Source organism: Balaenoptera ricei, chromosome 3 (assembly GCF_028023285.1).
Source record: "Balaenoptera ricei isolate mBalRic1 chromosome 3, mBalRic1.hap2, whole genome shotgun sequence".
Lineage (NCBI taxonomy): Eukaryota > Metazoa > Chordata > Mammalia > Artiodactyla > Balaenopteridae > Balaenoptera > Balaenoptera ricei.
Genome location: NC_082641.1, coordinates 152,634,854 through 152,779,032, shown reverse-complemented (window position 1 = coordinate 152,779,032; position 144,179 = coordinate 152,634,854). Strand labels below are relative to the sequence as shown.

General features: G+C 45.3%; 1 protein-coding gene across 1 annotated transcript; it reads right to left on the bottom strand.

Moving 5' to 3' along the window:
* Positions 1 to 77,680: 77,680 nt before the first annotated feature.
* NSG2 (neuronal vesicle trafficking associated 2) lies at positions 77,681 to 134,786 on the bottom strand. Its single transcript, XM_059919649.1, has 4 exons — positions 134,658 to 134,786; positions 119,020 to 119,103; positions 81,866 to 81,976; positions 77,681 to 77,872 (listed from the first exon to the last, which is right to left on the bottom strand). The coding sequence occupies exons 1-4, from the start codon at positions 134,784 to 134,786 to the stop codon at positions 77,681 to 77,683; spliced, it is 516 nt and encodes a 171-aa protein (XP_059775632.1).
* Between the last annotated feature and the right edge of the window lie 9,393 nt (positions 134,787 to 144,179).

Genomic DNA, 144,179 nt, shown 5'->3' with positions numbered 1-144,179 from the left:
TCTGATACTTACAACTGAAAGATTCCCAGTGAATACAAGATGTGTGAGTTATTACTATCTCGTGCAATAGGAACACACAGCATGGGACCTCACCATTTGGAGGCCAGGAAAGCCTCATAGAAGAAAGGAAATTTAAGGTTGAACTTAAAGGATGAGTGGGGATTTTTGGGCAGATCTCTCGGTGATGGGAGTAACATAGATAACAACATTGCCATGGGATTAGGTAGGCCCAGTGTTGCTTGACCACAAAAGTCTTCAAAATGGTCATGCCAAAGAGTTTGAGCTTTATTCTTCAGGCGGTAAATTCTCATTCAGGAACTTTCAATAGGGCGGGGGGAGGGGAGCAGCGGGGAGGGGCTGGATTTATGAATTAACACACTGCTCTTTAGAAACCACCCTAGAACCGGTGATCCCGGCCTCCTCCCTCCTGGAATCCTGTCATCTCCTCTGTGGGCGGATTGGCCGCCCCCAGCCCCACCTCAGGTTACAAATGAATGGCATTGGCATAATTAAGCCATGCTGGGCAAAATTCCAGATGAGACCCAGCCAAGGCCCAGGAAAACTGTGATTCTATGAGAGTCTCTTCATTTCTTTCAGTCTCAGGAATTCTCCTTTTGCTCATTTCCACCGCAGAAACAAAGCACGACCCGCCTGTAGTAACAGGTTCTTTGTGCTGTGGGGCGCTGGGTTTTGCAGGACTACATGGTCCCTCCAGCAGCATCCATGGGCCTTCCCTGCTGCATGTGACCCAAAGACTCAGAAGATGCGGTACCCACCCCAGCTGCCTTCCTCTTGACAAAGGAAAACCTAGGACAGAGGAAGAAGCAGAGAGTGAGACTGAGCCAGGAGGAGGGAGGTAAATTGCGTCTTCATGAACATCTTAATTGTGCAAAAAGGCCTGGTCTCACCCTGGCTTGGAGAGGGAGGATACTGGCTGTGAGAGTCACCTGGGAACCTGCCATGGGTGTCAGGATAGCCCCACACCCTCTGAGCTTAATGTCCACAAGCAGATGCCGGTGTACCGCCTGGGAGTGGGGTGATGGCAAAGACCGAAGCAGGGGAATAATATGTGACCCTCACCCCGCCTCCCTGCGCTTGTTCATCCTGCTCCCTCCAGCCCACGCCCGCCAGCTCACAGCATTGCTGCCCGGCTGGCTCCGAACCTTCCTGCAGCCCACACGCCAGCTGGATCTGGGGGCAGGTGGCCACTGAGCCTGAGAAGGAAATTACCCACAGTAGCTGGGGCCTGACACAGCAGCAAGGGCCAGTGGCTGAGAGGGAAGATTCCAACTGTACCTGACCAACCTGGTTACCCCTACTTTTTCTTAGTTTGCTGCTCCCTTTACTCAAAACAACTCTTCTCCCAGAAATCCATATGCTCCCTACCCTTCTCCTGCTCCTCCATCTCCATCTCCATCTCCTCTTCCAACTCCCGCTCCTCCATCTCCTCCCCCTCCTCCCCTCCCCCTCCCCTCCCCCTCCCCCTCCTCCTCCTCCATCTCCTCCCCATCTCCTCCTCCCCTCCTCCCCCTCCCCTCCTCTTCTCCCTCCCCTCCTCCTTCTCCTCCCCCTCCTCCTCCTCCTCCATCTCCTCCCCATCTCCTCCTCCCCCTCCCCTCCTCTTCCCCCTCCCCTCCTCCTCCTTCCCTTCCTCCCCCTCCTCCTCCTCCCCCTCCCCTCCTCTTCCCCCTCCCCTCCTCCTCCTTCCCTTCCTCCCCCTTCCTCCTCCACCCCCTCCCCTCCTCCTCCCCCTCCCCTCCTCTTCTCCCTCCCCTCCTCCTTCTCCCTCCCCTCCTCTTCTCCCTCCCCTCCTCCTTCTCCCTCCCCTCCTCCTCCCCCCTCCCCTCCTCCTCCCCCCTCCCCTCCTCCTCCCCCTCCCCTCCTCTTCCCCTTCCCCTCCTCCTCCTCCTCCCCTTCCTCCCCCTCCTCCTCCTCCTCCCCTTCCTCCCCCTCCTCCTCCTCCTCCTCCATCTCCTTCTTGCTGGCTGCTGCCTGGGGGTTGCTCTCAGCTCCTAGAGGCCATTCTCAGATTCTTGCCACATGACCCTTCCATTGACACTCTCACAACATACACATATATATTTTAAAACTCACTTATTAACGCTATAGAATTTATCTAGAACATAAATTCTATGAGGGCATGGATTTGTGTGGGTTTTCCCTAGCATCTAAAACAGTACCTGATACACAGTAGTAGCTTAATAAATGTTTATTGAACAAATGGCTATAGGGATTAAGAATGTACTCTAGAGACACAGGTGGGGTTCGAATTCTAGCCTTAGCATCGACTAGGTGTATGGCCTGGATCCAGGTGCCTGACCTCTTTGGGCTCAGATTTCTCATCTACAGAGGGGAGGTGGTTATCATAGGATTGTGGAAAGGCTTCAGTGAGATCGTGCATGGAAAGCACATTACAGGTGCCTGGCCTTGAGTGAGCACTTAGTAAATGTGAACCACTCTGGTTATTATTTCCTTCCATAGTGCCAGATAACTGGCCATTTTCTTATTGGGGCTCTCAACATGTGAACAGAGAAAGGAGTATTTCAATCTAGTAATTTGCTCAAATTGGCACCACGAATGAGTGACCAACAGGATTAGAACCCAGGACTGAGTTACTCAGGAACAGGCCCCACTAGGTAGGGATGATGGGGAGAGAGGGGAGTGAGGGGAGGGAGGGGCAATGGGGCAGCTGTGAGGCTGTCACGACCGACTGGGAGAAGACATGGTCCAGGGGACCTTGTGGGACATGAGAATGGAATATGGCCTTTCCCCTCACAGAGTCAAAGGGAAAAAAACACCCCAGGACATTTTTGTACAATTGTCTATGCGCATAACTAACTGCACATTGATGCTGCTTCCATCTGTTGTGTGGGCATCTGTCTTTGCCTGCCCAGCGTCTATACCCCGTCCTTCCATCCAGTCCCAGTGCCCTGATGTTGTTTTGGCAACCAGTCCTTCCCCAACCTCAATCCATGTGGTTCTAGTGGGACTGACCACAACTCTCTGCTTCAAGAGTGGACCTTGGGGGCTTCCCTGGTGGCGCAGTGGTTGAGAATCTGCCTGCTAATGCAGGGGACACGGGTTCGAGCCCTGGTCTGGGAAGATCCCACATGCCACGGAGCACCTAGGCCCGTGAGCCACAACTACTGAGCCTGTGCGTCTGGAGCCTGTGCTCCGCAACAAGAGAGTCCGCAATAGTGAGAGGCCCACGCACCGCGATGAAGAGTGGTCCCCACTTACCACAACTAGAGAAAGCCCTCGCACAGGAACGGAGACCCAACGCAGCCAAAAATAAATTAATTAATTAATTTAAAAAAAGGAAAAAAAAAAAAAGGAACAATTACTAAAACTTTAAAAAAAAAAAAAAAAAAGAGTGGACCTTGACAGTGATTGGATCAGGATATGTGACCCAGCCTGTGCAATGAAATCAGTCCTGGGACTGTTGCCGGAACTTCTGAAAAACAGGCTCTCTTTTCTATTAAGGTTGCTAAGCTAGTAGGATGTGAGCGGGGGCCATATGGGATCCCCTTAATAGGAAAAGTCTAAATAGGAAACCAAAAAGCCAAAACAGAAGAAAAGCAATGGAAAGAGATAAAGAGAAAGGACAAGTAGGAGAAAGAAAACAACTTGGTGACATCATTTAATGCCCTGGATCCAGCCATGCCTGAAGCTACCCCTGGACTTCTCATTTGCATGAATCAATACATTTCTTTCCTGCTATAAGTCAGTTTGTGTTGAGTTGCTATCACTTACCACCAAGAAATTTCTAATTAATGCACCTATTCCCCACCCTGACTAAGCTATTGAGCAGCTTGTAGTGTGTTCAGAAGTTTAAGAACACTAGGGAGAAGGAAACTACCATCTACAGAAGACCTATCATATCCTAAACCTTTACCAGAACCATCTTATCCTTCCCCAAACCCTAGGAGCTAGAAATTATTATACCAACATCACCAATGGAAGAACAACTGCCCAGGAAAATGATTTCCAGAGCCAGGTTGCAAAGCGGAAGCTCAAATCCTACACCTTTACCCCTAACAGTGCAGCCTTCCACAGATGAGGGAGGAAGATCTTTTAAAAGAAAGGATTTTGAGACTGACCATGAAGAATGAAAGTGGTTCTATTAGGCCAAGATGGGCTGGGAAAGGAGATCCAAGAAGAAGGAACAATGCAAAAGCCAAGTTCAGAAGCAGGACCATTCAGAACTAGTTTAGAAAACAGCACCAAGTCCAAACTGGCTTGAGGCTAGAGCTCACGTAGGGATGAGGTGAGAGAGACCAGGAGGCGGGGAGCCACCAGATAACCAAGGCCTTGAATGTCACCCAAAAGCGTTTGACTGTAACCTCTGACTTCAGGGAGCTTTGAAAGGTTTTGTGATTTGGGATGATATGCGGGGTGGAGGATGGGCTGGGTGAAGTGAGGCCAGATGTGGATGCTTGTAAATGGTCCCAAGTGAGAGAAATCATGAGGCCCCAACTGGGCAGGTCACCGAGGATGCAGGAGAGGAGGCAAATAGGAAGAAAATTGTAAAGGAAAATATGTCCACATAACCTGACAAGTGATGGATTGAAAAAGGAGTCAGGGAGACCTCCAAGTTTAGAATTATTTACAGGAAACAGTGAATTCAACTTTTCGACACCAGAAAGTGGAGGCACAAGCAGGCAGCAAAGATGGTGATGTCCCCTGGCAGTGCTGTGAATCTGGAGGGTAGACTATCCGGCTAGCCATGGATGGGCAGGTGCTGAGCAATTGACCTCAGGAAAGAAAGTCAGGGATGTGGAATGAATTCCGGGAGACTAACGGCATGAATGGGGTCTCATGACCGCTGCCCCATCTCCTATCACTGCCAGACTGAAGCACGGAAGAGGGAACCTGGGGGGACCCTGATCTTAGGGTCAGGTAGCAGGGCAAAGGCTCCCACCCTCCCACTAACGAGTATGTTTCCATCCCCGTACTGCTACGTGGCCTCCCTGCTGTGTGATCTTGGGCAAGTAACATCCTCTCTCTGAGCCTCAGTTTCCTCATCTGTAAAATGGGGTTCAGGGCTCCTACCTCAAAGGGCTGTTGTAAGAAGAGATGAGCATACAGTACGTTCACAGCTCTTTGAAGCTGTGAGGGTTCCTTTTTTCTAACCATCGCCTCTGATGAAAGAAGGAATGTTTATTCAGGGACCAAAATTTACCTACAGACCTGGTAAGCACAGCATTTTTATGGCCTCGTTCCTCTTGCCGCAGGGACAAAAAAGGCATTTTATGGTGCAAGAACATTTTCACTCAATTCTTTTAAATCTTCCTTGCAAGGCTCTGCACAAAATCACTCAGACCGTAAACAGAATTGAAAAAATGACCGAGGCGATTTCCCCTGGCACCCCGGGCCTCCTGCTCACCTTTGCACGGTGTTCACGTTTCTCTGACAGCTGTTCCTCGGAACCTAAGGTCAAGGATGGTCCAGCGCATGGGGGTTGATGCACAGCTGGTTGAAGAAAGTCACTGATTATTTCCACTAGTGTTTGTTCCTGATCAAACAGTTGTCAGTCGATGTGGATTTGACCTCCCGAGATGCTGCTATGTTTTGCCAGCTCTGCGCATTTAATATGCCAACTTCAAAATGCATTCATTTTTGTTGCCGCAATTTCAGCCCTAAAGCAGGGGTCACAAATTCCAGTTCCCTCAGGGACCAAACTGAAAAGTGAAGAGTGACGTTTGCTGGGTGTGAGGCAATAGGACTTGATGGGACCTCTGGCTAAACTGCTGAGCCAGGCCTCCCCCAAAGAAGGCAGCTTCCCCTGGGCTCCACCTGATCGCTGCTGTGTACAAAAGTGATTCTAGTGTTGCTGGGGCTTTCCAGTTTTCTAAAGAAACTGGTATTATTACATGAAATTTTCTGTTTCAGGCAAGGCAGCAAAATCCTCAGGCCACCCATCTTCAAATTTGCCCCAAACAACTGTATGGTTGTTTAAGTTAAAAAAACAACAGGTAGGGCTTCCCTGGTGGCGCAGTGGTTGAGAATCTTCCTGCCAATGCAGGGGACACGAGTTCGAGCCCTGGTCTGGGAAGATCCCACATGCCGCGGAGCAACTAGGCCCGTGAGCCACAATTACTGAGCCTGCGCGTCTTGAGCCTGTGCTCCGCAACAAGAGAGGCCGCGACAGTGAGAGGCCCGCGCACCGCGATGAAGAGTGGCCCCCGCTTGCCGCAACTAGAGAAAGCCCTCGCACAGAAACAAAGATCCAACACAGCCATAAATTAATTAATTAATTAATTAATTAATTAATTAAAAAAAAAAACATGTAGCACTTGTCTGGTACTCTTCAGATTACAGAATACTTTCCCAAGCTGACAGTGTGATTTCTAATTTTTCTGAGCCTCTGCTCTGGGATAAGCCCCATCCTGGGGTCTAAGGGTGCAGAGACAGACCAGACTCATTCTTGCTCTTGGGGAGGCCGTGGTCCTGCCAAAACACTCCCTGCAATGGTATCATCGGGATCTTCATTCCTCCCAGCTGGGGCCCCAGGTGTGAAAGGGAACCACCGCCTTGGTTTCTAAGTCCCCAGTTTCCTCATCTGTACAATGGGGCTAACACCATCTAATTGGCAGGATTGTGGCGAGGACTAAATGAGATGGCAGATGTAAAATACCAGCCCAAAGTAGCACATAAATATGAGCCTCTATTTCTTTTTTACCTAAAACTGCATGGGAAATTCAGAAGCCCTGCATTTAGCTCTCAGGTTCTGAAACCTAAGGCTCATGACCCAAGGAAGAAGGAAGCATCCATGTAAAGAAGAGTCAGATAATCTTGGATCCAAATCCTGGCTCCACTACTCGCTGTGACCTTGGACAGTTCCTATCACCTCTCTGACCCTCAGTTTCTTCTTCTATAAAAAGGGGAATAGGGCTTCCCTGGTGGCGCAGTGGTTGAGAATCTGCCTGCCAATGCAGGGGACATGGGTTCGAGCCCTGGTCTGGGAGGATCCCACATGCCGCGGAGCAACTGGGCCCGTGCGCCACAACTACTGAGCCTGTGAGTCTGCAGCCTGTGCTCCGCAACAGGAGAGGCCGCGATAGTGAGAGGCCCGCGCACCGTGATGAAGAGTGGCCCCCGCTTGCCACAACTTGAGAAAGCCCTCGCACAGAAACGAAGACCCAACACAGCCAAAAATAAATAAATAAATAAATTTAAAAAAAAAAGAGGGAATAAAACCTACCTCATAGAACGAGCATGAAATGAAGTCACATATAGATAGCAGAGCCTCTGGCGCTTAGTAAATACACAGAAAACACTCCCCTCTTATTCCCTGTGTCCCAGGGGAGAGTACCTTAAGTCCCCAGGTTTCACTGATTGTGTACCACACCCGCCCCTTCTCAGTTCTCAGTCCTGGCTCTTGGACTCTTGCTGGGGCTTAGCCTTCCCTACCAGCTCTTCAAGGAGGAGGGTCTATACCCCTCAGCCACAAAGACTCCACATGTCAGGATCTAGAAGAGTACAAAGGAAACTTATGACCTCTAAGCCACTGGAGAGGGAGGAGGTTTGGGGGAAACCTTCAGATTCTGGCAGAAAGTCCAGAAATGGAAACCAACCTCCTCCATGCCCTTGTGAATTTGATGTAAAACTCAAGTGAGGAACACTGATGGGGCTTGTGGGGGCAGGGTTTCATTTGCTTAGAAATCAGGAAACTTGGTTGCATCTCTGCATTCAGTGTGCGAGGGTAGACATTTGACTTAAAGCACTGGATCTCAGCCCTAGCTGCACAATGCAGTCAACCGGGGAGCTTTCAGCTCTGCTGACGCCTGGGTCCCAGCCCCAGAGATTCGGGTGAGATTGGCCTGGGTGCCATCCTGACATCAGGTATTTAAATTCTAAGGTCAGCCAGGTGAGTGTAATATGCAGTCAGGCCTTGGAACCACTGGAGAGGAGAGGTGAGGACGACATAGTTTCTCACCTTCTGATATTCCTAATGCTAAATTCCATTGATGCCGAGATGCAATTTTCTTTTCACATGTTAATATCTCTGAAATAATCATGCCTTATAATCACTGTGATAAGAAAAGGGCTGCGTTATAATTTAGTTGACAATGTTCTTTGTGTCTTAGTGGTATCTGGAATAATGGTGTGTCTTATAATCAACAGTGAAATATGACCTTAAATCTTAATTCTTCTTCTCAGGGAGACAGAGAGGAAGAGCAAGTTGCCACACTTGAACCTGCATCAGATTTGCCTGAAGGGCTGTTCACACAGTCGCTAGGCCTCACCTTTCAGCAATTTCAGGGTGGGGCCCAAGAATCTGCATTTCTAACAATTTCCTGGGTGGTGATGCGGCTGCTACTGTTCCTGGCCCTCACTTTGAGAATCACCGGTTAAGTGAGCAGTCCTGGTGCTGAATATTTGTGTCCTCCCAAAATTCTTGTTAAATCCTAAAGCCCAATGTGATGGCATTAGGAGGTGGGGCCTTTGGGATGTACTTAGGTCATGAGGGTGGAGCCATCATGAATAAAATTAGTGCCCTTATAAAAGGGACCCCAGGGAGCTCCCTGGCCCCTTACGCCACATGAGGTTGGCCATCTATGAACCAGGAAGCAGGCTCTCACCAAACACCAAATCTACTAGCATCTTGGTCTTGGACTTACCAGCCTCCAGAACAGTGAGAAATGAATGTTTGTTGTTTAAGCCACCCAGTCTATGGTCTTTTTGCTATAGCCACTTGAGGACTATGATATCTGGGTAAAGAGATAATGATGGCGACTGACACAACTTTTGATGGCCTGGGGCTGGGCTAAGTCCTTTCCATGGCTGAATACATTTAGTCCTGACAGCAATCCCATAAAATTGGTGTTATAATTCCCCCATTTTGCAGAGAAGAAAACTGAGTCAGTGAGCGGCTAGTACAGCCAGCAAACCTAGAGCCGGGATTTGAACCTAGGCAGTTAGACCCGCTACACACTTCCACAGAGCTGCCCTTGTAAGTGGCATCAACTTGGAAAGTCGTCTCCTTTTCCTCATTTGTAAAATGTGGCTACTGGGCTTTCTTTCTCTCAAGAGGTTGTCATAAATAAGCTAATCTTTCAGCCTGGAGCATCCTGTAAGTGCTCACTGCATGGCAAGCTGCTATTTCTACCTATTTTTTTCCACTTCTGCTCAACCACAGGGAGGCAGTGTGGTGTGGTGACCAGACCTGCCCTTGAGAGTCGAAGACTAGAGTTGACAATAATTTTTGCCACTGACATTGGCCAGTGGGAAGTCACACTGGTTGAGCATGTGTTACACGTGGGGACCTACATGGCCCCCAAAGAGGGGATGGCTGAGATTCAAGGCCATCAGACCTGGAAGGCATTTCCCTTGAGTGATACCAACTCTTTGTTTTACAAGTGACAAGACTCAGGGTGGGAGGAGAACAATGACATTAGCAGGGCCACAGAGCTTAACAGTCATTCAATATTCAACACAAATTTATTGGGTACCTGCCATGTGCCAACCACTGTGCTGGGCGTGGGGAGAGAGGGTTGAAGCAGGAAGATGCACCCCAGAACCTTGCATCCTAGTGTGTGGGTGGAGGGTTGGGAGAGGGAGAGGCATAAAGGAGATTAATAAACCACGCATGAGTGAGATATGTGATAAATGCTATCAGGACTATAGTCTGACTTGCCAGAAGGACTGGCAAGGTCATCACAGATAAGGATGGTCAGGCTTCTCTGAGGAGGTGGCATCTGAGTTGGAAATTGGAAGACAGTGTGTGCATGAGCTAGCAATAATAACCAGTTATTCCTTAGCACTGGCTATGTGCTGGATACTGTGCTAAGTTAAATGAATGTTTATCACAGCCCTTTGAAGTAATTACTATTATGATGCCCATTTGATAGAGGAAATTGAGGTTTAAAGGGGTGAAGTAGCTGGTCCACCAGAAGCAGAGGGACCAGGATTCAAACCCAGGAGATCTGATGAAATGGGGTGCCCCCAGCCACCGCATTTGACAGACTCCTGGGACCAAAGCCCAAGGCAGAGGGAATTGGGGTGATCACGGGACGCGCTACAGTACAGAGGCAGCCAGAGCTGGATGTGAATCCCTGGTACGTGACCTTGAGCAAGTCACGGTAACTCTCTGATGTTCAGGTTCCTCCCCTGTGAAATGGAGAAGATAACAGCAATGCTGTTTTCAAGATTCAGCCGGTCAGTGTGTACTCAGTCCAGTTTCCGGCATATGTGAGGCCCTCAGAAAATGGCACTGTTGTTCTACATTGTGAAGAATACAGCCTTTCAGCTGGATATTGGAGGGTCCTCAAGGTCATCAGAGTTGCCTGTCTGACTTAAATAAAGGCTTCCCGGGTAGGAAGTCAGCCCCAGATCTTTCACTGATACCCATCCTGATCTTTCATTGTCTTGGAAGAGTATGAAACAAATCCATCCTCCACCAGTGGGTTCTTGTTCCCCATCCGTGAAAAATCTTTCTTTCCTCCTGACTTTGTGCTTGCAGGATCGGGCTGGTGAGAAGCTGTGTCTGTAAGATGTTGCAAATTGAAATGATCATCTGCCCTAATCCTAAATCCCCTTGTCCTCATCTGGGGACGCCTTAGCAAGGGAGATACCAAAAGTAAATTTGAAGAGCGAGTTTTCTTTTCATCCTGTAGCTGTTTCCTTTTGGCTTCAGTCAGAGTTGGCAGAATTGGCTTGGGTTTCCAGCCAGAATCATAAAGCAGTTATCACATATGAGCTTACACACATACGGCTTTAGTTTCTGAATCATTTTAACCACTCAGCTTATAAATCCCCAGCCTCTCACTTTGTACCACCTGCTCCCTCCCTACCCATAAGTAAACTCTGAATCCAGTTCAGTTCAACGCTCACGGAGCACCTATCCAAACCCAGACATCTGGATGGTGCAGGGAGATTCTGGGACAGTTCTGCACAAACTCCTGTCCTTGAGGAGTGCGTGGTATCCTGAAGGTCAGATCTGGTCACTCCTCTGCTTCAAACTTTCCATGGTGTCATGGAGACAGCCTTTTCTTCTTGGGCACACAGCTGAACCACATTTCCCAGCCTCCTTTGCAATTAGGTGTTGCCATGCTTTCTGGGTTGAATTGTGTCCCATAAAAATGTATATGTTGAAGTCTTAACCCCAGTACCTGAGAGTGTGACCTTATTTGGAAATAGGGTTGTCACAGATGTAATTAGTTAAGATGAGGCTGAACTAGAGTAGGGTGGGCCCCTAACCCATTATGACTGGTGTCCTTATTAAAAGGGGAAATTTGGACACACACACACACACACACACACACACAGGGAGATCGCCACATGGAAGATGAAGGCAGAGACTGGGTGACTCTTCTACAAGTCAAAGGCACACCAAAGATTGCCAGCAAACCGCAAGAAGCTAGGAGACGGGAACGCGGAACACAGAACACGGGCAGGAGCGTGGAACAGATTCTCCATCACAGCCTTGAGCTGGAACAAACCCTGCCAACACCTTGATCTTGGACTTCTAGGCTCCAGAACTGATAGATGGTAAATTTCTGTGTTTAAGCTGCCGAGCCTGTGGTACTTTGTTCTAGCCGCCCTAGCGGACTAACCATGTGACTGCAGAGTAATAGACAAAATGTGATGGAAAGTTATGTGTGCCGTAGACAGCCCTTGTCCCTAGAAACCTCCCACGCATCCCCTTCCACCCTCCATCCTCCCTCCTGCACGTGGACACACGGACAACTTGGAAGCACCATCCTGAAGGTGCCATGGCTCCATCAGCCTGGGTCTCTGCATGACCGCGTGGAGCAGAGCCACCACCTCCAACAGTGACTGGATCTGATGTGGTAGAGAAACGGACTTCAATTTCTTAAGCCTCTGAGATTTGGGGGTTTGTCTGACAACCCTGTTTAAAGTAGCCACCCCTCAAAAAAGGAACCCTCCTACACTGTTGGTGGGAATGTAAATTGGTGCGGCCAATATGGAGAACAGTATGGAGGTTCCTTAAAAAACTAAAAATAGAGTTATCATATGATCCAGCAGTCCCACTCCTGGGCATATACCCAGAGAAAACACTGATTTGAAAAGATACATGCACCCCAATGTTCATAGCAGCACTATTTACAATAGCCAAGACATGGAAGCAACCTAAGTGTCCATCAACAGATGAATGGATAAAGAAGATGTGGTACATATATACAATGGAATGTTACTCAGCCATAAAGAGACTGAAATAATGCCACTTGCAGCAACATGGATGGACCTAGAGATTATCATACTAAGTGAAGTAAGTCAGACAGAGAAAGCAAATATTATATGATATCGCTTATATGTGGAATCTCAAAAAATAATACAAATGAACTTATTTACAAAACAGAAATAGACTCATAGACATAGAAAACAAACTTATGGTTACCAAAAGGGAAAGGGGGGTAGGGATAAATTAGGAGTTTGGGATTAACATATACATACTACTATATATAAAATTGATAACCAACCAGGACCTAGTGTACAGCACAGGGAACTATATTCAATATCTTGTAATAACCTATAATGGAAAAGAATCTGAAAATGAATATACATATATATATGTATAACTGAATCACTTTGCTGTACACCTGAAACTAACACAACATTGTAAATCAACTATCGTTCAATGAAAAAATAAAATAAAGTAGCCACCCCTCCTTTTCCTTCAAAGCATTCAGCGAGATGTCTAGCCATATTTTTGGTTTGCTTCCTTGCTTATTTTCTGCCTCAGCCACTTGATCCTAAATTTCACAGAGACAGAGGGTCTGTTCACAGGGCATTGTTAAATGCTGTTAGTTCAGTGCACTGCAAAGTGCCTGGTGCCTAGCAGTTCTCTACTATGTTTCTGGATGGAATATTCTGTCTGGTGGGAGGAAAGGATGGGGAGCAGACAACCACTACTCACTGTGACATAAAATGACCAGGGTGTGAACAGGTCCGGGGGAACGATGCCTTTGGGGAAAAGAAGAGAAGGGCAGAACAACCTCAGAGAGGGGATGATCCCTGAGTGGGTGTTATGGGAGAAACAGGGGTGACTGTGGGAGCTGGAGAAGCCTTCTGGGCAGAGGTACAGCTCAGGTGATGGTGAGGAGGAGCAGAGAGCCCGTATGTCCCGCAGCTGAAAACTGGAGTGCCGGCCACGCGTGGGCAGAGGAAACTCCAGGGGGTGCAGGTGCACAGGGTTGCAGGAGCTGGACCATGAGAGCCTGGAAAGCTCAGATGAATTTTCACTTAACTCCACCCACTTTCACACTTCTCAGACCACACCCCATAGAAAGAAAACACATTCTACACCTCAATCCAGGACACACGCATCCAAGTCTGAATATAACAGAAATAAGTCTCAGCACATAAGACTGCCTTTTATAACTGTAAAAAATCTTGTATTTTCTATTCTATTCCAAACTATTCTAAAATGCTGATCTCTTATGCTAAATGGATTTCACAGTACTACTGGGTTGTGACCCAGAATTTGTACCCCTCTGCTTCCGGCCACAGAACTCCTTTAGGTGGGCTCTGAGCCAGCGTGGGGAGGGGGTGAGAGGATAGATGAGGGGAGAGTAGGGCAGCCAGCCCAGCAGGAGATGGGGGGCAGCCCAGGCGAGGGGCGTCTGCACAGGGCAGTGGATATAGAGGTTGGGTTGGTGGGTGAGATCCTGAGAGCAGTGGGTGCCTGGGATTTGCAGGACCTCGAGTGTAGGACTTGGCCCTGGTTGTTTCTAAAGGCTTGGCTGAGCACTATGGAGAGAGTCCCAGGCCGTGTGGCCCCCTGGAGAGGCCTTGCTGACTGATGCTTGGACTGCTTCTTTGGAGGGGAGGGTTTGCTGAGGGGCTGAGAGTTGAGGCCAGAGGTGTAGGGAGAAGGAGGTGTCCAGGAAGGGTGTGTGCACACATCAGCCTCGGGAGTGACTGGGATGGCTCAGTGCCCACCATCAGGGTGACTGGCAAACCCTTAACACAAAGCAGGGCTGGGCTGTGTGTGTGTGTGTATCTGCGTGTGCGTACTGTGTGAGGACATGTGTGAGAGAGTTGTGTGTGTGTAAACATATGAGTGTGTGAGGGATTCTGAGTGTCTGTGTTCCCACCCCAGTGACTTGGGGGTAGCAGTCCCTTCCCTGCGGGTGGCTTTGTGAGGCTCTTCTAGGAAAAGTGTGGAGACTTCCTGGCACATGGCCGGTGTGCTAGAAGCAAGTCATAGCTGCCCATTTCAGGTAGAGGAACGTTCTGGGCTTTACTTCGTTCTCACTGGCACCCCTTGGGCTGATACCTGAAACGATTTACCTCCTTCTAAACCTCTCCCACTGTGGAGGCTGCGGCAGTAATCATTTATCACCCTACACGCCTTTCCCCACCCTCCCCTGTAGGCCCTCTCTCCACTCTGGAGACTGATGGATCCTGGGTGACAAATCTCGGGACTAAGAGTTCCCCGCTGCTTTCCCAGGCGTGACCCCTCTGAGCCCCCATGTCTGCATCTGTGCAATGGGCACATGACCCATGCCTCCCTTTGCAGGATGAATTTGTGAAGAACTAGTGAATGACACACCTGGAAGGGCTTTGTCATCTGTGAAGAGGCTCAGGTGGTGACAGGATAACTGGAGATGGCGGGGATGATGGCATCTCAGGAGAGCCCCTGACAAAGTCCTTGCAGAGAGCTGGGAACCCAGAACAGCCCAGCCTGCTCAGGACGCTGGGGGTGGGTGCAGGGGCCACAGGCTACGGAGAGAATCCCTCCTTCCCTCACGCCTCCCTGCGTCCCCCCCACCTCCTGCTTATATTTGGGTTTGGATGTGATCAGAGGAAAGGGGGCAGATATTGCCCCAGAGAGGGCCCTGGGTCCTGCCAGACAACAGCTCTGGCCCCCTAAGTACCACCTTTGCCTCCAACAGAGCCCGAGGCAGGACCTGAAGCATCATCTTCACCGCCCCAGCCCCAGTCTCTGCAGCCAGCCCTGCTCCCTGAGCCACGGGGAATAACTCCGCAGCCTCCAAGAGCTAGAATTCTCCAATTCTGGCTGGCACCCGGTTCCCATGGCAACCCGAAGCTCTCCTTTGCCACCTTCGGGAATGTCATTAGGCTGTGAGGGGGAGATGGCAAACAAAGGGAGAATGTCAGGCTGCGGCAGCGTTTAGGAGGATGGCTCTGCGGGGCAGAAGCTCTTTTTGTAGCAGTTTTTTTTGCTTTCCTCTTAAATAAAATATACAAACCATTTCATTATATCAAACCAACTAAGTCCTTTCTTTTCTAAGGGAAAAAGCAAAACTAATAAAGTGTACTTCTGTGCCTCGCCGAGGAACCGGAAAATAGATGCTCATGTCTCTAGAACAACAGTATAACGACAACAGGGACTTCACACGCGCCGTCACCTTAAACACTCCCAACCACCCCTTTTCCTGGTGAAGAAACTGAGTTTGAGAAAGACAAACAGCCCTCTCAGGTCACAGACCAATAAGGGGAGGGCAGGGATGTGAGCCCATCTCAGAGCCCTGGTCAGCATGGGACGTACCTGACAACGTGCTGTCCTGGAAAACAGCGATCCCGTCATCAGCGCTGGATTTAAGAGCCAGGTGCCTGTGGGAGAAAGGAAGGGCTGCTGAAGGTTTTCTTTGCTCTCTACCCACCAGGTCTGCTGAATCAAACCTGAAAGCAGCCAGAGCCCCAGGTGTCTCTGGAATTCACGCCCATGCCATCTTCCAGCTGGATGACTTGAGCCTCCTCTGTCTTTGTCTCCTTAACTTCCATCTCTCCACCCCAATGCCCACTTCACTGAGGCCACAGAGTCTATGCAAGCATGGTGTGGCCACGTCATCTCACATCTACTTAGCACAGGACAAAGTCCAAGCTCTTCAGCATCAGCCTCGGGGTCCCCCGTGGTGGGTCTACCATCGATCCTCCAGCATCATCCCCCAGAAATGAACCCTTCAGACTGAGCCCTGCGTTGTTAACCAAACACTCCCTGTTCCATCTTACCTCTTTTTCTTTACTTTAGTTGATTCCTCTGCCTGGAACATTTCCCTTCCCCATGAGCCACATGAAGTCTGATTGAACATCCAACTTCAGCCTGTGTCATCTCCCTGTGAGATTTTCCCTGATTTCTGGTCCCATCCACCTCCACGCAGACTTAAATCCATCCCTCTTCTCAGTCCTTAAAATATTTAGACTTGTAGCACTTACTTCCTTGACTGAAATTACATACTTACATATCTGTCTCTGCTGCTAGACTGTGAACACTTTGAAGACAGACTACATCTGGTTCATTACAGTAATCTGAGCACATAGTAGATGCTCAGGAACTTTTAAATGATTGACTGGTACATACACACACAGAGAGATGGACAGTGGAAAGAAGAGAGCAGGCAAATGTGATTAGAAGTCGTTTTAAGCTCAGCCAACAAGAGATGGTGCCAGGATGAGCTACTTTTCAATTTGAAAATCTCTTCAGAGTTGTTGGAACATGATTTACGTGATATAAACGAGTCCAATCTGATGTTGGACCGATGACCGGGCTCACAGCATGGTTATCCAGGCGTGCTGGAGGGCTAGCAGCGTCTTGTCTTATCTACTATGGCATCATTAACATCTCCGGCTAGTCCACCCACTTAGAGAAAAATCTATGGCCTTAAATGCATTTATTAGAAAACCACTAAGATTGACAAGAAAAGGACTTAGCATGCATCTATAAAAAAGGCAGAAAAGAACAAAATAACTCACTCTCTGAACTAAAAGAAGCAATTAAGAAAGATAACAGCAGAAATTAATAAAATAGAATACAAACAAAACAAAATCAGCCAAAGATTGTCCTTTGAAAAGACCAATATAATAGACAGATTTCTGGGAAACTTTATCAGGAAAATCAGAGGGAAGATATTAAAAAACAATTTTGGAAATGAGAGAAGACAGGAGCTATAGATAAGAGTGATATTAAAAATGTATTTAGGGCTTCCCTGGTGGCACTGTGGTTGAGAATCTGCCTGCCAATGCAGGGGACACGGGTTCGAGCCCTGGTCTGGGAAGATCCCACATGCCGTGGAGCAGCTGGGCCCGTGAGCCACAACTACTGAGCCTGCGCGTCTGGAGCCTGTGCTCCGCAACAAGAGAGGCCGCAATAGTGAAGAGGCCCACGCACCACGATGAAGAGTGGCCCCCGCTTGCCGCAACTAGAGAAAGCCCTCGCACAGAAACGAAGACCCAACACAGCCAAAAATAAATATAAAAATAAATAAATAAATAAAAGATTACTATTAATTAAAAAGAAATGTACTTAGGAATGCTAGGTGCAACTTAATGTCAATGAATATAAGCTTCTAAAGGAAATGAATAACTTCTTAGGAAAATATAAATTATTAAAATTCATTCAAGAAGAGGTAGAAAACATGAATAGATCAGTAAACATAGAAGAAATTGAAAAGGTAACCAAAGAACTACTTCTTAAAAAGGGAATAAACTCAAGTGATTTATGGTGAGTTTCACCAAATTTTCAAAAGTAGATGTTTTCTATGCTATATAAACTGTTCTAGAACATAGAATAATGTGGAAATCATTTTTCCTTAAGCTCTGAGCAAAATCCTGACATCAAAACTAAAATAGGAAATAGTAGGCCATATTCACTCAGAAACATAAACATGCTAAAAAATATATTAGCAAAACAAATATACTGCCATATTAAAATCATAATCCAAAGATATTTTACTATTGAATATCAGAAAAATTAATATATTCACCAACCTAACAGATAAGAGAATAAAATAATATATGATTTTTTCAGTAGATGTTTCAAAAGCACATGGTAAAATTAAAAACCTGTTTCTGCTGAAAGAAAGTCATAACCTACTAGGTGATGTTTAACAAACATCAGACAGGCTGGTGAAATATAGAAGCATTCCCTCTTAGGACGTGAACAAGGTAAGGATACTATCTGTATCATCCTGCTACATAACATTTTACTCAATGTCCTGCCAAAGCAATAAGGCAAGAAAAAAATAAAGGAATAATATTTCAAACAAAGACAATTGTCATTACTTGTAAGCAATATTATTATCTCCCTAGAAAATTAGCTAAGAAAATAACAGAACTAATAAGAGACATCAGTAAAGGAGGAATAGGTAGATATCTACAAAACATTAAAAAATTAATAATTTCCTTGACTACATAATAATCAATTATAGAATAGAAATAACATTTTCATTCATAAGGAAAAACAAACATACACACAAAAGCTAAGAATAAACCTAAGAAGAACTGTATAAGACCTAAATGAAGAAAATTATTAAACTTTATGAAATGAAGGTTAACAACAATAAAAAAAATCCTGAATAATGGAGATTCATGCCCTAATCCTGAATGGGAAGATAGATTATAAAGATGTCAATTCTCTCCACATAATCCTCATATTCAGTGTAATCCCAATCATAATTTGAGCACGATTTTAATGAAATTTAATAAGTGGACTTGACATTAAAAATGCATTAAAATTACTAGGAAAATTTCAAAATGAACAATAATACAAAACTTGCTATACCACATTAAAAAAACACTATAAAACTATAGTATATATAAAACAGTGTGTTTAGTGGCTTAGAAATAGATAATCAATTAATAGAACAAAGTAGAAAATATGTAAATGAACCTATATACATTTAAGGACTTATTTTATAATAACGTGGCCAACTCATTAAACAATATTTTATTCTCAGTTGGAAAAAATGAGTATGAAAGTAAAAAATTTATGGAATATCATCATTAAAAAATAATGAAAAGATTACTTACTGACATAGAAAGTTTTCCAATATATCAATATATTATAAAGTGAAAAATGGTAAGTCATGGAACAATATGCATACTATAATTCCATTTCTGATGTAAGATGCAGGTACATTTGTACATGTTTGAATGTAAATGCATAGAAAAGAGTCTTTAAGACAGATGTGAAGCTATTTACAGTGGATACTTTTAGAGAGGAAACTGGAATGTGGAGGGGATATGGAGAAAGTTCTCATTTTGATCTGTTTTGTTCTAGATTATTTTAATCTTTCAAACTGAAAATGTATTCATGCATTTTTAAAAATTTTATGCATTCAGTAATAATTGTCCAGGAGGAAAAACAACAAAAAACAAAGAGCAAATCCATAATACACCATGGGAAAGACCCTGGGTGCCTACAAAATAGACCTGGAGCTTCGGGAAGCTCAGGAAACTCTCTGGACTCATCCTCTGCATGCCCCAGGCCTGCCCACTGTCTTCAGACACAGTCCATTATATCTAGAACCAGTTCCACCTCTCTGTCTGGGCCAAGTTCAAGAGCTGTCCCCTTGAATTGGGCCCTCACTCAGATGACCATCTGGTTCCTGGGACTGCCTTCACCCATGGACTTCATTCTTCTTACATTCCCTAGCTTTAGCTCCTCACCCCCAGGCCAGTCCTGGCTCATCCAGCCCAATGGGGGAATCCAGACCTTCCCATCTGATGTGTGAAGAAAGTGAATGCCAGAGTCACGGCTCCAAAGCACCTGAGCCACATGCACCACCCCGCAAGGAGAAGCAAGAAACCACATGGCAACCTCTGAGCATCCATCTTTTGTCATCACCCCCAGCCTTTTACATCATTATTATTTTCACACAGCAAACTATTTCCCACTAGAATGAGGGACAACAGGGACTTGATCCTGTCCCCTGTTTATCCCATTCCCAGCCCCTGAAAGCATACCTGGTGGGCACTCAAAGAACTCATTAGGTAAGCTCAGGAAGTCACATGTCCTGTCTTTAAATCCACCAAGTGTGGTCAATTTCAAATTCTGGAGACATGTACTCTCAGCAAACATAAAAGAAATAGCTTCCTCTGCCTTGCCCAGCCCTGAGCAGCTGAGCACCCAGAAGACCTGGACCTCTCCTGATAAGATCCACCCTTCTGATTTCTGGCCTCTCAGGGTCGGGTGCAGGATGCCCTTCTCCTTCCTGGTGGGCAAGTCCCATTTCCTCTCCCCAGAATTTTTCAACAAATCGTGAACCACCTTAACTTGTAGGCCTCGGGCCATTTTCCTCCTCTGAGCCTGAGTTTTCATTCGCTGAATAATATAATCCCCAAATCCCCATGTCAAGGACAAGTCAGGACTCTGCAGCCAGCACCATCCCTGGCTTCTGGGACAGCAGTCACGGAATTTGCATTTTTCTGCGAGCTTGGTCTCATAAATTCCAACACACCCTGGCTGAGGATTTATCAGACTAAAGATTTTCTATATCTCCTTTCCACAACCAAACTCAAGGAGAATTTCTAATTTTCTGCCAAGACCCAGTGCTCTGCAGGCTTCTTTCCCAGGGTTTTGCTTCACCAAAAATATTGATTGCTTGAGGAAAAAGCCACAATCGATCGAGCTTTCCCAAAAGCCTTAATGAGCAGGGTTTCTGCCAGGCTGAGCCGTGATCGTTGATGTTCCAGCAGGAGTTGAGGAGGACTTTGTCACAAGACACAGCCATACGCAGCCCCCCAGGAGGGAGATAAATGTCACAGGACACAGCCGTATGCAGCCCCCCAGGAGGGAGACTAACAGGTACCTCATTAACTGGCTCACTCTGCACGGAGGTGAGAGCTCTGGGCGAGGAGGCTTTGCAGCTGGAGAGTTCTTGACTAATTGTCAGACACAACTATTTTAAAAAGTCACGGCTCCAATGCACCTGAGCCACATGCACCACATGCACCAAAATGGCTTCGCTTATGTCAAGAAAGCCATGCTTGGTTCTCTTTCTCCAGGGGGAAGAGAAGCAGTCCCTTTGCACCCTGTGAGACTGTGGGAATGAGGGCTAACTTCCCTGGGCCTCAGTCTCCTCATCTGCGAAATGGCTATAATCACGCTCCCCTCCTGCAGTTCCAGCACTGTTACCAGACAGAGTGATCAAATGTGCCCAGCACAGACCCAGGTGCCCAACAACTGCTTCCTTTCCTTTCCTTTCCTTCCGTACTTTTATAAACCTGGAACTAATTCCCCCACTAAGAAAATGAGCCTCTCACACAGTTTTTTTGTTTTTGTTTTTCTTGTAATCATGTGAAAGTATCAAACCAAAGTTTCATTTTGAGCATGGACTTTGCACTTAGCACTGGACCACAGCAGCCCGGGAGATGGTAAAGAAACCTAAGTGGCTTCTGCCGCCTGGGGAGAATTTATAACTTGCTTGAAAACTTAAAAGGGAATATTTGCCAGCAATGGATGCCTGATCAAGGCAGCTTTTACTCCAAAGCCCTGGGGACAGAGTCTGGCGCTGGCTGATGCCAGCCGTGCCATGTAGACCATTACTTAGTGTCGTGGAGCCCGCTTCTGTATCTGTGGAACTGACTTTTTAACATCCACCCTCTGGGGTTGTAGTGGAGATTTTTAAAAACATAAATAAAATGGTGTAGGTGAAACATTCAGTACTGTGCCAGGAGTGTAGCAGACACGCCATCGATTCTTTTTGAATTTTATGACCCACCAATCGGGGAAAAATTAAGTGCAATGCATCCAATGTACGATGGAGCCACACTAGATGGAAACGAACAGAAAATGCTGAGAAACCGCAGCCATGGTCCTTGCATCTTGATTCACAGCAGCTTTTGCTGTTGCCCTGAGATTCCTTCCCAGCAGGAGGCAGCATGCACAGGTAAGCAGATAGACATGTACTGCAATGCAGGATATACTTGGGTTCCAAATCCAGTTTCACAAGTCACCTGTTGGGTGACCTTGGCTGGATAGTGGACCTCCTAGACCTCTGTATCTTCTCATGTCTATAGGATGGCCACAATGACAGTCGCCTTCTCACAGGCTGGGTGAGGATGAAATGGTGTAGGATGCATGGGACTGGGCCACGGTGAGGCTCAGATGTGAGTTAATATCAGGAGAGTTTCCGATCCTGTCCCTCTTTAGGAACGGGGCTTCCCAAGGCCTCAGTGAGGAGCAAGGAAGAGAGTTGAGGAGGAGAGGAAGCGAGAGGGATGGAGGCCCCTCACACATGCAGCATGAAGGGGCCGGGAAGGGTGTCAGCATCACACCAGGAAGAGGGAGAAGAGAAATGGGGTCCCTCAAGCCCCGGAAACTCCTCAGTCCCAGGTAAGCAGGGACAGTTGGTCACCATAAGGGTGATTGAAGCAGCAGCAGCACAGGGCAGGGCTGGGCCCAGGCAAGAGGACAGTGCAGGAGAAGCAAGGGGAGCACTGGAGGGGTCCGGGCAAGGTGAGCTAAGCCCCAAGGAGAGTGTTTCCCAGCCCTGGGGCTATTGCTCAGAGCAGAAGCTCAACACAGGGCCTTTGCTTGTAAGGACATCTTGTCAACCACCTCGCTTGCCCTACACACCCACTAGCACCCTGCCTGGGTTGCACCAATATTGTTTCCCAAGCTGGTGAGTTTCCTGCCATGGGACTGCCACCAAGAGGGGGGATGCTGGAAGAGCCACTGGCCCTTCCTTCCAACTCGTGAGAGCCCAGGAATAAATAGAGTTGCTAGGAGGAAAATGAGGCATCAAGACTAGAGGACAGAACAAGGAAATGGGTGTGTGCCCCGCCCCCAAGCAAGGAAGCACTGACAGCTGAAATCCTCAAAGGGATTTGTAATAAACGTGCATGTGTTTAACTTCATAGTTTAACGAATGTGACTATAATTGCATAAACCATGACAGGCAGTAATAATCATGAGGACAGCTAACATTTCTGAGCATTTACTGTGTGCCAGGCACTGACGGGTTGTATCCTCTTTAAACCCTCAGAGCAATCCCATCACAAAGGTACAATCTCTGTGCCCATTGTATAGATTAGGAACCTGAGACTTCCTAAGGGCCGCTCACTTGCCAGGATCACCCAGAGCAACCAAAGAGCTCAAAGGGCTGTTTGGCCAAGTCTGAGCTTCAACCATTTACACCTAAGAACTGCAAGTGGGGGAAGCAGCTAGGGTAGGGGGTCCCTGGAGAAAGAGAACCAAGCATGGCTTTCTTGACATAAGAGAAGCCATTTTTCACCTAAGCCATTTTGTGATCTAAGCCTGGCCACAATGCTTGCCTTTGAACAGGTCTCAGTAATTAATCATCTTAAGGGAACAAAGAATGCAGATCAAGTGCAACTTAAGAGATGATGATGTTGACTTTTTCTGACCCTCATGACTTCAATCAACTAAAGCTTGGACTCTGTCAACCGCCCAAGCCCCTTCATAAATATGCATGTACCCTTAGCTTAAAATTTTGCCCAGTTTGGCAGTTTGCAGAGACACTGCTTTGGGAAAGATTCCCAGTGTTCTCCTTACTTGCTGCAAGTAATACATCCTTCCTTCCCCTGATCTTTGGTTTGGCTGTGTCTTTTGGCTCAACGCCCAGCAAGAGGTGAACCCTCAAAACGAAGATCTGTTACTCAAATAAGGGGGAGCACAGCTGGGCAGGCAGCACCCAAGCCCACAGCCCACTGTACCTCAAGACACACTATCATCCAATGCTTGCCTTTAGCACCAGCTGTATGCAGTAAAATCTAATCTAAAATTAAAGCCTTGCCTCAGCCTTTTTGTGTTTCAGTTGTAGAGTCATTGAAAGTAAAGAAACTTCTAGAGGCACAGTCATTGGCCATACGCTCCACATCCTCCCACCCCCAAGGGCATGCTTTCACATTTCGAATTTTCCCCGGTTCAGTTAAAATAGTTGTGTCTGACAATTAGTCAAGAACTCTCCCTCAACCTAATAAACGTATTATTTTTTTTTTTCTTTCTATCTCCAGGAGAACAGGGTGTGTAATTATAAGAACCTAATTATCAACTCCTTCAAAAGAATCGGGCTGCTTGGGCTGCGTTTGTGGCGTTGGACTCAACAGCACTGAAAACCCTACTTGCACCATATTATAATTATCGTCATCAATCACGCTCCCTTCGAAGCACCAAGTGGGGACATTTTCTCTGGAAGGGAAACAAAGCAAACCCTTTCTCAACGACAAGTAAGTAGCAGCATGAGAGGCAGGTGGCTTAGTGGTCTGAGTCATCCAGATGAGAGTTCTGAACCCAGTCCTGCCCTCAGCCTTGACCTTGGATGAGTCACAACATTTCAGCATCTCGGTTTCCTCATCTGCAGAGTGGGGATGAAATGGTTTCCCTCACATCATCGTGTGAGGTTAGCAAAATCATGCATGTCACAGCAAGTCCCAGAGTGCCTGACCCAAAAGAAACACTTGCTAAATGGTAGTGGCATTTCAGTTTGATATCTTTGTATCAATATTATTTCATCCAATGAAGGTGATGGGCTGGCATGCTCTCGGTAAACTGCCGAGTCCTCTTATAAGCTATTGTTCCTTGTCCAGGTAAGAAGCTCACGTCTTAGACCTGAGGAAGTTACCCTCCCCCCACCTCTTCCTTGGGAGAAGCCCAGATCATAAAGCTCCAAGACACATGAGAAGACCAGCAGCTTATGTTCCCTGGCCTCAGTTTCCCCATCTGTAAGGTTGGCTGGTCATCTCTACTCCCTGGTTCGTTGTGAATATTAATAAAACTATATGAAGTGTCCTCCTCAGCACCCAGTATCTAGTTGCTGCCCCATCAGGGAGTTTTCTTCCTTCTGGTGCCCACTAAGCCAGCTGGTGCTCCCTGCACTCCTACAAGGGAGGCAACACAAGGATCTGTGTTCCCACTGGATCAGAGAGGTCAATGGACCTCTTTGATGACTCTCAGTTGGCTAAAGCTGGAATGTAAACTCAGTCTCTGGGTTCCTATGCTCTTTTCAGTGCTCCACAGCCACCTCATTCATTCATTCACTCAACAAAGATCTCCCGAGTGCTTCCCACGGGCCAGGCTGTGGGCTGGGCTTCTGCACCAGTCCAAGCTTGGTTTAACCAGGGTCTGAGCCAGGGCAGTGGCCACACAGAAGGGTAAGGGGGCAGCTTCTGTGTCTCTCCTTTCCATGTCTCCTCCTCTCTCTTCCCTGCTTATTCTTCCTCTTATTTTCTTCTCTCTGGGGCTTCACTACCCACACAGCCACATTCTGATGAAGTTAATAATCAGGGTGTCAGCTTTAAATACCAGTTAGCTCAAAGGAAGAGAAACTACTTGCCAAAAAAAAAAAAACCCACCTAACAAAAGGAAAATTCCAGTTGAGCTAACCCATTACCATGGTGCCCAGACTGTACGACATGGTTATATTTCATTGATTCATTCATTTTCATTCATTTATTCTTGCAACAAGTATTTATGCGCATCTCTCTATTAGGTGTTAGACATGGTTCTAGGCCAGAGGTCAGCAAGCTTTTTCTGTAAATGGCAAGATCTGTGAATATTTAAATATAATGTGAATATTTAAGGCTTGTGGGCCGTGTGGTTTCCGTCACAACTACACATTCAGTGCTGTTATTGTAGCAGAGACAATACACAAGGAAACAGAAGTGGCTATATTCCAGTAAAATTTTATTTACAGAGAGAGGAGGTGGGCTGGAGTTTGCCCACCCCTGCTCTGGGCCCTGGGACCCAGAGGAGAAGGAAACCCAGGCACCCCCTTGTTGAGGTTAGAGTCTGAATGTGAACGTATTTCCGGATGGAGCACTGTGGTAAGAGCAAGGTTAAAGGGGGCAATGATGATGACAGACAGCAGTTAATTATATGGAGCACCTACTACATGCCGGAAGCTTCACCTGAGTTATTTATTTTTCCAACAACCCTGAGAAGGAGGTATTATGTATCATCATTTATAGATGAGAAAAATGAGGCTCAGATGGGGAAATGACTTGCCTGGACCACATGGCAGTGATGGGTGGAGACTTTGAAGGGGAGAGGGTTGGTGTGCAGACAGGGCTTCCAATGGTGACCCATTGCCGAGCTTGGTGGAAATACCAGTTGGGGAAGCCCCTCTCCTCCTGCCGCAGAAGACAAACCCTTCTCTCACTGGACAAAGCGAGCATGGATCGCAAGAATGTCCACTGTCCTGGAAGCAGCCCCAGGGCAGGAACTGAGTTTTGTCCACTCTATCTCCCCAGGGCCCTGAAGGAGGTCCTGGAAAGCTTGCTGAGTCGTGGGCTAGTTGCCTCCCCCAAGGAAATACAGCACATGTGACTAGATCAGGCAGAACTCCCTCCAATTTTGGGCTCCACCCTCCTAAGAGCTCATCAGCTTGACCTAAGGGCAGGTGTGTGTGTGCCCCACTCTCAGGACTGAAGGCTGCACCCCACACTCTCGCTGAAAGAGAGGGGATGGGGCTTCTAACCTGCTCAGGTCACTTCAGCCTTAGCAGCAGCTGTCACAGGAAGAGGTTAAAGAGGGAAAAGAACTTTCTTTAACACACACACAGAGGAACATTCATTTCCTAGTAAATCCTAACTGGTAAAAGCAAAATCAGCCAACACTTCCATAAATGAAACATCATATTCATCTTTTGTGAATCCATTCTGATCTCTCACTTTCCCAATACAGCAGGCAGATGTGTGTTGAGTAGAAACGACTGTCCAGGGTTACTTATTCCTTTATTTTAAAAAACTGAACAGAAAAGGTAATCAAATTTTTTTTGCCCATTAAAAATTTAATTTTCCATACCTATTATAACTAAGGTCAGAAATGCAGGAGTCGGATGAAATTAATTGTTTTTTACTTCTGCTTTTCACTCTGCAATGGCACATTTGTGAGCTTCCTAGGAATGAAATGTAGTAGCCTTTCATCACATCTCAAAGAGTTCCAGCCCACAGGATTGATTATTGTGACGATTGCTTTTCTGAAGCATGTGCCCTCTTGGGGTGGGTAAGAGTGGTTCAAAGAGGTCCAAAGAGGGACACATTTTAAATCATTGACATTGAGCTGACTGCCAGTCTGTTTCTGGGTAAATTCACGTCATAGAAATCTGCAAGGAATTTTTTTAAGAGATAGGAAACAATATATTCCTTTTGACACTATCTGGATGCCAGGAGGATGTTTCCAAACTTCATCTCAAGCACTGGGCCCAAAATGTGTCATTACCCTTCAGGCTGCTAGTTGAAGGACCGTGTACAAGAGAATGTGTGCGGTAGGATTCGGTCTATATTCAGAAAGAAGAATTTAAAACACTCATTAACTCAATTCCTCTCTCTAGGGGAAAAAGCAGTCTGTAAGGATGCCAAAAACTGTAGCTATTTCTGTTTGCAAGCCTTTTCTCTTTTACATTCATTTAAAGGAAAGCTATCATAGGGAGACCTGAGCTTATCACATTGTTTTCCATCTTCCTTCTTTTGTACCCGCTGATCTTCTTGCCTTAGATGCCCTTTCTCACTATTTCTACATAAAGGACGTCTACTTTTCCTTTAAAAATGCAGCGCAGAATTCTGCTTTGAATGTGGTGAGTTAACTCCTAGCAGACACCAGTCCTCCCAGAAATTACCACGATGAACTATGCACAGTATACAGAAAGCAACTACATTGAAGGCTCTGCAGACTGATATAAAGCAGGCACATTTTGGAAGGGAGTCAAAACATAGAAAGGACTGGCACAGGGTGAGTTCCCCACTCTTTCAGCTTTGGTCTGGGGGTGGGCTGTGATCTTGGAGTGGTGATAGAAAACCCACCATCTTTCTGAGCTGAGGAACAAGCAGATAGAGCCCATCAGAAAGTGAGGGGAGGAATCTATGAGAGGAGAGAACTAGAGAAGGGGATCCCCAGGTTCTGAGTGTAAACTTCGTCCATGTGTCTGGCCAACCCCATGGACCATGCATGCCTGGGGAAGACTTGAAAGAGCCCAATAAGGATGAAATACTGCCCTGAGAATTGGCTGACCACACCCACAGGCAAGCCAGAGATGACAGTCTGAATCTAACTGTCTGCTAAAAAAAAACCCATCAACATTCTTGGGAGGGATATACCAGCAATTAGGAGTTTCCACAGCATGAAAACCAAAGTGTTCAGGATAAAATCCAAAATTACTCAATATATGAAGAACTAGGAAAATACAACCCATTTGCAAGGGAAAAGAAAGCCGAAAGTGGTAAAACACATGATGATTCTGATGTTAGAATCATTAGAAGAAAACTATAATTGTGTTCAATGAGGGAAGAGAAAATATGCTAAAGGTGAAAAGGAAATATTAACAGAGAAATAGAATGTGTGTGTGTGTGTGTGTGTGTGTGTTTATACCAAAAGGGAAATCCAGACCTGAAATGCATAATATTTGAAATTTAAAATACACTAGGTGGATAATATTGGACTTCCAGCTTTAGCTTATGATATAGAAAGCTGGAAAGAACACTGTTCTTACCTTTACAAAAATCACAACAAAATCCAGACAATCAGAAAAATTAAAAACACTTCTTGAATTCATTGCATACAGACACTGGGCCTATTATATTCAAATTGTTGAAAACTTAAAACAGTATCTTGGAGGTAGCCAGAGGAGAGAAAGATACGTTGCATTCAAAGGAACAAAGATAAGAAGTCCTACAGGTATGATTAGAAACTATGCGATCCAGAAGACAACAGAGCGACACCTTTAAAGTGATGAAAGAAAAATGCTGCCAACGTGGCACTTTATACTCAGCAAAGACACCTGTTAAAAAGGAGAGAAATGAAGAATTTCTCAGACAAACAAAAACAGAGAATTCATTGCCAGCAGACCTACACTATAAGAAATGTTAGATGTTCATCAGACAGAAGGAATATAATCCCAGGAAGAAACTTGGAACTACAAAAAAAAAAAAAGAAAAAAAATGGGGGTTGGGGGGAGGAAGCACTAAAAGTAGAAAAAAATGAAGTTACATATCAAGATCATTTTTTCTTATTTTTAGCTGCATCAAATCATAACTGACTATCTAGACCAATAAGAGTAGAAATGTGTTGTGTGTTTATAGCATATAAAAAAAGTAAAATGGCTGTTAACAGTAGCACAAAATACTGGCGGGAAGAATTGGCTGTGTACTATTGTAAGGTCCTTACACTACAAGCGATATAATATTGAACAATATCATACTTGAAGATAGATACTTCTGCTCTTCAAGATACTGTTTAAAAAATGAAAAGACAAAAACTAAATTAAAATAACAAAAAATAAAAAAAACATAAAAAAGACAATCACAGCCTGGGTGAAAACATTTACAGATCATATCTCTGATAGAGGACTTGGATCCAGAATATATAAAGAACTCTCAAAACACAATAATAAGAAAACAATGCAAGAAAAAATGAGGGAACTATTTGAACAGACACTTTATCAAAGAATATGTACAACTGGCAAATAAGCACATGAGGATATGCTTAATGTTGTTAGTTATTAAGAAAATGCAAATTAAAGCCACAGTGAGGTACCACTTTGCACGTATTAGAATGGATACATAAAAAATTCTTTTGACTTTCAACATCAAATGCTGATGAGGATGAGGAGCAACTGGAACTTTCATACATTGCTGGTAGGAGTGTGAAATGATACTGTCACTGTAGAAAACAGTTTGGCAGATTCTTGTAAAGTTAAATAGACACACATCACAGGACCCAACAAATCCATTCTTAGGTATTCACCCAAATGAAATGAAATGTGTATGCAAATGTTTATAGTGGCTTTATTTTCAACCAACAAAATCCAAATACAAGCCTAAATATTCTTTAACTGGTAAATGTAAGAATAAACTATGGTACATCCTTACAATGGAATAGCACTCGGCTACAAAAAGAAACTAACCCTTGGTACATGATCGAGATTCAATGGCATGGAAAAATCTCAAATTCATCATGATAAGTGAATGGAACCAGCTTCAAAAGGCTATATACTGCATAATTCCATTTATATGATATTCTGGAAATATAAACTATAGGGACAGGAAAGAGATCTGTAGCTGCCAGGGGCTGAGAGTGGGAGAAGAGTTGACTACAAGGGACCTGGGGGAATTTGAGGGATGATTAATGGAACTGATTGTTCTATATCCTGATTGTGGTGATGGTTACACAACTCGATACATATGTCAAAACTTGCAGAGCCATATACTAAAAAGGGTGAATTTTACTGAAGGTAAATCACACCTTATTTTTTTTAAAAAAAGAAAAAATCACTATAATGACTGAAAGTAGCCATACACATTCTGCATGGGTCCATTTATATGGAATCCTAGGAAAGGCAAATTAATGTATATTAATGAAATTCAGATCAACAGTTGCCTGAGACTGTTGGCTGGGTGAAGGGGGCATGGACTGGAAAGGAATATTTTGGGGATGATAGAAATAATTCTGTATCTTGATTGTGACACTTTTTCATGGATGCATACATCTGTCAGAAGTCTCTGAATTTTATCTTTTAAATGGATGCAGTTTATTGTATATAAATCATACCTCAAGGAAGTTGATTTTTAAAAATCCAGCTCAAATTTTGTGTTGTCTGTGAAGCCCTCTAAGACCTTCCCAGGTATCATGGATTCTCCCTTCCTCTGGACTCCACGGATAAATTCTATACATGGGTACCTTTCACAGAACTGGCTTTTCATGTCTCGTTCTTCTCCAACACCCAGCACAGAGCCTAGAATTCATTCTTTCAAAATAATTATTTCATTACAAATATGTAATGCGCACCTATTGAGAGCTAGGCAATGACTGTGCCTTCATGAAGATTACAGTACAGCTGGAGAGAAAGATAATAATCTCGTAGATAAGTAAACATAACTTCTCTGAGCCTCAGTTTCCTCATCTGTAAAATAGAGGTAATAATAACCATCGGGTTGTTGTGAAGATTATAACAACCTTATAACATTATATGATGTTATACTAATGTCAGTGCCTGACACATAGTGAGCACTCAGTAAGTGGTGGCTATTATTGTCATTATTAAATTTAATTACTACTGTGACAATGGGTAGGAAGGAAATTAACTTCACTCAGTGATAGAAAAAATGAGAAAGTACCTACTTTAGAAAGGGTCATGGGGTACCTTTCTTCGAGGGGACATTTAAGCTGGAACTTGAAATCTGAGAAGGCACTAGCTGGGCAAAGTATGTTCCTGGCAGATGGAAGAGCCTATGTGATGCCCTTGAGACAGGGAGTTGGTGGGCCTCTTGGAGAAGCTGTAAAGAAATCAGGTGGCTTCAGCCCAAGCAGGGAAAGGGAGAGAGTAGAGGAGATGAGAAAGAGGTAGGGGCCCCTGCACCAGGGCCTCATAGGCACTGACATGGTTTTGGCAAATCTTGGTAAATGTTGATTGGATATATGCCTGTGTTGATGGATGGACAGATAGAAGGATGGATGATTGGATAGTTGGATGGATGGATGGTTGGATGGTTGGATGGATGGATGTATACATGGTCAGATGGATGGCCACTCAACTCAGAAGCCACACAGATCTGAGTGAGCCATCTTTGCCTCTTAGCAGCTATGCAGACTCAGGCAAGTACCTTTCCCTATCCCAGCCCCTGCTTCCACATCTGCAAAAATAGTGTTTATAATAGTAGTGATGCCACAGGATTATTGAAAGAATCAAGTAAGATCATGCACAGAGGCTGCCATTTAGTAAATTTCTCTCACTGTCTCCCCTCCCCCCACCACGTGCGTGCGTGCACGTGTGTGTGTGTGTGTGTGTGTGTGTGTGTGTTTCATACACCCATCATGGTCAGGAACCTTGCCTCAGCTTGGCAAAACCAGAAACAGGACTTGGTGAAGCACCTGGAGCCGACTGGGCTCAGAATCCATCAGACTCACCAGGGTTGGATGCATAAACCGGAAGTCATGTTCTGTCATGCCCTGAGAAAGAGGAACTGGGCCATTGAATGAGGACATTCTTGGAGGTCATCAGAAGCTGGCTAAGGCAGGCCAGGGTCAGGGAATGGATGGATCTCAGCAGCAGAGCAAAGCGAGGGAAAGGACAAGGAAAATGGTGAACGTGTACGCAAGTCTTCTTAGGATGGGAAGCACACAGATTTTCTCATTTGATCCTCTCTACAACGCTAGGAGGAGAGTACTATTTTTATCAACATCCCCATTTCACAGATGAGGAGCCAGAGGCTCGGAGAGGTATGTCAGGCTTCCCACCAAGGCACCCGGTTCAGTTAAGGGTGTGCTGAGAAAGTATGGATGGCCTTGGCATTGAATTTCTGACTGTGAGCAAACTCATCTGCCTTCTCCCTGGCAACAAACAAACGTGTACATTTTCTGTGTGTTCTTTGATTTGGGAAATGATAAGAAGCACCAGGGCGGTTAATTTACTCAAGGTCACCCACTGGTGAGTGGTGGAGGGGAGATTCAGACCCTGGCTCCCAAGCCCACCCTCCACGTCAGGGAAAGCCCTGCTCTGCACACACCCCAGCCCCAAGGTCTCACTCCATGGCCACCCTGCTCTCCTCACCTCCGGCAGGATAAGGTCAGTCATGAGCCTCTTTAACCCTCCCACAGACCTGGCGGGGCAAATACAACTCCATGCACTCTATAGATGAGGAAATTGGAGCGCCCTTCATGCCCTCTTCCCACTTGTAGAACTTTGTCCAGGCTGTGCCTTCTCTGCCTACCCAGAACAGGGGCAGTGGGGTCGGGATAGACGATGCTTGGTTCTAGAACTTCCTGAGGCCCTCGGTCAGCAGCTCCTTTGTAAGCCTGGTGACCACTTCCTCACCCAGCCTTCCAGGCTCAGCTCAAATCCCACCCCTTTTGTGCCACGTCCAGAAAAACCTAGAAATTCCTCCTCACGCCCAGGCTTCCTTACAGCAGCTCCTCTTGGGATTATAACTGGCTCTGGCTCTGCATCTTTCCATTCTGGAAAGAACTTTGGAGGGAAATGTCTGCAGGGTGGAGGGCCATGCACAGGGCTGGGATTTATTGGGAGACAGAATTAACGGAACTTGGAGATGAAGTGGATGTGGGAAGGATGCTAGACAAAGGAGGCATAACTACTCCCAGCTCTCTGTATAAGCAAAGGTGGAAGACGATGCCATTTGCTGAGAGGGGATGGAGGAAGCCAGCTGGGGTATCCGTGGAGGGGCAATTGGAAGTCCCATGAAAGCGGGAGTCCCAGCACCAACGACAACAATCTCACAGCAAAGAAATCTTGACAAGGAGTTGAAACCTTTGGAGGCAGAGTCACCAAAAGCCTCCCTTTCCCTCAAGTCACAACCATTACATTTCTAGACCTTTATTTAGATGATGGAAGCACCTAGAAAGAAATGGAACCAGGAATTTTCAGTGTGGATGAGCTCAGTCGAGCTCAGATGGCTGGGAAATCACCTATCTTTTTGATTCCAGCTGCTGTCTAATGAACTTCCTGTTTGTGGGGAGGAAGTAGAGAAGGGAAGGGGGAGGGGAGATGAATGTCAACAGCATCTGGGGTCCTGGGCTAAGCAAAGGGTTGGCCTTGGAGTCAGGAGGTCTGTGTTGTGACCCCAGTGCCGCCTCTAATGATGGCTGTAAGTCTGGCCCTTTCTCTGGAATGCCTGGAAACTTTCTCCTTGTTTCAAGGCCACTTTCTGTGACTCTTGTCTCACTCTCAGCAGAGTTAGACATTTTCCTCTCTGCTCCTCAGCACCTTGTTCATCCCTCAATTACAGCAGCTGCCATATTTAATTATGATCATTCCTGGTCAGTGGCACAAGTAGAAAGAACCAGAAAATCAGACAGTCTGGGGTTCCTGTTCCAAGCTCTTTCTCTCACTATGCGTGACCCTGGGGAAGTCCCTTTTCCTCTCTGGGTCTCTAGCCCTCACTGTTGTAAGGTTTCAAACATAGGAAGAAAAATGCACATAAACTGCTTGTTATCATTATGGGCACACGTTAACTGCACAGTAAAGATTAGGTCCTTGCCCCAAGAAGATGGCAAGCTCTATTAGGATTGGGACCCTCTATCTTCTGCATCTCCAAGGATCTGGACTTTGCCACCAGCTTGAAGTGTGTTCATGTCCTGGCTCTGCCCCTTACCAGGTAAGTGACCTTAAGGCAGGTCATTTTATTTCTCTGAGCCTCAATTTCCTAATCTGTAAAATGGTGGCTTTTGTTAGGAAAAATCATAAATGTGAAGTGTCTGGTAATGTCTGGCACTCATTACTACAAAAGCCTCAAATTGTTGAATTAAGTCTTTCGAACTGAAGAGTCTGAGATCAGGAACTGTTTCTATCTTCACTAACTAGTGTAGCCCCAGGGATGCCATGTACAGTTGCACAAATTGTGCACTGCACTATTCCAGAGCACCCTTCATACAGATTTGATGTGAATTGTGCCATCTAGAGTTGTGCCCTGCAAGTGCCATGCCTGGCATTGTTCTAGGTGCTGTAAACAGGATCAATTCCTGCTCTCATAGAGCTTATATCATAGTAAGGAGGGGGGAAAATAAACAAGCCAATAAATTAAGTGTTACCAATAAATACAAGAGGAAAGAGGGTGATGTGACAGACAGCGACTAGGCTAGGGAAGCCTTTAAGGTGACAGTGACATGAGCTGTGTCATGAATGTCAGCTGTGCAAATATGGAGTGAGGTGTTACAGGGAAATCACAAAGACAAAGCATGAGTGTGCAGAGAAGTGGTCAGAGGGCCAGCCATCGTGGGCACACAGTCCCAGGTAAGGACGGCATCCCCTTCTAAGGGCTCCAGGCAGCCTCAGGAGATTTCCGTCAGGGGCAGGACATGATAGAGTTTGTGATCTACAAAAGGGAGGGCTGGAAGCAGGGACCAATCAGGAGGCTGATGCAGTCATCCTGGTGGGAGATAAGGGCCGCTAGGACCAGAAGGTGAGTATTAGAATCAGAGAATCCAGTTAGTATATGTCAGAAGTAGAGAAGTAGTAGACACAAACGAATGGGCTATGGAAGAGAAGGACTGAGAACTGTTCTCGTCTCGGGTGGATGGAGAGCTACTTATGGAGATGGGAAGCCTGGAAGAGGAATGGGTTTGGGGAGAGTTTGCAGTGCTATGAGGCAGCCTCATGAAGCTGATAAAGCTCAACTGGTGCTCAATAAAACCCACTGGATGAATGAATGAATGAATGAATGAACAAACGAAGGAACGAGGCTCCATGTCCTCTCTAACCTGGGGATAATAATTCCTCCCTGGGCTTCGCCGGTGGCGCAGTGGTTGAGAATCTACCTGCTAATGCAGGGGACACGGGTTCGAGCCCTGGTCTGGGAAGATTCCACATGCCGCGGAGCAACTAAGCCCGTGAACCACAATTGCTGAGCTTGCGCGTCTGGAGCCTGTGCTCCGCAACAAGAGAGGCCGCGATAGTGAGAGGCCCACGCACCGCGATGAAGAGTGGCCCCCGCTCGGCGCAACTAGAGAAAGCCCTCGCACAGAAACGAAGACCCAACACAGCCAAAAATAAATAAATAAGTTAATTAATTAAAAAATAATAATTCCTCCCTTTGTGAAGATCAAATGAGCTCGTGGGGGTCATGGAGAGAGAACATTGCCTCTGATGCTGTCCTGAAGAGGGATAAATGGTCCCAGTGGTCTGACCCTGAGCTGCCCTCCATCCTCCCATCCACCCGCTCCGTGGTGGATGTGAGGTGGCATTCCTGGTGTCCTGGGGAGGGGCCGGGCCTCTGCAGGACAGAGCTGCTGCTCATTCCCTGTGCTTTCCTGTAACTCCCTAACCCCGCTGTTCTCCACACTCCTCCGCTCCCTCCCCCCACTTGGTCTTTTCATTTTCTGGCAGGTGTCGTCTAACACTGTGGATTTGTGAAAATGTCAGTGCTCTTCTTTCTGCCCCGCTTCACTTTAAATGCTCTTCAGAGAGACCTGCAACTTCACAGCAGAGCTCTGGGACCAGAGAGAATTGGGCTTAGATCCTGTTAGTTACAAGCTGTGCTGCCTTGAGCAAGTCGCTTCCTGTCTCTGAGCCTCAGTTCCTCACCTGCAAAATGGGCTACTTGTTCAGCCTGAGAGCTTACCCTCGGACGGACCCCAGACCTCCGCAGAAAGTCTGGCCCAGAAGAGCAGCAGATTGAATGCTAATGCTCAGCTTTCTCCCAAATGAATGTAAGACCCCAGGAAGCTCGCTTCACAGATTCAAACATCTACTCTTCCGCTGTTAATTCATTCAGGAAGTATTTCTTGGGCCTGTCCTGTGTGCCAGGGCCTGGACCAGATATTGGAGCAGATGAAGTGTAAGTGAGATGTGGAATCCCTGGCAATTCTTGGTAAAGGAGAGTCATGTGAATGGGCAGAGAGGGGGCTGCACGATGACCTGGCAGTCAAAAGTCACCCCCAGTCAGCTTCCAGGAAGGCTGCTGAGAGGAGGGGTGTCTGAGCTGAAACCTGGAAGAGAAGGAGGAGCTCCCAAGGTGAAGGTGGGGGATGTCATGCGCTCTGAGGTGACCAAAAGCATGAAGCTTAGAGAAAGGGAAGCACAAACAAAAAAGAGGGAGGAGCAAGCATGAACAAGGGAAGCAACGCCATCCCATCAAAGAGCGCCCGGCAGCTTCTGGCCACAGGCAGCAGTGCTATTCAATTTAAGGAGTATCCTGAGGGCACTGGCAGTGTGCGTGGGCTGTGGCAGGAGCGCACGATCTGATTTCTGGTTGCTTTGCAGAGAATGAATTGTGGATGGTAGATGAAGCAGGGAGTGCTGAAATCAGGCAAGAAATCAAAGCCGAATTCCCCTTCCGCTCATGAGCCCTGGAATCAGGAGGCCCTCAGTTTAAATCTCAGTTCCACCACTTCATATTTAGGTGGAATTGGATAAGCCACTTTTCCTCTCTAAATCATGGGTTTCTCGTCTATAAAATGGGAGTAGTTATAACATGCATCTTGGAGCTGCTATAAAAAATTAAATGAGTTGATCCATGGACAGTGGTTGGCACAGAACAAGTGCCCGGTAAACGGAAGCTATTACAATTGCTCCTTTTCCTCCCTGTTGTGTGTGTAATCACCCACCGCCCTAACATACCTTTGGACTTCAGGGTATGTGAAGTCCAAAGTCCCTCCCCATTTTCGCAGCCAATTCCAAGGCAACCGCTGTGAGCAGGTCTGGGTTGAGGGGTGAGTGGCAGAGAGGCCTCAGAGGATTTGTGCTGTAGCTCCGTTGCCTAGCAACAGCATCAGCCTCTGCATCATTGCAGAGCCAGGCCGCATCAGGCACCCTCAAAACAAAGGCAGCAGCAGAGATGACTCACAGCCAGTCTTTGGAAACTGGTGGGAGCAGGGCCTTTTTGGGGGGTGAGGGGGATCATGTATACCCAAATTCTAGCTCTAGGGAGGGACCAGCCTCAATTCTAGCTCCTGCTTTCCCCCCAGGGGACCACCCCTCTCACCATCCCCTGGGCCTTCTGGTACAAGGTGGAGATAAAGAGTTGATCATGTGCCCACTGTATGCCAGAGCACTCTGTGTGCATTATGTGTGCCATCTTCAGAACGGTTCTTCTTCAATTTACCATGGAGGACTCCAAGGCCCAGAGAGGATAACATTCACAGTTGGAGTCTAGCTAGCCTCAGAGCCCATGCTCTTGTCATTATGCGGCAGGGTGTCTCCCAGATCCTGCTCCCCGGCCGTCACCTCTCTGCAGAGCTCTAGACCCAAATAGCCAAGCACTCCTGGCACCCGTGGAGGAACCACAAGCACCACACTCAAGAAGATCAAAGCTGGGCTCCTCTTCCTCCCTCACCCAGCTCCTCCCCCTCCTGAGTCCTCTCCTCTCTGATGGCACCAGTACCTACCGGGCAGACACATCGAATAAAGTAGGTGTCATCGTGGGCCTTTCCCTCCCTTCTCAACCTCAACGCCAGTCACCAAGTCAGCAACTGTCCCTTTCTCCCCCCACCCTTTCTTCTCAGTTCATCTGTCCAATGCTCATCTAGCCATGGTCTCCTGAGCGGTATGTGCTCACCCCAGGCCAGCCTCGGCCTCCCGCCCCATGCTCCACCCCGCAGCTCCTTCCAAAGGCCAAATCTGACCATGGCACTTCTTGCTTCAACACTATATGGCTCTACCAACCACAATTTGAAGCCCAAACTTCTTACCAGGGCCTGCAAGATCCCTCACAATCCGGTCCCCATGCCGGCTGCCCACAGTACGTGCACAGACATACATGCACACACATGCTTACAGACATGCACTCACACACACACACACACACACACACACACACACACACACAGCCTGGAAGGAAGCGGCTGCAGGAAGCGGGTCCTGCTCTCCATCAAGCCTTCAGATGACCACAGCATCGGCCAGCACCTGGATGGACAGCTTCACGAGAGACCCCGACCCAGAACCACCCAGCTAATTCACTCCGGGATTCCTGACCTACCGAAACTGTGAGATAATAAATATTGGTTGTAAGCTGCTGAACTGTGGGGTAATTTGCTCCACAGCCATAGATAACTAATACCGTTTCCTAGAGTAGATCACCTAACCTCGCTGTGCCTCCATTTCCTCATCTGTAAAATGAGGTTAATAAGAACACTTGGACAGGACTTCCCTGGTGGCACAGTGGTTAAGAATCCACCTGCCAATGCAGGGGACACGGGTTCGAGCCCTGGTCCGGGAAGATCCCACATGCCGCGGAGCAACTATGCCCGTGCGCCACAACTACTGAGCCTACGTTCTAGAGCCCACGTGTCACAACTACTGAAGCCCGCGCGCCTGGAGCCCATGCTCTGCATGCAACAAGAGAAGCCACCGCAATGAGAAGCCCGCGCACCGCAACAAAGAGTAGCCCCGCTCGCCATGACTAGAGAAAACCCACGTGCAGCAACCAAGACCCAACGCAGCCAAAAATAAATTAATTAATTAATTAATTATTTTTTTAAAAAAAAGAGTTACTGACTAGGAACTGCTTATCACAGCGCCCAGCGTGTATGAAACATTCAATAATTAACAGGTATTACTATGATTTCTATTATTATGTATTATAAAAGGTTTCTTTTTCGTTTCCAAAGACTCTTTCAGTTCCCAAGTGTGACTTTCCTGAGTAACACTGAACAGCATTTTTAAAATTTTTGGTATTTTATTTTTAAATATAACTTGTTATGTTTGATAGTTTGTGGAATAACATCCTCCAATATTCTCTATATTAAATGCTAAATATCAAAAAAAGAACAAATTTAAGGGCTTGCCCAATATCCGAACAGGTGTTCTCAGCTTATTATGTCTTCCATAAGAAACCTATGTACTGTGATCGCTGGAAGTCAATGCCATTACTCTGCTGAGAAAAAATTTCAGCCCGATGATTCACAGCCTTTTCCTGCAAAGTGACGCTTCCCCTAAAAAACAATAACAATAACAATAACAATCATAATAGGTAACCACTATCTTCCACCTAGTTCTCACTCTGCCAAGCGCCTTACGTGCATAAACCCTCACATTCAGGAGCATCTAGTCAGGGACAGATGGGGAACTTGAAGCTCAGAGAGCAAAGCACCGCGGCTGAGGTCCCCCAGGGAACAAGCGGCAGATCCAGGACACAAAGCTGCTCCACGTGACATAAAAGCTGCTGCTCGGGGGCGTTTCGAGACCGGACCCCTCCTCTCACCTCCCCAGGCACTTCCAGAAAGGCTGTCATTGGCTGCGGCCAGAGCTGTACGCCTGCTCTGAAGTCAGAGGCACTTCTCTTCTGAGGCTACGTCTTTAGAACACGCTCCCACCTGCACTGCAGGGGCACGGGGACACAGGGGGTGTCCGAAGTTGGGGGCCGCCTTTTGCTTCAGGGTGTGGCACATGTCCCTAAGCCCCATGCCATCCGTTTGCTGCCCCACAGCCTTCTGAGGCCTCCAGATCCAAGGAAGGCCAAAGGCCTGGAGTGAATGTAAGTGCCAGCCAGTCACAGCTGGGTGATTCCAGCACCCCCTTACTGAGACGTCACAGAGGCCAAGGCACCGGAAAGCAGGAGGGGCCTGGCTCTGTGGCTCAGGACTTGCAGTCAGAGCTCTGCCATCAACACCCTCCTTGAACTTGTCTGTTTGGCAAGTCCTGCTCCACCCCCCTCTCTTACCCAACAGACACCCCAGCAGGTGGCTGGTTGTGGCTGGAAGCCAAACAGTGACCTCGCCAATGGTCACCAAGAAAGCCGTCTCTTCTGGCCCTTTGTCCTGGGCTCGAGAACAGGAGAATGTGCAGGACTGAGACTCTGGCATCTGTGTGAGGCTCATCAGACGTTAAAGTTCAAATGCTTTGGGTCCATCTGCCAAAACGTGGACTGGTTTTCAGACCTTCTTTCTCACCCAGCAGGAAGAACCGCACGCCTCTCAATTAGAGCCTGAAAGAGGGCAGGATCTCCTTCTGGTCACCTCCCAGAGGCAGGGGGACAGAGAGCCTTTATGCACCTGGAGATGTGCTGTTTGCACAATCTTACAATGAGAAAGCCAGACCCTGAGAGTGGGCAGAAGAGGCCACATAGCTTAACTCTCACCCCGTTGCCTCCTCTGTCTCCTTGTTTAGGGGATACTCAGCTTCTCCTTGCATACCTCAACTGACGGAGAGCTTACCACCTCCCAAGATGGCCCTCTCTGGAACCCAGATTTTGGAATCAGAGCCCTGGATTGGATATTCAGTTCAGCACATGACCCTGGGGAAGCCTCTTCACTCCTGTGGGTTCCAGTGTCTCCCTTTCCATAAATAGGGCTTGTGGTCTCACAGGTCTGCAGGGAGATTCAAATACAGTATTGGCTATGGATGCACTTTTGAAATGGAAAGCCACGTGCAGCAGTGTGGGTTATTTTTGTAGTAATTGCTGTCATTATGAATCTGTCATACAGCACAAATTGTTCCGGAGCTTCTCTGATGTAGAACCCACACTCACTCCCCATCAGCTCCTACGCCCTGGATCTTCCCACTGTGGGTTAATCACAGCGGTTGTGGTGAGAGAGAGAATATTTGTCAGCTTTATGAAGACGCCAATCCAATCCGAGAATTGTCATTCTGGAAAAATATAGACCAAGGGTGCGCTCACTTACACTCCTCACTAATGAGCTAGTCACAAGGCCACGTGCACCCAAGAGAGGTACATGCTCTCACCGCCCCCCCGCTCCTCCTTTCTGTCAGCAAGCATTCTAGTGCCTTCTACGGGAGAAACAGAGAGACCTCCCAGATCACCCAACATAGTCCCAACACACAGCACCCCTCTACTCTGTCTCCTGCTGATATATTTCCTTCTCTCCTGCTTATCACTATCAGACGTTTTTTATTCATCCATTTGTTCCCCATCTGTACTCTCCTGCTAGAACAGAGCCTTCTCTGTCATGTTCTCCACTAGGTTCCCAGTGCCAGCCCAAGACCTGGCAGATGAGATATTGAATCTGTGTTTGTTGGATGAATTTATAAATAAATAGTGAGCAAAGTGCAGCCTCTGAACCCAAAGAACTCTGTCTGTCTGCTGGGGAACAACAAACAAGCGTTCAGGTAGTATTGATTCAATGTGATCATGATAACAGATGAACAAGGAATAGTAGGGACAAAACAAGAAGAGGCAGGAACTCTGCTTCCACGGAGTCCAGGAAGGCTTCCCTGGGCAGAGACTTGAGTTGGATCTTGAAGGATGAGTAAGAGTTAGCCAGGTGGATGAAGAAACTGTGGTGCAAAGAACCAGGGTGTCGAACAACGAGATGCATTGGTGGTAGGACACACTGTTCCTTACGGCTGCAGCATAGGGAGAGAGCTCTGGAGCACTGAGAGAAGTGAGGCTGGGGGTCTGTTCCTAAAATGCAAGGTCAGGACTTTTCATGCTTCATCAAAGAGCAACGTGGTGTTCTGAGAGCCCTGGGCAGGAGTGTGGTGGGATCAGAATCACAGCTGGGGAGATCACTTCGGTGCAGTGGGTTAGAGTGGGGGTGACTGGAGACAGGGAGGTCCGGGAGGAGATGGGTCCAGGAGAGGGGCAGGTCCAGGAGGGGGCGGGGCCAGGAGAGGGGCAGAGCCTCCTGAACGGGTCAAGGGCAGGGAGTTAAGGAGATGGGAATGAGAATGTCTAGAGTCAAGATGAGAACAAAATTAGGAACAAAGAAGAACTGAGAGATTTTTACATGAAAAACTCATCTGCTTTATGATGTTAGCACTAGTCTAGATTTCCCAGGTAGAAAGGGAGGAGATGAGGCCACATGCTGATATTTACTATGTGCCAGATACTTTTCGTTCATTGCTTCGCTCAGTCCACGAGGTGGGCATTATTCTCTCCATTTAACAGACAAAGAAACTGAGGCTCAGATAGGTTGAAGAATCTGCCCAAGTTTTCACATGGAGGGCAGAGCCAGGAATCAAACACAGTTGCTTCTGACATTAAAATCCAAGTTCCTCACCTTATATCACCTGCCTCCCAGAAGACTCAGGGGGGACAGGTTTTGGAAAGAGGGGAAGAAAAGAAAGTAGCAAGGGACAAAACTGTGCTGCCTGCTATGGTCTGAATGTGTCCCCCCAAAATTCATAAGTTGAAATCCTAACCCCTAAAGATGATATTAGGAGGTGGGGCCTTTTGAAGGTGCTTAAGTCATGAGGGTGGAGCCCTCATAAGTGGGATTAGTGCCTTTCTAAAAGAGGCTCCAGGGAACTCCCTTGCCCCTTTCACCATGGGAGGACACAGAGCAAAGGTGCCAGCTTGAACAAGGAAGAGGACATTCCCTGGAAGGTGGCAACCATGGTGACACCTTGATCTTGGGCTTCCCACTTTTGGAATCATGAGCAACACATTTCTGTCATTTGTAAGGTAGCCAGTTGGTGGCATGGTGTTATAGCAGCCCAAACCTACCAAGACACTGCTCTTGGAGCTAACCTTCAAGGGGATCTTTCTTTCTCATTGCCAAATTCTGTCTTGTCTAAATGTCAGTAGTAAAGAGAACAAATTATCTTTTTTCTTCCGTGCTAATTATGCTAACATCAAAAATTTTTAAAGATCCTTCCTCATTCCTGATTCAGGCACTAATTTCCTTTTCATACTTTAAACTGAGACTGTGGAGACATAAACTGTGACCTGCTTTTCTCCCTCTCTTCTGGTGCCAATTGTTGGAAAAACCTTTGGCTTTAAAATAAGAATTTCAAAGCAGACGGTCCAAGCTCTTAAAGAGAAGGAAAATCCCAGCTATTGAATAGCCAAGAGAGTGCTATTACTGTAGGTGCCTTCTATGCAAGATTGTTGAATCGTGACATGTAATCATCTTCATTTTACAGGTGAGAAAACTGTGAGTCAGAGGTGGACTTTTTCACGCAGGGTCACACTGGTAAGTGAAGACCGAGCATGTCAGGTCCATCATGTGGATCCATGCCGGCATGTGGCAGAGCCTATGGCCATTTCCTCATCACTGGGCACAGCTCGGGCACTGAACAAATGTTTGCAAAATGCACGTGTGGGTAGACAGATGAGTGTCATCTTGCTCACTGTGACATCAACTTCTATACCTGCATTTTCATTTCCAAGTATAGGCCTGATACCTAGTGTTTACTCCATCCAGGTTTGTTGAGAAGGCAGACAAATCATGTCCTCATCGGTGCAGAGTGGTAGAAGGGTCTCCTGCTGGGGTCCTAACAATATACCCATAATAAAGAGCTGTCCCTGCCCAGCTGACCACGACTGACAGCGGGCTGAGCCATGAAGGTGGGCTGGAGTAGAGCCACCGCAGAGAAGACAGGCTTGGAACTCACCAAACCCATTTGTCTGGTTTCCGAGGCACAGAGGGACATCCCATTTGTACGCAGGTGGAGCCGTGTGACTGGAAGAGAGGGTATGACAAGAACAAAGGTCTTGAGTCAGAAGCTAGCAGTATTCATGCTTGAGGTACAATAAGAAGGAAAGTGTAGCTGCAGTCTGCCATGGTCACTTTTACCTGACATGGCTTTTTTGAGGCTCATACAAAGTTAGATAAGGGAAAAACCTCAGGCAGCAGATTCCTCTTTTCCTCCTTCTTGGACGTGTGGCAGAGAGATGGACCAGCTGAAAAGATGGGCAAGAACTTGAGCTTAATGGGAAGTCGAAGATGATGGGATTGAAGCTGATGATGGTCCAGGAGTGTACCACTGGGTGGCTTTCAGTTGAAGTGACAAAAAAAACACCCTGACTCTGGTTCCTATACTAAGAACATTTATTTATCTCTCATAGAAAATGTCAGAAAGTAAGTGACCCAGGGTTGGTGTATCAGCTCAACAATGTTAGTGAGCTGGATCAATACCCCTTGAGTTCTCTTGTCCTTCTTCTCATGGTTGCAAGATGGCTGTCATGGCACCAGGCATCACAGCCTCACTTGACCGTCTTCAAAGACAGAAGGCAGAGAATAGTAGTGGCATGGTGGAGCAGAGTTTATCCTCACATGCCTCCTTTTTATTATGGAAAATACATTTTCCAGAATCTTGTCAGCAAATTGACTGGATCACTGGTCATACACTGGGAAGGGATTAGTATTTTAGATTGCTGTGGTCACCATGCCCACAAAGTCACTGCTCAGTCTCTAAAGTAATTGGTCAGTTCAGGACAAGTAGACAAATAAATACATTGAACTAATCAATCAGCCATCAGGAGTAACAACTCATCGTTGAACAGTACCTTATAATTATAAAGTGATTTCACATATGTTGGCTCCTTACATCCTCATAGCCAACTTTTCAAGGAGGGGATATCATCCCCATTTTACAGATGAGAATACTGAGGCTCAGAGAGAGAGTGACTAGCATATGGCAGAGCTAGATTCGTCTGACTCAAAATTTCCCCTGCTGCATCTACTTCCTCTTCTTCCATCCAAACCATCTGCCTGGTTGGCTAAGGGGACTGCTTGGTTCCCATTGCCCAGAAGTCTCCTTCAGAAGGAAGGGGAGGGGAATCCTGGGCTGTTGATCTCCTACTGTGTGCAGAGAACAGATACACAAAGAGCAGAATGATGTCTCTAGATGGTCATTTGGGGCTGGTTCACATTCTGGGTTCTACTGACCTTTCTTTAGACAGTTGGAGCCCTTGGCATGGCCTTGAGGGGAATCTGGGTTGTTTAAGCAGGAAGACCAAGAGACAGACATGGTGGATGTGTACTGATTCCCAAAATCATCTCTGGAGAATCAACAGGGGAGGTTGTGCAAGAAGCTTGGTGCAGAGTTTATGGACCTAGATTTGGAAAAGAGAAGAGGGAGACAGTTAAGCCTCTTCTGCCCCTGCTTGTGCCCCAGGCATGGAAGGAGGAAAGCCAGGGTGTGGAGGATAAGTTGGAATGTGACACCACATTGAGAAGCACAGACCAGCATCGGGAAAACAGGAGGGTACCTGCCGTTCTCAAGCCAGGGACTCCCAGAGGCAGTGACACCCACCCCACCTGTGGATGGTCCAGCGGAGACTTAGAGAAGCTGAGCCACATCCAGAACACCCCAGGAGGACACCTCCTTCCAGCAGCCAAGGTCACATATAAGCTCTCCCACCATATTCCTAGACTGAAAGCTAGGGCCTGTGACACCCACAGGGGAGGCTTTGGTGCTGAAGGGTGGCCCCAGCAGCTAGGACTCAGGTGGACAGGTCAGAGTCAAAGGTCCCACCCCGGGTGACATATGCACAGTCTCCTTGAATCTCAACAATGAGTCTAGAAAAACATATATTGGCATTTTACCATGATACAGAGCTGGAAACAGACTCAATGAAGTTCCATATCAATTACCAAAAGAAGGAGGAGGTAGGATTTGAACCCAGGACTGTCTGTTCTTTTTCTGCCCTTGAAAAGATTGTTCTGAAATCACAACGTGTCTTTTTCATATCATGCATGTTGCTTATTCATCATTATTTTCATCTATTATATATTATCACTACTATATCTTTTTCATTGTAGAGTATCGTTCTGTCTTCAAGAATTAGGAGTCTCCTGAAAGCAAAGATGCAAAGATCTGGAGGAGAAATAAACTAGCCTCACCTGTATTTTAATAGGCTCTCAATCCTCAAACTTGTCCAGAAAGACCTAGAGGCCTGGGGACAGTGATTTCCTGCATCTGCAGATGCCTCCTCACTCGCTTCCTGGCCTTCGCAGTTTCCTCCCCTGGGGAATAGCATTAACTGTTTACTTTCTTTCAAAAAAGAAAGACACAACAGTCTCGTGGCAACACTTTTTTTAAGTATATCTGGTCTGATAACCAAGTGGACAAGCACAGCCGCTTTAGGAGGCGTGTTCAGATCCCAGGTAAACTTCTCTTGCTCTTGGGAGGGGGATAATCTTTGAACCTGGTGACTAGTATCCTCTCTCCTCCCTCCCCATCTTCACATTACTTTCTCTGCTCCTTGCCACCCCCTCCCCTGACCTTGGGCCCATCCTGCTGGCAGCCTCAGGGGCTAAACGTGGGCAACTAAAGCAGAGAAAAGGGGGACTTCCTCCTGGCTTTTAAAAACCTAAACCCTCAGGGTAAGGAAATCTCCTCACAGAGCAGACAAAATATTTAGGAGAAAACATGAGGCTGTATGAACCAGGTCTTCCCTTCCTTTGTAGCTCACCACCCTTCAGATCAGAACCGATTTTTCCAGACTGGGGATAGCTCTCCTCTGAAGGGAGCGGTCTTAGAGGAGAATCAAGATACTCTGGGTGGGTCCTAAAGAAAGAGCCCCGATCTCTCTCCAGGCTAAGCCCCAGGAAGGGAGCCAAATCCCCAAGATGTCTGTGGGATTCCAGAGGAGAGAGGGCCTGCCCCCTTGCAGCCCACAGGAGCCCAAGAGAGGGGAAAGAGACCACAGAAAGTGATACATGGTGTATCTTGGAAACAAGTCTATGACCAGCCTCACACAGATGTGTTGGAGGCCGGGAGCTGGGGAAGCAATGAAATAACCTCTGAGCATCCAAAGAGCCAGAGACTCAGTCAGGGGCCAGCAGAGTCAGCACTGCTGAAGAAAAGCAGCCCTTCATTCTCTCTCTCTTCTGTCTCTGTCTCTGTCTGTCACTCTCCTTCCCTTCCTCTGTCTCTCACTCCCTCTGTTTCTCTGTCTCCCTCCCTCTAATCTCTCTCTCTGTCTCTTTACGCTCACACACACACACACACACACACACACACACACACACAAACACCATCAGAAAATCTCAGACTGATCCTTCAAAACATATCTACGTAAGAGATTGTCCCGCTAGTATTATTATTTTCACTTCAACTTTCTCACCATCCTCACACCCTGGACCCAGCCATCACCGTCTCTCACCTGAATTGCTGCATGAGCCTCCTAACGTATTTCCACACTTATTCCACTACAGTTTTTCTGGCCACAGCAGTCAGCGTGATCCTTTAAAAACACAGGTTAGATCATGACATTCTTCATCTGCTCGGAATCCTACAACAGCTTCTCATCTCAAGCAGCACAAAATGCAAATTCTCTCCGTGACCTACAAGGTCGTACCTGCCCGCCCCTCAGAACTCATCTCCCAGTTACATCCTCCGTGCTCACTCAGCACCAGCCACTTTAGTTCTCCTCAGACACACTGAGCTCACACCCCACCTCAGGGCCTTTGCACAGCATCTGGAATTCTCCTGGGCTGGCATGGACCTTACTCCTTTAATTCATTCAGGTGTTGGCTCAAACACTACCTGAGAACCCAATCTCTATAAGCTCTGAAAGCATGGTTTTGTCTAGTTCTTTCATGTCTGTATCCCCAGCACTTAGGAGAATGCCTGACATTTCCTTTGTGATCAATGACTATTTATTGGATAAACAAATGTCCCATGTTGGCAACTAACCAAGGGCCAGTCAAGTAGAATCCTGAGGTTTTTTTTTTTTTTTTGGCTGCATTGGGTCTTCGTTGCTGCGCATGGGCTTTCTCTAGTTGCGGCAAGCGGGGGCTACTCTTTGTTGCGGTGCGCGGGCTTCTCACTGCAGTGGCTTCTCTTGTTGTGGAGCACGGGCTCTAGGCGCGCAGGCCTCAGTCATTGTGGCTCTCGGGCTTAGCTGCTCTGTGGCATGTGGAATCTTCCTGGACCCGGGACTGAACCCGTGTCCCCTGCATTGGCAGGCGGATTCTTAACCACTGCACCACCAGGGAAGCCCCCCTGAGTTTGAATGGATGTAGTCAAAGACCAGAGTAACAAACCCCTTCTCCAGATCGTAGGCTCCACCCTAGGAAAAAGCGGGGGAATATTTGATCCTGTCCACCACCCTAGAATGGGGACTAAAAATAGAATTAATGTAAATGATAGAAAATGAAGTTATGTTTCTTGCCCTAAGCTTGTGGTCTGAGATTCTCAGTAGACACACTTTCCTCGAAGCAGAAATCCTCAGCCAGTCGGTGGCAACCTCTCAACAGCCTCAATGATTTTCTGTTGGACCAGCTCACCTGCTTCCCTCATTTCCAGGCATCCTTAAACAGCACTGAATCCCTTCGATGTGCCACACCTGGGCTGGTGGGCACTAGGCTACTATCAATAATAACGATTAACATTTATTGGACTTTTACAGTTCCAGAAACTGTGCTAAAGGCTTCCTATGGGTGATGTCCTTTCATCTCCCCAACGGCCCTGTGAGGTTTGTAAGGCTTGCACTATTATTAATCACCTGTTACAGATGGTCCCTGACCTAGAAGCACTCCGAGTTCCATCAGGAAGACACAAAGACATGAATCAATTACCATATGGCACGAGCTTGAACAGAAGGAAGCACGATGCTGCAGGAACACAGACGGAAAGCTGATTAATTCTCTTTAGGATGGGGGGGTCAGCGAATTCTGCCTTCTGCAGCTACCAGAACCCTTCCAGCCTCTTCCTTTCTAAGGCTTTCAAATCGATTGTGCCCTCTCAGACACCCCATCCTTGGCTCTTCCCGTGGTTCCTCCTCTTTCAGCTCCAGCCTCCTTCCAAATGTCCCTCCAAAGTAGAGTCCCATCTCCCCCACTGGAATGTAAGCTCCCTGAGGGCAGGGCTCCTTCCTGTCTGGTTCATTACCGTATTCCCCAAACCTGGGCAAGTGATTGACACAGCAGAGGTGCCCAGTATTTACTGAACAAATGTCTGTATGAGTGTGTGAGTGAGTTAACTAATTGAAATTACAAGAGGCTCAGTAGGCGGGGAGGAGGGAAGAGAGGAGCAGAGAATTCTCCTTTTTGAATGGGTAAAGCTGGAGGGAGGTTGCCAGAACATATGGCAGGGAGGAGCAAAGACCCATCAGAGATGTCCTCTGCCTCACTCTGCTTCGGCAACCTCACGGTCAGTTCTCCTAGGCCCTCTCCCCCAAGCAGAGTTCTTAGAACATACTAGTCTCCTGATATTTGATGAATGAGGGAATGACTAGGAATCACCCCAGCTGAGCAAATGCATAGCCAAATGGGGCGGTGCTGCTTCTCCCTAGCATTCCTTCCTCAACGAGTAAATGGTCCGTTCACTGTTTTTCTCACTAGCCCATTCGTTGGAAGTTTTGATGTCGGGCAGATCTGAGTTGGTACCCCAACTCAACCACCTTGGACAAGCTGCTAAGCCCCTGGGCCCCAGTTTCTGCACCTGCAAATAGAGGTAACAATACCTGCATGATAGCTGTGAGGATTGAAAGAGATGAGACCTGCAAAGCCCTCTGCATAGTGACTGGTACGTAGTAAGTGCTCAATAAATCACTGGATCAATGAAGGAATGGGTGAATGAATGAATGAATGAATGAAAAAGGGAATACGTATTTTTGGCGAGACCTTAGATTTTGTAAATTTGAGAAAACTTGATGCAAGAGAGGCTGCAAATCCTCCTTTCTAAACATCTTGAGAGATAGTGCTTATTGAAAAGCATACTGAAGCCTCTTGACAGACTCGAGTGGTGGCTTTAAGGGCATGGGCCAGAGATGCTGATGTGATGATTGGCATCATCCTGTCCTGTGTCCTGGCCAACACAGGCAGAGGGCTGCCCCAGCACACGGAAAAGGGACCCCACAGAGGGGCTGGGGGCTTGAGGCAGCACCCCCAGCGAGCTTGTTGGTCCTTTGCAGACTTAGTTTAGTAAGTCTGAGAGTGTGGACCCTGGAACTGTCTGGATTCGAAAGTCAACCCTGCTTCCTATTAATTGAGCAGGTTTATGCAAGTCACATGACCTCTCTAGGCCTTGGTTTCCAAATCTGTAAACTGAGAATAAAACAGCATCTGCCTCATTGGGTGGTGGTGGGGATAAGTGGGTTCCCACAGGGAAAGCATGAGAACAATGTCTGGCACACTGTAAGTACCCAAGAGACAGATATTGGCTGAAAGCATAAATAAATATATTCTGGCATTATATAACTACCCTTCACTCAGTGTCTCCTCTGTTCTGGGTTCTGGACATGGAAGATGCAGAGATAAATAAGCTATGACCTCATTGCTCCCAGGCTGGTGAGGAAGGCAGCTGCGTAAACAGACAGTGGCCCCCGATGACACTGGGGCTGTGGTGGAAGAATAATTAACAGACCGGGAGACCCTCAGCAAGGGCACCCAAGCCAAGCCTGGGAAACCAGAGAGTCCTTCCTGGAGGAGGTGATGAACTTCAAGTGGGAAGGGGCACTGAGCCGGGAAGAGGGGAGGGAAAAAGCATTCTAGGCCAAAGATTGTGTGAGCCGTGGCCCAGAGGCGAGCATGGTTGGCACAGCCAGGGGATAGGAGGATGAGAACATGAGGGCAGGGTGGGAGATGAGAGCTGTAGGAATCTGCAGAGCACACTCTGTGTGCCAGACCCTGTGCTCAGCATGGGGTACGGGGAGAGCGCACAGTAGCAGCTCTCAAGGGGCATACAGTCTAGTTAGAGAGATGGAGACCTAGATTATTATATTATAGTCATAATAATAATAACGCAGTACGGCAGGTGCTATGGCTGAGCTTTGCCCAGGGGCTGTGGGGATCCCTAGGTAAGCAGAGGAGAAGAGTTTTGGAAGACTTCTCAGAGGACAAAATGACTGCAACAATGTTTCTTCTTTCCTTCCTTCTCCCAAGAGGTGGTATAGGATGGGGTTGAGAGTGCCAACTCTCTGTTCATATCTCCGTTCTGCCCACTTAGCAGCTGTGTGACCTTGGCCAAGTCTCTTAAGCCCTGTTTCCTCATGGGATTGTTATAGAATTAAACAAGTTAATATGGTTAAAGTACTTAAAACCATACCTACCGCAAAAGTAAGTGCTCTCTGTGTTGGATGTGGTAGACTCACTTATTCAGTATCTGTGTATTAAGGTGCACTGCGTGCCAGACGTTGTTCTAATCACAGGAGACATGATAGGGGACCAAATAAACAAGGTCCTTGCCTTCATGCAGTTAAGAGTCTAGGGAGGGAAGATAAGTAATAAGGATGCAAACGATAGATGAACAAGATAAGGTGTGCTAGTGGTAAGTGCTGTGATGGAACTACATCAGAGGAGCGGGTGACTTAGATAGTCTGCTCAGAAAAGGCCTTTTAGATGAGCTAATTCTCTGAGGATGAGGAGAAGCCAGCTGGGGGAGAGCTGGAGACAGAGAGAGCCAGACATTGGCACGGCAGGCCCGATGACCCTGGATGAATGCATGAAAAATCAGCTCAAGACTTCCCACCAGGATGTCTCCCAAGATGTCAGGAACCAGCGTGGCATGTTCAAAGAGGGGAAAGAAAATGAGTGTGGCCAGGGCAAAATTCAGAAGAGGAAAAATGGGAGGAGATCAGATGAATAAAATATGGCCCAGAAAGATGGGATTTGATGGAGTTGGGGCAAGAAGACCCTTTACGTGGGAGAGTCCTTATGGGCAAAGGCTCAAATGTGTGGGTCTGGCTTGCTCATGGCTGCAGCTGGAATTTAGGGTGGACAGTGAGGGTAATGGCTGGAGAGGACCTTGCGCGGATAAGAGGGTATTTGATCTCTAGCTTCTATGCAACGAGAGCCACCACAGACCAAACTTGGTGTTTTAGAAAGATCGCTGTACCATGTGAGTTTCCTCGGGCTGCTGTAACGAAGTGCCACAAACTGGGTGGCTTAAAACAGAAATTGTCTCACAGTGCTAGAGGCTAAAAGTCTGAAGTCAAGGTGTCAGCAGGGCCGTGCTCTCTCTGAAAGCTGGAGTGGAAAACCTGCCTTTCCTCTTCCGAGCTTCTGGTTATTTGACGGCAATCTTCGGCATTCCTTGGTTTGTCCAAGCTTCCTACAGAGCTTCAATCTTTACCTCTATTGTCACATGGCTTTCTCCCTCATATGTTTGTGTCTTCCGTCTTTTTTTTCTCTTCTAATAAGGATACCAGTCAAATTGGATTAGGACCCACCCTAATGGCCTCCACTTGATTACTTATTTCCAAGTAAAGTCATATTCACAAGTACCAGGAATTAGGATTTCAACATATCTTTAGAGGATGCAATTAAACCTATAATAAGTATGGATAATATCAGAGTTGTCTCTGGCCTAAATTAGCAGGTATCTGTATGCTGGAAAACACAAGAGGCTGGCCTGGGAGAAAAGGTGAAGACCCATGAGAGCGTTTTTTTGCAGATTCCAACCATAAGCATTTGCCTTTAAGACCTTCTCAGACTTCCCTAGTGGCACAGTGGTTAAGAATCCGCCTGCCAATGCAGGGGACACGGGTTCGAGCCCTGGTCTGGGAAGATCCCACATGCCGCGGAGCAACTAAGCCCGTGCACCACAACTACTGAGCCCGTGTGCCACAACTACTGAGCCCGTGTGCCACAACTACTGAGCCTGCGGGCCTAGAGCCCGTGCTCTGAAACAAGAGAAGCCACCGCAATGAGAAGCCCGTGCACCACAACGAAGAGTAGCCCCCGCTCACCGCAACTAGAGAAAGCCCTCGCACAGCAACGAAGACCCAACGCAGCAAAAAATAAAATTAATTAGTTAATTAAAAAAATAAAATAAATAGAGTCCATAAAAACAAAAAAGACCTTCTCAAAACAGCGTCTGGTGGGATTTGTTGCCTGGATGCACACAGCTGCCACCTTCCCGCTGATGATATGAATCAATAATCTTTTCTCAAAGGCTGTGAAAGTCAGGACCTTATCTCCTGACTGGAGATGGCTTTGCCTTCCCTGACTTCAAATGCACTTCAGAGGCACACACTGTTTTCCTGCTACCTCTGCCTGAACAGCAGCGGGCTCCAGGGCCTGTATGCCGGCCACCCCCAAGAGGGGCATCTCTCTGCCTCTCTGGTGTCGGTGGTGGGAGGTAAGAGGAGGTGGTGGGGTGGAAGACCTGAGACTTACCACGCTCTGCCATGTGCCCGCACGGGTGCTGGGCTCAGGAAGGAACCAGAATTTGAACCCAAAGGCACTAAACTTCTCAGCCTTTGACACTGTCACGTCTCACCCATCCCACTCCCCCCGCCCGCAGCCTGGAAGCGCTAAATAGGCTGCAGGCTTGCAGAGTCCTTCTAGATCCTTTGTGTGTATCAGGATAGACTAGTTGCTGTAACAAACACATTTCAGTGGATCATCATGAGAAAGGCTCTGGCTCATTCACCCAGAAGTTCAAAGTGAGTGTTCCTGGGTGGTAGATTCCCTGGGTAATGAGGAAGAATCGTGCGGGTCTAAGATTTTACCCTGCTTGGAAGCTGGCAAGTTGGCTCGCCACCATTCCGCGGATGCTGGAAGAAGGCACAGGACTCTGAGTCAGAGGCAAAGGACGTGAGTGTCAAGTTCACATTGGTTCTCCTTGTTCCCAAGCTCCACAGCAGCGATGCAGAGGAGCCCAGGTGGGAGCTGCACAGCGGGCTTACGTCACAGACGAGGAGCCCCATGCTTCCGGAACCCAAATCTTTTGGCCTGAGTGGTAAGTCGATCTGATCTTTGCCCCGAAAGGAAGTATTATCTTTATTCTACTAGGCAGCGAGCAAATCTTCCCTCTGCTCCAGAAGCAGACACCATCTTTATCTCCCAAAGCTGTTCACTGTACAAACATCCTTGAAAGAATAGTCTGGAACAAAAGCTGTCAGTGCCTCTGCTCACAAGACATACGGAAAGGAGAAAGCCCCATGAACAATAATCTCCCAAGAGTAGCTCCCCAGTAAGCAAGGACTCAAGGGCCCAGGTTCCTTCCAAACCCTCCTGCATATCCTTAGAGCTTTCTCTATACAGATGGAAAATGGGGGAAGAGGATGAAGGATCAAGAGGGAGAGAGGATTTAACAGTGTGGGCTTGAAGTAGTGTGCTGGTATTTCACTTGCCAGAACTCGGTCACTGAGCCATGCTTTCCAAAGGAGATTGAGAAGTGTAGTGTAGCTTGTGCCCAGAAGGAAGAGAAAAAAGGAATGCTTTGGTGAACCACTAGCCAGGCTCTGCTGTTCTGCTTTTTTATGTTGTTTTTTTAATTGAAGTATAGTTGATTTACAATGTTGTGTTAGTTTCAGGTGTACAGCAAAGTGATTCAGATTCTTTTCAGATTATTTTCCCTTATAAGTTATTACAAAATATTGAGTATAGTTCCCTGTGCTATACAGTAGGACCTTGTTGTTTATCTATTTTATATCTAGTAGTGTGTATATGTTAATCCCAAACTCCTAATTTATCAGTCTCCCACCCCCTTCCCTCTTTGGTAACCATGAGTTTGTTTTCTGTGTCTGTGGGTCTATTTCTGTTTTGTAAATAAGTTCATTTGTATCATTTTTTTAGATTCCACATATAAGTGATATCATGATATTTGTCTTTCTCTGTCTGACTTACTTCATTTAGTATGATAATCTCTAGGTCCATCCATGTTGCTCCAAATGGCATTATTTTATTCTTTTTTAATGGCTGAGTAATATTCCATTGTATATACCACATCTTCTTTATCCATTCATCTGTCAGTGGACATTTAGGTTGCTTCCATATCTTGTCTGCCATTCTGCTTTAATTCTAAGCTAAACTTTACAAAGATGGTCCAAGGATTTCCAGGAATCTCCTGGGAAATAGAGGTAAGGATAATGGGGAGTGGGACTGAGAAACAGAAAGAAAGAAGGGAGGACCACTCCTCTGAGTATATAGTAAAATATCTATTTAACAAGAGTACTAGATTTGAAAAATGAGAAGCACAATTTTAAATCCTTGAGACTATACTTCCCTAGGATGACAACCATCCCAGACTGAGTGTTTCTCGAGACGTGGGACTTTGGGTATTAAAACCGGGAGAGTCCTCGGTCAACTGAGGCAGCTGGTCACCCAATGTCTGGGCTGCGTAGTCTCGGAAATGATTTCCTCTTTCCGAGCCTCACTTTCTTCACTTAGGAAGTGAGACATACCCTTGTAGGCTACCTTACAGATATGTGATGAGCGACCCAGGGAGATGGTGGGTGGAAAAATCTTTTATAAAGGATCACATGCATGTGAGTGTATTTTGGAATATGTTTTTAGAACCCAGAAGGTTGAAGTGGGGCAGAGGGAATTGGATCCAAGTAGGGGGAAAGCTCAGAGACGTCATCATTGAACAGCTTAACCTATAAAATGAGGAAACATGAGATTCAGGACAATAAGCCAGAGGAAACTCACCCAAGCCCCACCCCAGAGAGTCTGTGGCAGAACTAGGCCTCTTAGCAGTGAGTTCAGTACCTTTCCTCTGCCTCTCATGGAATTTCTTGCCTTCTACTCCCTGTATCTAGCAGGACCCTTGTGGAGTCCACGACACCCCCCCAAAGATGAGTATTCAAAGCCATTCCTGTTGTAGATGGGAAGACTCCTTGTAAATGTTCAAACCCACATTCACCCAGTCCTCTGTCTTTGTGGCGGCCAACTGGTTGGGAAAGGAAATTTTTGTCACCATCATGAGTGTTTATTTCCTTCAGTAAACTCTGGCATCGTATCATGAGAGCCCTAAAATATTGATATTCCCCATGATTTGGAGTCAATAGGGAATAAAGTACTTTGCACAAATCCTGGTTTATAACTCAGATATTTAAAAATGAACTCCAGCATTTCTGTTCAAATTTCAAATAAAAACCTCATATTCAGTCTGGGTCTGCTCAATTTTCTAACCTTCACTGGAGTATAAATATGATTTGCTCTCTTCTTGAGTCCAGAAATTTGCTTTACTAAGTCTCCTAACCATTTTTGTTTAAAAAGGCTAATTTATCATGGCAGCATGTGTAGGATTGAGCAGAGAATCTGCTCAAATGGACTGCCCCAATCTTTATCTGTGATGAAACATTTACATGCTTCATCATGAACACACCATCATGTATTGACAACCAAAATGGAATTCATTTTTTATTTCTCTCCAAACCTGGTTCTCTTCCCAGGTTCCCCGTCCTAGTAATGCCAGCACAGTCACTTAGATGCCCAGAAACACAAGAATATTCTAGACTCTTCCCTCTCCCTCACCCCCCCAACACTCAATCTGGCACGTGCCTCATCATTTCCGTCTCCTCAAGTATTATCTTCTAAATCAGTTGACATTGCTGCAGCCCTACTACTTACTTAGTTCAAGTCTTATCTTCTTTCCCCTGGACTATTACAATAGCCCCCCGACCGGGTCCTCTGTCCTCCGTTCTCCCACCTCTGATTTCTACACCACCTAGGCTAGCGGTCTCACATCCTTCTGATTGTCTGCATTTTTCTTTATTTTACATTTCTCTCCTTCCTCCCTGATTCTTTATGAGCATCACCCACCTGGGCACTCAGCCTAATGTGTCTCATCTGTGGCCTTAAATGTGCGCTGATTCTTATCAGCTAAGTAAGGTTGCTTGGTATAAAATGAGTTTTAATTTAAATAAATTGTATCATGCTATTAAGTTCATTTGGTTTCCCTTCTGTCTCTCAGTTTTGTTGCATGGAGACCTTTTCATGTAGCTGTAAATACACCGAGTTTGTGGTTTCTGGCTTCTGCAGAGTATTCCACAGTGTGCATCCACCAGATTTTACTTGTTCTTGCCCCAGTGGTGGCCACTCAGGTTGCCTTCCATCTTCTCTTCCCCTTCCATTCAGAGCCTAGCAATGACCATCCTAGGACATGCTCCTTTGCAGACCTTGGAAGCGATTTATCTGAGCTGTATACCTAGGAATGTGTTAACGGGAACATATGGCATATGGACATAGGCATGCTTCATTTTGCTCAGTGATGCAGAGCACTTTCCAGAAGGACTCTGCCAGTTTATGGTCCTGCTTCTGAGCAGGGAAGTTCTGGTCTCCCCACATCCCCATCGGCATGTGGAATTATTCACTTACAAATGTTTGCCAAATTAATACATGTAAATCCATTATCACAGTATTGTTCTCACTTCCATTTCCCTCATTACTAGTGACTTTGAGCCCTTCTTCATACAGCGCTTAGCCATATGAATTTCCTCTTCTGTTCCACTCCTTTGCCCAATGTCCTATTGAATTCTGTCTTTTTTTTTAAAAAAGTGATTTGTAAGAGTTCTTTACATATTACAGGTATCAGCAATTTGTTGATATGACATACTGCAAAAATCGTTATTCAGCCTGTCATTTATTTGTCTATTAACTTTTCTGGTGGACGGCCTGGGCTCTGATCCAGGCTTACATTGAACCAACTATATGAATTTATACATGAGCCTCTGTTTTCTCATCTGTAACCTAGGCTGATGCAGACCTCATAAGATTGTCCTGATGATTCAGTGAGTAAAATGCCTGGTAAGTAGTTCCCAGCAGGCATTGTGCTAAGCGCTGGGTACAGAGTGGTGCTTAGGACAAGCTTACCTTAAAAGAGTTGTATGGTGACCCGCCACACGCCCATCGCCTAGATGTGATCAGTGCTTTGCTGCATCTCCTCCATCACATACCTCTCCATCTCTCCACCCCCTCTAGCCTTCTGTTACTCCATCTCATTTTTAATGCATTTCAAAGTAAGTTGCCAACATCAGTACTCTACCTCCTCAACATTTCAGCATGCATATCATTAACCAGCGTTCAATATATTTTTTATTTTGAGATAAAATTTAGTACAGTGAAATGCACAAATCTTAAAAGCACCCATTGCTGGGTTTTGACAAGTGATACCACTGAAACTCAAGCATTTATCAAGACACAGAACATTTCCATCACTCCAGAACCTTCCCTCATGCCCCTTCTGAGTCAAGCTCCACATCCGCCTACTCCCCAGAGGTAGCCATTGTCCTGATTTCTATCATTAGAGACAAGTTTTGATTGTTGCAAAACTTTATATATAGAATCAGACAGTAGGTAGTCTTTGAGGCAAGCTTCTTTCACTCATATAATGTTCTTCAGATGCATCCATGTTATTGCATGTCTCAGTGGGACGTTCCTTTTGTTTCTCAGTCACCTTTCATTATATGGATAGATCACAGCTTGTTTACCCATCCTCTTACTTATGGACACCTGTGCTGTTTCCTGCGTTTTGGCTGTTCTGAAAAACTCTGCTACGGATATTCTTACACAAGTCTTTGTGGGCACATGTGCTTTCATATTTCTTGGGAATGCAATTGTGGGTCATAAGGTAGGGATATGTTTAGTTTTATTTTTTAAAAACTCCAGAATGTTCTACAAAGTAGCTAAATCATTCTACACTCCCTTCAATTTCCTAAGATTTTGAAAAAGGAAGATCACCCTGGTGGCCTCTGAGGAAGGTAAACTGGAGGAGGAAGGGCCCAGACCAGGCAGGTGATGGACTGAGAGACCTTTGCAACATTCTGGAGTAGGTGACAGGAGCTGCACGAGTGCCTCCTAAATCACCAAGACCTCGCTCTTCTTTTTAAAAGGTTTACAATGTAGCAGGATTTTGATCCTGTGTGTGTGCTCAGAATAATCCCAAACTACTACCAGGACACAAGACAGAGAGAGAGAGAGAGAAGGCTTCATTCTGAATTTAGACAGTAATTTCTTGGGAGAAAAGAGACTTATAAATGTGGACTATTTTAACATTTGTGCCAGTGTATTCTCTTATTAACTCTAACCAGGTTTCACCTATTTAATATGGGAGGGGGGCCAGTCTGGGCTGAGAAATGAGGATATTTCCGTGCTGTTTCTCCATTCCTTCACCGCCCTGCAGCTGGTGCAGTGAATGGCCCCCCAGCAGCTCCCAGCAGCAGGGTGTGGGTGGTTCCCAGAGAGCTAAGCCTGTGTTGGGGTCTCCAGCCCTCTCAATGAAGCTAGGAACCCCTTAGCAAATTTTAATCAATCCCTTTTTCTCCTATACTAGCTGGCAATCTACAAACTGGGATGGGGTGCAGATCCCTGAGAGGATGCAAAGTCTCGGGTTTTAGGGAATCAATTTCCAAATCTTCAGCTTCCAAAAGCCCTTGTTTCTAAAATGGGCCCTCTGGTAACTTGCAGGGTCTGCCTGTTCTTTCCCACCTTCTCTTTCACAATCACACCTCTCGCACTGAACAAAAGAAAGGCTTACTTCTCCTCCAGCTTATTATTGCTATAAAGGGCAAAGGTCTCCAGGACCAAACAAAGGGGAAAAATTTCAGAAGGACAGCTCCGGAGTGGGGGAACCCCTTAGCAAAGACCTACAGTGAGGAACACTGGAACAAACTCTTTGCAGGATCCCTCTAACTTTATTCAACCATCTATTTATCTGTCTTTCCATCTATCCGTCTGTCTATCTAACTTAGAATTGTTTGTTTAATTTTTATCGAAATACAGTTGATTTACAACATTGTGTTAGTTGCAGGTGTACAGCAAAGTGATTCAGTTATACATATATATATATTCTTTTTTAGATTCTTTTCCATTATAGTTTATTGTAAGATATTGAGTATAGTTCCCTGTGCTATACAGTAGGTCCTTGTTGGTTACCTATTTTATATACTAACCTAGAATTAGAATTCAGAAGTGCAATAGTTGTCTCATGGTCAAGTTTATTTGAACTAAGTGATGAAGTCAGATGTTTTCTTTCAAACACTTTGATTTGGCTGATAGTTTCAGTAAGTGGCCTTGCCATTTAGGCATGGGGGCTGACATTTTTCAAAATTGAAAGCACTAAATGTGCAGCTTCAAGATTTCGAAGAAAATATATCTAAATCAAATACTTATACAATGAATAATAAGGTACATCTTTTACAAGCGTCTAAACTCGTGACTTAAAAGAATTTATGTTATTAACCTGAAAAAATGTGCAAGAGAAAACAAAGCTTTTAAAATTATTATTGTTTCAGGGGGATTTGGAGTAAAATTTTCCAAGACATTCTGCCTTGGGATATGACCTTTCATCCAAACTGGCTTCTCAAGGTGTTTCTTCCAAATAAATACTATTGTGCTCTTTTCAGGAGGAAGTCTGGAGAATTGAATTCTCCCCAGCTCATAACTTAAGGGGGAAGAAATGATAAAGCTGTCCCTTTGCTTTTGGGAAAGGAAATGCATTTGCAAAGGATTTGATCAGCCACAATAAAGCTGCCTGATGGGCCTTGATGGAAGACTGGACATATCAGAGACCAACAGAATCACACGGTACTCTTTTTGACCAATCCACATCCCGAAGGCCTCCACTGAAAGAGGCTTTCTTCCCAGAATTGCAGGAAGGGGCTGCAGGCCGAAGCCCAGCCAAAAAGTACCGCTTGCTGCTTTTCAGCCGACAAGCCTTTGCCACCTTCCCTTGGAGGACAGCTCTCCTCCGACAAGGAGGCGTCCGTATCAGCAGCGGCCCCTCTGCTTGCTTAGGAAGCGTGGAGAGAGGATGCACCTGGCTGCAGGACTGGCTCGAGCCCAGCTCCACCGTTCATGCGTGTTGCTGAGAAAAAGATCAAAGAACAAGTAATTAAAAGCACCACTTCTCACGCTGGCGAAAATACAATAATGACTTTAAGAGATTTTCCTGTTTTCTTTCCAAACGCAATTAGATGCCAACCACCTTGACTGATCTCAAGTCCAAATAGCTGATGCTATTTTATCTAACTCATGATTACAAAAGTGTTGGAGAGCCAACAGCAAATATGCTGGGGAGGAAGTTTGTTTTCCAGCTCATCTAGTCTACATGAAGTTTTTCTCCTATTTTTTTTCCTCCTGGCCAGCTCATGGTTGGGCTGTGGTAGTAGGTGTGGCAGTTGTTATTGTCTGGAGTGTGCGCCCCTCACCACACTGTGAAACTCCCAGCACCAGAGTTCATGGCGGACTCCCTTCCCATGGCCCCCTCTAAGCTGTTTGTAACGCTGCATCCTGCCTTGCAAGGGTCAGTCTGGGAGCTCTGTAAGGGTGGGCACTGCCTGAATGATTGCGGGACATTTAAAAGGATGAGAGAGCATCCCTTTGGAGCTGTACGTGTTTGGCATCTGTCACTATCTCCTTGAAGGTGGGGTCTGCATTTTAGACGTCACTGGCTCCCCAGTTTCTAGCGGAGACTCTACATGTGGGAGGTGATCAGTGAACACTGAACTGGATCGATCACTCAACTTTGTATTCATTTATTGTAACAGCTACACAGTGACTAGTTGCTACATACAGCACAGAGAAAGAGCACAGCCTCTGGGGTCTGCATTCGTTTGCTAGGGCTGCCAGGACAAGGACAACAGACTGAGTGGCTTAAAATAACAGAAACGTACTGTCCTCATCGCTCTGGAGGATAAGTCCAAGATCAAAGTCTTGGTGGGTTGATTGGGTCTGGGCTGTGAGGGAGAGTCTGCCCCGCCCCTGTCTAGCCTCTGGTGCTTTGCAGGCAGTCTTTGCGTGTCTCGGTTTGTAGAGGACTCGTTCCAATCCTCTGCCTTCACAAGGTGCTCACCTCGTGTCTCTGGTTCTGTGCCCCAAACTCACCCTTTTTAGAAGGACACCAGTCACATTGGATTAGGGGCAACCAATGACCTTACTTTAACTTGGCTACCTCCCTAAAGACCCTATTCCCAAGTAAGGTCACAATTTGAGACACTAGGGGTTAGGTCTTCAACGAATCTTTTGGGGGGACACATTTTTTAAATTTTTTTTTAAATACAGCTGGTTCTTATTAGTTATCTATTTTATACATATTAGTGTATATATGTCAGTCCCAATCTCCCAATTCATCCCACCACCCTCACCCCGCTTTCCCCCCTTGGTGTCCATACGTCTGTTCTCTACAACTGCCTCTATTTCTGCCCTGCAAACAGGTTCATCTGTACCATTTTTCTAGATTCCACATATATGCGTTTATATACGATATTTGTTTTTCTCTTTCTGACTTACTTCACTCTTTATGACAGTCTCTAGGTCCATCCACGTCTCTACAAATTACCCAATTTCGTACCTTTTTATGGCTGAGTAATATTGCATTGTATATATGTACCACATATTCTTTATCTATTCCTCTGCTCATGGACATTTAGGTTGTTTCCATGTCCTGGCTATTGTAAATAGTGTTGCAGTGAACATTGGGGTGCATGCATCTTTTTGAATTATGGTTTTCTCTGGGTATATGCTGAGTAGTGAGATTGCTAGGTCATATGGTAATTCTATTTTTAGTTTTTTAAGGAACCTCCATACTGTTCTCCATAGCGGCTGTATCAATTTACATTCCCACCAACAGTGCAAGAAGGTTCCCTTTTCTCCACACCCTCTCCAGCATTTGTTGTTTGTAGATTTTCTGATGATGGCCATTCTGACAAGTGTGAGGTGATACCTCATTGTAGTTTGGATTTGCATTTCTCTAATAATTAGTGATGTTGAGCATCTTTTCATGTGTTTGTTGGCCATCTGTATGTCTTTTCTGGAGAAATGTCTCTTTAGATCTTCTGCCCACTTTTTGACTGGGTTGTTTGTTTATTTAATATTGAGCTGCATGAGTTTATATATTTTGGAGATTAATCCTTTGTCCACTGATTTGTTTGTAAATATTTTCTCCCATTCTGAGGGTTGTCTTTTCGTTTTGTTTATAGTTTCCTTTGCTGTGCAAAAGTTTTTAAGTTTCATTAGGTCCCATTTGTTTATTTTTGTTTTCATTTCCATTACTCTAGGAGGTGGGTCAAAAAAGATCTTGCTGTGATTTATGTCGAAGAGTGTTCTTCCTGTGTTTTCCTCTAAAAGTTTTATAGTGTCTAATCTTACATTTAGGTCTTTAACCCATTTTGAGGGTTTTTTTGTGTATGGTGTTAGGGAGTGTTCTTTTTTTTTTTTTTTTTTTTTAAATTTATTTATTATTTATTTCTGGCTGTGTTGGGTCTTCGTTTCTGTGCGAGGGCTTTCTCCAGTTGCGGCAAGCGGGGGCCACTCTTCATCGCGGTGCGCGGGCCTCTCACTATCGCGGCCTCTCTTGTTGCGGAGCACAGGCTCCAGACGCGCAGGCTCAGTAGTTGTGGCTCACGGGCCCAGTTGCTCCGCGGCATGTGGGATCTTCCCGGACCAGGGCACGAACCCGTGTCCCCTGCATTGGCAGGCAGATTCTCAACTACTGCGCCACCAGGGAAGCCCAGGGAGTGTTCTAATTTCATTCTTTTACATGTAGCTGTCCAGTTTTCCCAGCACCACTTATTGAAGACACTGTCTTTTCTCCATTGCATATCCTTACGTCCTTTGTCATAGATTAGTTGACCATAGGTGCATAGCTTTATCTCTGGGCTTTCTAACCTGCTCCATTGATCTATATGTCTGTTTTTGTGCCAATACCATATTGTCTTGATTACTGTAGCTTTGTAGTATAGTCTGAAGTTAGGGAGTCATTTCTCCAGCTCTGTTTTTTTCCCCTCAAGATTGCTTTGGTTATTCAGGGTCTTTTGCATCTCCATACAAATTTTAAGATTTTTTTGTTCTAGTTTTGTAAAAAATGCCATTGGTAATTTGATAGGGATTGCATTGAATCTGTAGATTGCTTTGGGTAGTATAGTCATTTTCACAATATTGATTCTTCCAATGCTTCCATGGTATATCTCTCCATCTGTTTGTGTCATCTTTGATTTCTTTCATCAGTGTCTTAGAGTTTTCTGAGTACAGGTCTTTTACCTCCTTAGGTAGGTTTATTCCTAGGCATTTTATTCTTTTTGTTGCAATGGTGAAAAGGATTGTTTCCTTAATTTCTCTTTCTGATCTTTCATTGTTAGTGTATAGGAATGCAAGAGATTTCTGTGCATTAATTTTGTATCTTGCAACTTTACCAAATTCATTGCTTAGCTCTAGTAGTTTTCTGGTGGCATCTTTAGGATTCTCTATGTATAGTATCATGTCATCTGCAAACAGTGACAGTTTTACTTCTTCTTTTCCAGTTTATATTCCTTTTATTTCATTTTCTTCTCTGATTGCCGTGGCTGGGACCTCCAAAATTATGTTGAATAATAGTGGCAAGAGTGGACATCCTTCTCTTGTCCTGGTCTTAGAAAAAATGCTTTCAGTTTTTCACCATTGAGGATGATGCTTGCTGTGGGTCTGTCATATATGGCCTTTATTATGTTGAGGTAGTTTCCCTCTCTGCCCACTTTCTGGAGAGTTTTTATCATAAATCGGTGTTGAATTATGTCAAAAGCTTTCTCTGCATCTATTGAGATGATCATATGGTTTTTATTCTTCAGTTTGTTAATATGGTGTATCACATTGATTGATTTGCATATACTGAAGAATCTTTGCATCCCTGGGATAAATCCCACTTGATCATGGTGTATGATCTTTTTAATGTGTTGTTGGATTCTGTTTGCTAATATTTTGTTGAGGGTTTTTGCATTTATATTCATCAGTGATATTGGTCTGTAATTTTCTTTTTTTGTAGTATTGTTGTCTGGTTTTGCTATCAGGGTGATGGAGGCCTTGTAGATTGAGTTTGGGAGTGCTCCTTCCTCTGCAATTTTTTTGGTGTAGTTTGAGAAGGATAGGTGTTAGCTCTTCTCTAAATGTTTGATAGAATTCACCCGTGAAGCCATCTGGTCCTGGACTTTCGTTTGTTGGGAGATTTTTAATCACAGTTTCAATTTCATTACTTATGATTGGTCTGTTTGTATTTTCTATTTCTCTCTGGTTCAGTTTTGGAAGGTTATAGCTTTCTAAGAATTTGTGCATTTCTTCCAGGTTGTCCATTTCATAGGCATAGTGTTGATTGTAGTACTCTCTTATGATGCTTTGTATTTCTGCAGTGTCCATTGTAACTTCTCTTTTTTCATTTCTAATTTTATTGATTTGAGTCCTCTCCCTCTTTTTCTTGATGGGTCTGGTTAAAGGTTTATCAATTTTGTTTATCTTCTCAAAGAACCATCTTTTAGTTTTATTGATCTTTGCTATTGTTTTCTTTGTTTCTATTTCATTTATTTCTGCTCTGATCTTTATGATTTCTTTCTTTCTACTAACTTTGGGTTCTGTTTGTTCTTCTTTCTCTAATTTCTTTAGGTTTAAGGTTAGATTGCTTATTTGAGATTCTTCTTGTTTTTGATGTAGGATTGTATTGCTCTAAACTTCCCTCTTAGAACTGCTTTTGCTGCACCCCATAGGTTTTGGATCATCGTGTTTTCGTTGTCATTTGTCTCTAGGTATTTTTTGATTTCCTCTTTGATTTCTTCAGTGATCTCTTGGTTATTTAGTAATGTATTGTTTAGCTTCCATGTGTTTGTGTTTTTTTACAGTTTTTCTCTGTAATTTATTTCTAATCTCATAGTGTTGTAGTCAGAAAAGATGCTTGATATGATTTCAATCTTCTTAAATTTACTGAGGCTTGACTTGTGACACAAGATATGATCTATCCTGGAGAATGTTCCATGTGCACTTGAGAAGAAAGTGTAATCTGCTGTTTTCAGATGGAATGTCCTATAAATATCAATTAAATCTATCTGGTCTATTTTGTCATTTAAAACTTGTGTTTCCTTATTAATTTTCTGTCAGGATGATCTGTCCATTGGTGTAAGTGAAGTGTTAAAGTCCCCTACTATTATTGTGTTACTGTCGATTTCGTCTTTCATAGCTGTTAGTATTTGCCTTATGTATTGAGGTGCTCCTATGTTGGGTACATATATATTTATAATTGTTATGTCTTCTTGTTGGATTGATCCCTTGATCATTAGGTAGTGTCCTTCCTTGTCTCTTGTAACATTCTTTATTTTAAAGTCTACTTTATCTGATATGAGTATTGCTACTCCAGCTTTCTTTTGACTTCTATTTGCATGGAATACCTTTTTCCATCCCCTCACTTTCAATCTGCATGTGTCCCTAGGTCTGAAGTGGGTCTCTTGTAGACCGCAAATATATGGGTCTTGTTTTTGTATCCATTCAGTGAGCCTGTGTCTTTTGGTTGGAGCATTTAATCCATTCACATTTAAGGTAATTATCAATATATATGTTCTTTTACCATTTTCTTAATTGTTTTGGGTTTGTTTTTGTAGGTCCTTTTCTTCTCTGTGTTTCCCACTTTGAGAAGTACCTTTAACATTTGTTGTAGAGCTGGTTTGGTGGTGCTGAATTTTCTTAGCTTTTGCTTGTCTGTAAAGCTTTTGATTTCTCCATCAAATCGGAATGAGATCATTGACAGGTAGAGTAATCTTGGTTGTAGGTTCTTCCCTTTCATCACTTTAAATATATTGTGCCACTCCCTTCTGGCTTGTAGAGTTTCTGCTGAGAAATCAACTGTTAACCTTATGGGAGTTCTCTTGTATGTTATTTGTCGTTTTTCCCTTGTTGCTTTTAATAATTTTTCTTTGTCTTTAATTTTTGTCAATTTGATTACTATGTGTCTCGGCGTGTTTCTCCTTGGGTTTATCCTGCCTGGGACTCTTTGTACTTCCTGGACTTGGGTGGCTATTTCCTTTCCCATGTTAGTGAAGTTTTCAACTATAATCTCTTCAAGTATTTTCTTGGGTCTTTCTTTCTCTCTCTCTTCTTCTGGGACTCCTATAATGCAAATGTTAGTGCATTTAATGTTGTCCCAGAGGTCTCTTAGGCTGTCTTCATTTCTTTTCATTCTTTTTTCTTTATTCTGTTCCACAGCAGTGAATTCCACCATTCTGTCTTCCAGGTCACTTATCCGTTCTTCTGCCTCAGTTATTCTGCTATTGATTCCTTCTAGTGTATTTTTCACTTCAGCTATTGTATTGTTCATCTCTGTTTGTTTGTTCTTTAATTCTTCTAGGTATTTGTTCTTTAATTCTTCTAGGTCTTTGTTAAACATTTTCTTGCATCTTCTCGATCTTTGCCGCCATTCTTTTTCCGAGGTCCTGTATCATCTTCACTATCATTATTCTGAATTCTTTTTCTGGAAGGTTGACTATCTCCACTTGTTTTTATTGTTTTTCTGGGGTTTTATCTTGTTCCTTCATCTGGTACATAGTCCTCTGCCTTTTCATTTTGTCTACCTTTCTGTGAATATGGTTTTTGTTCCACAGGCTGCAGGATTGTAGTTCTTCTTGCTTCTGCTGTCTGCCCTCTGGTGGATGAGGCTATCTAAGAGGCTTGTGCAAGCTTCCTGATGGGAGGGACTGGTGGCAGGTAGAGGTGGGTGTTGCTCTTGTGGCCAGTGCTCAGTAAAACTTTAATCTGCTTATCTGCTGATAGGTGGTGCTGAGTTCCCTCCCTGTTTGTTGGCCTGAGGCAACCCAGCACTGGAGGTTATTCGCTCTTTGGTGGGGCTAATGGTGGGCTCTGGGAGGGTTCATGCCAACAGAACTTCTGCTGCCAGTGTCCTTGTCCTGGGGGGTGACACATTTCAACCCACAACAGAGTTGACCAGACCTAGGTAAGTTTCCAGCAGTGGGACACTATGCTCTAGGGTCCTAAGAGGATGCACCGACTACTTGCGTGTTTTTCTGCAATATAATGTAAAGGAATATTCTTCCCCTACTGCCAGAGCACCTTGGAATTCCCAAAACATCTGGATCCTTTCTCAAAGGACCTTTCTAGCCATGGTATGAAGTAGGAATCAGCACCCCCACTTCACAGATGAGGAAAGTGTGGCTCAGAGAGGTGAAGTGGCCTGCCCTAGGGCCGGTGGTCAGAGAGCAGTGAAACTGGGATTCAATTCCAGGTCTGTTTGACTCCCAGCCCAGGACTTGGATGCCACCAATTTGCTGACAGCTCCTTCATTTTCTCTTTCAAGAGCTCACTGGTCTGAATTGTACTGTTGTTGTTTTCTTCCTTGTTAATTAGTGGGACAATTTGCATAGAAGGGAATAAATTGCTGACATAGAGAGACACATCCTCCTAATCAAATGTGTTTGTTTAAAGCTGCAGGGGAAAGAGCTGACCTGTGGAGATGCTTTGGACGCTGTCATCCTGCAGGAGAGCGGGACTGGGGGCCTCCAAGCAAGATTGCAGAGGGCCACAAGGAGGATGGAGGATGGCGAGGGTGGGCACAAATGGACTCCACACAAGGGTGCAGAGACGCACACCTGGGTGCCAGAGCAGCAGTGCGGGTGTAAACCCCAGCACCTGACCCTTCTGAGCCTCTGTTTCTTCATTTATAAAATGAAAGAATAATAATACCTACCACATATTCTACTGAGTATAAAAGCATTATAAAATAAGTAATGTAATAGAGGAATAGACAAGGAGCTATGGAGGCCCAGAGGACGGGCAAGTCTGTACCACGAGGCTGACGAGAGTGAGCCTGAGAATGGTGAGAAGGGCAGGGAGGGTATGAACCTTGCTCCATAAGTTCAGGTGGGCAAGATCGCTCTCTTTTTTTCCCCAAACTCAATTAAACTCCTATCTTGAGCCCTCATTCTGCTGGGCCAGCAGGAGATGTAGCCTCAGCCCTTCAAGGAATTTGGTTCTGGGATCTGAAGCATCTCTTAGAGACACAGCGTGCCTGTCTCCATGGTCTTTTCAGTCTGCTTTTGAGCCACAGATGAACCCCTACAGTCTTCTGGATGAAGACTGTACAGCATGTCCATTCTCCGGACATGACTTTGCTCTCTGGGGCCTAGGTGCCCTTGGGTGGGAGAGGGGGCACTTGGTGCCCTTAGCATGCAGGGTTCCTCTTCTCTCTGAGATCCCCAACCTCTCTGCTCCATCTCCTGCTCCCTTCAGCCCAGGGGATCCTTTCTGGAATGAGACAAATCTTTCTACATGTTTCTTCAAAACACTTCATCTGTACCCAGGAATTATCTCCCCTCTGTGGTATAGATTTTGGAAACAAAAGCAAGAAGTTCAGGAAAGCGCTTTCTGCTTTCCTTCCTGCCTTATCCTTTTCCCAGGCAAGAAACATACTTATTTCAATAAGGCATGGTGAGGAGGATGGAGGGAGGGGAAAAAATGAAACAGTGTCCCAGCGTACAGGGCATTTAAGGCTGTGGGTGCTGTGAAGGGCCATCTTGGTGGGACTGAGTGTGTGTGGTGAGGAGGGTGTGGTCCGTGGAAGACATGAAGGGGTGGGAGGAGCCAGGGTGCAGGCTGCAATGGGCTTTCAATGTCAAGGTTGGGAGACTGGATTTAATCCTGAGGACCAGGAGGAGCATTGAGAGGCTACAGGCAGGGAAGGCATGGGGTCAATTTAAGCCAGTGAGAAGGGTGGATGGGAAGAAAAACTAAATGAGGGAGATTGTAAGGAGGCATCTGTGGGAGGAGTGAGGGGGACCTGCACTCAGATTCTGGCAAAGGAAGGGGCCAACTCAAGTCACTTTGAAACTGGAATGGTCAGAACTCAGCAGCTGATAAAATGTTCATTGATATAAAGGGAAGCATCTAAAATGGCACCTGGGTTTCCAGTCTGGTGACATCACCACCCAATTTAAAGGACATGGGCACATAGCATATTTGGGGGAAATATGATGAAGGTTCTGGGGGACATGTTGACTTTGAGGTGGCTGCAAGGATATTCAGTTAGCAAGAAACAGCATGAAGAGATATATATGAGTGTGAATCTCAATAGAAAGTTCTGGGATGGAAACATTTAGAAGTTATTGGCACAGAGATTTTTTTTTTCATCCATCCCTTCAACCATCCATCCAGGAGATCATTGACAAGTAATCTGATGATAAAAATAGATTGTAGCCATTCTGTGATACAGGGATACACAGAATTTGGGGGGACTGCTATGGAGAATCCTACCCAGTTAGGAGAGATCAGGGAGATTACAGAAAAAGTGACACCTAAACTGAGTCCTGAGGTGTGAATTGGAAAGTGCTTGATGGATGAGAGAACTTGGAGGCTGAGGAGCTCACCTGAGGATGGAGCTGGAATCATGAACCTAACCCCAGAGGTAGGTCATTGTCACAACCTGTCCTAAGCAAGGCATGGTGTTCAGATGGAAAATGGATTTCATTTATGTATTGGTCATGGTAATTCTTTTTACTGTAACAAATAAAACCCAGAATTTCATTAATAACACCATAAAAGTTGTTTTTCATTCATGTAACAGCCCAATGCAGGCAGGCGGCTCTCCACATGGTGATTCAGGGATCCAGGCTCCTTCCATCTTGTGGCTCCATCATCCCCCCAAGAGTCCTCAGCTTTACAACATCGCAGAGCAGGGAGGAGCGGGAAGGAAGAGAGAATAGAGATTCTGCACTACCTGCTTAAAAGTGCCATCCTAGAAGGGACACACATCACTTCCACCTTCCACTCACAGTCGAATGCTGAAAAGTAGTATATAATGAAGCTTCGAAACAAGAGGGGCTGAGAAAGATAATCCCTTACCAACTGAGGCCCTCATGGTGACAACTCCATGCTATGGAAGGTGGTCATGGACTTTCAATAGAACCAGCGATCTCTGTCACTCTCAGCATCAAAGTGAGCGATAGAGGGAGCATGGAGAACTGTTGTAGGGAAAGATGATTTGGCTGCAATAGGGCTCAGTAAGAAAGGTGATGTGACAGATTCACAGTCTTCCGTGGGTGCAGATAGTAGTTATGGTGTGTGGCCAGTTATTTCCAACCCAAGCATGATAGCTCTTCCTCAAATTTGCCTTTTAGTGAAGCCCCATGGATTCACGTTGGGGTCCCAAGTAGAGTGTGGAGGAGGTAAAGGTGCTGTCAATATAATAAAAGAATAAAAGAGCTCTTTGGTTAAAACTCTGTAGGGCACAGGAAACACAAGCAGTCCTGCAGTGGTCCTCTGATGATAGACTGAAATAGATAGGGAAAAGGGCATATTCTCCCTTTACCCCACCAGAGCCTGAGGAAAGTGGAAACTATAGGACCCCAGGGCAACAGTGGCCCTGCCCATCAGAGTCTGAGAAATTCTGGGTATCCAGGGAGCTCAGTGGATAACAGACCCCAGCAGGTTCACACCTGTTCTCCAGCACATGTGAGAGTCCACCTGGGCTAGGAGGAGTGGTCTTCATAAGAGGGTGGAATCTCCCAAAGGCAGATGGGGGCAGGTGTCTATGACATTTAAGGTGCTATTGTTATTAAGACCCCATCATTACTCTCAGTGGTGAGGCCTGAGAAACTCAGCTTAAATATAACACAATGCATTGGGCCATTCAAAAATGTTAGCTTTCAGAAAATAAGTGACTCTCTATATATGTCTTACAACGAAACACAAAGCAAGATGGTTACCCTAAAACACAAAGTTAATGAATCAAAATGTGTCTCTAGTGATGTCAGAAATTCTAAATGTCAAAAAAGTCATGTATCTGAAATGACATTACATGTATACGAGAGATGAATAAGTAAATATATTGTAAATAATAGTCATCTTTCTCACTGTCAGAGAAAGAAGTTATAATCAAGCAAAGAGAGGATGTTAGAATAAACCCTTTGCATTGGAACCAGAGGTATCAAAATAAACTTATGTTTGATTTTGATAGAGATAGATAGATAAATGATAGATGATAAAAGAGAAATATGGAGAGAGAGAGATGGAGAGAGAGAGAGATGGAGAAGGAGAGAGAGAGAGAGAGGTGTGTGTGCATACATGGACTGCTATACCTCCATCATTTCCTAACTCTGTCCACTGAGAGGAACTAGAAGCAATGACACTCCTCTAGCACAACTAACATCCAGATCTTGGTTTCTAAATACCATTCCTCAACAAAAAAGAATCAGAGCTCCTTGGAGTCATGGTTGATTCCAGGACTGGGAAAGGGACAACACAAGATGAGCCTGGAGCATCTTGTAGTGCCAGAAACTAAGAAAGCACTGAAAACAAGTGGGATGTGTATAAAATAGATAACTAATGAGAACCTACTGTATAGCTCAGGGAACTCTACTCAGTGCTCTGTGGTGACCTCAATGGGAAGGAAATCCAAAAAAGAGGGGGTATATGTATACATATAGCTGATTCACTTTGCTGTACAGCAGAAACTAGCACAACATTGTAAAGCAACTATACTCCAATAAAAAAATTTTTTTAAGTTAAAAAGAAAATAAAGTGGAGAAAAAAAAAAGTGGGATGTGTCAAAAGGACACAGGAACCAACCTGAAAGAGCTTCCAATTACAAAAGCTGAAACAATCTGAGCAACAAAATAGAGTATTTGATTATAACCCAAAGAATATATAAATATCCTTGAGTCCACACTAATAAAATGCACGATTGAATCAACACATAAATGGGGACAAGAAACAACTCTTCCTTTCAGAAGAATTCTGATAAATAAAAGTAGAAGGAATAGAAGAAATAGAAAATTACTACTAGAACACTACAGTAGTAATTGCTGCAGGCAAGACCCACTGATGAATGCTAAAATTAGTGTCAGAAGGTTTAAGGAGAAACAGGATATTTGTACATACTCCAAGTACCTTCCCCCAAATTTTTACTAATTACAGGGGGAAAAATGGTATCATTACAATGGAGAAACTTGGAAAACACCACCTAAACTGAGGGGTCAAGGTTAACAACACTAAGAATAAGACAGATCAATATCACATACCCCATAACGTGATGCACTAATAAGTGACATATATGCACTAATAAGGGCATATCCCCTCAGAATCCCCAAAATCATATGTAACTATGGGAAAACATCAGACAAACCCCAAATTGAGGGACAGTCTACAGAACAGTTCTCTTCAAAAGTGTCAAGGTCATGAAAGACAAGGTAAGACAGAGGAACTGTCACAAATTAGAGAAGACTAAGGAGACAACTAAATGTAACATGGGATCCTGGAAGGATTTTAGTGGAAACTTGGTGAAATCTAAATAAAGTCTGTAGTTTGGTTGTTTCTTTTTTGTTTTTTTTCAATGCATGTAAGGAGTTTGATCAAAATTGTTTCTGGAAATGTGATGGAGACCTCAAAGCAATACTTTAATGTCTTCATTAAAATGATATATTTGTGTCTTAGTTTAGCAAATAAAAACTGTTAGTAGACAGAGGAAGATAGTGTGTCAGGGAGTCTTCTCTGACGATCTCTGGGAGGCCTGGAAAGAAAAGGGTGTGCCCATGAGCTTCCTAAGGGCCCATGGGAGGTAATCGACTTCTGGGCTACGGGCACTTCACAGCCACTGCATTATTTTAAGCCACAGCAACCCTATTGGGGGGGGGGGTTATTTATAAATAATTCCAATTTACAAATGAGGAAACTGAGTCTGAGTGAGACTTATTAAGATATAGCAGCCACAATTTGTTGAGTGCCTGCTACAGGCAGAAATTTATTATTTCATTGCATTCTTGCAAAACGAGGTAGATACAATTATTATGCCTGTTTTAGAGATTGGGAAGCTGCAGCTTAGAGAGAGGAAGGGAACTGGCCAAGGCTGCAGAGCCAGGAGGAAGGAGCAGAGCCTGGGAGCCACGCTCCTCCAGGGCTGTCTCACCCTCTGCTACGCACCCCACTTCACACCCAGCCCAAACCCAGCACAGAGCCCACCATGGACCTAGAATTGAAGCATAAGTTACAGCAAGTCAGTCTGCACCTCCAGACACCGTTTCCCTTGGAAGGAGACAGGGAGGCAGAGGCATGGACAAGGACACATAAGACAGAGAAGAGACAGAGCAGAGAGTCTGAAAGAAGTGTGGCCATCTCTCAGGGCAACTCGGACTCATGGTCTCTGGGGCTGGGTTCTCAGAAACACATCATTTCTGACAAAAGAGCAGAGTCAGATGAACACCCCTCTGTGCCAGACTGCATCTCATGGCATTGATGTTGCCAAGGAAACCAGCCTTCAACGGTTCCCGAGAGCTATTTTTCTAAAGAGGCGGTGTTGTGTACTTCTTGAAAAAATTATCGGAGATTTATTTCTAATTCTTCCTCCACATGAGTTCCCCCTGGGATTAGAGCCCATCATAGGGGTGGAGGGGGGATAAAGTGATTCACAGCAGCTCCAAGTGGTCTTTCAATTTTCCAGAAAAATGTACATCTCCTTAATATGTTCAAACCTGATTGACTGCTGGGATCACCCCAGGCGCCATTCCTGCCTCTCCCCAAGGTGAAGCAATTGTGTCTTCATTTATCTCCCTCCCCCTCTCCCTGGCCTGGACCGTGAGCCCCAGGGCAGTGGCAGCAGCTTCCTGTGCCTGCTTAATCTTTTCATCCAGCACCGGCACTGGGGAGACATCCCAGGGGCATCTGTGAGGGGCAGCCTCGGGCTGTCCCCTCTGCACCTTTATGACGCTGTTCCCATGGCCTGGGAGGACAGCTCTGCGGTGTCTTCTCTCCACCTCCTGATTTCTTCCTGTCAAAATGCAATCGATCCTTCAAGGCCCAGGTCTAAGTTCAGTTCCTCCAAGAACCCCAGGCTGGCACCCCACTGCCACGATCTCCCCTCCTGAGAACTCCTGTCCCAGTTCATCTCCTGCACACCTGATTGTCTGACCTCCCCATAAACTGTGAGCCTCTTGAGAGAGGTTCCCACTGCTGGAGAGCAGATTAAAAAATGTGCAAAAGCCACAAACAGATCTTGTTCTACAAACCAAGGCACTGTTTTTATCACCATCTCCTGGTTCCCTTTGGCCCTTTGTCAGCCAGCAGCGCCCTGCAAAACCCAGGGCAGCTTTCCCCTGACCAAACCCCCTTTGGTTAAACTCTTCTAGAACCAATCTCCCACTCCGTGGATATTTGTGGGAGGAGTTAAGCATCCTCTTTTTTTTCTGATGAGAAAATTCCAACTCCGCCAGGAATAGCACACGGCCCCAGGGTCGCTCCTAAAATCAGAAACCTCTGTCCCCGTCTCCTGCCCCTGACGTTCTCCCTTCCTTCCGGTCACACTCCCAGAGCCTGTTCATTCCAGAGAAAAGACAGCTTGGGTTTATTTTTTGAGGCAACGGAGTGGCAAATCCATTTATGACAGAATGTTTGAACATGTGTTCATTAAGTCTTTAGCTGACTTCGTGCAATTGAGAAAAATAGTGGGTGTTTATGCGTTGGCCATATGGATGAGGCTGCCTCTGAGAGTGGGAGGCCAGCCCACAGCTTGGCCCTGCCTGCGCAGCTCACCAGGCCCTGAACAGAGGCTGCAGTCTGAGGCCTTACGGGTGCAGGTGGGGCTGCCTAAGGCCCGTTTGTGCTCAGCCGCCTTTGTGCAGGAGCCGTGCTACCTCTCTCCTCCCTCCCTCCAGCGATGCCCGCAAGGCCACCCCCCCCAGTGCAGCAATGAGCCTGGCGCATCAGCTTCCAGCTCTGCCCACAGTCAATCTTGACCTCTCCCCCAGTGGTCTGCCATCTGAGGTTGAGAAGGGTTGTGAACACAAACTAGAAACTCCCAAGCAAAAGGCAGAGATAAGCGGTTACTGCTGGAATGGCACTGTGGTTGAGAAGCTGGTACCCAAATACGTGGGTTGGAATCACGACTCAGCCGCTTCCTAACTTCAGCCTCGTGTGGAGGTGCTGCGCTGCTCTTTCACCTCAAAATAGGGGTGATGATGACACGACGACAGTGATGTCGAGTACGGGGGTACCTACCTCACGGAGCTGGGGGAAGGGTCACAGGAACCAAGATGCTCAAAGCGCTTAGTGCTTGCAATGTAGAAAGGGACCTTTAAATGTTTGCTATCCTTAACATTCACTGCTGATACTGAATTCAGGCTGAGAATAAGCTAGTTCGCTTTTCTAAGTGTGACTTGACTTTCTGAGGCATGAACCTTGACGGCATTGCTCGGGGTCTTACAGAAGCAGTCGAGGGGGATAAAGTAGTCACACACACATGGGTTTGAATCCCAGCTCATCTGCTGTAGCCCCAGGGCATCTCTCCATCCCTCTGAGCCTCAGTCTCTTCATCTGTCAAGTGGGGACCAATAATCTCTACCTGCCTAGGTAATAATAAGCCTTAAATGAGCTCGTTATGAAAAGGGACCACTCATCACCCACCAGCTTCCTCCTTAAGCTGTTGGCCAAATGCATTCTGTCAATGGCACCCTCAGACTCTTCTTGTGCCAATGTCTGTTTCCACATCCGACTCTACCTCCAGACTTCAGGGAGTGAATATGTGCCATTCGTGGCTGAATGCCCCATGCCCAGCACAGCCTGGCCCTCTGCAGGTGCTCATAGGATGAAGAATTTTGGGCTGCAAGACAAGAGCCAGGTGCATCTCTTGGTCCTTGCCTTTGACCTCAGCATCATTTCAGGCCCCGTCGGCTGAGGATGGAGGTCCCTCCACAGCCCAGTTCCAGCCCCAGCCTAACAGGACACTCTGCCCCCAGAGCTCACCCATCCTCGGGGACCCCTGCCCCCAGTGTCTTCCCCACCAGGCTCACTGAGCAGAAGATAAAGAAAAATTCAAAAGGAAGGTCAAGACTCTCAGACACATCTATCTTTATTTGTTTCCTGTCAGAAAAGTCCAAGGATTACACCAAAAAATACTTCAGCCTCTGCTACCTACTGACAAAAATACACCACAAAATTATAAAGCGCTCAGCAGTTTTGCTAGGGACAACTTGTTATTCCGCTTTAGGTGACCAATGAATTTACAAGTGACTCGAGGTGACTGAAGGGTGGGGATGGGGAGGGAGGAAAAGTCAGATGATAGCTTTCAGCAGACTAGTTTGAGCTATGCTTGTCTTATTACCCAGCTATTATGTACGATGATTTCAGCATCATAGCAAGCCACACACAACAAAATGCCCTTTAAATGGCCTGTTTGAGCTTCGTGGGGAACCAGTACCACATCTCATATAGCCTTTCCCAGCCAGTTCTGGCTTTGCTGGACCTGGAGCCAACACCACACAGAGGGGGTCTCCCCAAAACGTTTGCTGGAGAGCCGCATGGGAGCGCCTGAGGTGGGTCCAGGGCCACGGGAGGCCTGGGCAATGTCGGATGCTGCCTCCTGGCTAGGATTTTCCAGAACCAGACTGAGGAGTTTGGACGGTGCCCCCTGTCAACACAATGGAGTGGCCAAAAGACGGCCACAGGTCTTAGCTTCCTTTAGAAATGATTTGGCTTTGCTGCAGCCCCAATGGAAAGTCTCCCTGGCCGTCACCTGAGGTTCCTGGTTAGGACCCTTCCTGTTCTTCCTAGTGTTATTAGCACTTTGGGAAACAGCAAACAGACACAAATTTTAAACTTGGGTGCCGTGCTTATAGCTTGGCCAAATGTCACATGCCCACGCTGTGTCTTCTTCTTCCTGCAGCCTCTCCTTCCTTCTCTTTCTACCCCTTCTGTCTCCTGGGCAGTACCCAGGTGTAGGGCTAGAAACACAAGAGAAAGACAAAGAAAGTCTGCCCGCTGTTCAGTGTTTGCTTATACCCTACACATCCCTAGGCCAGGCAGCGCGGCCCCAGCTCCGGTGCCCATACAGACAAGTTTGTGCTCACTTTGCAAAAGACGCGACGCGGCGGAGGCTTTTCTCTCTGGGTTGTATGCGTCCTGGGCTTACACATGCCACAATCAGTCCTTCTCTCCAACTCAGCAGTTCCTAACTTCCGGTATTCCTCCCCCGCAGACCTGAGGCCAAGCAAGCAGCCCCGCCTGCATCACTCACAAGTTCTATACCTTCCGCAGCTCACGCTGAAGCTACCATCTCTCGTCTAAGAAGCCCAGGGCATCTGTGCTCTTTACTACCCTTCAGTGTCTTCCAGGTGCAGCCGGTCTAACCCTTTTTTGTTCATTTTCTTTGTTTCTTTCCTCTTCTGTTTTTAAATTTTCCTAACAAATAATAAGCAGTGGCTTTGAAAATATCTTACATGGGAACAGTCAACACGAAACATGCCTTTGTACATGAGCCTGACTCGGGGACGAATCAACCACACCAAAGGACGAAAAGAAATATTGATTCAGACAGCTCCAGTGCAGGAGATTTTCGGTGAGATCCCACCCACCCACCCCCGGCCCCACCCCCGCCCCCATATCCCGGGAGTTCAGTGTTGTCTTGTAACTGGAGCTTGGCTTAGCCCACGGGGGTCCCCCTCTCCGCCCCCGATTCTGGCTGGGGGTGGGCCTCTAATGGCCCTGGGTCTTGGGCGGCTTGGGCTCGTGGATGACGGCGGCTGCCGACAGCCACGGCCCGATGGCCCGGGCAGTGCTCTGCTTGGCCACGCTGTAGTGGCTGATGACCGTGTAGAAGCGGCTTCTGGAACTGGGGTCCTGGGATGAGTAATAAGCATCCAGGGAGGCCGGGATACAGCGCTTGTGCTGGGGAAGAGAGAGATAGAGTCAGGGGTAGCTCAGCGGACTGCTTCCAACCCGCCCTGCAACACGGCCCCCCCACCTGGGGGCCACAGGCACGCCAGGCTCTCAGCCAGAGGGCAGGGGATGGTACCTGGCCTGCGCCTGGCCCTCATCAGGCTTTCCCCAGCGTCATCACCATCATCAAAGCTGCCACCTACTTGAAGCCAGAAGAAACTAACCTGATGCTAGGTGGTAGGTTCCCAGGGGTGGAGAGGGGGTAGGAGAGATGGGTGAAGGTGGTCAACAGGTACAAATTTCCAGTTATAAAATAAATAAGTCCTGGGAATGTAATGCATAGCGTGGTGACTGTAATTAATAATACTGAAAGTTGCATTTTTGGAAGTTGCTAATAGAGTAGATCTTAAAAGTTCTCATCACGAGAAAAAAATTTGCAACTCTACAGGGTGATGGATGTTAACTAGATGTAGAGTGGTGATTATTCTGCAATATATACAAATATTGAATCATTATGTTGTACACCTGAAACTAATATAATGTTATACGCCAATTACACCTCAATAAAAATAAAGAAGAAAGAAAGAAAGAAAGGAAGGAAGAGAGAGAGAGAGGGAGGGATGGAGGGAGAGAGAGAGGAAGGAAGGAAGGAAGGAAGGGAAGGAGGGAGGGAGGGAGAGGGAGAGATGGAGGGAGGGAGGGAGAGAGAGAGAGGGAGGAAGGAAGGAAGAAAGAAAGAAAGAAAGAGAGAAAGGAAGAAAGGAAGAAAGAAACAGAAAGAAAGGAAGGAAGGAAGAAAGAAAGGAAGGAAGGAAGGAAAGAAGGAAGAAAGAAAGGGAGGGAGAGGGGGAGGAAGGGAGGGATGGAGGGAGAGAGAGGAAGGAAGGAAGGAAGGAAGGGAGGGAGGGAGGAAGGAAGGAAGGAGGGAGGGAGAAGGAGAGATGGAGGGAGGGAGGGAGGGAGAGAGAGAAAGGAAGGAAGGTAAAAAGAAAGAAAGAAAGAAAGAAAGGGAGAGAGAGAGAGAAGGAGGGAGGGATGGAGGGAGAGAGAGAGGAAGGAAGAAAGGAAGGAAGGAAGGAAGGGAGGAAAGGAAGGAGGGAGGAAGGGAGGGAGAGGGAGAGATGGAGGGAGGGAGAGAGAGAGAGAGAGGAAGGAAGGAAGAAAGAGAGAAAGAAAAGAAAAGAAAGAAAGAAAGGGAGGGAGAGAGGGAGGAAGGGAGGGAGAGAGGGAGGAAGGGAGGGAGAGAGAGAGAGGAAGGAAGGTAGAAAGAAAAAAGAAAAAGAAAGAAAGAAGGAAAGAAAGAAAGAGAAAAAGAAAGAAAGAAAGGAAGAAAGGAAGGAAGGGAAAGAAAGAGAAAGAAGGAAGGAAGGAAGGGAGAAAGAGAGAGAGAAAGAAAAGAAAGAAAGAAAAAGGGAGAGAGAGGGAGGGAGGAAGCTGATGCTGATACTAATTCAAGGTCAACATCCTCTGCTTACTGACTGTGGGGTTACAGTGGACACTGTTGGCAGCTCTTTACCTGGCTGCTTCTCCCATCCCCTAACTGCTTCTCTGGGCCATTGCCTGCAGCCAATCGCTGTGCATTTCGTTCCCTTGATTGGATAGTTGTAACTCTTTTCTCTCATACCAAAAGCCTTGGTACCTGACAACATTAATATAATTATATATTTGCATGATCCTACAATATATATCAAATGGTCACAAAACAACCGCAATATTATGAGTAATAGTTAGACTACTGAAGGAACTATAGGATTTCTCTGCAGCTCTCTGTGTCCTTAGAATATATTCCACTGAGGGTGTACAATCAATATACTACATTCTACAGTCATTTGGAATATTTATTTCCTTGGTAAGTTTATGTTCCCAACTTGATATACAGCTAGATTTTAGCTTGTTTCTAATTTCAGGAATTATTATTTTTTTTATTTATTTTTACAAATACATCAAACATTGATACACATCAAGGACGAATGTATAGCAAGATACATCCAGAGAAGCCTTGCTCCCAACCCTATTCTTTCTGTTCCCTCCCTGCCCACCTGAGTCACCATTTTTTAGTTTTTTAAATTTATCCGTCCAGAATTTCTTTCTGAAAATAGAAGTAAATCTCCCTGACCTCCCCTTTTCTCACTCAAACGTAGCACCTTTTTTTCTTCACTATTATCCTGGAGGGTATTCTGTGTCCATGTCTGGAGCCCCCCCCCCCCACTCATTTTCACAGTTGTTTGAAATTCCATTGTGCGGATACGTCATAGTTTATTCCACTGTCTCCTATTGACAGTTGTTGCCAATCTTTCAGAACGTCAGCTTCTAACAACTAAAAATGTCATCTTAGGAAGTCATGTAGCAGAACCAAAGGACATGTGTTTTTAAGACAGAACAGTCCCCATTTGACTCCCTCACTTTGAAACATAACATCTGTGATGTCTTAGAAAACTCATAACAAAACGCTCTTAATCTCCGTTTCCTCAGATGTAAAATGGGGGCAATAAAACCTGTTTTTCAGAATGGGTGGAGAGCTCAACTGAGATACTGCTTATGAAAATGTCTAGGAAGGGGGTGACATATAATGGGTACTCAGTAAATGGTAATTTATAAATATTCGTTTCAGCGCTGAAATGTTACTACCACTAACAATTGTCGAGAGCCCAATATCTAGCAGGCCCTTTGCTGACCGATTTTACTTAAATTTCCTCCAAAATCCTGTGGGCAGACATTATTGACGCCCACTGCAGGCGAGAAACCTGAGGCTCAGAGGGGCGAGGGGATGACCGGGGCTCATGCAGCCAGTTCAGTTTTTCAAGGGAAGGAACACAATCAGAGTGAAGGTGATGGAGAAAAGGCCCAGCTGCAGGACTGGGGGAGGCCACCTCAGAAGCTCTGCTCCCTGTCTTCACGTCTCTGCAGGGATAAGAAACCAGCCATCCAACCAGGAAGACTCACACCTAGGCGGAGCGCTCTGGAGACGGAACAGTCTATTCGGAGCAGGAGTGAGCTCTCCCAGATGCGGATGGGCAGTCCGAAGCGAGGGCCATCTGGGAGGAGGCCCTCTACTGCCTACTTGAGACCAAGTCCTTCATGCAAGCCTGAAAACTCCTTGCCAGGCATATATGACTTTTTTTTCCTTGTAATTTTTTATTTCATATCAAAATTTATTGTGAATATACAACTTTTTAGAAAATAATTTTAGATTGCCACCATCAGTTTTGTTTTGGTGTTACTTATACATTTCTTTATACTAACTTTTTAACGTATTTCAACGCCTTTATTGAGTGCATAAAGTTTTCTTTTTTATTGAGGTATAGTTGATTTACCATATTTTATAAGTTTCAGGTGTATAATTTCATGAGTCACAATTTCTACATTTATAGTTAGTATAAAATATTGGCTATATTCCCTGTGCTGTACAATATATCATTACAACTTACTTATTTTACACATAGTAGTTTGTACTTTTAAATCCCCTACCCCTCTCTTCCCCCTCCCTACTTCCCTCTCTGCACTGGTAACCACTAGTTTGTTCTCTATATCTGTGAGTCTGTTCCTTTTATGTTATATTTACTAGTTTGATGTATTTTTTAGATTCCACATGCAAGTGATATCATACAGTATTTGTCTTTCTCTGTCTGACTTATTTCACGTAGCATAATACCCTCCAAGTCCATCCATGTTGCTGCAAATGGCAAATTTTCATTCTTTTTGTGGCTGAATACTATTCCATTGTATATATGTACCACGTCTTCCTTATCCATACATCACTGATGGACACTTAGGTTGCTTCCATATCTTGGCTATTGTAAATAATGCTGCTATAGACATTGGGGTGCATGTATCTTTTCAAATTAGTGTTTTCATTTTCTTCGGACACATATTGCATTTTAAACAGTCTGTAGGGAGGTTGCCATACCCAGAATTTAAATGTCAGTGAAAAGAAGACATTGATAAACCCTTTAATTGAAGCTGACAGTCACCTGGGCCACTCCCCTGCCAGAAGCCCCTTACCTTATAGACAAATCCTTCTGGGCAGCTGTGGTCATAGGTGAAGGCTTTGTAAACCACCAGGAACACGATGCAGGCGAGGAAAGCTAGGGCCAGGCTGACGAGGATGGTGACCTGGAGAAAACAAAACAGAATCCCCCAGCCTCAGCTGGCCTGCCTTCAGTCCACAGGGTGCAGCCTTCGAAACCCAGAGCCGATAGGCAGCCTGGTATGTTAGAAAGAGTAGGGGGTGGCCAGGGGCCCAAAGAACCAGCTCTGTCTCAGCTCTGTCACCAGCTTGGAGAGTGAGCCTGAGCAAACCATCTGCAGTCTCTGGGCCTTGGTGTCCCCTTCTTCCAGAAACTCTCGGAAGCTCCGTCTTGGCCCAATGTGTGATTTCCACCCCCTCCCCATTTACTTTTCCTGTTAATTCTGGGGGGAGGGGGCAGGGGGATGATCATTAAGCCCTCACGTATGGTGCTCCTGCCTTCCATCACCTCCCTCCTTGCCACTGCTGGGTTCGTCTCAGGTATCAGTGCTTATTCCACCTCCACTTGGACGTCCAGGACTCACCTGAAGTGCGTTCTCAAACCAAACTCCTGCTCCCCTCCCATCCCAAACCTGCTCCACACCCCGCATTTTTACCCATCTCAGGAAATGTCAACCCCACTTTTGCAGTCACTCAGGCCAAAAAGTCTGAAGTCATCTCTGACTCTCTCTTTTTCTCACATTCTACGTCCTAGCTACCAGCAGAAGCTATCATTTCTGCCTTCCAACACACCCATTATCCAATCACTTCTGACCCCCTAAATCATCTCTGTTGTGGCCAAAGCCATCATCACCTCTCACCTGCAGTACTGAAGCTGCCTTCTAACTAGGGGCCTCCTCGACCCCTACATGTATTCACACACAGCAACCCGAGAAGTCCATTCAGACTTGAAGTCAAGGCATGTCCCTTCTCTGCTCAGAAGCATCTAATGGGCTCCAAATTGCTCAGAGTGAAAGCCCAGCTCCTAGCCATTATCAACAAGTAAGCTTTAAAAAAAATACAACACCAAACAAACTGAAGTCACCATCAGGATTTACCAGAAAGGACTAAGTGGCTAATTTCAGAGGCATGTCCAGGTTTGCACTGGACCCATCCCACCGCCTGTGTACAAAGTGGTAGGGTAACCCCCATGATGCTGGGCACCTAGTGTTATAAGCTGACTTTTTTCATGCTATTTTTAAAGCTGGTGGGCTTTTGAGTCAGTTGGCCTAGGAATATGGTAGAATTCCTATCATGGAGAGAAGGCTTATTGGGATTCAGAAGAAAAATAAAATCAACTTTTGGTGGGGGTGGCATCCCTATCCCATCTCCGTCCCACCTCAGGACATGGTTTACAAGGACAGGAGGAGATGGGATTCTACATTACTCCAAATGGAGTCATTTGTTAGCAGCTGTAAATACTGGATGGAAGGAATTTGAAAAGGAAAAGAAGATGGGTGTGGGAGACGTCCATCTGAAGCCTATGGGCAGACAATGTCCATGAGAAGTTCCTGTGCATGTGTGTGTATGAAGTTTTAGGACGATGTGCTATTGTGATGTAAGAAATATATCTATTTGGTCTTGTTCCTGGTTCCTGGCACAGAGCTAAAACACTTGTAACTTCCTAAGTGATAAAGAGCAGGGTAGCAGCATCTTTTGTTGTAATATTTGGTTTTTGTGTCCAGTTCCTGAAATAACTCTGATCCGTAAAAGTGAAAGGAGCAGCTTTTATTATTCATAACAATCCCCTTTCAACTACACCTGAGTTAATGTTATGTTATATTATGTTATGAAGTGACTTTTGGAAAGCCCCTAAGGATGGGGGCTGGTTGCCAGAGGAACTAACCATTGATTGGAGGGTTGTAACTTAACCGCCTCCCCGACCTCCAGGGAGGGAAGAGGGGCTGGAGATGAAGTTAACCACCCATGGCCAATGCTTTAACGAATCATGAAGCCTCCAGAAAACCCTAATCGAAGGGGCTCAGAAAGCTTCCAGGTTGGTGAACAAGAACACATCCATGCCCCTGAGGGTGGTGTACCCCGAACTCCACTGGGACAGAAACTCCTGTGCTCAGGACCCTTCCAGACCTCACCCCATGTATCTCCTCTTCTGGCTGTCCATGTGTATCCTTTATCATCCTTCATAATGAACCAGTAATAGTAAGTAAAGTGCTCTCCTGAGTTCTGTGAGCCATTCCAGCAAATCACTGAACCCGTGGAGGAGGTTGCAGAAGCCCCCAGTTTATAGTCAGTCAGTCAGAAGTTCAGACGTCAACCTGAGATTTGTGACTGGCATCTGAAGTGGAGGCAGTCTTGTGGGACTGAGCCCTCAACCTGTGGGGTCTGTGCTGACTCAGGACAGTTAATGTCAGAGTTAAGTTGTAGGAAATCCAGGCAACCTCCACCAAGAATTGGAAAAGTGCATGGTATGGAAAAAAAACCACACATTTGGTGTCAGAAGTGAGAGTATAGAGAAAAAGTGTTTTTTCCTTTTACAGGGTGACACATAAAATTCAGTTCTAAACTACTGTCCACACAATGTGCTGTCCACCCTCTCCATTCACATCCCAAACGCTCAGCTGCAGCCTGTTGCTCAGCCATCAGCCTCCTCCCCAGGATTAGGGTGGTGACAACATGGGGTGAGATGGTACAGAGGTCAGACTGGAGTCACCCAGCAAGATGTGGAGAGAGATGGAGATGTCAGAGGCCAGAATTTGGAACAAGAGGTGCTCCCAAAGACGCATACCCCCCTTAGAACCTCCAAAGACAGTATTTGATTAGTACAGGGACAAGAGCCACCCAAGACCACTGCTCATTGCTGAGGGCCTAAGAACACCCAGTCAGCAGGTGTTTGGAGTATAGATGTAAAGAATTTTAAATGCCCAGTTTTCCCAATAGCCAAAAAGTAGAAATAGCCCAAACATAATCAACTGAAGAATGGATAAACGAATCGTGGTCTATCTGTACAATAGAATATTATTCAGCGATAAAAAGGAATGAAGTTCTCGTACAAATGTGGATGGACCTCGAAAACATGCTAAATGAAAGGCCACATATTGTATGATTCCATTTGTACAAAATATCCAGAATAGGTAAATTCATAGAGACAGAGTGCAGACTGGTGGTTGTCAGGGGCTGGGATGCGGGGAATAGGGAATGACTGCTAATGGGGATAGAGTTTCCTTTTGGGGTAATGAAAACATTTTGGAACTAGGTCGAGGTGATAGTTGCACCATATTGTGAATGTACTAAATGCCACTGGATTTTTCACTCTACGTTCTCAACTTTATGTTATGTGAATTTTACCTCAACTTTCTAAAAAATGCCCAGAGCTCCGGCTGACTTTGTCAAATGGACCTTAATCTCCTGCTAGCATCCCCTCATCAGAGCTGCCCCCAAGACTGGGACAGACACGCTCACAGTCGCCTCCATGGTCACAGACCTTGAACATGCAAAGGAAAAGTCGAGAGCTGCAGCCCGCCCTGCCACCACCTGATGCAGGATCTGGGGGAACCCGCAGACAGCTCCCCCTCCAAATGACTCCATACAGCCCCAATCTCTGACTGAGCAGAGAGCCAGGCCTCTTAACTGACTCGGAAGCAGGACAAGACTCCAGCGTGGACGTCCCCAGGCAGGGCTGGACGCTTCTCCTCATTCCCAGCAGGCTGGCGATGGCGCTGGGAGCTGAAGCAGGGCCCGGCAGGCTGGCTGTGAGACAGGTTCCCTTTATGGTGGGTTTTTTTTTGGTGGGGCGGGGGCGATCTCTTTCATTCCTAACAGCCCTGAGTTAACAGCCCCCACCTAGGAGGGGCAGGATCTGATTCACCATAGCACTCCTATGGCTTGACGGGGTGAGCACAGCAAATGTTTCTGAAAAAAGACAAGACAGGGAGGGGAGGAGAGAGAGAGGGAGGATCCTAAAGGATTCAGTGCTGATGCCTAGATGGCCACCACCCCAGTGGATTCTGATTTATCGGGTCAGGGATGGTGGGTCCAGGACACTCTCCAGGTGATTTTAATGTACAACCAGACATGAGAACCACTACTCCAGCATGACTATGTATGAGGGTTCTTGAGCTTAGAATCACCTGGGCAGGGTTTTAAGCGATCCTGATGCTCTGGCTCTGTCTCAGACCAATTACATCAGAATCCCAAGGCAGTTGCTGTGTGCAGGCAAGTATCGAGAAGAGTGCGGGACACAGACCCCAGGCAGGGTGGCCTATATGACCATCAGGGTCAAGGTCTGATGCTGACTGGGACGCCAGGGGTGCAGCCCACCCCAGGGCATTCTTCCGAGCAAGGCTAACTTCTGCCACGTGTTCCATAGCCCCAGAACGAGGGTGATGGGAGGCCGTTTTAGGCAAAGTTAAGTCTGCCTCCCCGCCCTGAATCTTGGTAACTTCTGCAACAACTAGAGGTCTGTCATTCCTTAAGAGCCTGTGGAGGTCAGAGAGTTCAGGGCTGTGAATCGGGCACAAGCCCTCCCTCAAGGCTTCACAGCCCACAGGGTGGGGGAAAGGTGGGCAGGAGGACACAGGCACTTGTAACACAAGGGTGGCACCATGAGTGAGGACATCAGCCCAGAGGGCTGCTGGACCTAACCAGCCTGCGGGTGGGGAGATCAGGGAAGGCCTCCTGTGGGAGGTGACTCCGGAAGTGACTTCAGGGAAGAATGCCAGGGTAGGGGAGGAAGAAGGTTCTGAGCGGGGAAGTCACATCTGCCACAGTGCAGAACCTGGGGCTGTTCTGGAAACATCATATGGTTTGTCATGGCTGGTCCGGAGGATGCAAGTGAGGGAGAGACAGGCCTGGGGCAATGGGTAGGTAGGAAGAGAATAGATAAGGAAGGACCAAGCTAAAACTTGGGCTTTATCTCCAGGGTGGCAGAGAGCCCCTGAAGGTTTTAAGCAGGGGAATGACAGGATTAGAATCACGGTTTGGAAAGATGGTATGGTGGGGGCAGGGAGGAGGGAGGTGGACGTGGAAGCAGGTTTGCAGGGGCAACGCTGGAGGCAGGGAGGCTGATACACCAGGACATATGCCCTAAATAGGCCAGGCCTGGGGCTGTAGGGGTGGAAGGGCTTGAGAAGGCCTGGGAGGTGAGCAGAGTGATGTGAAAAGGAAGGAGGAAGGGGCTGACTCCCGGGAGGAAGGAGGATGTCTGAGCTGGGTCTGGATTCCTCGTCTTAATGACCGAGCCAGTGTTGGCTACCGGCTGGGGTGGGATGGGGAGACCGAGGTTTCTGATTGGTTCCAGGGTGAGATTTTTCCTGAAGGCGGGTCTCCGTGGGGCATCCTGAAGCTGGCCTCTCCCTTTCCGACGGATTAGATTCTTGGAAGTCAGAGGTCCTAGCGCTTGGTCCCTGCAGCAAAGCTCCCGATGTGCCAGGGGAGCCTGAGAGGACCCGGGAGGGCAGTCCCCGCTTCCCCCATAGAGCACCTCTGAACGTGAAAGCCAGCAGCGCATCAATATTGCTTGACTCAGTTTATATAACCTCGTTGCTTGGAAACATTCTAAAGCCTTTGGCTTTACCTCCTGAATGTAACAGCCTGGGATTGGAAATAAACAAGTTCTCGATGCCGATTTGAGTGTTTCCTTAGAGATTTGGTCCTCCCTGCTCCCCGCCTCCCTGCTCTTCCCTTCATTCACTCAGCACATGTTTATTAAGGGGCCCACTGCGAGCCAGATGCCGCCATGCAGCAATCGGGAGCTTACGGCAGGGAGAGGGTCAGACGCCGAACTAGCAAATCACCAAATAAATAACTTCAAAACAAGACCTGAGCAGGATCTGGAACAGCGAATAGGAGGGGAGCCTCGGATATGGTGGGCAGGGGTGGGAGAAGGAGCCCCACACAAGAAGACCCTGGGCCAGAGCCACCTAGACTGAGGCGCAGCCCCAAACCCCTAAAAAGAAGAGGAGCTCAGGGTCTCAGTGGACCTGGAAGAAGCGGTCTGACTGAGACGGGAGGAGGGGCACAGGGGAAAGAGTGCTGAGGTGAGGCCCTATAGGCCTTTGGAGACCGAGATCACCCCTGTCCTGCCCAGGAGAGGAGCTTCCTCCAGCTTCCATCCAGTGCTTTCCGGGTAACGTCCTGCTCAGCCTGGCCTCCCTCTGCCACCGTCCAGCCTCTTAGGCTGCCGCTCCCTGGCTCACAGTTTCCCCTCCAGCCACCCCCCACCCCCAGGCTGCTGAGGGCTCCTGCTGTCATGCTTATCCGTGCCTTGCCCAGCCCTGGAACACACCATCCCCACTACCGTGTCCTTCCTCATCAACCTCCGGGTCCAGCCCTGGGGCCCCTTCCCTGAACACCTGATCCTGCCCTGCTCTGTACCTGGGGCCTGCTTGGGCTGCCCTGATGGAACCCACCATGTCGTCCTTACCTCCTCATACCTCTGAACCCTCCCTCTGCTGGGAGTGCATTGGGCAGCCAGCAATCTCATCCCTTCCTCTGTACCCAGCACCATGACTCCCACGGTGGGGGGGGACCTGTAAACAGTTCCTGAACTGAAATGCTGAATTGACTTAAGACCTGGAGGATGAACACACCCATATACACATGCACACACACACATGCACACCCCTTCTCCCCACATACACACACGCAGACACTCAACCTGGTCCAAACCACATCACGTGGGAGGGGGTGGGGCACTGAAACATCTGTAATTCTCCAGCCCCTAGTCTCAACCCCTTCCACCACCCGCCCATACACATGCTCAAAATAAAGTACCTTAACCTTGAAAAAACTCAGGGTTTGGGTTAGCATCAGCTAAGACCTGCCCAAGATCTCTCCTCCAGCTTTTGAGCATAGGTCAGGGAGAGAACAGAGGAAGAACTGAAGACAGAGTGTGCAGCCAGGGGCTCTGCTGAAGGTGTACTGAAATGGCAGTCATCGTGACCGCCCTGTGAGCCACCCCTCCATATAGTGATAATAGCAGCAGTAGTGGTAGTCACGGTAACAAAAGATGGTAAGAATTATTGGGAGCTTACTGTATACTAATATCACCACCATCATATGAAGAAAGTAGAATTCTTAACCCCATTTTGCTGATGGAGAAACTGAGGCTCTGAGAGGTTAGGTGCCTTGCTTCGGGTCCCACATTTAATAAAAGATAAGTATGAACAATGCTTCGAGGTACCTCAAGGGCACCTTGAACTCACCATGCCAGAACCAGCCTGCTGTCTTCCCCTCAGCTGTGGTGGGCAGCAGCTCTGCCCACTCGCCTCTGGAGCTTGCCCTCCTGCAGCCAACCCTGCCATCCCTCCCACTTCTCTCCCCAGCCCCACCCCAGTCAGCCACCAGTTCCCGGAGCTTCTGCCTCTGGTGTGGTTTGTTCATTCCTCTCCACCATCTTCATCATAACCTCCCTGGGTAGGACCACCGCCACCTCACTGCTGCATGCAGCGGCCTCCCTGTTGCTCCCCTGGCCTCCAGCCTCCCGGCTTCTAGACCAGCCTAGACTTTCTAACAAGCCAACCTGAGCATGCTGCTTCCCTGGTGAATGAGCCGTCACACCTACAGGGTCAAGTCTGAACTCCTTACAGAGCAGACAAGGCCCTTCCTGATGGAAACTCGATTTGCCTCTTCGGCCCCAACCCCTCCCCCCCGCTGCCTGACTGCACCCTCATTCCCCCACCTCTGAGCTCCGGCACCTGCTGGCGCCTCTGCCCGGAACGCCAGCTTCCCCTCCCAAGGCCATCAAGCTCCCGCTCACCCCAGACCCAGGTCAAGTTTCTTCTCTTCCCCAAAGTCTTCAGGTGGTGTTTAGCCACTGCCCTGTCTGCTCACCGCTCCTGAGACACTCTTCCCAGAGCACTCTAATTAACCACCACCTGTATGCCTCCCCTCCTGAGAGGCAGTGTGGAATCATGCGACACACTTCCATTTACTAAGCTTGTGTGCCAGGCACTCTTCTCAGCACTGGACGTGGATTTATTCTTCTTTTTTTTTTTAACATGTTTATTGGAGTATAATTGTTTTACAATGGTGTGTTAGTTCCTGCTTTATAACAAAGTGAATCAGCTATACATATACATATATCCCCATATCCCCTCCCTCTTGTGTCTCCCTCCCACCCTCCCTATCCCACCCCTCTAGGTGGTCACAAAGCACCGAGCTGATCTCCCTGTGCTATGCGGCTGCTTCCCACTAGCTATCTATTTTACATTTGGTAGTGTATATATGTCCATGCCACTCTCTCACTTCGTCCCAGCTTACCCTTCCCCCTCCCCGTGTCCTCAAGTCCATTCTCTATGTCTGCGTCTTTATTCCTGTCCTGCCCCTAGGTTCTTCATGACCATTTTTTTTTTTTTTAGATTCCATATATATGTGTTAGCATATGGTATTTGTTTTTCTTTTTCTGACTTACTTCACTCTGTATGACAGACTCTAGGTCCATCCACCTCACTACAAATAACTCAATTTCGTTTCTTTTTATGGCTGACTAATATTCCATTGTATACGTGTGCCACATCTTCTTTATCCATTCACGTGGATTTATTCTTACAACAGCCCTACGAGATGGTACATTTTCACTTTTTAGGCTAAGGCACAGAGAGGTTACATAATTTTCTCAAGGTCACACAGCTAATTAAGTAATACAGTCAGGAGTCTAACTCTCTAAAGTATGGCCTGGGCTCGTAGCCTATGCTATACTTCTCTTAAAGCATTTATTCACTAAATATTAAGCGCTACATGTGCCAGAGAGAATTCTACACACCGGGTGTACAGTGCTGAGGAGGACAGTCAGGTCCCTGCTCTCGTAAAGTTTACCTTTAACTGTTTCAACAAGTGTCCACTTCTGCAAAGGGGAGTAATAGTAGTATCTGCCCCTCAGAGTTCTGAGGATTAAATCAGATAATGGATGGGAAGCCCTATAGTGCTTTGAATGGTGGCCTCTCAAAAGATATGTCCACGTCTTAATCACCAGAACCTGTAAATATGATCTTATTTGGAAAAGAGGTCTGTGTAGATGTAATTAAGCTAAGGCTCTTGAGATGAAATCATCCCTGGATTGTGCAGGTGGGTCCTAAATCCAAGGACAAGTTCCGTTACGTGAGACACACAGAGGGAGACAAACACACAGAGAGAAGAGAAGGGCATGTGAATAGGGAGGCAGAGATTGGAGTGAAGCAGCCACAAGCCAAGGGACACCTGGAGCTACCAGAAGCTAGAAGAGGCAAGGATAGATCCTTCTCTAGCCTTCAGAGGGAGCATGGCCCTGCCAACACCTTGATTTTGAATTTCTGATCTTCAGAACTGTGAAAGGATGAATTTGTGTGGCATTAATCCAGTGTGTGGTCATTGGCTGTGGCAGCCCCAGGGTGCTTTCCCTCAGTGTCTGGCATATGTGCTATAGATGTGCACTCCTCCGTCTCTCCATATCATCTGCCATGCTTCTCAGCAGGTACTTCAAAGGCTCCAACCACTGAGGAAGACTGCCATTTCTCAACATGTATTTCTCTTGTATACCTTTTCAGCCCTTTTTTCCTTGGAGAACTCCTAGTCATGCTTCAAAGCCCAACTCACAACATCTCACCTCCTCTGGGAAGCCTTCCCTTGCCAATGTGTGTTCTCACCACACTTTTTTTCCCTTCACCACTTAGCACTCAGCCCCCTGTATCACGACTATCCATTCTATTGTGTGTTTGCCTCTGTGGTCCCAGCTCATGACCTGACACAGAGCAGAATGTACATCCCACATTCCCTACCCCCACACCTCTTTCTTCATTTTTGGCACAAAACACTACCAAGAGTGAATTTTAGGGCCCCTTTTAACTGTTCCACACCTGACAGGGTAACTGGATAAAATCATTGCATTGGGTCATCTGAAGCAGTCTGTATGATGCTGGGAAATGATGAGTTTTGCCCCTGAAGCAATCTCCTTGTCTGCCTGCTATGCCCTAAAAGACGGGAAGCTTTTCTCTGATGGCTGGCTGAATTAGACCTTCATTCTAGTCAACGTCCTTGCAGTTCTCTGCAGTAGCTGTGGCCCCATCCTTACAAGGTTCCCATTCTGCTTCTGCCTCTGATGAGCTGTGTGACCTTCAGCAAGATGCTTCACCTCTCTGAGCTCCCGTTTCCTCTTCTGTTAAATGGAAACAAAAATCCCACCCCACAAGATTGGTGTGATGATTAAATGAGATGATGTCTGTAAGTTATCCAGTGTTGTCCTGGCCCCTGGGTTTAACCAATAATAGCAGTCACTTATTGACTGTAATAGTGCACTGGTACAGTGTCAAGTGCTTTGCATGTAATATCTCCTTTAATCCTCATGATAGCCCTATAAGCCTAAGTATTACCCCCATTTTACAGTCCCCCTGTGCACACTAAGGCACAGAGTAACTTGTCTGAGCTCACGTGGTTATTGAAGTAGCAGAGCCCGACTGGAACTCTGGAATATCTGATTCTGAAGCCCTCAGTCCTAAACACTACCCTAACAGACTTTCTGATAAATATTCCTCAGTCCTGCTGCTGTGTTTGCTTGCAATAGTGCAATGAAGCAAGGCGATGTGTACTGTAAACTTATTCTAGGAGGATGTGTCACCGCAGACATGAAACCCCAGGAGTTAGGAAGAGAGAGGAGAAAAACAAAAACCCTCCCACTGTCTGACAAGCCAGCGTGCTGATCTAGGACCCTCATTATGCCAGAAAACATGAACTTCATTAACATTCATGTACTGCAGCATCTCGGCACCACGATACCGAATAAACCGTCCTTCTTTATGAAGAATGCAAACCCTGGAAATCTCAAAGCAATAGAACCACTCATAACGGGGAGATTAAACTTTGTGGGGAGATAAAAACAGAGCTGCCCAACAGACATTCATCTTTCGTATGTGACAGCTGGAACCTCCAGAGACAGAATTAGACCACCCAGCGCCCTGCTCCTGGCTCTGCCTCAAAGATCCTGACGATAGGGCTTGAGAGGAAAGTGCGAGGGAATCACGGAATCCGTAAATTCTGCCCAAATGACACCCTGGTTTCCCTGGCCCTCTCCCTAGCACCAAGTAATGAATAGAGTCGAGTCTTTGGAGCCGGATTGTCGGTCTGAAAGCCCAGCTGTGTCCCTTATTACTGTGTTCCTGGGCAAGTTGATTGCCCTTTGGAATCCTCTGCTTACTTCTCTCCACCGGCTGTTGTGAGGCAGAATGTGCTAGTGCCTGAAGCCCTCAAGCAAAGGCCTGGCCCAAAGTAATGACCTTAGTTAGCATCCAGGGGGAGCACACACATGTTACATCTTTTTGTGTCCTCACAATTCTATGGGGAAGGTACTATCCATGTGCCCATTTTACAGATGGTCTATCAGAGGCACATGGAAAGACTTTACCTATATGAGGTGAGAACTGAGTATTTGAACTCAGGTCTGTCTAACTCAGAAGTCCAGCTGCCTAACCATATGCTATATTGCCAATAAATCTATAACTATGTTAGAGTTTATTTTTATTAAAAATGTATTGTACCATTATAAGAACAATATCGGAAATCCAAGAGGAGAAACACCCATTACAATTCCGCCACCATCTCCAGTCCGTTTTTACACGCTTGTTATTTGTTCCTATCCACGTGCCTCCCTGCATAAATCTTGATTCCTTTTGCTCCTTCCCATTTCACCCATTTGTGGCCCATCCAACTTTCTCTGATCACATAGACCATCGTCACCAGCCTAGTCCGAGTCACCCCAGAAGAAGAGAGGCCTCAACTTCACCATCTGCAAAGTGGCTCCAAATCATGACACTGATCTACACAAAACTGTCATGAGGTACAACCAAGATGAATAATGCAAACAGAAAATTGCCATGTAAAGGCAAAAATGATAAGCTAATGCTTCTCGTTGCCACCACTGTTATTGTTACAGTTGTACAACATTAGAGCTGAGTTTGGTTCAGTTATTTCCTCAGCACGAGGACCTTCAGCTGTTACACTGTGTTACCATCACCTGTGACCTGTCCTCCCAGACCAACTAACAGCCGCCCCTAAAGGGCAGGGCAGTGCCCTCTGTCTTTGGGCTTCTGAGGGCCAGAGGGTCCTACTATTTAAAGGATTTGCTGGTGATTCATGTTGATGGGGGAGAAAAGCACCTCTGTCATGGGCCATCTCCTCCCTAGTCTCTGCTGCTTCTCACTCCCAATCCATCGTCCCTGTTGGCCACCATTGGGATCTTCCTATATTAAATTACCCCTCTGAACCTTTCACGGTAGGGCTGAAGATCCCACGTGAGCCTGCTTTGGGGCAGATTTTGTGTCCTGACACAGTGGGTCCAGGACCTTACTGAGCATCAGAGCCCTGATGCATCAAATAAAGGCGATCGATCAGATGCAGAGCCCTGGACCCTGCACCCAGAGATCCGGGTTCCCTTGGTCAGCCCAACACTCACAGGTCAGCATTTCCACACAAGTCCAGGAGGTTTGGATGCAAGTGACCTGGAAACTGTAGTTAGATCATGATGAGGGCCAAAATGTTTGGCTTCTGAAGAGAAGAAAGCAAGGAGCTCACATCCCTGATGGTCAGATACTCAGCATTTTACATAGATGATCTCACTCAGTCCTACCCAGTGTCCCATAAAGTGGGTACTGCACATATTCCTGTTTATCAGAAGATGAAACTGAGGTTTGCAGAGGTTGCATAATTGTCAGGATTTTCCAGGCCATCAGTGGTGGAGCAAGTCCCAGAAGCCAGGTCTGTCTGGATCCAAAACATATTTTCTTCCCTCAACACTGCACTGTCTTCATCCTCTGGCCCCCCTTACCTGTCCAACAGCACCAATTGCTTCGGCCCTAGGAGCCCTCACACACACACAGAGAAATGCACTGAGACACACACCAACACATGCAGACACACATATGCAGTTATACACACACAGACTCACACGCAGACACACAGAGACACACGGAGACACACACAGACACACACAAACACACAGACATATATAGACACACACAGAGACACATGCACAAAAATACACACAATAACAAAGACACACAGACACAACAAACACACACGGATTCACATAGATAGACATATCACACAGGCACACACAGACCTATGCAGACACACACGCACATACACACACACAGTACAGTCTTAGTTCCTGAAAGTTCTAGGCTTTCTGCTGCTGGCATGCCTTTCCACTGTCTTCCCCTGGAGGGTGTCACCCCCACACACCAGGCAGCCTTTGCAGATCTCTCCCTCAGGAGTGAGGTCTCTCTGGGTTCCCCCTCGCTCCATCCTCGCCACCGTCATGTGTTGCTCTGTGTCATCACGACTTCTAGACCCGTCAGCACGCCCTACTGCACCGTGAGCTTCTCAAGGGCAAGGAGTGTACCTCACTGACCTCCTGCCCAGCTCTCAGCTGGGGCTCAGCACCAAGAGCACACGTGTGAGCTTCGAAGGCCTCACATCCATTTGCTTCGGCCAGCCCAGAGCCCGGCCCCAGCGCAGGGCAGGTGGTCTCCTGCCCCAGGTGGCCGGCTACACGCGTCCCGGCCACACTCAGAGGCGCACCGCTGCCTCACCGCATCCCAGCCGAGCCTTGTCTAGATGCAGCCTGCATCCGCATCTCCATGGAAACACCAACCCTGCAGCCCAAATAGCCTGTTCCATTAAGCTACTTTCATTTCTCAATCCCCTTTCTTGGCAGAAGAATTGATAACAAAAAAAAAAAAAAAAAAAAAAAAATTCAGGTCAGCAAAATTGGTTTGGAAAATTAGAAATCATCTGCTCCAAGTTCCAATGTGTAGCACGGCTAGGCATGCCAGCGGGGGGTTCTGAGCCAGAAAAGCTACTCCACGTCTTCCTGTAATTCCCGCAAGGCTGAGAACGAACGCCTGCCAACAACACAGCGGCGCACGCAGCAGGATCGCCTCTGGACAGAGGGTGGCCACCTTTGGGGGAGGCAGCGTTCCTGCCTCTCCTCAATTTCTGCCTCGGAAACTACTCAGGAGTAGTAGTTTCTGCTACTTTTGTCCATGAGGAGGAAGGACTCTCTATCCAACCTTCTACCTCCTCACGCCTCCCGCCCTACACACAAGCGCCCACACAGACACAGACACACACTCCCTACCTGGAGTGTTTTCACAGAAAAGAGTTATTTAACACAGCGGACCTGACACAGCTGCCCTTCGAAAAGTCCGCTTGGGAGGCTGAGCCCTGGCTGGCGTCCTGGGACTTGGATATCAGGAGGGCTCCCACGATTCCCAGAACTAGTAAAAGGGGCTCACCGTGCCTAAACCGCGCAAACAGTGTGGTTTAGGCTGAACACCTGCCTTCCTTCTGGAGTCCGGAGCTTGGGTACGTGCTAGGCAGCTGGTACCAGCCCCCAGCAGAAACCTTGGGCACTGAGTCTCTAATGAGTTCCCTGGTCCACCACTCTCCACGCGGGTACTCACAGCTCGTTGCTGGGGGAAGTGAGCGTGTCCCATGTGACTCCGCTAGAAGGGGCCTCTGCAAGCTCCTGCCTGCTTTCCTCTGGAGGTCGCCCCCTGCACCTTTTACCTTCGCTGCCTGTGCTTTGTACCCTTCCGCTGTAATAAAGCATAGCCAAGGCTACAGCTACACCCTGAGTCCTGTGAGTCCTTCTTGTGAATCATCGACCTGGGGGTGGCCTCAGAGACCTCCAACACAACTCCCCTTGCTGTCGCCTTTTTGGTTTCCCGTGAAGGAGAGACACCGTGAATCTTATGTTTCAGAGCCTGGCAGCAATGGCTATGCTATACTATACTATGGATCCTGTGCTTTAAAGGCAGCACCAGGTTCTAGCTGTGAACTCCTCCCTTCCTGCCCCCAGAGCCCAGGCCCCACGAACACCTCTTCTCTGACTCCTTGCCTCATGCGTCAGGATGGCTGTGAAGTTCTCAGTCTTCCTACATGGAAGAAGCCTGGGCATCTCTTTCTCGTCCATCCCTCCCCTCCCCTACAGCATCTTGACCCAGGTTATCGCTAGGTGCACCTGATATTAGGAATTAGGAACAGACACTCTCTCTCCTACCTTCCACCTCAATTTTCCCTCCAGTGGTGATGAGTACCCATCAGTATGAGATCTCTTCCTGGGGTGAGGGTGGAAAAAACAGGGCGAGAGGCTAGAGAACCACTTAGGCCTCCCATCCTGAGCCTCATGCCCAGCTGTGCTCATGGGAGAAGCTGCCTCTTGGGTTATTGGGTGCCCACCAGGTGAATAAGGCAGTTCTTCGTCTGCCATTTGGGGTCCATCCTTATGTACAGACCTCCTTGGCAGGGAGCCTCAGAAGGAAACAGCGGAAGGATTCTGGCACCAAAAACTCTTCCCAGCCCTTGTCAATCTACAGCTGTGGGTATGTAGGCTGAGCCCTCAGCTACTTGGCCCTGTCAAGGGCTCACCATTCTCACCTTCAAGCAGCACCTAGAAGTTGAATCTACCCTCCAAGCCCAAATGTTCTCAGACATGCATGTGCCTCTGTGGCCTCAGATGGAAAATTTTCCATCAGTCTGTTCTGTTTCAAGAAAGAGAGAAAAATGGGGTGGTGGCCAGAGCCTTGGCTTGGAAGCCAGACAGGCCCATGTTTGGATTCTAACCCCAGCACCTCCTGGTTCTCTTATTACATTTCCTGGGCCTCAGTTTTCCCATCTGGAAATTGGGATCCTAATAACTATGCTGAAGCCCCAATGTAAAGATGAAATGAGATCGCTATGTGAAAACACAGAGGGCAACACCTGGCACAGAGCTGGTGGCCGGAGTTGTTCGTCCCAAGGATCTGGAAAGAATGTGTTCATTCGCCTCAGGATCTAAAACCATGTGCCCTCTGCCTGTCCCATGGTTCCATGATTTGAGTGATTTCTTTTTTCATGCCAAACAGATGGCATTCACTCAATGCTAATGAATTCATTCTCCTATTTTGGACACATCAGACTCACGCACATAGCTGTGAATGGGAAATAACCAGAGGGGCCAAAACAACGACCCATGGTGTTTTTGTTGATTTGTTTGGACTAATCAGAAGAAAAGAAACCGTTTCCTTTGGGTTTTATGAAATATTGGGACGAGGCTGCAGACGGCCATCACTACTAACCAGAGCCAGTCTGGAGCCAGTGCAGACTCTGAGAACATACATGCTGTCCATTGGCAGCTCCACCCCTACTATCTGTGTGACTTCAGACAAGTTCTGTGACATCTCTAAGGCTCAGTTTCTTCATCTATGAAATGGGAGTTACGATGATCCCTAGCTCCCAGAGGCTTTGAAAGGCAACATGAGGTCATACGGATCACCTGCCTGGCTTTGGTCTGAAGCAGTGTTCAGTAAGTGCCTTCTAAGTGAATGCATCAGAATGATTTCTGTTGAGATGTTATCTCTTGGGTAGGAAAGCAAATGCTGAAATGGCAGGTCAGGTCTGGAGGGTGAGTATCCGTTCTGTTTACTGCCCATATTCTGTTTCATTCCTCACTTGGGGTCAATTCCTGAAGAAGCAGTTGGCTTTGCTTATGGTTTTGCTTTATTTCTTACTGAAAACTTTTAAAACCCATCCTATAAGGTAGGTCTTATCATTTTTCCTGTTTTATAGATGAAGAATGTGTAAGACCCAAAGAAGTTAAGTCACTTGCCTAAGTAAATTCAAATAATGAGTGGAGAAGAAGCTGAACTCAGGTGTGAACCCCAAGGTTGTGTGTACATCCGCTTCCTCTGGAATGGCTGCTACCAGAGTGGCTGATTGGAATACGAAGGTTCTCTCCATCCCAAATCAAAAAGATTATGTTTGGTCAGCTCCCCATGGAAACCCCCCAAAAGCCATTAAAGAAGCCCATTCTCTAGGGCCCCGGTGAATCCCGCTGAGGTAATTGCCTTTTGAAAGGAAAGGGAAAATGAAACATCTGTGGCCTCAAACTTTATATGAGCAATAATTCAAGTGTCTCTTTCAGAACCCAGAAAGGGCAACTCCCCATGGAAGGAGGAGAGGTACAGAAGTGTGATCCTGGCCAGAGCCAGGAATTCATTTAAATTAGTGGAAACCTTGAAAGAGAAAAGGCACAATTTAAATTGGAACATTCCAAAGCAATAACTCATTTTCCAATTGAATTTGCTATTGGTATAATCATTAGAAAGAAGAAACAGGGGCCCTGGGGCCCAGGTTATACAGGAGATAAATCTCTGGACTCCTGAGGTATTTTTCATTTTGCAAGGGCAAACCATTGTTCAACTTGGGCCAGAGGATATTAAGACCTTTGAGAGTAAACCTCTTACAGGTTGGAGAAGCTGAGGCCTTACTTCACAAGGTTGTGTCTTTATCAGCCGATAATCAAAGGCAAATGCAGATAGCACAGAGAGATCAGCTCAGCGCTTTGTGACCACCTAGAGGGGTGGGATAGGGAGGGTGGGAGGGAGGGAGATGTAAGAGGGAAGAGATATGGGAACATATGTATATGTATAACTGATTCACTTTGTTATAAAGCAGAAACTAACACACCATTGTAAAGCAATTATACTCCAATAAAGATGTTAAAAAAAAATAAAGGCAAATGCAGAATAGAGGTCTTAACCAGTGTACCTAGATCTAAACAGCCTATCAAAGGGAGGAGCCAACCTTTCCTGGTCACCTACTATGTGCAACCACAGCGCAGACAAGCCATGTAACTGCGGCAAGAGGGCCAGGTGTGGAGACTGGAGGGAATGGAGGAAACATGTCCCATCCACACGGGGTAGCTGCTCAGCCCCAGACAGTTGTCAAGGATGGGAATGAGGCCCTAATATGACTGTTCTTCTGCTTTTTCAAGAAAAGACAGAGATTCTGCCCACAAGTGAAATGTCCCAATTTTTAAATTGGGGGCAGCAGATACAACACTATGGTTTCTTTCATTATCCATTCTAAACCTTTCAGTGACTCTGTAAAGTCAGTCTTTTTAACCCTATTTTATAGGAAATAAGGTTCCAAAAAGTGGTTGGTCCAGGGTCAAACAGCCAGTAAAGGCTGAAACCAGGACTCGCTCCCAATTTGTTCTGGGAGGGAGGTAACGAGGTCGCAGGTGATGGGCTGAGGAGGGTGACTGGTCTGGGGCTGAGTGGAGAGCCAGCCCAGGTGGCACCCAGAGCACCTGTGACACTTACTGTACACGGCAGGGTGGGGGATTAGAGGGGTCTGGAGCACATGTCTAGGAAACAGCTGCAAAGAGGCCCAGCACTGCCTATCATGGAGGAAGGATTTGGGGGCATGGAGAAGGAGGACCTAGTATTTATTGAGCAACTACTAGAAGCTAGGCCCCAGGCTCTACATGCACTGCTTTACTGAATCCACACAACAGCTATTTGAAGATGTTATTATTCCTGTCTTCCCGAGGGGACTTCCCAGGACCACACAGCCAGCCCGGGTTGAGCCTCTTTGTTTTAACATTTGCTCAAAACACCTGGACCTTCCTCCTGCCTGGGCTTTAGGCAAGGAGAAGCCTGGAGCTTCCACTGTCATGTGGTCAATCACCAGCATTTTGTAAAAACCGGTCTGGGCCAGAAGGCCTCACAAATCTTACCAGGGTTATTTTGCACAAAGTGTAACTCAGTAAATTAAGATGTTGCACAAGCCTTGCTGTTTCCATTGGGAGGGATCATAGCTACAAATCTGTCCCAACGTGCAGGCAAATGGGCTTTGAGCAGATAGGTCATGAAGTTTGTTTACTGCTGCTGCGATTATGATTTTTACTTATTATTAAGAAAATGAAAGGCGTCCCAGGGTCCAGGGTAAAGGCGGTGTAGCTGTCCACTTTCAGCTCTGCAGAGACTGGGATGCAGGCATCTAAAAGGGAAGCAGTGCCGGGTGGTGCAAGAGGGAGAAAGGCTCTAGCCCCAGACTGGCCTCGATCCAGTCTCTGCTCCACCACTTACGGGCTGTGTGACCTTAAGCAGGTGATGCCACTTCTCGGAGCCTCAGTCTCCTTAGCTGCAAAAATGGGATTAATCATAACAGCCACTACCAGGCACATTGGTAGGACTCCCAAGGACACCGGATGTAAAGCTCCCAGCAACGTTGGATATCAACACTGTCGTTGTTATTAAAGTACATTCCGTAAGCAGTCGCCTATAAAACCACCTGCTTGATGCCCTGTCGCTAAAATAGCATGATGCCTGGCTGGACCTCTTAATTTCATCAAAACGGTCTGTTGAGTCACAGCTTTAATTAACTTTCCCATGGTTTCACTGGGAAACCGTGTTTCAGGCCCTTGCCTCTTGCCCCCTATCCCTGGCTCCAAACAATGGAAGTTCATGTCTCTTATAAACCAATTCTGACTCTGCAAAGACGAGCAAATCACCCATAGACACACAGGGTTGCACACACAGCTAGTCTGCGATGCTGCAGAGACCTTTCCACAGAGTTTAGGGCTTGGAACCTAAGGAAACTGGCTTTCCTCAACGAGTTCCCTATAGTGGCTGCAATCTGGGCGCCCGGTTTGTGTGCCTATTCAACTGTGACCTCCTGCTGTGTCTTCCCAGCAGTCCTGGCAGGATGAGCTGGGCACGGTGACCCAGAGCAAAGGGGCACTGTGCTTCATATATATGCGAAGCTGCTCTTTGCAGGGTTGCAGAACACCACGGGGCTGGGGGTGAGGTTCAGGTCAGGGTTGCTTCCTGGCTACAGAAAATAAAGCAGGACAGAAGAGGCAGAATGTTCTCAGCGAGAGGCTCTGTGGTGGGAAGCCACAAGCCTGCTGAGAATGCCTATGCGGGACTTGAATTTTGACTGAGCTGTTTCCTCCTTGGGGGCCCCAGCCCTGAGGATTCATCTTGGTAGCCCCTGCATGTGGCCAAAGCTCGACTGCAGTAGGTGCTCAATAAATCTGTGCTTAGTAAATAAATGCCCCTAACTGGTTTCATTCTTCTTATTTTCATCACACTCCTATCTTTTTCCAGAAATGATTTAAGGTGCATGATTTAGTAATCATTAACATTCGCTAAGTGCTCCCAGTGTGCCAAGTTCTACCCTGAGCATCTTATATGGTTTCCCCATTATGTCTTCACAGCAATCTTTGTGATAGGTAATTATTATTACAGTCCCCATTGCACAGATGAGGAAAATGAAGTCAATGAAGTAAATGAAAGTAAATGAACGAAGTAAATGAAAGGAACAAGGATGGACACACATCAGAAGCAGGTATTATAACAGTGCCTGTACTTGCAATAGGGGGGGCAAAAAATTGGTACAAGATTTTCTGGAAGCCTAGCCACAGATAGGAACTGGATCCTTTATAATATTCAAGAGTCCAGAAGATAAAAACAAACTGATTGCTCAGGAGATGCACAAATGGCTCCTATCTAACATGTGTGGCCTTGGTCAAGTCACTTCTTTCTCACCCTCCGGTTCTTTGGTTGTTTTTGGTTTTGTTTTCTGTACAAAGAGGGTGATTACAATAATGTCCCCAACACAGAGCAGTTACGAAGGTCAAAGGAGATGATAAATGCGGCAAGCCCAGTACCTGGAACCCAGAAGATACTCTGTCAATTATTCACCCTGTCATATTTCTGGCCTTTTCTCCCCCTCCACTTATTGAAGGAGGCATCTTGGAGTGTGGGTGTTTAACTGTAAAATCATCAGCGAGGCTGCCCAGCCAGCTCATTGTTGCCTAAAAAGAAGAAAGGAGCTATGCAGGGCTTTTCAAGCACGCCTGCTCCTGAATTTCACAAGCAGTGGGTGGCTGAATTGTTCGGTGAGTTCCAGCCTGGGCCCCACTTAAATCCACGTTAAAATGAAAGGTGCCTCTAACGTCCCATTATAGGGCCGTGCCCTAGGAGGCTCAGGAAAGTCATGCTTTTCCATCGTCTCCTGCAGCCAAGAAATGCAATTGATTTTCCTGGCCTTATTTTCATATTTAAAAAAAGCTGTTTCCCCCGGGCTCCTCAGAGAACGGAAATGGAGAAAATCTCATTCATATTTTACCATGTAACCCAAAGACTCATCATGCACCTGACAACAGATACTGGTGGAACACCTGGTCCATAGCAGGTCTAGGCCAGGCACGTGGGATGCAGGGATGACATATATGTGGTCTCTGCCCTTAAGAAAGACTTTAGAAAGCAAAGTGAGAAGCACTGTGATGGAGAAAGCACTGGGGAAGGGGTTCTTAAGCCAGCCTGGAAAGAGATGGAGAAAGGGTGATTCAGGCAGAGAGAACAGTCTGTGCAAAGATACGGAGGTGTGGGTGGTACATGAAAGATGACGCTTAAAAAGTAAACAGAGGCAAGCTCAAGAAGGAGCATGGGTGTCAGACTACAGAGTTTGTTGTGAGCACTCGAGAGCTAACAGATGTTTGACATCTGGTATTCACTGACATGGCTCCATTGTTTTAAAATGGGTGGAAATTGAATTGGATGGGATGAAACTGGGAGGTAGGAGAACCAGTCGAGGGCTCTAAAAATCATCCAGACCTAAACGAGTATTCCATGAATGTCTTCTTCACAGCCCAGTACTGAGCTAGGTACTTTGGGAAATACCAAAAAAAATGGGTACCAACTGTGATTTGATGCTTTACATTTACATACTCATTTAACTATCACAAAACAGGATTAGTATCTCCATCGTACAGATTAAAAAGTCTAAAGATCAAGGAGGTAAAGAGAAGTGAGTCACACTGGGAAAGCCGCGAGTAAGGCAGGTCTGACGGGCTCCACCCACTGCTGACCAACGTGGCCCTACCCTGCAGACCAGCATCAGAAATGGAGCAGCCTCAAATACAGAAAGGAAAGACAGATTGTTGCATCGCTGTGTGCAGCCTGGAGTGAGATGTTTTACTCTAGATCCAAGAATGACTAATGTGTGCCTAAAGGGTGATCTGTAAATACAGAGCCCCGAGCTCTATTAATATTCAATGATGAATGATGTTTCTTTCAAATCAGATTCACATAAATGGAGGTTTCAGCAGTATGCCAGCTCCTGGGAACATATGACTGTGGGCCATGTCAGGTACTTCCATGAATCACCTGTACCACCTACCTCAAGGCTGGGGACACAGTGGCTACTCTATAAATACTTGTTGACTGAATGGGGCCACTTTGAGAAAAATCACTGAAGGGAGTTACAATTAGGACAATGACGGTGGATGCATTTCATAATGTCATCTTTTAAAGCTTTAGAGAGGTAGCTGGGTACAAATGGAATTTTTTTATTAATTCTTCACATATTTACTGAAAACTACCCACACCCTCCCAATAACACTAAGCCAGAGGATTTTATGGGTTAATCCTGTTTTATAAAAGGCTCAAAGAAACATTATTTCTCTACTCTTTCCAATTTTCTAGAACATGGAGAAAGGAAAAGGCATGTATATTCTCTTTACAAGCGCAGCATAACACTAACAACCTTACCTGACAAAGACAGCACAGAAAAGAAAACTCAACACAACCTCACAATATTATTAAAGCAACAATTTTAAATAATATATTAGCAAACAGAATTCAGTGGTACACCATGACCAAATGAGGATATGTAAGAATGCATTAATATTTAAAAGTCTATCAGTATAATTTACCATAATACTAGGTCAATGAAGACAAACCATGTGATCAACTCCATAAATGCAGAAAGGGCATTTGAGGGAAAAAAAATCCATCAAAATTTAAATGGTGAAATGCTAGAAACAGCAGATCTGAAGGTATTCACCAATGCAATTAGATAAGAAAATGACATTAGGAGTCTAAAAATTTCAAAAAGGAAATAACATAAGAAAACTAAGTATCAGAAAAGGGAAGCAATATTAGTATTATGGACAGATGATACAATTATATATGTAGAAACCCAAAGAATCAAATTTTTAAACAAATTATTAGGAACAACAAGGGAAGATGGTAACTGCCTAGTGGCAGATAAATGTACAAAATTCAAAAATATTTTTATTAAGTATAAATAAAAACTTAATAAAAATTAAATTAGAAAATATAATGGAAGAAAAGGGCCTTTTACAATACCAACAAAAAATAAGTAAAGTACTTCAGAATAAATTTAATAAGAACTGTAAAGATGATTTTAAAGCACAGTTGAGAACCTCAAAAGAAGATGTCAACAAATGCAAAGTTAAATCTTGTTTCTAAATAGACTCAATACTTTAAAGATGTAGCTGCTCTTCAAGTTAATCTTTGAATTCATGTAACCCAAATTAAAAAAGTTAACAGGAGTTTTTTAGACCTAAAATATATATTAATATTTACCTGGAAAAGTAAATGTGCAAGAATGGGTTAGGAGTTCCTGAAATGTAAAAGGAATAAGAGAAGACTTTACACAGATTTTTAAATGTATTATAAAACTACGTAATTGAGACAATTTAGCATTGTCTCTGTTATCAATAGCAAATAATTGTCAGATCCATAAAAGAAAAGAGAGCAGAGAAGTAAACTCAAATACATATGGGAATGCAGTATCTAAAAACTGTGGCATGTCAAGTCAAAGAGAGAAGGGATTAACTAATAATCATAGATCAACTGTCAAACTGCCATTCAAAAAGAAGTCAGGTTGGATTCCTACCCTGCCCTTTACAAATTCCAGAGGGATCCAAATTTTAACATAAAAACAAGTCATAAAAGCAGCAGAAGAAAACATGACTTTAGGGTGAGAGAAGGCTTTGATTTTTATAGAGTCAAATGTACCCATAATTTCCTTTATGCCTTCTGGAGTGTGTGATTAATTTGAGTTATAAAGCAAAAGTAAGAATTACTGAAAATATAAGAAAGAAGTTGCACCATAAACAAAACAAGAAGGTGAAGGACAACTGAGAAAATACTGAATAAGTGAGAATGACTAAGTTCTCAGCTTTTGGAAGAGGCCACGCAAATCAACAGGGAGGAACAGCAAGTGGTCCAACCAAGTAGGACGTTTTCCGGGAAGGACACAAACAGGCAACTGGTACATGGAAAGAGGCTCGATCTCACCAGTAATGAAAGACATACAAACTTAAGCAAAGGGGAAGAGCCATTTTCTATATATCAGATTGGTGAAACTTTTAAAGTTTGTTCAAACAGGTGCTGGCAATGTGGGGAAGAATACATTCTCAGGCATGGTGGAGGATTTATATGTGGTGGGAAATTTTTGGAAGGTAATTTGGCAAAAGCTATTAAAACTGAAAATTCACATTCACTTTGGCAAAGTTTTTAAGATAAAGATTCTCATACCTTACATATATACTTGTGAAATATATGAAAGTTGTGTGTGTGTGTATATGTGTGTGAAAATACACGTACTAGGAATATTACTGAAGCAGAGTTCTTAGCAGCAAAAGACTGAAAGCTAAAACAATAGGGGACTGATTGAGAAAGACTGTGAAAATCCTCAGTCTACAGTCATTAACAAGAACAAAAAAGGATCTCAATGTGGTGATGTGGAAAGGTCTCCGAGATATATTATTAAGAGAAAAAAAAAGCAAGGTACAGGAGAATGTATATAAAATGGTCCCATTTGAGAGAGTGAAAAAGAATATCAAATGTGCATATGCATATATAAATACATATATGCTGACATGTAGAAAACGCCTCTGGATAGAAACATAAGGAGATATTCCTAGGCTGTTCTATAGAGCTTTCTGCAATATGGAAATGTCCTATAAATCTGAGCTGTCCAATATGGTAGCTGCTAGGCTCACGCGGCTATTGAGCACTTGAAATGTGGCTTGTGTGACTGAGGAATTAAATTTTGAATTTTATTTTATTTTCACTAATTTAAATGTATATAGCCACACGTGGCTCGGAGCTTCCAATCTGGATAGCACAGACTTAGACAATGGATGGTTTGGGTGAGAAGGATTATGAAAGGAGAGAAAGGGAGATATTTTTTCAGTTTATGCCTTTCTATAGTGTTGGAATTTTGTGCATGTACTACATGTGTCACTTTTTTTATAGTTTAAAGCAGATTTTATTTGCCTTCAACTTATTATCTGTGTAGAATATACTCTACACCGCAATCTGAATGCCCTTCAATGGGCATTTGATTACACAGAATCTCCAAAACTTTTACTTTATTTTTTTTTCTTCCAGTTTTATTGAGATATAATTGACATACAGCACTGAATAAGTTTCAGGTGTACAGCATAATCTTTTGATTTAATACATTATGAAATGATTATCACAATAGGTTTAGTGAACATCCATCCTCTCATATAAATACAAAATAAAAGAAAAAGAAAAAAAAGTTTTTCCTCGTGATAAATACTCTTAGGATTAACTCTCTTACCAACTTGCATATATAACATCCAGCAGTGTTAATTATATTTATCATGTTGTACATTACATCTTTATTATTTATTTATCTTTTTATAAATGGAGTTTTATTCCTTTGACTACCTTCATCCAATTCTTACTCTTATTTAAAAAGTTACTGACCACCAAGGTCCCAGGGTCGATAGTCATAGTAGAGGATTTAGAAGTGAATCAAAGGTAGTGTCTGTCCTCAAGAGTCCAGGCTTTCTTAGGGCCAGGGGAAAACATATGTAAGGAAATAACTGCACAGAGGAGGTCAAGTTGACAAACTCTCCAGTGAGTAAGGTCCCAGAGTAAGAAAGGGTCAGTTCCACATCTGAGAGTGGGGAAGAGAGGAGGGGCTATTAGAACAGGCTTCACCCAGAAGGTGATGTGTGAGCCAACCTATGAGACGAAAAGGTGCCCGCTAGACCATAGGGGAGAAAAAAGCACTCAGGGCGGAGGAAACAGCCATTTGGAGGAGTGGAGGCAGGATAGGGCAGAGTATGCCCAGGATTCCATGAGTAATTTTGGTTGGTGGGAGGGGTGTGAAGTCAGAAAGGAGAGGAGGTTGAAGAGAGGAGAAAGCAGTTCTGAGGACCAGGGACAATAGACTAAGGAGTTCAGATTTCACCCTGAAGGCCAAGGAAGCCCCAGAATGGCTTTAAGCAGGAGAGAGAACTGATCACACATGACTCTCAGAAGAGACATCTGTCTGGCTATGACTTGGAATGTCAAAATCAAAGACAAGCTGGAAAATGAGGAATGCAATTGAAATATTTTTATCCTATATAGAAAAATAATAAAGCTGTTTACGGATTTAAAATTGCATGTTGTACATTTTACTTTGCCCATGAACAATCACCTTTGATCCATTAAGAGTTAGGCAGTACCAAGGGGAAAGAAAATTCAAAGGAGTTAATTTTTCCCACCTCCTGTGACCATCTCATATTTTAGTAAGTCCCTTAGGACCTTGAGAGGTCTTTTGTCTTTACTAATTTTTCTGGGGCTTCAAATCTCCAGGAGATGGCTAAGATAAGAAACTGAATACTCAACAACTCTGACATGTCGTGGTGGGACGTAATTCCTATTTTCAGACAAATAAATATGGCGATAAATCCTAGGCCAAGGTTTTCTCAGCCTTGGCACTATTGATATTTTAGGTAGGATAATTCTTCATCGTGGAGGGCTGTCCTGTGCATCATAGGATATTTCACAGCATCCTTGACCTTAACCCACTAGACACCAGTACCACATATACATACAAACACACACACAGAATGGTGACAAACATAAACGTCTCCAGACATTGCCAAAGGTCCCCTGGGGAACAAAATCATCCCTGATTGAGAACGACTGTCTTAAGACATCTCAGAGAGATGAGCCCTTGGGGACTGTCCCACCCAACTTCCTCATTTTACAGATGAGAAAACGGAAGCTCTGAGACTGAGACCAGAAACCAGGTTTCCTTACTCATTTTAGAATTTTTTTTTTAGAGATCAGATATATTTCTTTTTTGCTTTTTTTGAACTTTTTCTCCAGTTTTACTGTTTATTTTATTTAATTTATTTTTTGGCCACGCCGCGCAGCATGCAGGATCCTAGCTCCCCCGACTGGGGATTGAACCCAGGCCCCCTGCATTGGGAGCACGGAGTCTTAACCACTGGACCGCCAGGAAGTCCCGAGATCAGATGTCTTTTTCTAAGCCTCAGAGAAATGCAATTTTCCAAAAAAAAAAGTTGGAGGAATTTTAAATCAAATCAGTTGCACATGGATGGACATGGAGATTATCATATTAAGTGAAGTAAGTCAGACAGAGAAATACAAATATCATATGATATCACTTATATGCAGAATCTAAAAACAAAAAATGATACAAATGAACTTATTTACAAAACAGAAACAGACTCACAGACTTAGAGAACAAACTTATGGTTACCGGCGGAAGGGTGGGGGGAAGTTATAGATTGGGAGTGTGGGATTGGCATGTACACACTCCTATATTTAAAATGGATAACTAATAAGGACCTACTGTATAGCACAGGGAACTCTGCTTAATATTCTGTAATAACCTAAATGGGAAAAGAATTTGAAAAAGAATGGATACACGTATATATATAAATGAATCACTTTGCTATACACCAGAAACTAACACAACATTGTTAATCAACTCTGCTCCAATGCAAAATAAAAATTTTTTTAAAAGATAAGGAAAAAAATAAATCAAATCAGTTTCATCTAGCTGGATATTCATTTATTTTTTCTCTCTCTTCTCTCTTTTCATCTCTCTCGTTCTCCCCCTGATATACATGACTCAGCCTAGAATTTCAATTTACTAACTTGTTTTTCTAGCTACAAATGCTACCAAAGTTAATAACAATAATGATGATGATAATAATAATAAAAGAATATGAAAACATCCATCCCTCTCTAATTTAGCATTTTTCTTCTTTCATTTGTTCACAATGAAGAGGTGAATGGGAAGACGTCTAGTATATATCAGAGTGCCTGTGTGCCAGGCACATCCTAAACACAGTCATTACAACAACCCTCCGAAGTGGGCGTTGGCATACCCAGGTCACTAAAGAGGAAACTGAGGCTCATGCAAGTGAGATGACTTGCCCACGTAGCCACTGAGTTCTAGAACCAGCATTCAAACCCAGGTCTGTCAGATTGCATAGTAAAACTGAGTTCGGGTTGTGGAGTCTTAGAGTGCGTTCATGATCATCGCCCAAGTGAGAGCTGAATCCCCTCTGAGAACCAGATCCGCCTGCAACTGCTCGGATCACAGAGCTGAGGAGCTTGCCAGCATCTCCAGGAGGAAGCCAGGCCTATGTGGCAGTTGCTATGATGACTAGTTTTCTTATAATTATAGAACATGGTGGTGACACGAAAAGCCACACAGTCACTTTGTTAGGACCTGTCTTCCTCTGACAGTTCCAGGCGCTTAAACATCATCAATTTTTTTTTTAATCCCGTTTAAAATAATCACACATTGCAGCAGCAGAGGCCCAGAGAGCAAGACAGTCAGGAGATTAATCCGCCCACTGTGTGAGGGGACCGTGAGACAAGCCACATGACAAGCCATGAGGAAAATGGCATGTCTTCCTTGGGAAATGTTTGCTTCTCTCTTCCCTTTTGGATCAATGCATTTAGGACTTGGCCAAACAGTGTATTTAAAGAGAAAAAAGAAGAGAGCCAAAGCAAAATTGGCCTAATGCTTGGCAAATAACAGGGATAGGCAGCAAAATTTTAGTATTCTAGCAACCACTTTTCAGTTTAGTTTAAGTTAGCCAATTACCCATATGTACAGGGTTTCCTGATTTGGAAGCTGATAGAGACAAAAGAACACACACACACACACATACTCGCATATACATACCATAGACATACATACCCCTCTGGTCCAGAAAAGCCTGACTCTTGCCACTTATTGGCTGCATGACCTTGAATACCTTAATTAAACTCTCTGACCCTTGGTCTCCTCAACTGGCTATCAAAAAAAAACGCCTACTTCAAGAGTTAAAGATAAAATAGAAAATGACTAGCAAACTACTCAGCACATAATAGGAGCTCAGTGAAATGGAAGTTATTGTTATTAATTAATTACAAATAATAATTTTTTAAATCTTGTTTTACTTTCCACAAGCATCTTCCTTTCATTACCCCAACATGGGATGTGAGAAACCTTTATGAAGCCCTACCTTCTGTACTACTTTCAGCAATCCAGCCAGGTAGCAGGAGAACTCTAGTTGAAGCCAACGTGGCATCTCAGAGCAGTGGTGGGCGCAGGCAAAGGCCGGGACATTCTCCAGATGAGAAATTGACTTGGGGAATCAAGGACAAGTTTCTGGAGGAGGTGAGATCTGAGCTGGTTCACAAGGTGGGAAACATGGGCTGGCAATAGAGCCAGAGGAAACTGCACGGGCAAAGACCTGGAGGGCTGAAAGGGCATGGTGGTTTTACAGAGCCATGAGAGGCCCGAAGCACTGAGGACGCAGGAATGGTGGAGGGCCTAGCAGCAAGGACCACCTTTGGAAGAGCCTGCAGTATCACGCAGAAACCTCACGTTGTTGCCTGTCGGAGTGGGGAGCCATCAAAGATTTCTCAAGCAGGATCTGACGATCGTTCTGACTTCATAACAGGTAGAAAGGGGAAGATGGGATGAAGCTGGAAGGTCAAAAGCTGACCCGGCAGGAATGGTGGGCAAGGAGGAACAACTGAGCCAGGGCAATATCAGTTGAGACAGAGGGCCTAGTGAGACGGAGCCAGGCGTGGCTTCCCACCGAGACCCACCCTGGGTGGAAGCATTCCATCTAGCCGGATGACCAGCTCCCCAGCAATGAAACTCTCATGTAACGACAAGAGGCAGCTCACATTTACCAAGCTACCATGGGGCTTATATTATCTCATTTTGTCCTCAGGCCAGGCCTATGATGTAGACAGCATTATCCCATTTTACAGATTGGGAAACACAGGTTCAGAGAGATGAAATGACTTGCTTTAGTTCATACACACCCACAGTGTCAAACCCCCAGCCCATGTATTTCGCCTTTTCCATACTGCCCTTCACACAAGTGTGCTGGTAAACCGTCCTGGGCTGGGAAAAGGGGGTGATACATGATTTACAGTGTTTGCTCAGTTCCATGGTGTAAATACTCCCACCATGGTTGGTTACAAACTGCCAACAGTTTAACAAGCAGTGTGCAAACTTTTAATCAGCCGACTCCTACAAGAGTCCCATAGGAAATAAGAATATTCACTAAACTCTAGAAGCCATCTACACTAAACTTATTAACAAGTGACTTGCTTTATTACAGCATTTATTTGCCAGTGTTTGAGTCAATGAGAATGAGGACCTGGCAATAAAAGCACCCCAGTCATTAGGCTGTGGAGCGGTCTTTGAATCTCCCAGTCCCCCATCCAAACCCTGAGCACATTCCTCCTGAGATAGCACCACGGATGTTTGCTCTCCCAGGGAAAGGTTTTGTTAAAAAAATTAAGCCACATTTGCTTTTCAGTTCTCAATAATATATGTTTTTGAAGGTCACTCTAATAGTGCAATTCCATGAGGCCAGGAGAAAGCACCCAGCCATAGACATAGGCCTACACCTTTATTCTGATTTCTGATAAAACCCTAGCCAGAAGTGCAATAATAAACATCAAATACTATTGCAGATTTTCTCCACCAAGCACTCACATGTAAATTCTTTCCGTTCCAGATGATAGCTCTGCTCCTAAGCCAGCAGGCAGTGTTTTTAATAATTTACCTTAAATGTTCCTCAAAAGTTAAAAAAAAAAAAAAAGAGGGCAATAAAAACCAAGACAACAGATAATAAAGTAAAATCGCTTATCTCCATTTGCTGCTGTCAGCAAATATTAGAATCCCACCAACGGAGGGCAGGCCCTGGGGTTTTGATGAAAAATTGGTAGAAGCAAATGGCAAAGCTATAAATGAGGTCTCACCTCCCAGGGAATGTGACATCAGGAAGAGGACATTTATGAGAACGTGTCATCGGCAAGAAGCTTAGAAGCAAAAGATAGAGCCCCGATTTTAAATAAAGATATTGAAAATGAGGCAGCCAGAGCTCTGGTGTTTATCAATGTGTAGTTTTCTATCAGCCAGGTATTTTTGTTTGCTCATTAACCTGTTCATTCAGTTATTAAAGACATCATTTGGTGCCTAGTGTGGGCCGGCACTGGCTAGGTTCTTGGGGAGCAAAGATAAAGAAGACACCATCCCAGCCTCAAGTCAGTGGGAGACACAGCAGGTAATGTTGACGCCAACACTGTATAACTGGAGGGTTATATAGCAGGTGCAGGAATCCCAAGGAGGAAGGACAGACTGAGCAAGGGCTGGCAGGCAAACCCTCAGAGGCCAGAGCCATTTGAGTTGGGTGCTGAGGGATGAATAGGGAGTTTGCCCAACGATGGAGGTGGGAAAGGCATTCCAGTGGGAAGGGACGGCACGAACAAAGACAGGGAGGCATACGAAGTATGGTGTCGTGAGGGAAGGACCAGGGCTTCGAGCAGGCCAGGGAGAAGGCAGGTGAGCCATGGAAGCTATGGCAGGGTTAGAAGGATGGCAGTGTCCTTGCAGGATATGCACAATAGAAAGAGTCCTCCTTTGGGGAGGTGAGAAGAATGGGCAGGAGGGGGCTGAGAAAGCAGGCAGAGGGACCCAGAAGGAGGATGGGCCAGGAGATGATGCGTGAGGACAGAGACCAGAGAAGAAAGCACAGTTACCAGAGACCCTCAGGAGGGAGAGGGGCCTGGGCTCTGCCGGCTGTTAGATGTGGCCGCCTCCCCCCACCCCGCCGGAGAGGATGATTCTGAGGTTTTGCCATGTCTCTCCCATGTTGGAGTTAGAAGGAATGTGAGCAGAGTTGAGGCCTGAGACAGAGTGCAAACACCCCCAACCCCTGGCTGGGTGGAAGAGGAAGGGAAGGAAAGAAACGTCTGCCAGGTAGACGGGCTCAGCAGCATCCCCCGGGAGCTATTCACCGGTAGTCAGGCTCCCTTCCGCTGGCGGCAGCTTCCCTAACCTCTTACACCGGCCACAGCCCCCTGCTTAGGACCTGCGAGTACATCCCAGGCCCACAGCCTCCTGGGTGTGGAACTTGGGAAAACTCCCAGCCTCTCTGAGCCTGTTTGCCTCACCTGCAAGTGGGGTGACAGTCTCGCCGGCCCAGTTTGCTGGGATCATTCAGTGGGATAGCTTACATAAAGCGCCAATCACAGGTCAGGTCAGGAGCAGAGCACAAGCCCCAAAAGTTGAGTGGATCAGTGAATGGATGGAACAGTGAAAAATCAGCACCCTATAATATTAGGCCTGAAGCTTCAACTGGATTTTTATTTTTGTTTTGTTGGTTTGTTGTTGCCGTCGCTTGTTTTTAATAATAGCCCACAGACACCAGCTCCTTGAAAATTGCTAACCTCTCACTTCTAGTTCTCCCCAACCAGCTTTATTTTAATGCGTCCATTTGCTTGACAGGAATGGTGGGTTCTGATCCCTTTACACTAACGCATCCCTCCCATTCTGGATTCTCCCCGCTGACTGTGCTCAGGGTCTGGTCTGCAGGCATCCCCAGGATCTTTCCCCATGCGACCGGACACCCTCTAATCTGAGCTTACCCAGGCCATAGCCACCAGAGTCAGATTTCCTGAACCCAGACTCAACATGTTATTGGGGATGAATACTGAGGCGGTCCCGAAAGTCTGGGGCTCAAGTTGCAGCACACGTGGCACCCACTCTATGCCAGGCCCTCTTCTGGGAACTAGGAACACGTGAGTGGGCCAGTGTGACCCTACCCTCCAGGGACCAGAGGCTGGAGGGGGCTGAAGATGCCGAAGTAGCCAGTTACAGTACAGCAGCATTCGAGAACCCCATATGATCTGCAGAGCCCAGAGGAGGCACCAAACCCAGCTCAGAGGATCAAGGGAGGCATCCCAGAGGAGGTGACCATACAGGGACAGTATTCCAAGAAATTGGCCAGAACACTCTTGTCTAATCCACACCTTTGCAAGCTCCTCCAGAGCAAGGATTTTGTCTTGCATATCCGTGTGTCTCCCAGCAACAGGCATCCAGCCCAGCCCAGAGCAAATTTGATAAAGACAAAGAAGAAAGGGGAGAAAGGGCAGGAAGGGAAGAAGTCAGGCAGGCCACAGTTTGGCAAGGACAATGGCAGGGTGGCATCAGGTGTAGCAGAGAGAGTGGGATGTGGAGCCATAGGGCTGGGTTCTTATTCTGTTCTGACACGTCCTCGCTGCGTGGCCTTGTCAGACAATTCACTTCTTTGAGCATCAGTTTCCTAGTCTGTAAAATGGGGATAATAATAACAGTAACAAGTACACAAGGTTGTTGTTAGCCTAAAAAGTGGATGTAAAGGCATTTTTAACAGGTACTAGGATTATTCATTTTATAATGGATGTGTTGAGATGTAGCCTACCAAAAAATATTGCCTACACTCCCCAGGAGGCAAAGAGATAGCTCCCTAGGTCACTGTAGAGAGCCAGAGGCCACCCATGGATCCTGACATTGAACTGGCTACACTTAGAACAGTTCCTCCAGGTTTTCCCAGCCACATTCCCAGGGAGAAAAAGCCAGGAAAGGGAGGACCAGGTCTGTCTCAACCAACACACAAAATTCAGCTAATTAGGTAGCAAGCTAAGAACCCAGGATGAAGGAAAGGGATCTGAAAAGGAAGAGAATAAAATGATCATTCATTGAGAACTAGAGTGCGCCAAGGACTTACACTTTGTGCTATTGTGTCCCGGTTTACTGATGAGGAATCAGGAGCTCAGAGAGGTGAAGGGGCTTTCCCAAGGTCATGAAGCTTAAGAGGTGACAGGGGTGTGACCCAAGTTGCCAGGTGAATCTAGGCCCAAAGTGCAGGTGTTCCCTGGCATACCTCTCATCAGCTTGGCACAAACAGCTTCCAAATGCAAGACTCAGTTCCTTCTCACAGGTGAGCCTGGGGACAATCAGGTCTGATGGCATGGCCGGATGCACCAGCTCCTTCGACAGCATAATCAGCTTTAGAAGAACCTCCAGCTCCCAGGACTAAGAAAGAAGGAGGGGCTTCTCTCTGCACGCTCCCATCTTCTCAAAGAAACCTGATGAACGGTCTCTCAAGTCTGTGGCCCTTGGCAATGACTGCAAGAGCCTTCATGTTAAAAAAAATTCCAGGCGATTCTTTCAATCTTTCTCAGTTCGCCTCTCCCTCCCTGCTCTCTCCCCTCATTCTCTCTCATAGAGAATTGTTATGAGCTGATCTCCCCAGGTCAAATTTGAGATGTGAACTCGCAAGCTGTTCCACCTCCATGAAGATATTGGAATGAGGGAGGGAGGCATCTCTGCCATCCCCATGGTTACTTCTGCCACGGGCAATATCCTGAAGGGGCAACCCGGTCGCTGTTTACCAGCATTATGTTCTCTAAGATGAACTGGGAATTCTCTGACTTCCAGCCCCTGTGGTCTAGCCGAAATTTCCACCCTGAGCTCCAGACCCGTTACATCCAAGGGTGGCCAGAGTGCCTCTGCCCCGCCCCTCCCATGGTCCCCAGGCACCTCCCACTCAATGCGTCTCCCACTCCCGGTCCCCCACCTCCTACCCGGTGGACAGCATCCCCCCTGGCTCAGTCAGCCAAGCCAAACACGGAGGAGCCCTTGATGCCCCTTTCTCCAACCAGGAACAATTCCACCTCCGTAACAGCCCAGCTGGACCCCCGAGTCCCACTGCAGCTGACAGCTCAGACCCTCAGACTCTTCTTAATGGCCAGCACAACCTCCTTCCTAGTGCGCTGCACCCACCTTCACCCCAGCGGATGCGTCCTCCACGCGGCCCAGGGGGAGCTCTCTTTAAGGAAGTGCAAATCCAGGCTAATAAATGCTCACAGCTCTACAAAAGCAAACAATTTTGCTCCATTCCTCCCGTTGTGTTCCAAGCGGCAGGGCCCTCCGCCCACACCTGACAGTCAGTGCTGACAAAGGGCTGCCCCCAAACCCCAACGCCCTTTCTTCCCAACCCCCAGGGCCAACTGAGTCAAGCTGCGTGGGGCGCTTCCTCAGGCCCTGGACCCTGACAAGCCACTCATTTTCTCTTGGCTGACTCGCTTCTGTTCTAACCCATAGTTACCTACAGCAGGCGGCACAGATGAACAGAAAGGCAGGGGGCCGGCTCTCAGCACTGGCCCTGCCACTTGCTAGTGGGTGAGCAGGTCGCATCACTGCTCTGAGCCATAGTTCCCCTTGAAAAAAACAGGGGATTATATCAGCTTCTCAGGGACTCGTGGGCAGCAAATATGATAAAATAGCCACATCACCAAAAGTTGCCAACAAAGAGAAAAAAAAAAAACCAATGACAACATGGTCCAACACCACGGCTGATAACACAGCCACAGATGACATTTTGAGACATTTCTTTCCGTGTCCTTTTTCCTCTGTATACTTGTGGTTTTTTTCATAGTTCCAACCATAGAAAACATACAATTTTAATCTCTGCTTCTTTCACTCAGCTTCCTCTATGAAGTATTTGCCCAAATTATTGCATGTTTTCGTAACCATCATTTTAAATGATCGCTAAATAAGGAATAATTCCATCAAAAACTGTGACACTCTATTTGGTAAAAAGAGCAAATTTTTAAAATATTCTAATTTTTTTTCTGATTATTGTAACAATTCATGCTCGTGTAAAATTGAGAAAGTAAAAGTAAGATGAAAATATCTCATAAGCCCATAATTCAGAGTAAACTAAGTACTCTCCCCCCCAAAAGTGATTCCTAAGAAACTGTTGAAACAATCCATCTTATGCATGTGGTCTTACATATGGAATCATGAGAAAGCTGCTGAAAATCTAGCATTGTTTCCAATGCTTCGATTTTACAAATAACACTGCAGTAAACATTTTGGGGCATGAATCTGGGCATACTTCTGATGATCTCTGCTGCCAGGAGGACAGGTCAGCTTTACTCCCTGGCCTGATGCCCTTACATTATGCACCAAGATACTCCCACCCTCCCCTCACATCTACCTGCTGGTTCTTGCAGATACCTGCATGCAGTTCAGGCCAGGTCAACGTTCACTGGGCCCATGCTGTGTGCCAGACACTAAAGCTACAGCCAAAAATAAAAGCAATCCCTGCCCTCAAAGAGGGGGTCAACATCCAGGGAAGTCCCACATTCTGGGGGGATGTACCCAGAGGTGCCAGATTCCCTCCCAGGCTCACACACCCAGCTGCTCTGACACATGTAGCAGGGAGAAAGATAGGGACAGAAACGGACCAATATATTTATCCATGTATAATACATACTCCAACCAAGTATGTATTATACAAATGCATATAGACAACCAATCAAGGGCTGTTTTCACTTCCAAAGCCCTCAGCCACAGTTGATACAAAATAGTTACTATTAACCATGCACTTATCATGTATAGATCCAAGTGCTTTGCATGTATCCCATATTTCATTCTCACAGTAACCTTCTATTATCGCCATTTGATGAATGAGGTTTATTGACTAGCTTGTGGCCACATGGCTGGTATGAGGTGGAAACAGGGCTCAAACCCAGCCAGACTGCTTCAGTATCCATCCACAGAACCACTTCTTCTACTGCCTCCATGGCTGATATTGCCTCCTAAGTATCTTTAAGGCCTCTATCCACTCACCTTCCTTTGCTAAGCCACTATTGTTTTTTTACTTGCAGTAACCCAGCAGTCTCCCCACCCTCCCTCTATTGCTCATGTAAAAGCCAGCATGTTTTTTCCAAAAACCTAGTTTAATCATATCCTTCCTCTTCTTGAAGTCCTTTGGGCTTTCTTTCATGCTTCTGGTCTAAAATAATAATTCCTCCATACAGCCTACAATGTCTGGGACTGTCTGCCCTCTGCCCACTTTTCATACCTCATCTCTGTCTGGTCCCCACACCCCTCCTAGAGCTGAGCTTCACTGCCCTTATTCCTATTCAATGTTGGGTTCAATTTCCCTCCAGCCTCAGGGCCTTTGCACAAGCTGTGCTCTCCTTAGTCACCTAAGTGACTTCCCCAGGGTACTTCCCTGGGCTTCCTCCATACATCCTCACAGAGCAGGCTTCATGGCTCTTTCACGCAATTCATCACAGTGATATGTATTCATCAGTTCTCCTAGTGACTCGGCCACCAATAAACAGAAAATCAACCATGCGGTTTTTACCACTAAGAAGTCAACTTTTCCCTCCCTTTGTCTTTTTTGTATTTGTTGCAATCAACCAATGTCTAAAATTTGAGTTTCTTTATACATTTCTATCACATTTCCTGAAGATTGTGATGGAAAGGCAGAGAGACAGGGACAGGAGGAAAAAGAAGAAATGAGACACATTTATCATCAAATTGTCTGAACGTTTCGGAGTAGGAGAGAGGATAACTTGTCCTCAAGAGGCAGAGCTTTAGTTATTTGATTCGACTCAGTGACCCACACTTTCTGTTACACCATCAAGACACTGACCGTAAATTCAGCGATTTTCGGCACCCGGAACTTCCCTTTGTTCTTCTGTTCAGGCTGATATTCCGTTCTTGTCTTCACAATCACCTGAAATGTTCAACCAGTGTTAGCATGCATAGAGACTTGAAAGACTTTTCTGTTCCTTTTTTTTAGTAACTAGAATTTACTGTATATTGCATAAAGATCAGAAAATAAAGAGCCTCCCACGCAAACAAACACAAGAAAATAGAAAATTCAAATTACCCATAATACTTTCCAATTCCAACAGACAGCCATAGGTAACAATTTTGGTCGCACCTTTCCAGAAGTTTTTATATGCATATATATGCACATATTCTGCATATGTATTTGCTATTTATGCAAATATATACTTTTATGAAACGGATTCATACTTCATTTTATCACAAAACACTCTACTAACGTTTTCTCCATGTAGAAAAATACATGATTTCATTTTGCCTTTTGATGTAGCTTAATATTTCATTGTATGCATATACCACAATTAATCTAACCAATCTTGATGGTTGAACACGTAGGTTGTTTCCACAGTTCAGGGTATATAAACAAGTTATGATGAACATCTTGTAGCAAAACTTTTGCACATATACTTTATTCCAGTTTCATTTAGGGACTTCCACAAAGAAAAACATAAAGGTCTATTGAATCTATTGTATCATCTTATTTTTCTGAAGTCTGAATATTTTGCAGAGGTGGTTAATATCATTTCAAGATAAGCTGTCAACCTGCCAAGACATTTATGGAACTCCATCCCACTGTGTAGGCAAAGTGGAAGAAAAAAGAAACTTGACAGATAAAAACTATTGCCGAGTGTCACAGTGTCATAGGTAACACAGAAGCTGTCTGAGTCTCGGTGCCTCAGCTGTAAAATATGGGCAATAATCATAATCATAACCCCTAGTTAACAAGGCTGTGTTGACGGTTGAGTGAGATGAGAGTGGGCAATACTTTTGGAATAATTTATTATGTGCCAGAGCTAGATCAAGCTCTCCATATACTTTATCTACATACCACTGCTATTTCCATTCTCCTGAAAGGAAAACTGAAGCACAGAGCTGTCAAGTCACTGGTCCAAGGTCACACAGCTCAAAGGAAGCAATCTTCTAACTATGATCATTCTTCTCATTAGCGCTTAAATTAACCGAATTTTCACTGAAAACTTTCACCAAGTTTTCCTAGAGACAATAGACAAGTGTATGTACTCCCGCAAGAATCCTTCTATGAAGAATTTTCTTTAAGGTCTGTGAGGCATACCATGGACAAAATATAGCTCAAGAAGGAAAGGACGGGGAGGAACTACTATTATTGAACATCTACGATATGGCACTTAAATATGTTAGTTAAGGAGGATCTGGGTCCCAGCCCATCTAGAACATCACTCCTTCCCTGACATTTAGAACTCATTTGCAAATGCAAATTCTGTTGTTGTGCCCCGCCCCCTTTGGATTCTGCTCCTCCAAATATTAAAAAGTGAGCCCTGGCTTCCTTAAAGAAATGGTACAGCTAAACAAGGATGAGGGTTTTGCGGGGGAGTGGGGTGGGGAATGTTCTTTTTATTTTTTTCTATCTCCTGTTCCAAAGAATAGGAAAGCAGAAGCTTCTTTGCCACAAATAATAAAAATGTCCCTCATGCTTTGCAAATTCACTATACAGCAGACACTGAGCACTTGACATGCACTATCTCACTTAATTCTGTGCTGTGGGGCAAATACTGGTACTGTCAATATTGTAGGGAGATGAAACATTGTGCTTTGGGTTTGAATCCTGGCTCAAGCACTACGCCTTCTGTGTCTTAGTTTTCTCACCTATTAAATGGGAAAATAACCATCACTACCTGGTTGGGTTGTTAGGAGGCTTAAATGAGTTAATGTAAGTTAAGCACTCAGACCGTTCATTCAATAACAATGTTTTTTTGAACACTGCCTCTGAGTGCTGCCAAATGTTCTTCCAATAGATGTCTGAGGCAGATATGGAATTGGGTCTCGCTTGCACCTGTCAGCCTGCAGGTCCTCCCTATCCAGCCCTTCGAGAGCAAGGCAAGGATTTCTCAAGAACAATACTGTTCAAGGATGGTCTGGAAATAAAGGTTTCAAGGGTGAATAGAAGTTTCCTGGGTGAATAAGACAAGATATTTTATGCAAAGTGAACCACATGGTCAAATAAACAAAAGTGTAAAATAGCATGTAATCTACACATTTGGCCATTTTGGTGTCATGTGAACTTCAATGTGTTAGTGAGAGTTAGGAGCTAATATAAATGTAAGAGTAAATGCCAAGGCACGGTTCACAGGCTAAGTGTTTCTATTAGAAACTCACAATGTTCTGGGAAGGGCCAAATGAAATAATGTATGTGCAGGTGCTTTGTGAACTTAAAAGATATTCTACAAATTGTAATGATTAAAAATATTTAGAATATCACTAGATCAACTGACAGGCTATGAAGTATATTGAAAATTTAGATGTCTGATCATTTCTCTGAATCCACATTTTTAGAAATATTCACAAACTGGGAATTAGAGTTTCTTCTCCCAATTCCCCATGTTGTGTGTGTGTATATATCTAATGTCTGTATGTATATATATAAATATATTATAATACATCTCAATGTCTATTTCTAAGATAGTGAATTTCCTGGTCAGTGTGCCATGTGACCTATAAGACTTAGGGCAATAACTGCCTTTGCCTTTTATGATAGACAGCATTCTAAGATGGTCTCCAAGCTTCCCACCCCCGTGTACATGCACTGTATAATCTCCTCCCTCAAGAGTGAGGACAGGACCTGTGAATATGATGGCATAGTCACTCCCATGAGTATGGTATGCAAACTCGGTCACAGCAGACTGGAGAGAAATTCTCCTGCTGGCCTTGAAGAAGTAAGTCAACATGTTGTGAGAGGGCCATGCAGCTAGTACCTGAGGGTGGACTCTAGGAGTTGAAAATGACCCCGATCAACAGCCAGGTCACTCAAGAAAATGGGGACTTCAGTCCTACAACCACAAGTAACTGAATTCTGCCAACAACCTGAATGAGCTTGGAAAAGGACCCCAAGAACCAGATGAGAATGCAGCCTAGCTAACAGCTTGATTTCAGACCCATGAGACCCCCGAGCACAGAACCCCTCTAAACTGTGCCTGAACTTCTGACCTATATAAATTGTGAGATAATAAACTTGTGTGGTTTTGAGCCACTAAAGCTTTGATAATTTGTTACATAGCAACAGAAAACTAATATGCCTTCCCACATTGCCAAGTCCATCTCAACCATCTCTTAGCTTGAGTCCTTCATTTCTAGATCCTTAGCCATCAGACTGGTCTCAAGCATAACACATCAAGTGTTAAGAAGCATTTGTTTCTTAGTCTTTCCCTCTGCCCCTTTATTTTTATAAACATCTTTCCCAAAACTTCTCAAAAAGCCCTAAACCATTCATATCATTCCATGTAAATTTTAAAGACCTCATGCAGTGGCCAACATGTTGAGATAGGAGACAAAACTAAACAAATATTACTGTTGGAATGAGACAATGAATAACCATTACAGCCAATATCATTCTAATTGTCATAATAAATATTTTGTGGTTGCTTCTCTAACATCCATTTCCTTCTTCAATCAAACCTCCCCCCCGCCCGATATTGCTTTCAAGAACTCACCCCTGTCCCATGTGGCAGCCATGTGGTTTGGTGGAATTGATGCTTTCCTTGATGGCAGGGAGGGACTCTAATTAGGTTAAACCAATCAGAGCATATTATTCTACTGATCACAAAATTTGATTGGCTCAGAGATGGGCATGTTACCTAACTTGAATCAAAGAGATATGAGGCAATACTGACTGGGAACTTGGGGGAAGACACCTCCTTGCTCTTTATGAGTGTTCCCTAAAGAACATGTTCTTCCTCTGGATGGTGTGGTGAGGACTTAGTCCAGTCCTGAAAGTGCTGAAGCAATTGTTGCTACTATGGGGAGGAGCCAGGATGAGGTCAAAGGCAGCATACAAAAGGGCAGAGCCAAGAGGGACCCAGAGAAGTGGAGATGAGCCCTGATGACACCCTGCCCTCTGGATCACACCTTGCCTGAAACCAGACCTATGCTGCACCCTGCAGTCATGGGGGTGGGGAGGGGGACAAATATATACTCTTTGAACCTTAATCCAATTTAGGTTGTGTTTTCTAGTACTTGAGGTGAAAAGCTTTCTATCTAATAGAAATGTGTTCCAAGAAAAAATGAACTGAAAAGCTATTCGAATTTAGTAAGATGGTCAAGTACTAAATAAGTATAACAAAACCAATAGATTTTCTTGGCACCAGCAAAAAATCACCTCAAAATGTGATGAATCCACCAAAAGATACACACAAAAATGTTCATAGCCACTTTTTTCATAATAGCACAAAACTGAGAATAACCCAAATGTCTATTAACAGGAGAATGGATAAATTGTGGTTTATTCATAAGATGGAATGCTACACAGCAATGCTACATAGACATGGGTGACTCTCACAGACATTATATTGAACTAAAGGAATCTGATGCAAAAAAGTATTTTTTTATGTCCTGTGTGATTTCATTTATATCAAGTTCAATATATATAAAATAATTTATATATTATCTGAATAAATATATATATTTAACATGCCATTTACAATTTGCAGGAGTGATGCTGAGTTTAGGCGGAGTTGGGGTCATAGCCCTCCTTCAAATACATATACTACTTTGCCCTGAACCCCTATGAGATGTTGCTTATGCCCTGAGTGAGTTTCTAATGAAAACACTTCTTTTGGCTTCAGAACACTTCTCAAACCACTGAGCTCAAACTAGGCCAACAGACAGGTTGACTGACACTGTGTCAGTCCTCAGTCATCTTCTCCTCTCTTCAGCTATACCATATTTTCTCCAAAAGCAACCCAGGCAATATTTTACCTTTGCCCCTAAGGAAGTGTTAGCTCATTAGAACCCCTTCTCCATGTCAAAAGCAGGTCTTTGCCCATTTGCCTGGAACAAATGGGCAATCTTCTGGCCTCATCTTCTTTGACCTCTCAGTAATATTCTTTGACCACTCACCCCTCCTTAAAAGTCCTCCTCCCGGGTCCATGGTCTTCTCCCTCCTCACTGACCAGCCCTCCTCAGTCTCCTCCCACTCTGCTTGACTTCTTAATGTTAGAATCTCTCAGGGCTAGGTCATGGGCATGCTTCCTTCCTACAAGTCCCTTCTGAGTGTTCTTACTCCCATCATTTCCAAGTCCATCTTTATTCCCATAACTCTCAAATTTACATCTCCAATTCGGACCCCACCCAGCACTCAGATTACCCTACTGGACGTTTGCCCTTGGATAGACACACATAAATTTACCATGTCCACAGCAAAGCACTTGGGTTCCCTGACCCACCTTCCCCAACCATCTTGCCCTCAACATTCTCTTCCCCGTGTAATCGCCAGCTAAGAAAATAGCGGCATGATATGCCATTGTTTATGTCAAGTCATATACAGGAATCTCTCATGATCCCTCCCTTCCCTTCAGTCTCCAAATCCATTCCAATCACCAGCTCCTGCTTCCTCGAAAATTTCCCTCAAATAAACCCATTCGTCCAGTTACACTGCCAACACCCTAATCCAGAGCATCATTCTCTCTCTGCGAACTTTTGCTCTGACAGCTTCCTTGTTTCCATCCTTGCCTCCCCAAACCCAAACAAAAAGAGATTTCTAGAACAAGAGAGCATCATAAACCAGCAAACATTCAGAAGACATCCAGGAGGCTGGACCGGGGAAAACCACAAAGAGGTAGTTTTGAGTGGCCAGGGAACAGAGCAGGTGAAGTGAGCGGTAAACAGAGGCTCTGAAGGCCATGCCTAGCATCTTGAAGATGAACTTGAGAACAGTGAGGAACTGAGGAAGGATTATAAACCAGAGAATGGCTTTCCAGGTATGCATTACAGGGAGAGGAGAAACCTCTGGCACAGGGAAGATACACTGGAGAGATGTAGAGAGCAGGAAAAACCAGCCCTACAGTTACGGGAATCAACCAGCTATTGGGCATGTCGTGAAGCGTGGTGTGCTGTTCCCATGGACTGGAGCCAGAAACAATTCCCTTCTATAAAAGGAGATATAGTACCAGTCAATTTTTTTAGTACTATGAAGGGGAAAGCATAAGAAATGTTAGCCAATCGTTATTAATTGTACCTTGGAGGAATCAGCTTGCATATGCAAAGAAAGAGAGAGAAGAGAAAATAAATTTGCAAAGAAAGGCTCTATTTTCTGCAGTTGAAAAAAAAAATGGAGGAAAACAGAGCCCTGAGCTCCTTGATTAATAACAGAAATGGGAGGAAAAAGTGGAGAGAGGGGAGGAAAAAATTCTTTCTACTCTTGTTATTATTAAAAGTGGGGTTTCATAGATACTTGGGAGAATGAAACTCCAGGTTTTCAAATATCACTGTGGATATGGGTAAAGAAATAAATTTGTTTTCTTTTCATATCAATACATCAGTCCCCATTGTTCGGTCAGCAGCTGATATGAAGAACATAATTTAACATAATTGGCATTGTGAAAATGGGATAAATTATTCATCCCGAAAGCACCCCTCATCTGGATATATTCCCCCTTTGCTGGCAAGGCCAGATAATACGTGGTGGTTCAGATGGTGCAAAGTACAGATCATAAAAATTTAAAATACTACTTCCCAGGATTATCAATAATGAAGAGGTTCCCACATGGAGAGGCCCCAGGATTGGCAGGAACAATAAATAAAAGTGCAGAAGTGCTGACAGGGAGCATGATTGTATTTTTATGAGCTGGGCTTGCACAGGCCAAAAATAGACCTAAGCTGTATCCTTCAGCTCATTCCTGCAGCAAAGAGAGAAGTTCGGAGCAGGACAATGAAAGGCTAGCCCCTGAGCACCTCCTGTGTGCCAGACACTGAGCTACAGGCCCTACTGATGTGTCCTCAGTTAGTTCACACAACCCCCCTCTCCGATCTTCACATCTCTCCTTTAAGATCATTATTATTCCCATTTTTCAGATGAGGAAATTTAGCCTCAGAGACTTCAATCACTTGCCTATGATCAAATGACTGGTAAGTGGTTGAGCTGGTATCCAAACTCAAGAACATGTTGCTTTTTTCTATCATTTTTTTAAGGTACCCACTATGTGCCTGGCACTGTACCAAAAGCTTTACATCCTATATCTCAGTAAATCCTCTCAATCGCTCTGAGGTAGGACTGATTATCCCCATTTTATAGGAACCTGAGTCTCAGGGAGCAGATATGACTTCACAACCTCACGTAACCACTAAGAGGCAGAGTCAAGGCTTGAACCTGAGCTTCTGGCTCAGATCAAGTGCCACTAGGAAGGTCATCATTCAAATCTCGTAACAAACTCTGATCCTATGGCACCTGATGCTCCATAAATGCTATTAACTGAACGAACAAATGAACGAATCCTTTATCTAAATAGACAAGGTGAAGTCACCCCAGTGGGGCCTGAGTACATAGTTGGGAACCTTCTCCCATTTACTGCCTCACTCCTCAACCCACACTCCATCTCTTTGGGTTCGAGTCTTTCCGTGGACCCTTTAGGTTTGGTAGTGGGCCCAGAACACAAGGTAAAATGTCAGTGCTCAGAGTACATTAATGGCAGTGTTGTCCAATCCCACCCATTCACCGATGGGGACGCGGAAGCTCAGAAAGGGGGACGGATTTGCTGCAGGTCACACAACAAGGCAGTGTCAGAAGTAGGACCCTAGTATGGACCTGCTGACTCCCAGTTCGGGGCTATTTCTGTGGCATTGAGTCTCTTTTACTTGCTGGGCCTTTGATTTCTCAGGGCAGAATGGAAGGTTGGCCAGTATGGCCTCAAATGGATGGGCTAGCCCAATAAGTCTATGACTCTCCAACTCTCAGGCAAGGCATAGAATTGGGCAAGGTGAGCAACTCTTCATTGGGTCCTACAGGGACGGCCAGCTCCTGCTCTGAGCAGAGGCTAGCTGCCTGGGCCGGAGTCACTACAGCAAGGCCGGCCCACAGCTCTGCCACCCAGGCCTGTCCCCTATAAGGCAAGGCCCAGCCCACCTCTCTGCTCAAGCCTTCTTACAGCCTGGGGCCAGCCCCGTGCACTTCACAAAAAACAATCCTGATTCTGGGACTGAACTGATGATGATGATACAACAACATTAAGCAGTTACTCTCTGCCGCCCACTGTGATAAACATTCGGCATGCATTTCCTCATTTTACCCTTTAAACAGTTCTTAGAGGAAGATATTCCTGTCCTCGTTTTAACAACGAGAAAACAGAGAGACAGAGTGGTTAGTAAACTGGCCCAGGGTCACACAGCGAGTAGGTGGTGGAATTAGGATTCAAATTAAAACTGCATTGCTATAATGCATGTGCATCTATACAGGCCTCCCTCTGCATGCAGGGGCACTAGCTCGTTCCACAGTGGTCTCTCCGTGTGTGAACGTGAGCAAGGAAGTAAGTCACTTCAGCTCTCCGAGACTGTTTCACCATCTGTGAGATGGAGGTGATTTTTTAAAAATAGAAAATTTGATATATGCTCATGGTAAAAAAAAAAGTATGAAAATTGTAGAATAAAAGTTTTCAAATGGACCCCAACCAATCCATCCATACTCTAACCATCCAATGGTTTCTTGTGTGTCTTTTCAAGACTATTTTATGAATTAGAAGAATGAAACATACACACGTGTTTCCACAAATGGGATCACTCTATACCACACTCTTTAAAGTTGTTTTAACGGAGCAATGTGTCTGTTGCTTTCTCCACATTAGCGCAAACACAAGCAAATCTGTCTCATCCTCATAACAATTGCTTACTATTCCACATCTATGCACCAGGGTTTATCCAACCACTCCAATCTCATGGAACATTCCAATTGTTATATATATATGCCTTTGCATACTTGAAAAATATACCCATAGAATAAATTCCTGCCAGTAGCAAGCATACCAATTAAATAGGATATACAGTTTAAATTTATAAACAATATCCAAATACCCTCTAAAAACCATTGCATCACGTTATATAACCAACCGGAGTACAATGAGAAGATCTGCTTTCCCCCAGTGTTAGCAACACTAGGCACTATTACATTTTTTTTGCCAATCAGATAGGTAAAAAGTATGTTTCATTAAAATTATGTTTTCAAGTTATAAAGAAGTTTTAATCTGCTTATGGGTCATTTTTTTGTCTATTTGCTGGAATCACCTAGTCAGAGCCTTTGCCCAATTTAGGGTGATTTATAATCTTGTGAGTCTCTGAAGAGTAGAACAAGGGGGCTCAATGAGCCTGGAATCGGCAGAGATGTGCATTCCCTGCTCCCCGGGGAAAGGCTGACAGTTCTCTGATCCTGTGTATCAGGGAGAAAAAGAAACCCTCTAGTGAAGTCATGAGAATGATGACCAAGAAGGCGTGGAGGACTCAGTGACAGGAGCAGTATCTCCATTGCCCAACATCTTTCCAGATCCGCCCCGTCGGACCCCTGCACCCCCGCTGTTGAAACCCCATCCTTCTCAGCATGTCTCACGTTTACAGTCATCCTCCAAAAATATCACCTTCGGGAGACATATTCTGAATATCCAGTGAAAGAAAGGAAACTATCAATGAGCACCATCTTTGTGCCATTAGACAATTTTCACTTTTTTTTTTCCTCACAGTAACCCGGTTAGGTAGCTATTATGTTCATTTTACAGGAAAAAAAAAAAAAAAAAAGAAGCCCAGAGATGCCAAGCAACTTGCCTAAAGCCACACAGTACATAATTAGTTTAGCTGGGAGTTGAATCCAAGCCTGTAAGACAACCAAGCGCATGCGGTCTACCACACAAAGTGAAGGGTGCTAAACATCAATAATTGACCTTTTAATGTCTGCATTCCTTTCCTCCCACAAGCAGGTGAGCCAACCTCCTCTAGGATGTGTAAAGACTTAGTAACCAGTAGAAAGGAAAGGTACATTTGCCTAGAGCCTGGCAGCTGGCTTGGTGAATACACAGTTCATCTGGGGCTTTGCCAAGGTGGAGTTGTGCCTGTCTGTGGCTTGCTTTCTGCAGACCAGCCACCCCTTAGCTGGCATTTCCCAGCACTCTTGGGTGCAGATCTTGGCTGCACTGTTTTCTTTTGGTGTGTCCTAGGACAGCATTCCCCTTCTCTGAGCCTGTTTTGCATGGTTACAACCTCACAGAGGAGTTGTGGGGACATCTGGGTTATTGTGGTCACTTAGATAAACCAAAGGCATGTCCTGGAATTTGGTGTCTACAGACTGATGTTCCAGCTTCTCAAGAGCTTGCTCCCATGGCCTAGAGAGAGCCACCAGACTGCTTGGATTCAAGTGGAAAAATTAAGCCCAGCCTTACCCTAGGCAAGGGGCAGGGGGCCTCGTTCAGCCAGCATTTCCTGCTGCCCGCCATATGCCAGGACTAAGGCTACAAAGATGAGACAGAGCCAGGACCCTCAGACCTAGTAGGAAAAGCTCCTCAGTGCTGACCCAGCACTAAGTCTCCATCAATCCATCCACCTCCCCATTTCTGCTGCCACTGTCCTAATACACACCACCACCCTCCCCTTCCTGAGTACAGCAGTAACCTTCTAGCTGATCTCCTGCCCCTCCACTCTTTTCTTCTACCATACATGGCCAGGGCTGGGGGGTTGGTGGTACTGCAGGAAACCCAGTAGCCTCTGTTTTGGGGACATTTCTCTGGTGCTGCCTCATTTGGAAGATGGATTGGAGAAAAGAGGAAGAAGAGACCAGGAGACCAAAAGCATGAGTCACTTGGCCCTAGGGTGGCCCACTGCAGCCAGAGGAATCTTCTTAAAATAGAAATCTGATCCTGTTACTCTCCTCTTTAAACCTCTTCAGAAAAATGCACGGGGTCCCTCATGAACTGGTGCCCACCCCACGTCACCTCCCAAGTCTCTCCCCCTCCCTCAGCTGACCCAGCCAACCTGACCTCCTGACTTTTCCTCCCATTCCCTCAATGTCTGTCCGCATGCTGGTCCCTCTGCCCCCTACTCCCCTTACCAACCCACCCTCCATCTCTCAGCCAGGGCTCCTTCCTCAGAAGGACCTCCCCTGACCATCCTGCCATCATAATTTAATCCCCTTAAGTCTTATCGTCTCTTAACAATACAGCACCTTATTCTTTCCTTAATATCCCTTTTTGCAGTTTGCATCTCTGTATTTCTATTTGTGTGCTGGCTTGTTTGAAGTCCCTCTGCCCCACTGAACAGGAAGCTCCATGAAAGCAACGGCCATGCCTGACTTTTCATGGCTGTATATGCGTAGCCTAGCATAGGGCCTGGCACATAGAAGGTGCCCAGTAGACATGCTGGATGAGAGAGTGAGTACCTTCCGGTGTAATAAGTATAACCTTAGCTATAATTATGGGTGGTCAGGGAAGGTATCCAGGAGAGCTGCCATCTGAACTGGGCTTAGGAAGATGAGCCCTGGCTTATCAGACAAGCAAAGGGGCAAGAAGAGCATTCTGGGCAGAACGAATGGCATGGGCAAAGAGGAGGGAGCAAGAAATACCCTGGAGAGTGTAGAAAATTCCAGGGCGGGGTTTCTCAACCTCAGCACTGTTGACATTTTGAGCAGGGCAATTCTTTTTTTTTTGGGGGGGGGGGTGAAATTTTGTGCATTGTAGGATATTTAGCAGTATTCTTGGCTCAAAACATCCCTCCTCCTATTGTCACAACCAAAAATGTCTCCAGACATTGCCAAATGTCTCTCTGGGTGGAAAAGTCACTCCTGGTAGAAAACCATGGCTCTAGGTAGTTCTGACATGCTGGTGTTCAAGGTACAAAGTGAGGAGTGATAGGAATGGAAGCCAGTGGGGCAGATAATGGAGGACCTGGAGTGCCAAGGTCAGGATTTGAGGACTGTACCCTGTGCGGGTGACTGGAAAGGCTTTCCATGGGAGAAGGACTGGTCACAACTCCAGAGGCACTACTGCAGGTGCGCTGTGGAGGATTGATTAGCATGATAGAAGAGGTGGGGAAACAACAACGAGGCCAGTCAATCTCATCTCCTAAGGCATGCACAGTCCCTCTAGCACTGGGTAAGGAAGGAGCCCTGGAGGCCGTGACATTCTCTCTGCAGGATCGCCCCAGGCCCCACCTGCATGTCCCGGAGAGCTCAAGAAGAAGCCATGGCCGTAGATGAGGGAATGCAGAGTTTGAGGAAGCACTGCCTGGGGATGGGAGGCTTCTCATTATCGAAGGTAGCACAGTGCAGAGGGGAAAGCTGTGGTGTCAGGTGCACCGGGGTTCCAACCCCAGCTCTTCCACTCTCTCTGTGAAGCTTGGACAAGTCACTCCATTGATCTGAGCCTCAGTTTCCCCACCAGTGAAATGGGTGCACTAACACCCACCTCACAGGGCTGTTGGGAAGATTAACTGAAACGACAGCCATGAATGCCCTGTATGGCCCATTCCTAGCCCAGAGCAAGGGCTTCAGACATGCTCATCCTCACCAATTAGCCTCCAAAAGCTTTTCCCCAGAAACTCGCATTCCATACTAAAGAGTATTTAGTGAACAAGATAACTGTCAGTATTACACACCAAGCACACTCTGTATTTTACATTTTCAAGAGGAAAACGCATGATGTAACATTGGGGTTAAATACACTTCTTTCTGATAACCTTTTTAGCTTCAAACCCTCACCATCTGGCTGGACCTAATGAGAGAGCTGACAACTATGTCAGAACTCACCTTGCCTTCTCTACAGCCCTGTGAGGTTGAGGCCCCCTCTACCCACGAGGAGGCTGAGGCCGAGGCAGTTAGAGAACCTCACTCAAGTCCTCAGCCGCGGGAGGCTCGTAAAAGGTAGAGCAGTGAACCCCCCAAGAGAGGGGTTTCCGAGTCTGTGCCGGTAAACACAACACTGCTCTTAGCGTTTGGCTTCTTGAGTGGAATTTACTGTTAACACATCTGTTCTAATGTCAGGGGAAAAAACCTGGTTTACTCTTGTAAATACTATAAAATCTAAATCCTAGCACAGAAAACTGCTGATACAATTTCCCACTCAGAGAAGAGAAGACAGAGGTCTAAGGGAAGAGAGACAACTCACAGGAGTTGAGCTGAGGTTGGTGACGGAGCTCTTGCTCGAGTCCAAGTTTGGGGACTCCCAGACCAGCTGGCCCCCTATTCCTGCTGAGATGGAAGGTTCTAGAACAGCGCTGCCTGGGCTCTGGGCTCTCCAGACTTTGCCAGGAGGCTTACCAACTCTGCGCTTTGGGAAGTGACTTTACCACTCCATGCCTGAGATTTATCGTCTTTAAAAATTGGATCAAAGTAGCAACTCCCTTATTAGGTCCTATTAACTATTGAAAGGGTGAAAGAGAATTGTGTGTGTGTGTGTGTGTGTGTGTATGTACTTGTGATTTACAAAAGCATCTAGCATTTAAGAAGCACGTGAAAATGATCATTTTTATTCTCTTATGGTTAGTTTTGTGCCAGGCACTTTATTTATAAGGCCACATCTAACTTTGCCCCAACCATTGTGAAGTAGCTGTGATCCTCCCCACTTCATAGAGGAGAACACTGGGGTCCACCTGGTACAAAGACTTTATCATGAACATCAGAGTGAGTCTGTGACGTGCCCCTGTGGAAATGTGCCCCTTTAGGGATTTGCATCTTACAGGATACTTTGGTTTCCTCCCATGAATGCAAGTCCACAATGTATTTATCTTCCGGCTTTGGGACATCTGGACCAGATGCTCAGTGGTTATCAGGTGTGTCTCCTCTCTCAAGGAAAGAAAGAAGCCCTTGGAGGTGGGAAATGGGGTGGGGAGTAAGGGGAGACAGAGGCCATGATATCTCTGGATGACCCGCAGATGTGTGTAGAGCTAAGAGGAGAAGTGACCTCACCACAATCCCTTTTCCTTGCATACCTGTCAGGGACATACAGATCTTCGAGACTGAAAAGGGTAAAGATTCTTCCTGAAACTTCACAAAACCTTGAGAGAATATTCCCTCTGCTTCTCCTCAATTTCCATTACATCTGGGATCAAATTCTAGCATTGCCACTTACTCCTTCTGTGAATTTGGATAACTAACCAAATTTCTCTGGTCCTTCACCTTTTGCCCACAAAAGCGATGTATAATCCCTGGGTAATGTGCATCTAACACAGTGGTTCTCCACTTTGGCTGCACATAGGAGTCACCTGGGAAGATTTAATTAATATTGACACCTGGGTCTCACCCCCAGAGATTCTGATACAATTGTTCTGATACAGATATCAGGATTTTCAAAAGCTCCCCGGGTGACTCTAATATGCAAGTCAAAAACTGAGAACCTCTACTATACAGGTAGCCAATACCCAATAAATACTGTTCCTTCACATTTCTTTAGTGCTAACTGCCTGTTCAAATTTTATTTTCAAAAGATCTTACCAGTTTCTCAGAATGTCTCAAGGATTCTTTATTTCTGCCACCCCTATGCACATTTTCATACTGACAACCTCTGCACTTTCAAAACAGATGACTCAACCCTTAGCCAATCAGCCAGGACATTTATCTAGCTTTGGCTCCTCTTCTGTTCATTGGATAGAGCCAATTGGTTAAGACACACAATGCCCTCCTGGAGATGCCAATGAGAAAATCAAACAAATGGAATGATCCATTGTTCACTCTTCAGCAAGGGAACTTCATCATTTGCCTCCAAATCTATCTCTTATGGTATGTAAAAGCTCACATTATAAAACCCCAAGTTCTCTCAGATGGATCTTAAACAATATCCTTTCTCCCACCTATGTCCATGGGATAACTCCACCACTTTTGTATAATTGCTCACCTCCATTCTTCATGGACTACTCCCACGTCAGGAGATGTGCCATCAGCCAGTCACTCATTTCCAGCCACGCCTCCGCCAAAGACACTCTACTTCAGTCATGCTATTTCCCGAAAGCTCTCCATCCTTTGCATATGTGTGCCCTTTGCCTTAAATGCCTTTTCCTCCAATGGTCTACCCGGGAGGTTTTTACTCACCTTTAAAAGCCAAATTCAAATGTTCTCCTCTGCAGCTTACCTAATCTGTCCTCCAAGTCCCCTCTCTGCCACAACAGAATTTAGTTTTTTCCACTCCTGTGCTCTCACAATCTTTGTAATGCTCAGGCACTGCATTTACCATGATGCTTTATATTAATTTAAGTGTTATACTGAATAGGGATTTTGTAATGTGTCTTTTTATAACCAACTTGCAGCCTAGGAATGGGGCCTTAGGAGGTGCAAACTAAATGCCTGCTGGACTGCGTCCAATTCTCTGTCCTCAAATCCGTAGCAGTCAATTTTTGAAACACCTTCCCAAAATAATCAGGACAATTTTCTCTTTCATCATCTAGAAGCTTATTAGTATTCATCTACTATGATGAAACTTTTAAAAGGAAAGATTAATTTTCTTGCCCATGTATGTATATGTGAACAAAAATAAATGAATAAACACTTACCATAAATCTGAAATAACATAAGAGATGTCATGTCTCTGGAAGGAATAACTACATTTTACAAGAAAGGGAACGTATTTGGCTGATGAGGGAATGAAAGGGTTTGGGGGAGGTGGAATTTTTTGCTGCTTTATTTCCTGGGAAGGGGGGAGCATGGGGGGCTGATGAGGAAAAGAGCACCTGCTTTACCTTTTCCGGAGCAGGTAGCTGTAAGTGATTAACCTCCAAGGGAGTGATGAGAGGGACGGTCTGGAAGCCATCCTCAACCGAAGGCGGCTTCGTTCCCTTCTCACTGGGGTTACTGTTCAGCTTCACCATCCTTACGCCTTTCTTCCCAGACCTAAGGCAAGCAGTGGGATTCTAGTTACAGTGGGAAGTAAGGCAGGAAAACAGAGGGCTGACGACAGAGAAAATAGCGCTGTCCTCAACAGTTCCACTCCAGCAGCTTCAGTGTACAGATCAGTCATCGATCTTCCGCTAGATTTCCTGACATGATTCCCATTATCCAGTAAAACTTCTTTAATCATCCAGATATGCCACCTACCCACGGCACTTAAGAGCTTTCAAATTTGAGAAACTCAAGGAAAATCCTAGGCTCACACACAAAATATACAATCTTAAAAATATATCCAAGACACTAGAGCCAACATAATCATATAATCTCAGTGGAAAGCTTATTCTTAGTGCAAAAAAAAATCCTATTATTCTGGGTCACCCTGCAGTATGATAAATTTCACCTTACCATCTTGGTTGCTATTTTATTATGTTGTTGTTTTTTTCCATTAATCTCCCTAAAATACAATAAATACATTCAATGTCCCTATGTGTAGTGTACCCTTTTACTCAATATGTAGGTTGCACAGGAGATACAATTTCCTAAAAAAAAAGGTTTGGCTTGAACCTGATCCTGTTATTCAGCCATGGAATGCCTCCATTTCCTCAATAGCAAAGGGCCATTTTTTTTTTTTTTTTTTTGGTTCCATGGAAAGTTAGCAATCCCCGTATTGCAAGATTGCCAACTAAATAAACAAATCACATTTATCTCTTTCCAGCTCCCTTGGAAGTGAAACGGTGATCTCACCCCAGCCCCAGAAGCCCAGCACAACAGAATTTTTCTTGTCAATCCTGCTGATGGAACGTTATTAGACAAAATAGGGTTGTTGTGGGAGTGAAAGGGAAAGGGTTGGAGGACATTGGGGAGTGGTTATAGCAAAAACAAAAGCCTACTTACTGTGCTGCACTCTTGGGGGGTCAGAGCAGATTCAAGCCAATTTGAAGAGGAGGAGGACGGCCAGGAGTCCTCCCTCCTCAGCCGGAGCTGGTGGTGCTGAAAGGACAGCGCCTTGCGTGCGTCTGGAGTGGGAGCTTCTGAGAGCGAGGCGCAAGCGAGCGGGCTCCTGGCAGCTGTCTGCCTGCTTGCTCGCTCGCTCGCTCGCGCCCCCTCCCACCGGGAAACGGGTTCCCACACCATCTGTCATCTGGCACCACCTGCTGTTTCTCATGCATGGCCACAACCACAGGATGGGACAAAATGGTTTCCAAAAAGTGGGAGGGATTCTGGCCATAAAAAATAAAAAATTAATACGCACCATATTATAAGCAATCCTTGAGCCTTTAGAAAAACTGGAGAAGGAGGCACTTTCATTAAGAGAACGGACCACTCCTAAGATCTTCCAGAACAATATTATGAAATAGAATTGCTCAGGACCTGCATCGTGCGCTAACCTGTGTAAGGAGAGAAGGAGAACTAATATTCATTATCTCCCATGCAGTGGGGACTTTTCCAGGCTCTTTCAGACTATTTCCCTCATTTGCAAATTGTGATTTCTAATAGTACCTACATGATGGGGTTAGTGTGAGGTGTGAATGTGATAACTTGGGGAAAGCATTTAGCTCAGAGCAGGGTACATGGCAAGCAGTGCATAAACATAAGCTCCTATTCTCACAATGTTACTGTCATCATGCAGGTCAGCTAAGGTCACAGAGCTGGTACAGCACCAGGAACTGGGATTTGAGCCCTGATCCATTGCTGTCAAAGTCTGTATGCAGTCCACGACATTACGGGGCTTCCAGGTTGGTATCTGGAATCAGAGAGGGCAAAGTCCTAGTGTCAGCTCTATGAAATTCTGGCTGTGGGGATCTTAGACATTTTGCATTCACTCTCCAAACCTCCATTTCTTTATCTCTGATAGTAACACCTCCTTTGTAGACTGGTTGTGAATATGAGAAGAGATTGCACTCAAGGAAACCCCTTTTAGTTCGGGGACAGGAATCTGAATGGCTGAATTGTTTCATCCCTGGGGGTTGCTCTTACATGCCCTTCAAATCCTCCGAGGTCAAGGCTGTTTCCACTGGTTTCTCCCAGCTGTGTCCAAATCACATTTGGCCATTCATTCCCAGCTGCAGTGCTGTTTATGATGCACTTCATGAGGTCTTGGCATCAGTAATAGCATCCCCTTTCACTTTCAAAAGTATCCTGGCTTGCACGATAAATTATTTGGTCACCTTAGTTGGTGTTCACATACTGAGCATATAGTCTCCTAGCTAAAAGGCCAGGAGAAAACATATATATTACCTGTACTGTTTAGGAATGAGATGGGTGTGTGTGTGTGTGTGTGTAAAAAGAGAGAGATGTTTCTGAGACAATAGAGGCTATACTACATCAGAGCTGTGTAGGGCACTTCTGTTAATAGAGGTATGCATATATATGAGAGGGAGGTATTCCAATAAATGTTAGGCCCTACTCCCTGCTTTTCCAAAGACCTGGAGGATTTTCAGGTGTAGGTATTGACTAAGGACAACAAAATGTAGACAGCTACATGGAAACAATTGTGAACACTTGTATTTGATTCTATTATTGCTGCCTCCAAAGGAAAAGGGAAGTCCCTTCAACACCGCTTGTGATTGATTCACAAGCAGAAATTGTGCCTTTAATAACTCTAAGCCACAGGTCCTGAGAGTTTAGTAAGGTCCAGGATAAGGGCCTGTCTCATGGAAATGGAAAATCCAGGCTTCCTTATATGTGAGGACAGGAGAGAGGGTGCAGAAAGAAACAGGGGGCCAGAGTGATGTGGAGAAGCCCCTTGTTGAAGAATTATATTTTTTTTTTTTTTTTTTTTTTAATGTCTGAAACATTTATATTAACATATTTCCATACATATTTCCATACAAGTACAAATATAAGATTTTTAGAAATTTCATGTAATGTCTGAAACATTTATATTAACATATTTCCATACATATTTCCATACAAATACAAATATGATTTTTAGAAATTTCATGTAATGTCTGAAACATTTATATTAACATATTTCCATACATATTTCCATACAAATACAAATATAAGATTTTTAGAAATTTCATGTAATGTCTGAAACATTTATATTAACATGTTTCCATACAAATAACCCAATGAAAGTTTAGTATTAGTTGTTTTGTTTGTTTTTTTATACTGCAGGTTCTTATTAGGCATCAGTTTTATACACATCAGTGTATACATGTCAATCCCAATCGCCCAATTCAGCACACCACCATCCCCACCCCACCGCAGTTTTCCCCCCTTGGTGTCCATATGTCCATTCTCTACATCTGTGTCTCAACTTCTGCCCTGCAAACTGGCTCATCTGTACCATTTTTCTAGGTTCCGCATACATGCATTAATATACGATATTTGTTTTTCTCTTTCTGACTTACTTCACTCTGTATGACAGTCTCTAGATCCATCCACGTCTCAACAAATGACTCAATTTCGTTCCTTTTTATGGCTGAGTAATATTCCATTGTATATATGTACCACATCTTCTTTATCCATTCGTCTGTTGATGGGCATTTAGGTTGCTTCCATGACCTGGCTATTGTAAATAGTGCTGCAATGAACATTCGGGTGCATGTGTCTTTTTGAATTACGGTTTTCTCTGGGTATATGCCCAGTAGTGGTATTGCTGGGTCATATGGTAATTCTATTTTTAGTTTTTTAAGGAACCTCCATATTGTTCTCCATAGTGGCTGTATCAATTTACATTCCCACCAACAGTGCAAGAGGGTTCCCTTTTCACCACACCCTCTCCAGCATTTGTTGTTTGTAGATTTTCTGATGATGCCCATTCTAACAGGAGTGAGGTGATACCTCATTGTAGTTTTGATTTGCATTTCTCTAATAATTAGTGATGTTGAGCATCTTTTCATGTGCTTCGTGGCCATCTGTATGTCTTCTTTGGAGAAATGTCTATTTAGGTCTTCTGCCCATTTTTGGATTGGGGTGTTTGTTTCTTTGATATTGAGCTGAATGAGCTGTTTATATATTTTGGAGATTAATCCTTTGTCCGTTGATTCATTTGCAAATATTTTCTCCCATTCTGAGGGTTGTCTTTTCGTCTTGTTTATGGTTTCCTTTGCTGTGCAAAAGCTTTGAAGTTTCATTAGGTCCCATTTGTTTATTTTTGTTTTTATTTCCATTACTCTAGGAGGTGGATCAAAAAAGATCTTGCTGTGATTTATGTCAAAGAGTGTTCTTCCTATGTTTTCCTCTAAGAGTTTTATAGTGTCCACTCTTATATTTAGGTCTCTAATCCATTTTGAGTTTATTTTTGTGTATGGTGTTAGGGAGTATTCTAATTTCATTCTTTTACATGTAGCTGTCCAGTTTTCCCAGCACCACTTATTGAAGAGACTGTCTTTTCTCCATTGTATATCTTTGCCTCCTTTGTCATAGATTAGTTGACCATAGGTGCGTGGGTTAATCTCTGGGCTTTCTATCTTGTTCCATTGATCTATGTTTCTGTTTTTGTGCCAGTACCATATTGTCTTGATTACTGTAGCTTTGTAGTATAGTCTGAAGTCAGGGAGTCTGATTCCTCCAGCTCCATTTTTTTGCCTCAAGACTGCTTTGCCTATTCGGGGTCTTTTGTGTCTCCATACAAATTTTAAGATGATTTGTTCTAGCTCCGTAAAAAATGCCATTGGTAATTTGATAGGGATTGCATTGAATCTGTAGATTGCTTTGGGTAGTATACTCATTTTCACAATGTTGATTCTTCCAATCCAAGAACATGGTATATCTCTCCATCTGTTGGTATCATCTTTAATTTCTTTCATCAGTGTCTTATAGTTTTCTGCATACAGGTCTTTTGTCTCCCTAGGTAGGTTTATTCCTAGGTATTTTATTCTTTTTGTTGCAATGGTAAATGGGAGTGTTTCCATAATTTCTCTTTCAGATTTTTCATCATTAGTGTATAGGAATGCAAGAGATTTCTGTGCATTAATTTTGTATCCTGCAACTTTACCATATTCATTAATTAGCTCTAGCAGTTTTCTGGTGGCAGTTTTAGGATTCTCTATGTATAGTATCATGTCATCCGCAAACAGTGACAGTTTTACTTCTTCTTTTCCAATTTGTATTCCTTTTATTTCTTTTTCTTCTCTGATTGCCGTGGCTAGGACTTCCAAAACTATGTTGAATAATAGTGGTGAGAGTGGACATCCTTGTCTCGTTCCTGATCTTAGAGGAAATGCTTTCAGTTTTTCACCATTGAGAATGATGTTTGCTGTGGGTTTGTCATATATGGCCTTTATTATGTTGAGGTAGGTTCCCTCTATGCCCACTTTCTGGAGAGTTTTTATCAGAAATGGGTGTTGAATTTTGTCAAAAGCTTTTTCTGCATCTATTGAGATGATCATATGGTTTTTATTCTTCAATTTGTTAATATGGTGTATCACATTGATTGATTTGCGTATATTGAAGAATCCTTGCATCCCTGGGATAAATCCCACTTGATCGTGGTGTATGATCCTTTTAATGTGTTGTTGGATTCTGTTTGCTAGTATTTTGTTGAGGATTTTTGCATCTATATTCATCAGTGATATTGGTCTGTAATTTTCTTTTTTTGTAGTGTCTTTGTCTGGTTTTGGTATCAGGGTGATGGTGGCCTCATAGAATGAGTTTGGGAGTGTTCCTTCCTCTGCAATTTTTTGGAAGAGTTTGAGAAGGATGGGTGTTAGCTCTTCTCTAAATGTTTGATAGAATTCACCTGTGAAGCCATCTGGTCCTGGACTTTTGTTTGTTGGAAGATTTTTAATCACAGTTTCAATTTCATTACTTGTGATTGGTCTGTTCATATTTTCTATTTCTTCCTGGTTCAGTCTTGGAAGGTTATACCTTTCTAAGAATTTGTCCATTTCTTCCAGGTTGTCCATTTTATTGGCATAAAGTTGCTTGTAGTAGTCTCTTAGGATGCTTTGTATTTCTGCAGTGTCTGTTGTAACTTCTCCTTTTTCATTTCTGATTTTATTGATTTGAGTCCTCTCCCTCTTTTTCTTGATGAGTCTGGCTAATGGCTTATCAATTTTGTTTATCTTCTCAAAGAACCAACTTTTAGTTTTATTGATCTTTGCTATTGTTTTCTTTGTTTCTATTTCATTTATTTCTGCTCTGATCTTTATGATTTCTTTCCTTCTGCTAACTTTGGGTTTTGTTTGTTCTTCTTTCTCTAGTTTCTTTAAGTGTAAGGTTAGATTGTTTACTTGAGCTTTTTCTTGTTTCTTTAGGTAGGCTTGTATAGCTATAAACTTCCCTCTTAGAACTGCTTTTGCTGCATCCCATAAGTTTTGGGTCGTCGTGTTTTCATTGTCATTTGTCTCTAGGTATTTTTTGATTTCCTCTTTGATTTCTTCAGTGATCTCTTGGTTATTTAGTAACGTATTGTTTAGCCTCCATGTGTTTGTCCTTTTTACGTTTTTTTCCCTGTAATTCATTTCTAATCTCATAGCGTTGTGGTCAGAAAAGATGCTTGATATGATTTCAATTTTCTTAAATTTACTGAGGCTTGATTTGTGACCCAAGATGTGATCTATCTTGGAGAATGTTCCGTGCGCACTTGAGAAGAACGTGTAATCTGCTGTTTTTGGATGGAATGTCCGATATATATCAATTAAATCTATCTGGTCTATTGTGTCATTTAAAGCTTCTGTTTCCTTATTTATTTTCATTTTGGATGATCTGTCCATTGGTGTAAGTGAGGTGTTAAAGTCCCCCACTATTATTGTGTTACTGTCGATTTCCTCTTTTATAGCTGTTAGCAGTTGCCTTATGTATTGAGGTGCTCCTATGTTGGGTGCATATATATTTATAATTGTTATATCTTCTTCTTGGATTGATCCCTGGATCATTATGTAGTGTCCTTCCTTGTCTCTTGTAACATTCTTTAATTTAAAGTCTATTTTATCTGATATGAGTATAGCTACTCCAGCTTTCTTTTGATTTCCATTTGCATGGAATATCTTTTTCCATCCCATCACTTTCAGTCTGTATGTGTCCCTAGGTCTAAAGTGGGTCTCTTGTAGACAGCATATATATGGGTCTTGTTTTTGTATCCATTCAGCCAGTCTATGTCTTTTGGTTGGGGCATTTAATCCATTCACGTTTAAGGTAATTATCGATATGTATGTTCCTATGACCATTTTCTTAATTGTTTTGTGTTTGTAGGTCCTTTTCTTCTCTTGTGTTTCCCACTTAGAGAAGTTCCTTTAGCATTTGTTGTAGAGCTGGTTTGGTGGTGCTGAATTCTCTTAGCTTTTGCTTGTCTGTAAAGCTTTTGATTTCTCCATCAAATCTAAATGAGATCCTTGCCGGGTAGAGTAATCTTGGTTGTAGGTTCTTCCCTTTCATCACTTTAAGTATATCATGCCACTCCCTTCTGGCTTGCAGAGTTTCTGCTGAGAAATCAGCTGTTAACCTTATGGGAGTTCCCTTGTATGTTATTTGTCGTTTTTCCCTTGCTGCTTTCAATAACTTTTCTTTGTCTTTAATTTTTGCCACTTTGATTACTATGTGTCTCGGCGTGTTTCTCCTTGGGTTTATCCTGTATGGGACTCTCTGCGCTTCCTGGACTTGGGTGGCTATTTCCTTTCCCATGTTAGGGAAGTTTTCGACTATAATCTCTTCAAATATTTTCTCTGGTCCTTTCTCTCTCTCTTCTCCTTCTGGGACCCCTATAATGCGAATGTTGTTGCGTTTAATGTTATCCCAGAGGTCTCTTAGGCTGTCTTCATTTCTTTTCATTCTTTTTTCTTTAGTCTGTTCCGCAGCAGTGAATTCCATCATTCTGTCTTCCAGGTCACTTATCCGTTCTTCTGCCTCAGTTATTCTGCTATTGATTCCTTCTAGTGTAGTTTTCATTTCAGTTATTGTATTGGTCATCTCTGTTTGTTTGTTCTTTAATTCTTCTAGGTCTTTGTTAATCATTTCTTGCATCTTCTCAATCTTTGCCTCCATTCTTATTCCAAGGTCCTGGATCATCTTCACTATCATTATCCTGAATTCTTTTTCTGGAAGGTTGCCTATCTCCACTTCATTTAGTTGTTTTTCTGGGGTTTTTTCTTGTTCCTTCATCTGGTACATAGCCCTCTGCCTTTTCATCTTCTCTATCTTTCTGTAACTGTGGTTTTTGGTCCACAGGCTGCAGGATTATAGTTTTTCTTGCTTCTGTTGTCTGCCCTCTGGTGGTTGAGGCTATCTAAGAGGCTTGATGGGAGGCTCTGGTGGTGGGTAGAGCTGACTGTTGCTGTGGCGGTCAGAGCTCAGTAAAACCTTAATCCACTTGACTGTTGATGGGTGGGGCTGGGTTCCCTCCCTGTTGCTGTGGCGGTCAGAGCTCAGTAAAACCTTAATCCACTTGACTGTTGATGGGTGGGGCTGGGTTCCCTCCCTGTTGGCTGTTTTGCCTGAGGCAACCCAACACTGGAGCCTACCCGTGCTCTTTGGTGGGGTCAATGGCAGACTCTGGGAGGGCTCACGCCAAGGAGAACTTCCCAGAACCTCTGCTGCCAGTGTCCTTATCCCCACGGTGAAACAGAGCCACCACTCGCCTCTGCAGGAGACCCCCCAACACCAGCAGGTAGGTCTGGTTCAGTCTCCCCCAGGCTCACTGCTCCTTCCCCTGGGTCCTGATGCACACATTACTTTGTGTGTGCCCTCCAAGAGTGGGGTCTCTGTTTCCCCCAGTCCCGTCAAAGTCCTGCAATCCAATTCCCACTAGGCTTCAAAGTCTGATTCTCTAGGAATTCCTCCTCCCGTTGCCTGACCCCCAGGTTGGGAAGCCTGACGTGGGGCTCAGAACCTTTACTCCAGTGGGTGGACTTCTGTGGTATAAGTGTTCGCCAGTCTGTGAGTCACCCACCCAGCAGTTACGGGGTTTGATTTTACTCTGCTTGCGCCCCTCCTACCGTCTCACTGTGGCTTCTCCTCTGTCCTTGGACGTGGGGTATCCTCCTTGGTGAAGTCCAGGGTCTTCCTGTCAATGATGGTCCAGCAGTCAGTTGTGATTCTGGTGCTCTCGCAAGAGGGAGTGACAGCACGTCCTTCTACTCCGCCATCTTGGTTAATCTCGAAGAATTATATTGAGGGGTGCTAAATATAATAGACTATTATTCTCCTGTAGAGCTCTGGAAAACATGTTTGACAACTGAAAACAAAAATTATGATATTTTCTGATGAGGTTCTCCAAGTATGTAGACGTAGATGTAATATATTAGACAACTGCAACATAATAAGTGAAGGATAAAGGGACCAATCTGGTGGTAATATATATTCCACTTGAAGTGGTAAAGTACTGATTCCAACTAAACTGTGAAAACTTAATTATGCTATTGTAATCGCTAGTATAACCAAAAGTATACTGAGATAAAGTCCAAAATATGATATATAAATTTAAATGG

What these genes read in the sequence shown, in the direction of transcription:
- NSG2 (XM_059919649.1), bottom strand. Translation starts at nt 134,786, where the DNA reads ATGGTGAAGCTGAACAGTAACCCCAGTGAGAAGGGAACGAAGCCGCCT. An exon ending in AGCTACCTGCTCCGGAAAAG is followed by an intron (nt 119,104 to 134,657) that starts GTAAAGCAGGTG and finishes TGAACATTTCAG; the next exon opens with GTGATTGTGAAGACAAGAAC. An exon ending in CAGAAGGATTTGTCTATAAG is followed by an intron (nt 77,873 to 81,865) that starts GTAAGGGGCTTC and finishes TCTCTTCCCCAG; the next exon opens with CACAAGCGCTGTATCCCGGC.